This window comes from Melanostigma gelatinosum (genome assembly GCF_949748355.1).
Source record: "Melanostigma gelatinosum genome assembly, chromosome: 2".
In the NCBI taxonomy this organism is placed as follows: domain Eukaryota; kingdom Metazoa; phylum Chordata; class Actinopteri; order Perciformes; family Zoarcidae; genus Melanostigma; species Melanostigma gelatinosum.
Genome location: NC_136635.1, coordinates 4,838,865 through 4,983,043, shown reverse-complemented (window position 1 = coordinate 4,983,043; position 144,179 = coordinate 4,838,865). Strand labels below are relative to the sequence as shown.

General features: G+C 43.2%; 1 protein-coding gene across 1 annotated transcript; it reads right to left on the bottom strand.

The window, feature by feature from the left end:
* Positions 1–66,672: 66,672 nt before the first annotated feature.
* adamts18 (ADAM metallopeptidase with thrombospondin type 1 motif, 18) lies at positions 66,673–137,189 on the bottom strand. The gene is made up of 22 exons (XM_079281541.1): positions 136,905–137,189; positions 114,689–114,977; positions 113,430–113,644; positions 112,224–112,307; positions 111,965–112,124; positions 105,543–105,648; positions 104,660–104,797; positions 104,406–104,559; positions 102,558–102,653; positions 101,448–101,596; positions 93,893–94,065; positions 92,771–92,901; positions 91,939–92,062; positions 91,368–91,612; positions 83,651–83,771; positions 82,466–82,592; positions 76,808–77,012; positions 74,170–74,364; positions 72,414–72,484; positions 71,025–71,190; positions 68,507–68,702; positions 66,673–67,533 (listed from the first exon to the last, which is right to left on the bottom strand). Exons 1-22 carry the CDS (start codon positions 137,079–137,081, stop codon positions 67,418–67,420), a joined length of 3,438 nt encoding a protein of 1,145 aa, XP_079137667.1. The 5' UTR covers positions 137,082–137,189; the 3' UTR covers positions 66,673–67,417.
* Between the last annotated feature and the right edge of the window lie 6,990 nt (positions 137,190–144,179).

Here is a 144,179-nt window from a genome sequence, read left to right as displayed (position 1 = left end):
CTGCACATAACACACATCTGTGTTCTTTGAGGAATCGAGAGATAGTTGTTATATTTTGAGGAAAAAGTATCAGTTGAAGCAGAGCCTCAGTCGAGTCCAGATGCTAACCCACAATTTGTGGAAACTTGCAAAAACTCCTGCCTGGCGATCGATCCTGACCTTAACCATTCAAGGTCAATGCCGAACCTTCACCATCTCACGAGAGTTTAGCAAACTGTGGCGTACCATAACTGTATCCCGTCATGGCCCTAGGGTTTTTAGCTTCCTGTTTTATTTTGAAAGTTCCTCTCCTCATGCGGGGCCTCAACACGCTATTTTCTTTAGTACTAGTCAAAAGACCACAGAAAACAGCTTACTATCCATTATACTATATCACAGTAGAGTAGAGTATGCCATAAAAATGTCATAAAAAATATTATAGTGTAGTATTCCATGTAAAAAAAGAATTATCCTCTAGTATTTCATAAACATATAATATTAAACAACACTGTTTTTGTCTGAAGCTCATTCATATGCTGGCTCCCTGAATTGGTTCTCAGTCATCAAAACTATGTTACGACAGAAAATCAGTAATAGTATATATCGTTTAAAGCATTAAAATGTGTTGTTCTTTGGCACCATTGTGAAGTAAACTTACTTTCTAACGTGTCTTCTAACTCCAACGTTTTGAGGATGCTAGTTCTTCCCTCAAGAAAATGTTATAGAAATCTAGTTCCATTACATTATATCATTTAGCCGACACTTTTATCCAAAGTGAGTCTCAATAAGTGCATTCAACCATGTGGATACAACCTAAAAATTGCAAGAATCATGCAAGCACTTCAACTTCAGCAAATATACTGAACTGCTCTCAGTGCTACATTTAGAAATAATAAGAGACAGACTGATTTAAAAACAAAATGAATATATATTATTTTACGGGCCGAGGTGCAGTCAGAACACGTGAATCTCCAGTCTGCGACGAAAGGTCTGTTGAGTTTCTATATCAATAGGAAGCTCAAGTTTCAGCAATAATAACAACTATAATGAACTTTATCTATATGGCACTTTTCTTGATGAGGTAACACAGTGCTTTTTTTTAAAGATCAGAGAGCAGATAAAACCAAAAGCAATAGTAAAACAAAAGTAGAATGAAATCCAAACAACAGTTGATTTCAATAGGTAGACTGTCCACAGTCTGGGGGCTGATGTGGTCCAGTGAAGGTCCTACACCCAGAATTAGAGATAAAATATACAAAGAGAATAGTCCAAGTGGCACAGTGGCTTTGTTGTTAAGTTCCCGTTTTGGAAGGCGCCAGGGCCGGTTTCGAAAAAGTGTTCGGAGCACCACCGCGGATGTGCACAAGGGGGTAGGAGACGTGTATCTTCTCCTGTTGTTTCGGAGAGATAAAGGAGGAGGTAATACAACAGAAAACCAGAAATTATTATTTTATTAATTGAAAAGTGGTCGATATGACCTCCTCAAAGTACATTCATACAGTAGAAAACGGATGAGGTGAGTAAAGAAACTTGGCCATTCTCAGTGGTCCAGAAACTGTGCCCTCATCCAGGTTAACAAGAAGTGAAAGGAAAACGCATCACATTTACATACATCTGTGCCTACTTTTACAATAATGACTACAAAGCCTACTAGGTTTTGTTGACTTATTGCGAATTTAAGGAGCTGCAAAAAAACAGTACAGACACTCAAATGTATCATGTCATTAGTCTGTTGCGGTTTACAGCTGTGTACAGACAGAGCTTTTCAGATCCACCTCTTCTCACCTTGACGTCCTCGACTCCATCAAGTCTGCAGACAAACAAGCTTCTTAAATGGGCTCTAATGCCAGCTTTGGGTATTCTGACGTTCTGGATATCTGAGACAGTGATATTTTCGAGAAGTTTAAATCACAGTGAATTATGTTTGAATGCCCATGTCTTTACAGACCGTATCCTATAATTTCATGCATTTTAAAGAAGTTCATAACAAAGCAAAATAGTCCACTGAATTACAAATTGTAATATATTATGTTCAAGAAAATTAAAGACAACCCTCCGAGGACGTAGCCCTGGTACTGCACACTTCCTCGGATTGATGGTCAGGCCTGCATCCTTGATTTTCCCCAACACAATTTTCAAGTGACTCAGATGTTCCTCCCAAAAGGTACACTCTGAAAGGTGGAAGGAGCCCCATGGAGACGCAGAGGCATGTTGGTAAACTGCCAGTCCTTGAGGCGTCCTTAAAGCAGTTAGAGTCTTGACAGCATTAGACAAGGGCAACTGCCACTAGCCTTTTCAAAGGTCCAGGGTGGTAATGAACATTGCTTTCCCTACATGTTTAATGAGGTCTTGGCAGAGGATAAGCATCAAAGTCAGATTGTGCATTTTACTTTCAGAAGTTAATGCAAAACTGGATGCTTCCATCTTGCTTCATTCACGGTTGGAAGCTCGATAACGCCCAGCTCCTACATGACACTAATTTCCTCTCCCAACGCTAGCACCAACTTCTGTGGCGTGCGATACATTCCCTGTCTGATGGGGGTGCTCTCCTTCAGGTGAATTTCATGATCTACTGGGTTTGTTGACTCCGGTCTCTCCTGGAACAAATCTGGCGGAACAATGGTCTGCAACTCTTGCTGCTGAGTTAGGGGGATATGTGAGAAATCAAGTGATAAAGAGTTTATGCTGTTGTGGTGGAATTTCACGGGATTTCCACTCCTTCAGCAGATTGATGTGGAATGCCAGTTTCAGATTCCTCCTCTCTGGCATCCCAATCTGAAAGGTTGCTCGACCCAACTTCCTCTGCACAGTATGATGGGCACTGCCATTTTGACAGCAACTTGTTGTGCTTTGTAGTACAGCCCCTTGTCTCAAAGGGGAGAATTGCATCATGTTCATGAATAAAATGACAAAGGTACGCAGAATTTGGATGAACCAGAAGACTCTTCCATGGTTTCTATGGACCGTGTAAACACCAGTCCACCTGCAACTGTCTCTACGCTGAAACACAGAATGATTAAAGTCATCAGAACTTACGATCATTCACTTATTGTGAGTATTTTGTCAGCTGTTGTTGCCCTTCTGCCCATTAGCCGCTATCTTTTGATTTCCTCCTGATATTTTTCAGTTTGATAAGCAGGGACTACAAGTAAGGTTAGTAAGTGGAGGTAAGTGAATTAGAATGAAGCGATGGCAATGTGAGTCGGGTCTCCAGATGGGTGACAGATTGGTTGCTCATGTTGTATGTGAAGTAGTACTCTATTTTTTAGAAAACTCTGGAATGGTCAAGAAACTCACTTAAAATTGCCTCTGCTCTGTCGCCTCTGTAGCTTTCCAATGTTAGACTCTGGTGTGTTTGTGTTCAATTCAGAAGCTTTGTAATCCAGCAGGGAACTCATCAAATTCCATGAAATTCATAAAACTTGTAAATCCAACAATGAATGTCTTCTTTGATTAGTCATTTGTTCCTGTTGAAAGGAGTTGCTGTTGTCAGTCGTTAGCTGAAGCCTACTCAGGGCAGGCTGTAACCCATGATGCATTGGGTCAGTCAGAGGTTTTCCGGTATTTGGCATTGACAATGTTGCATTATCGTTGCTTTCAGGTCCAATCATCCTTACAAAACTAAACAACTTATTCTTTTATATTTATATAAATTTATAAATATATATATATTTGAACACTGTCTCCACATTCTAATATACATTTGACGTTATCCTCTACCCGCACAATTTGTTTTTAATTGTGTCATAATTTACTGTGTTTCCTGTGTATATTTCCTGCATAATATAAATTGGGTCGAGTCTGTTAAAAAAACAGAGACTGTCTTGCTGACTTGGTTTGTGTGCATAACATTGTGTCACGTGTCAGAGGCCATCCACAAATGGAATAACATGACATTCATCCTTCAGTAGCAACCAACATAATGAGTAAAATATTGTGAGTGTAACAACTAATGTGTCGATTATTCTTTGCACACTTGGATAGTATTGTAATGCGTGCACCTACACTGAGCAATACATGGATATATGTAGTTGTTTATTAATTTATTTTGCTTCTATGAACAGTTTTTAAACTGTGTTTGCAACAGTGTTTATCTTTTTCCCCTCATCACCAAGGCCTAGAAGAACACATTTCAAAATCCAAAAGTCTTGTTCACAATTGTGTTGTGTGTGAATTGAATAAATATCTGAGGCTCAATTTGGCAACCCAGGGGATGTGGAGGCAAGATTCTGAATAAAACCTCAGACTCAGAGGCAGTACAAGCAGAAAGTGTTCTTTACTATAATAAAGAGGTTGCGTTAAAGGGGATGGGGTCTAACTGAACTAAAGATTCCTCCCGTTCAGGGTATTTGGCCTTCAGCCTACTCCAAAGGCAAGGCAGTTCCTCTGTCCTGTGTGGGTAAAGAGCAGAGAGAGAGATGAGTATTCTTGATTCCCTCCTGTTCGATGCCGCTTGTCTCCAGTGGTCCAGGAGAGCCTCCTCTGCAGGTTCGCAGCTCGGTGAACATATGCCGGCTCTAATTACCTGATGGGCTGCAGGTGTGACCAATACCATGTGCCTAGTGGCTGCAGCACCTGAACTGGATAGAAGACTCCCTCTATCACCTCCCCCAACCTGAGTTTGGGGATCCACCCCTGTGCTGGATCTGCTTGGCTTTTCCCCCTGGTTTGCCACACACTCCTCCAGCTCCAGGTGGAGCCTAAGAGCATCAACAAAACAGCATTCATCTCTCCTGGACAGGCCATCTCCGTTTTCATGGGCTTTTCCAGACCTGTGCTCGACACTCGACATAAAAAAGTTTTGCAATTCCAAGAATCACTGTGTTACTCGGCTTTTGACATCCATCTTAACAGTGCATGGTCCGTTACCAGGGTGAATTTTCTGCCCAGGAGGTAATACCGCTACTTAAAGCCCATTTAATTGGCAGACATTCCTTCTCTACGGTTGAATAATTCCTTTCATGTTTTAACAACTTATGGCTGATATAGGTCACCGGGTCCCCTAACCTGGGACGGCACAGCTCCAACCCCTGATCCTGAGGCATCTGCATGGACGAAGAAAAGACTTGGTGTACTCAAAACCGGCTCAGTTCATATCACTGAATGGTGGTAAATGCTTCCTCTGCTTCAGCACTTCAACAGGACATGGTGTGGGTGGCTGTTTTTTGTCATCTCGTGTAAAGGGGCTGCAGTGGGAGCAAAGGGAGGGATAAAACACTGATAATAGCCCATGAGTCCCAGGAACGTTTTTACTTGCCGTTTAGTTGCTGGATTAGGCCAGGTGGTGATGGCCTCCAGTTCGGGTTTTACACTGCCTCTCCCAATAGTGTACCCAAGGTACTCTGCCTTTTCTAGAACAAGGTGACACTTTTTGGGATTGGCAGTCAGGCCAGCTTGCCGTAGGGTTACCAAGACAGCTCTCAGGTGGCCTACACGGGAGGTCCAGTCAGGATTGTGGATGATTACATCGTCTAAGTGGGCCGCTGCTAAGCCATGATAAGGTCGGAGCACCTTGTCCTTCATCCGTTGGACTGTGGCTGGCGCTCCATGGACTCCAAAGGGCAGGACTTTATTGACCTTCTGCGGTACCAAAGGCCTTCTTTTCCTTGGCTCCTTCTGTGAGGGTAACCTGCCATATTTATATATTTATTTTTATATATATATATATATATATATATATATATGATAAACAAAACTTGATTGCGTTGATTGATGTAACGGGATGTCACGGTTTAGCGGGTATAATTTCTACCACAGTGAAGTGGCACAGTGTGGACTAACTATGGTCATTTTTTATACATTGTGATATCCCAACATGATTACCAGTGGCGGCTGGTGGAAAATGTTCTAGGTAGGGCCATCCTATCAATTTCAGCAAACATCGCAGTATGATTTAATGCAAAAAAAAATGTAAGTATCAAACACGCATTATTACTTGGCAGTTAAATATTTAACATGTATTCCAACACGAAAACAATCAGTAAATAACACTTATATAATATAATATAACATGTTTATTTATTGAGATGCCCCTATGGACCTTGTTATAGGAGGTAAAGATCAGGAGAAGTAAACAAGTGTAATTGTGAATACTGATGTTAAATTAAGCTATGATGAGTTTTCACTGTTAATTTAACATCTCTATTACATGTTGATGTCTCCATGACCAAGTTAAGCAGATGAGACTATGACTACTATTTATGAGAATAAAAGATGTTCACTTTGGCTAATATGTAGCTTGACAGAGTTCTCTATGTGTATCCTGGTGTTCTCATGTTTCCTTACCTCCTCATCCCTCACTCCCTACCCTGGTGTTCTCATGTTTCCTTACCTCCTTATCCCTCACTCTCTACCCTGGTGTTCTCATGTTTCCTTACCTCCTCATCCCTCACTCCCGTAACTGTCCGTGCTGGATCCGTCCCCGTTGTTTTAAAAAGCTAAATAAATGATTAGCATGACGTCATCCAGCTAGCCAAACCTGTCTGGTGTTCAGCTAGTACAGAAGCTTCGCATGTACTGCTTCCCTTTCCCGCGAGTCTGCTGTCTGATTGTGAGGTCAGGCTGATCTGATATCAGCTCTTTGGCTGCAGAATCTCCGCCAAAGTTCTCCTCTCAAACGGGTCTTGGAGGAGTAGTGCTCGTGCTGGCGCGGGCGCCTGTAGAGACTTCTCCTGACGAGAACGCGCAGCTATGGGCCTGATCGTTCTGGCCCCAAGCTGAATCTATTTGAGGGCGCTGATTGGCTAAATTGTATGTCACTCATTTATATCTTGAATCAGCAATTGGCTAAACTGCTTCATAGACCCGCCTCTTTTGGGCCAAAACGATCAGGCCCCCCAAGCTGCGCGTTCTCAGAGTGTCGTGCACACAGAGAGAGAGGACGAGCAGAGAGCACACAGGCAGAGAGCACGAGCAGAGAGCACACAGGCGGAGAGGACGAGCAGACGAGCACACAGACTGAGAGCACGAGCAGAGAGCACAGAGGCAGAGAGCACGAGCAGAGAGCACACAGGCGGAGAGGACGAGCAGACGAGCACACAGGCGGAGAGGACGAGCAGACGAGCACACAGGACGAGCAGACGAGCACACAGGCGGAGAGGACCAGTAGACGAGCACACAGGACGAGCAGACGAGCACACAGGCTGAGAGGACGAGCAGACGAGCACACAGGCTGAGAGCACGAGCAGACGAGCACACAGGACGAGCAGACGAGCACACAGGCGGAGAGGACGAGCAGACGAGCACACAGGACGAGCAGACGAGCACCCAGGCTGAGAGGACGAGCAGGAAAAGTATATATTTTGCGCAGATATCATATTTTACACACATTACTGGGTACATTCCATAGTTCAAAAACACAAATATTGATAATTTGTATAATTTATGATTATAATTCTTCTTTTTTTTGTTTTTTTGTGTGGCTCATGGTGGGGCCATGCCCCATGGCCCTCTATTGACCAGCCGCCACTGATGATTACACAATGAATATTTGTAACGTATGAAGCAGCATTCCAACAACTATTTTAGTTGATTGGCAATTGGCCTATTAGAAATGGACTGAAGTGAATTGAACTGAGGGAAAAATGTCTCTTATTAGATCAAACAAATGTTGAAAACCTGCATAGTTTGCGGTTGAGGGTAATACATCGTATTGTTTGATCTCGCAATACTCAGCATATCACAAAATGTTTAAAATCGCAATATTGTATTGTGATGATATCTTATTAGAGGGGCCTCTGGTGATTCCCAGCCCTACCCCATGTGCACCCCAACACCTAAAAAAAAAGAAATGAAGCTTGATGCAGAGGCTAATCAGCAGTGTTTGTTGCATATGATTATCTTTTGTAACATATGTTTTTAGAGTAGTAACTAAACATGAAACTATATCATATATTCAAAGCAGAAAGCATTATTTGTTTGGAGCTTTGCTCTTGAGTGGAAAAAAAAACACCACAGTGGCTTCAATATGAGCGGCAGATATTGTGTTGACATTGTGTTGTTATAACGAGCTATCCTTTAGCTGCTGTGAGAGGCTGCTGACTCTTCCAGACTCTCCAATTGGATGTCTCCTAAGAGAGTGCCTTATCTCCCTGGCTTGATGTACATCCGACACTTACATTCCCATTGTAGCCAATAGCAATGTCATTCAGCAGCAAGAAGGATCACATGCTCTCTGTGGAGAGCCGCAGAAGACATGTTCAAAGGCCAGGATTGTCGTTAAGTAGACTAAATAATGGACTCATTTGACTAAACCCAGTGAGCACTAACCCGGATTTCAACGTTGATTTCTGGTTGAAAAAGCGTTGATATGGGGTCTGAACGTCTAAGACGTATTTTAACCGTCTTTTGAACCGGCTAAATTACGGTTACAATATCAACGTGTCACAAAACACCAATTTGTTTTAAAATATTGATGGTTTGTTCAGTTGTAGGTTGAAAGAGACGCGATTTTGGTTCCTTTAAACGTATTTCTCCAAAATCATATTACGCTGTCCGTTCATATGTGGTCTACACGAAGACGTCATTTCAACGCATTCACTGTCTCATATAAAACGTCGTAAATATGGAACTATAGACTGTGTGCTGTCCACAAGAAGCTCCCAGGACATCATAATGAGAGCAGAGCACATTATGTCTGTATGTTCACTAAAATACAACTCAGTGTTTACTGCTGCAATATGCATGTGCATGGACTCTGCATTGTTCTAAGTTAGCGATGACTGGAAACACGACAAGGTTTGAGCTAGCTAGCTCTTACTGAGTGATGAGGAAATGAACGAGCTGATGGAATAAACGAGGCTTCACGCTAACGACGTACTCTGTAAGTACTTGAACTACTTTATTCCAGTATTGCAAACCGAAATATTATTACCATACCATTAATATCATGTTATGATCATCATGCGGGCGAGGCTGCTAGCTTGTTAGCATGTAGCGGTAGCATGTTACGAACAGTAAACCTAAACAGTAAACATGTGTGTTCGTTAATGTACTGTACTAACGTTAATAGATCATGGTCAAAACATTGTTGTTTGGGTTATGGCAATATATAAACAATATTGTGTAATATCCAGGTCAGCATCGTTCCGTTGAAGACACGTTTAAAAGACGTCTATGGTCTCCGGTGTAGAGACGTTCAAAACTGGTCTCGGTCAATGTTTTTTAATACTTGTTTTATTTACAGATGTCCAGCTTGAAAATATGGCAGATCTCCTGAAACCGGCTCCTGTGTGGTTTTTTAAACGACATTTAAAGAAGGAAAAGGAGATTATGTTTTTATATAAAGAACATTGTTATATTTATATTGTGCTTTAATAAATACAAATGAACTGTTGCTGTGTCACTTGGTCTTTTGTCCTGTAAGTGGAAACTGTTGATGTGTTATATACCCAGAAGCACTGTAAGCATTTCGGCGTTGAATACACGGTGAAAAGTGAAAGGTTTTTAGCCGACTATTTGTAGACGTTGATTCAACGCTCACCTTTAGACCAGATATCAACGTGATGTCCAATACTGGCTTTCAACTGATAAATGTGGATGTGGTTTCTTAGTAAGCCTCTAAATCATGATATATTAGTAATAGCACAATGTAGAGGACGAAAAATGATAGTATTGAAAATCACGTTTAAATCTGGTCTAAGCGTGAACGTCTTTTCAACGTCGGGCATAGACGTCTTTTAAACGTCTTTTGAACCAAAAAATGCTCACTGGGAAGGCTGTTAATACCCATTTATCCTAGAAAATGAGAAATAGGCTGCGGAGTAGACTCACACTTAAAGAACTGCATGTTGGGGCTTTTTTAATATGCCATCCTCTTTCTTTTTTTCTTACAGCTATATGAGGGTAGCAAGGGATTTGAGGCGTGTTGTCCTCATTTTTAACAAACGATGCAGCTGCATGAACAAAAGGATGAAGCTGAAATTATCAATGCGAAGTAACACGAGACAATGGCGCTTGCGTATCACTCAAAACACAATTGAAGCACATGTGCACCCACTTAAATACTATGTCCGTGTCGGTGTATGCGCACACATGCGTGCACTCAATGAGATTCACACCGTTTCAGTCTACACACACACGTACACACACACTTACCAAAGCCATTGTTTCTAAGTCAGGCAAGTTGGCTAATCAATAAGACCACACACAACTCTTAGCAGCACATTATTAGGATTGAAAGACACTAACATTAGCTTTTGTATGCAGCTTCGACCTCTTTCACTTCAAAGTCCAAACAAAGAGCCTTGAGTGTGTCCGGGCGCCGGGGTCTCTCCCTCTGGAACAAAAGAAACCAAGGTGGTACACTGCCATCTTGTGAGAGAAAGAAAGGCAGACTAACAAGCAGCAGCAACACGCAAATAATGGAAGACTTGCCTGCATAATGACCACAGCAAGTAGTGGTGGACAGTCAAAATGTTTGTCTTTTAATCTTTATGGCATTGTCTCCGCCACTGCTAAGTGGCTCAGATGTAGCGTCATTTATTGTTATTGTGAAACCACCTGAGCAGACACACACATACACTGAAAATACGCAGACGTGCAAAGATCCACACACTCGTGCACACAGACATACCCAAAGGTGAGTCAGAAATGTATTATCTGTGCGTTTTTCAGCGGAATAGAGGGCTTAAAGCCCGGATGAAAGGACCGCTCTGAACTCTTTCGATGTGCATTAGCATGTTAATAGCTCGCTCCCTTTGTTACTCCTCTCATCTGCGAGAATGGCAAGGCTAATCTGTGCGATTCCTAATGACGGCAACTGGGCGATAAACACTGCACGCCATGCTCGCCCTTAAGTCTGCAGTGATGGTGTTGGAGCCGGCAGTGCTTATCAGATTTCTGAATGGCCTGACGCTGAGAAGAGAGAGGAGCATTTATCACTGCGCCCTTTTGTGGATTTCTTCTTGTTTTTTAGTTTGTCTCTGTATTCTTATTTCTTTTTTCCTCTGTACTGTCCACTCTCCAAAGCTCTCCGGTGAGTTATGGCATCGGCTTTATCATTCTCACTATTTCCTCCCGAAGATTTACTTCTCTATCCTCACCTTGCTCTCTATCCTCTCGTTTCCTCTGTCTGTTTTTGATGGGAAGAACAATTCACCCCACTTCATCCCTGAAGGTTGCAAATTATCTCTTAACCAAATCAAATCTAGTGTCTCAGGGTCATCTCACCCTTGTAAAAAGCACGTGTGTGCAGCATGTACTGTGCAGAACATAAAACACCTAAAATAGTGTAAACACACTGATAGAGTGAACAAATCTGTCACTGGTGTGGCTTACATGCAATGTTCCCTCTAAGCTGCGCGCTTGAGCAATCGCGCACTGCTCGCACATTCTCAGCGCACAAGAAAATCTATGCAGCGCATAAAATAAAATTCAACATAAACGTATTAATTAATATCTAATATTAGTCCTAATCTTATCTAATCAATTAAACCAATAATAATAATAATAATAATTTTGTTTTCTGTACTATTTTGCAACGTAACTCAGTGAGTGACAGGTGTCCAGCCAATGATACGATTCGGTTCACTTACGCTACGCAGCCAATCATAGCATTGACACTATTGCCCTGCCCATTCGCGCCGTGCAGGTTAGCTAGCTATCAACAGTGCGGCGGAGTTACGAGACGCAAATGCTAACCCCTTATCATGGCGAAACGAACGGGCAGCGACATAAAGTCAAAGCAAGAAGCAGACGAAGCCATCAACCTGGACAAAGTGTACAACCATTGGAGAAGTGAGAAGGACAGACGTGAAAAATAAGGTAAAATTTAAGTCAGATTTGTGCATATTCTAGTGACATTTATTAAGATTTTTTACTTATGGATATTAACAGTGGTGTATAGTAACGAAGTAGAAATACTTCGTTACTGTACTTAAGTAGTTTTTTTGGGTATCTGTACTTTACTTTACTACTTATATTTATGTTTACTTTTACTTTTACTTCACTACATTTTGCAAAGAAAACTGATACTTTTACTCCGATACATTTCCCCTGAAACCTTCGTTACTCGCTACAAAATCAAATCTATCTTTAGAAACAAAATGAATCATGAGAGCAGGGTCGGGGACTGTGGTGGAACACAGACTGCAAGCAAGCAGGTTTGTTGAATCAGTGGTCCTAGCAGCAAGTTAAATCATTGGTCAGTCACGTTAATGCACAATTGCAAACAAGTGCTCTCAAAGCCGCGGTGTTTGATTCCCAGTGATTCCCAGGATGCTACATGCTATAGCTAGCGGGCGACTACCTGAGTATAATTCCACTCTACGATGACTGATTTCATGATGGAAGCAGAAATGGAAGCACCTGCTACTCCCGCAACAAACGACGGTGGTGACGAAGACCAACACCAGTGGATCGCTAGCGAGTTAGTGAGCTGAGGAAGTGTTGACAGTTGTGCAGCACTAGTTGCCTAACGTTAGCTGTAGCTATATACACGGATTGACAGGAGCCGCGAGAGCGCAGCATTCGGGGAATTCTTCGCAGCTGTGTGCAAGCTGTCTGTGACGCTGAACACACCTCTACCTGCCTCAGCGGCCTGTGAAAGGATATTTAGCATCGCAGGACTAGTCTTCAGCCCAAGAAGAGCGAGACGGAATTCTCGCAATTTTGAAAACCAACTTCTTTTGAAGATGAACAGGACATGTTTCAGTTTCAAGTAATGACTGTGTTGTTACTTTAGTATTGATCATGTTTTGATATTTGAGTCATGTTGTGGATGATCAGATGGAGTTATGATGGTAGCAGTCGCCCAATTGCAGATTCAGCTTGAGCAAAACCTTTGTATTCAAATCAGGCCCATAGGAGTTTACAAGGCAGGCGTCCTTTCTCAAACCACTGACCTGATGCATCAAGTGGATATGTTTTGCTGAACATAATATTATGCATTTGTCCTCTATATCCTCTAGTCTAATGAGCAGACTTATAAACGCACTGTTACAACTCCTTCATAGTGTCATATTGCTTTACGGAGAATTATGATGATAAGTTCATAGTAGATGCAAAAGTATACTTATGTACAATATATTATGTTTAACATTGTTGCTCCTGGATGGATCACAGCCAACCCAATTATGTTCAACACAGCTCCATGTCCTTGGTCATGGTGCCACAGCACTTAAAAGAATAAACTTCATAATTCTCACAATTCTAACCCTTTGCTTTTTTATTAACAGCATTTACTTGTACTTTTACTTTCAATGAACAGGTTATGATGTTCATTTAATGTTCAGGTTATGATGTTCATTTAATGTTCAGGTTATGATGTACATTTAATATCAGAAAATTACTTTTGATACTTAAGTACTTTTGTACTTAAGTACAATAAATATCAGATACTTTAAGACTTTTACTCAAGTAGTATTCTAAGAGGTGACTTTTTACTTTTACTTGAGTAGTTTTCCAGTAAGGTATCTTTACTTTTACTCAAGTATAGCTTTTGAGTACTTTATACACCACTGGATATTAATCATTAAATTATGTTACTACTAGATAATTTATGGGGAGTAGAAATGATAATAAAAAACTGAGTAATTACATATTTTACAGACAGAGTTACAGGAATTTACACTGTATCACACAAGCTACAGCACACGTCATTGTGCAAAATGTGAATGTTTTAATGTGAACAAAATGTTATGTCTGAAAGGTGTATATGTATCATTTCTTCCAGAACAGGACCCTCACACAGGCCACAACAGGACCTCACACAGGCCAAAGCAGGACTCTTCCCATGGCCAAGCAGGACTCTCACATAAAACATACTACACATCTCATGAACAACAAGATTTTTGTCTTTTTCCTTTCAAGTTTGTCAAATCACTTATATTAAAAGTAAACTAGTGAAAATTGCTGCTGTAATTTGATTCTTTTAATAAGCCATGTAACTTGCTATGATCCAAGGTTTTGAACAGGTGTGATACTGGTGTGTGGCCACAGCGTGCACATCTGATGTTGCTCACAGTGGTCCTCAGTGTGCTCAGGGAGCTTGTGTGTATGCCCAGACACATGAAAAATTAGAGGGAACATTGCTTACATGTATCTAAAAAGTACATTTAATCAGAAAATAATCAATACAGTGAGTACTAATTAAACTACTTTTGCTACGTCCACAGTAAACTTTGAATCTGTACATGTTGGCCTTGCATTCACTGTGAGCAGGTATCTTCACACTGAACAAACAGCTTGTTGTCCACAGTGTCTAGTGTCGATACATCTGAACACAGCACGCTTGTATTGTCGTGTGGCCAAGGAAAACTGAGCATTTAGAAAAATGTTGACATGTAAGCCCGCTACTCTTATATATCTGTGACATCGGCTCAGGCCAATCTCCTCACATTGACAGCAGATCACTCTTCATGGCAGTCAAACATCTCTTCGTTTCATTTGTGCACACAAAAACTGTCTTGAAAAACTGCTAAAATAGTTGAAAGCGGAGTGTCTTTAGCCTTTGGTCTTTAGTCAATTGCACTTGCATACTTAAGGCTACAGGAGAAAATGTTCATGTGTGTAATTTGTTTCTTTGTTTTGCATCTAATGTTTCCTCTGAGCTCTAACTGGACTTCTTTTGATCATCATCTTAATCATCTTAGTAACAGGTACTTCCACCTGACCGAAAAGACTAAACGGGTCTTCCAACTATTGTTCTTCGAATCTTTATTCAACTTCGATTTCTTCCGTCCCACCTCTTCTTCTCCTTCATTTTTTAAGCTACAGCAACCGTCAAAATGTTCAGCTCTTTAATGACATGTGTGCTATATCTTTTCATATTTATAATCTTTAAACTGTTTGAATTATTAAGCTTTTTCAGCCCTTTTCTGACTTTATAATGGGTGTGTATTGCGCAGCTTAGAGTGCGTGATGTCACCGCTAGAGTGAAGAGCAGCTTGAGATTCTTGTGAAAAAAACATTTGTATTTTGCCACTGTGTCCACAATCTTCACTCTTCATGCATAATTTCTGGATGTAGAAGTAGCTAATATTGTCCTTGTCGTAGACAAATGACTGTGGAATCCCACAGATTTACACATTTGACACAGAAGCCGTTAATTGAGAGGAAAACCAACTTTCTGCTCCATATGTTAATGTTTTGTTAAATGTTAAATTTTCCAATGTTAAATTTTGCTTCAAAAACATCTTCCACAGAACACGGTACCCCATTTCTAGATTGCCAGTTAAGCCACATTTTTTACACTACAGACAATTTTTACTGTTCTTCAACTCAGCCTTCCTCTCATTTATTAATATCTGAGCAATAGCAGCTACGGTTATGGGAGTTTCGATGATTTGTTTGAGAGGTGTTTCCCTGTTTAATCTCCATGAAAAGGCTGCAAGGACACAGGTGTTTGCGATTGAGCCAATTAGTGATGTTGATAAACACACAGACTCACAGACACACGCACATACACTCCTCTCCCTCTCTCTCTCTGTCTCTCTCATACAGTCATTCAAGTCTTAGGGATCTTTAGAGGTCCCCCACACACGGCATTTTAAAATAAAAGCCCCACAGAATGAATCCTAACTGAAATGCTTGTGATGAGCCTGTCATTTAATAACCGGTTTGTGTTTATCTAACATTATGATTCTGTCTCCTCTCCCCTTCTCCCCCACACCCCATTTCAAAATAAAAGCCCCATAGAGTGAATTCTAACTGAACTGCTTGTGATAAAGCCTGCCATTTAATAACCTCTGTTTATGTGTCAAACATTATGATTATGTCTCCTCTCCCCCTCCCTCCCCACCCAGTCCCACCCTTTCAAAATAAAAGCCTCATGGATTAACTGTATTTCAACGTTAAGCTCAAAATTAGGCTTTTTTGTTGAAATAATGAATGCTCTTACTAATACTGCGACAACTACTACTACTGCTGCTAATATTTCTAGTATTACTACTACTACTACTTCAACTTTTGCTGTTGCTACTATTACTACTACTGCTATTACTGCTACCATAAATATTATTACTACCACTACTGCTATTACTACCACTACAATTATTACTTATACCACAACTACTACTATTCCTGCTACTACCAGTACTAATACTACTACAGCTATTAGTATGACTGCCACTAGTACTACTACTACTGCTACTTCAAAAACTGACTTTACTATTACTACTACTACTACTACTACTACTACTACTACTACTACTAATTCTACTACTACTACTGTTATATTAAATACTACGACCACTACTACAGCTATTACTACGACTGCTGATACTACTTCTTCAACTACTTCTTATAATTACGAATACTTCGACTACAACTTCTACTACTACTGCTACTACAAATATCACGACTGCTACAACTAGTACTTATTCAAATGCTACTAATACTTCTACTACTACGACAACAAATATCACCACCGCTAGAATTCTTTTAAGCTACAGAAACCGTTCGAATATCAAAATGTTCAGCTCTTTTAGGAGAGGTGTGATATGACTTGTCATATTTGTAATCTTTAAACTTTTTGAATTATTAAGCTTTTTGCAATTGTTTTTGAATTGGATATCTATTTTCAGCAATGTTTTTGCAATTAATTTCAGTTTTCAGCATTCCAACGCATTTTCAGCAGGAAATGCTTTTTCTAGTGTTATGTAGTATTGTTACTTACATCTTCTCCATCATCATTTTAGTATGAACAATGATGGCACTAAACCTGAGTGAACGTGGCTCTTCATCAACAAAGGTTTGAACGTGGCTCTTCATCAATAAAGGTTTAAAAATAAAAAATGAAAAATAATAATAATTTTATTCAACGTTATTGTTCGGTTCATCGTGCGTACCGAACCGTGAGCCTCATACCGAACGGTTCTATATCTATATATATATATATAAGTAATACTAAATCACTTTATGTCACGGGAGTTCACAGGTAGGACCCAAACGCAAGACCACAGGAGACCGAAGTTGATGGAAACAGGTTTTATTTAGCCTGACTAAAGACAGGAAGGGGTGGAGCCCGTGGTCCGACACCAGAGTAGGCAGATCTACGGTGTGAGTCCCGTGGCTCGACACCGGAGAGCTGGCAGCTTGACGGCGTGTGTAGTCCGTTGAACACAAAGGAGGGCAGAGCGGCGAAGTGTAATCCGTAGAACACAAGGAGGGCAGCGGATGCCACAGGGTTGAAGCGGGTGAAAGACGATACGACCTGACAACCCCAGACTGCAGGACCAGAGTTTATATAGTGACAGGGGAATCATTACTGGGACCTGAGTCTGGTGTGTCAGGCTGCAGGAGGTGATCGGCTGGAGTGTCCTCAGCTGTGCACAATCAAGGGTGTGGCCATGGGAGGTGTCTGGAGGCAGAGGACAAACACAGAGCACATGGCATACAATACCAAACGGGGGAATGACAGGACACATGAGGAGAGGAGATCAGGGGAAACACACAACGGGTCAGACAGGGATCCTGGATCCTGACACTATATTGTCATTTTAAAAGTCTTTCATATATCCAAACAAGAAAATGGACGAGATAAAACAGCAAAAATGGCATCCCTGCTGCCAGTAAGTTACCGTTATTTACGGTGAAATTGTTTATAGAGTGTGTGCTTTCTCGCCTCGCAGGTTTCCGTGGATGCTGGTCATACCTGGACCCTGGTCATGCCTCCTGCTGTGATTCTGTCATATGCATTGAATGTGTTGTAACTCTGTTGTTGTTCATTGTGTACACATGACATCTATTGCACTTCTGTCCATCCTGGGAGAGGGATCCCTCCTCCGTTTCTTCCTCTTTTCTCCCTGTTAAAGGGTTTTATGAGGGAGTTTTTCCTGTTCCGATGTGAGGGTCCTGGGACAGAGGATGTCGTATGTGTGCAGATTGTTCAGCCCTCTGAGGAAAATTTGTGATTTTGGGCTATCCAAAAATAAATTGTATTGAATTGAATATGTGTGGAAAAAGGCTGTCAATGTCTTTATTCTTCTATATTCGATTAGCGTTGGGATTAGGCTAGCAATCTGTCTCAAGCAAGTTGTTTTTGCAGAAAAAGAAATGCCAACATCTGCACAACATTATTTTATCAAGAGGACAAGTTTTAAATTTAAAATCTACATTCTATATTTTGCCGTCATCAAGTACAATTCAACATGACATTACAGGGAAGCACCTCAGGTTCTTCCAAACAAGGTGTTTGGGAACATTTCTATTTTGTGATTTGCTAAATATGCAAAATTTAAGACCAATTAAATAACTATAGTTTTTACAAAAAAGGAGAAAGAGAAATTATAGGTATGCGATAAGTCCCTGAGAAAGCATTTTAAAGTTCAAATTCTGTATTTAAGACTATAGACACAATTTATCAAAGATGTTACACTTTAAAAGAAGGCAACTTTGAACTTAATCCCCTGGGAAAAACCTTTCAGTGTTAATCCATCCAACATCTTCAAAACACCTTGGTACTCATGTTTACTGTCCAACATACAGTGGCTCTGCTCGGATGCCACGCCTCGAGGAGAAAGGGAAGCAGAAACACCAGTATATAATAAGTAAACATGTGAAAAAGTGCCCCGTGTCTTGTTGAGGTATGCCAGCCCATTGCTCTTTACACGTCCTGGATAGAAATGGTAAATTACCTCACAAGCTTGCAGCGAAAGTCCTGCAGGTGAGGAAACGCCTTTTCGGTATTTCAAATCATGAATCCACATGCAGTAGGCAAGTTAAGAATGTAGGATAATGTAAAATAACCAAGTTACTCTCATTAAAATGCTGATAGATTTTCAAATTAGAATGTGCAGAATGATGGTGCACATAAGTCTATGTGGCTTGTTCGTTCTCATTACTTCATCCGCAAGACTTACTGGAAAGGTCTGGAAAGGTCTGGCTCTGGTAAGGGAAGGAGGGGTCATCCACAATGTGCCAATGAAAACAGAAGGCTGAATTTCAGGTTATGTCATCTGTTTATTACCAGAGTTTTCAAAATCTCCTCTCTGGTAAATAGTGACGTGAAGTGTCCAACAAAACTCCCCTGAACTGAAAGCTGGGAAAGTCGTCAATCTCAGTCTTGTTCACAAAATACTAAAAGAAGAAACAAATGGTGAGAAAATGCTTTGATTGATCTACTACGAACACAAATCAATCTTTATATCATGGTGACAATGTGTGTTCAATAAGTATTAGCTTCAGAGAACTCATTGTACAATTCAGACTTACTGAGCCAAAATCATCTTGATACACCAGCTGACTGAAGGTTTCCAGACCTGCGCTTAATCAGAGGATATATAACATATAATAAGCAATCAATTAAAGCTGCACAGATAACAGTGGGAGATCAGTTATTACACTTTGGGTGGTATGAGGAATCCAGTACAACTTGCTAACAGGCTTTGATGGCGTAAGGATCCCTGTCAGACCAGACACCTCCCATGGCCACACAGCTGCAGCTACTTCAGCTAATCACCTCCTGCAGCCTGACACACCAGACTCAGGTCCCACTAATGATTCCCCTGACACTATGTAAACTCTGGTCCTGCAGTCTGGGGTTGTCAGGTTGTACCGTATTTCACCCGCTTCAACCCCGTGGCATCTTCTGCCCTCCTTGTGTTAAATGGATTGAATAGTCATATTGAGTAGGGGTGTAACGGTTCACAAAACTCACGGTTTAGTTCGGTACGATACAGTGGAGCCACGGTACAGTAGAAAACTATAAATGCCAGAGAAATGTACTTGATTTTAAAATATATTTATTCATTACAACTAACATCATAAAGTTATTCTTCGACTTTGAACAACAATGGAACTATACCTGAGTGACTCATCTTCTGGGGTGTCTTCTTAGCAACACAAGCATAAAAAACAAAAACTGCTCCTTAATGTTATGTAGTAGTGTTACTTACATCTTGCAAAAGAGATTTTTAATCTCAATGGGACGACCTGTTTTTTTTTTTCCAAACGTATTCGGTTCGTCATGCGTACCGAACCGTGAGCCTCGTACCGACGGTTCAATACGAATACGCGTACCGTTACACCCCTAATATTGAGCACTAATTGTTGGAATGCTTTTACGCATTCCAACTATTGTTCTTCGAATCTTTATTCAACTTCTATTTCTTCCGTCCCACCTCTTCTCCTTCATTTTTAAGCTACAGCAACAGTTCAACTATCAAAATGTTCAGCTCTTTAATGACATGTATGCTATATCTTTTCATATTTCTAATGTTTTAACTTTTTGAATTATTAAGCTTTTTTCAGCCCTTATCTGACTTTATAATGGGTGTGTATTGCGCAGCTTAGAGTGCGTGATGTCACCGCTAGAGTGAAGAGCAGCTTGAGATTCTTGTGAAAAAAACATTTGTATTTTGCCACTGTGTCCACAATCTTCACTCTTCATGCATAATTTCTGGATGTAGAAGTAGCTAATATTGTCCTTGTCATAGAAAAATGACTGGGGAATCCCACAGATTTCCACATTTGACACGGAAGCCGTTAATTGAGAGGAAAACCAACTTTCTGCTCCAACACAGACACAATTTTTACAGGATCTGTTTCTCAAGTCATCCTTCCTCTCAATTATTAATATCTAAGCAATAGGAGCTACGGTTATGGGAGTTTTGATGATTTGTTTGAGAGGTGTTTCCCTGTTTTATCTCCATGAAATGGCTTCAGGCACACAGGTGTTTGCGATTGAGCCAATTAGTGATGTTGGTAAACATCCAGTCTCACAGACACACATGCACTCCTCTCTCGCTCTCTCTGTGTCTCTCATACAGTCATTCAGGTCTTAGAGACTTTTAGAGGACCCCCCCCCCACACACACACACCCCATTTCAAAATAAAAGCCCCAAAGAGTGAATTCTAATTGAAATGCTTGCGATGAAGCCAGGCACTCTGTTTGTGTCAGACATTATGATTATGTCTCCTCTCCCCTCACCCAGCACCACCCTTTCAAAATAAAAGCCCCATGGATTAACTGTATTTAAACAAGCTCAAAATTAGGCGTTTTAGCTTTTTGCACTTTTTGCATCTATTTTCAGCAATGTTTTTGCGATTAATTTCAGTTTTAAGCATTCCAACACATTTTCTAGTTTCCATTATTATCTCCATATTATTGTTATCCATGCATACACATTTTCTTTTTTCTTAGCGCATGAATGTGTTGATGATTAAATTTTTTTAAAACCATGACCTGCTCCCATTTTTTACACACTAACCATGTGTGATGACTTGAGAGGTCGGGATTAGCTTGTGAAGCGTGGGTGCAAAAATGAAGACAACAAGCGGTTGTGTTCTAACTCAAAATAATATATTTAGATTCTTTAAACAAAAGGTAAACTTCATTCCAGCCGAAAGCCGCTACAAAAACCAAACATAAGTATCTTCCGTTTTCTTCGGGTTCGTTGTCTTTAATGTAAAATAAAACTCTTTTCCTCCTTGTCGCTCCTGTCCTCTCTCCAAACATTTCCTTCCCTCTCTCTACACCAACTCCCCCCGGGTAATCAGTTCCCTCTGAATACATCCCCCTCTCGGGGATGTATCTCCCGTTGATGACCCTCCCTCTCATGACATCACACATGATTCATTGTGGTTACATGTCTGTAATTTTGGCGTTTTTAGAAATTTCCTCTAATGTGTTCCATCTCAGCTCCAGCACTTCCGTTCTCTCTTTCACCTGCTGTGTATGTTTTCTCCACACTGTTTGGCCAAGCAGAGACCAAACATCAGATAGGACAAGCAGAGACCAAACATCAGATTAAAAGCATCCGGTGACTCAACAGGCTGGACAACTGAGACAAGATCTGGAGTGATGACTTTAAATAGAATTTTTTAAGACACACTATTAAAAAGCTTGACATATAACCATGTGCTTCAGAAGTTATCACTCCAGATCCTGTATTTAGATTAGATGACTTTGCGATAATAAATCTAGGGATCTGATGGATGTCTCAGTGCAGGAAGTACTTCACTGAGACATCATAAACGCTACCTTGAGGTAAACTGTTAGCATATTTGTTTCTTTCCGTGTGTTGTTGTTGACAACAGGAGCAGAAAATATGTAAATGGCAACAACTAAATTGTTAGTTTAGCTGAATTAAAACACAGTTTGGGTGAAGATGGAGAGCCAGAGGAGACTCTAGCGAAGTATCTCCCTCTCCTTGCCAGATCTTGACTGGGAGTTTTGTAGTTTGCTGACTGAAACAGGAGGAAATAGAAGAGATTAGTTAATGTCCATTTAGCTAGAATCAGAATCAGAAACGCTTTCTTGCCAAGTATGTCACACAGACAAGGAATTTGTGTGCAATCCAAGGGAAATAAGCTGTACACACTTTGCACCCGCATCACTAAGGTTGATATCGTAACAATAAGGTCTCTCACAAAACTACACAACAACGCCCCGCAACGGAAAATGGACCTCGCCTCTCTCGTGCTAACCGGACACACATGAACACGCTCGAACCTGAGTCACAGACCTCGGCTCTGCTTCTTCTAGTTGCCGTCCTGGTAACCAAGAAGAGGAGAGACGATGTCCTGCTTTAATCCAGGTTTCAAATCAAATTTGTCCAAAAGGGGGTTGGTTCAGGTCCACTGACGTGAAGACAGGCTCACTTCAAGCAACCTGTTGTAACTCTGGATGTTTCCTATACGGCAGAAAATCGTCTCTCGCACTCACTATTCAGATTTATTTGTAAATATATGTTTTGCAGTTTGAATAATGAAAACTATTGTGCATTAGTAAGCTTTTAAAGACATTTATGTTTTAATTACAAGTGACCAATAACTGTCTAGTATATAGATATGCGAGTATATAGATATGAGAGTACATTTAGCTATTGAGGCTTTCAGGGGTCTGAAGTGTCACTCAAGGGGTCTCAGACCCACCAGGACCCTGTATTTCGCATATTGTTTTTTGTCTGTGTGAAAAGCAGCCTTTATAAAACTCGTAATTTTCATACAATTATGTTTTTTTAAGATTTAGCCGATTAAAGGGTGGTTGTTGATATTTTCCAAAACAGCCGTGGAGCAGAGTGCTTTCTACACTGGGTGTATACAGACAGTAGGCAAACACAGACGCCTCTGTGCAGTCTGTGCAAATGATCTGCACCGTTATATGTTTTGGGTTTAATTTGAACTTGAGCCTGAACGTATTAGTAGTAATTGGTGCAGTCAATATTACTTACATTACATTTGTGAATGTATGATCCATAATTGCACAAGTTATCAGTCGGCCCTCAAGTCTTTGCCAAGTGGTGGCGATAACTGTCTTTGTGCTATAATGTCAGATGTGCTGCGCTGTGCTTTTTTTCAACTGGAGCCAACAATATCATTTGGATTTGTCATGCTTGTCAGCTTTAATCACACCTTACAGAGCATAGTCCAACCTGACAGAGGCTCCTTTAAAGATCCGATCCAGATCTGAAGTAAATCAATTAAATTAAAACATATCAATGAATGATTGATATGTGAATTGACGTGTGACTGCTGTCTGCTGTCTCTTTTCTCCCTGAGCCTACCCATTGCCGTCTGTTGGTGTGTCAGGGCGGCAGAAGACATCAAGTTAATGCACTCTATCAACACCTTATTATCAGATGCGGCCATGCTCCCTGCAGCAGATGAGAACTATTCCAGTTGTGCCTAATGCCTGTCAGTGGAGGCTATCTGCATGGCCAGACAGGCTTAACGGGGACAGGTAGCATTTAACACCCAGCCCACACAAACATTACATCCCTGCTCTTTATGGCTACATGCTGCCACATTACAAGCCAAAGAGCGGCGATTGGATCGAAAATTAAAAACCCTTTCAACCCCAGTAGATGGAGCTGGGGACAAAACGAGAGAGGGTGGGGGTTGCTGGGTAGATGACAAAACACAAGCAAGCATTGTCAGTGTGTGTGTGTGTGTGTGGGGGGGGGGAGAGTAGAGGGGTGAAGTCGGGGGTGTAGCCCACTACCCATAAAGGCGTGGCGAGCTAGAGCACACACAAAGCCAAGGTTAACACAAAGATGAAGGGGGCCGATACGCTCACTTATGCTCGGCTGAAAGGGAACACTGATGACTTTTCATTTCCAATGTTCATCTTGTTATCTGTAATTGTTAAAGAATGGAGGCACTGCTAGTCGCAGGCTGGGCCTTTATAGTCTGAGTGTTATCCAGCATGCAAAAATTGATGCTCGCCGCTGGAAGTGGAATGAAACGGCAGACGTGAATCCAATGTGGGAAGGTGGCTTTTCACACCCTGTGAAGTAACGTATGCTGTGGGGACGTTGCTTGGGGCGGTGGTGGCGTGAGGGTGGGTCTTGATTATTAAAATGGCCCTTAAGTCTTGCTTTTTTCCCTTGCAAGTCTTGCGTAATGGATAGAAGTGCTGCTGATTGAAGTGAAGATAACGGCGAGACATGGCGGCAGTGAGGGCACGTTTCAGAAAACGTGCACACATGGCGATGGTGACACATGGGCAGGTACACAAAATTGGGAACGAAAAGAATATTGATTTTAGAATTTTTTTCCTGCATTGCCCAGCCGGCCCATTAATATTGTTATTGCAGATGAGCAGCATGGCCAAATGCTATTAACATGAATCTCTGGGGATGTTACCTGCCCAAGCATTATTCATTATTAACAGGTTGGATTGAGTCAGTACAGTTTAGCAATAGCTTCGTTCAGCTCTGACCCCGGTTCAGCTTTTAATCTTATTCAGCAGTCTGGTCCTTGGTAAACCTCACTTTTCCAAATTTGTCAAGCACCACATTCAACATTAATTTTCAAAAGTTCTCTATCGTAACTCTGCTTTCCTTGTCTTATCATTCAAGGTTATGGAGGACTCAAGTAAGAACTTGATACTTTTGAAGCATGGATCATCATCATCATCATCACTGAAGCACCAGTTCAGTTTATTTAGTTGAGACGAAGTGAAGTGGAATTCAATTTTGTGATGTGTACCAACTTATCCTGAACCTGCCTTGTCGACCTCTATATAACGATATCCTCGAAGAATATCTTGTTATAACTGCTGGAAAATGTCAACTTGGTGCATGAAAGTGAAGACAATGTTAGCAAAAAAAATTGTAATTAAATTAATATATATATATATATATATATATATATATATTTATATATATATATATTTTTTTTTTTATGAGACACAGACATAGCTTTATTCATTATGGTTCGGATTTGAGCTTTTAGGATTATGAAGAGTACAGTTATGCTAGCAGCTATCCTTAGGCCCAATTGTGCTTTGAGCTAAATGCTATCGTCTGTGCACGCTGGAGCTTGTTATCAGCAGGTAGACCTAGGATGCAGCCATGCACATGACAGCTAACGTGCATTCACGGACACACAAAGAAAAATAGTTGCAAGCAAATCTGTTTGCAAAATGTGCAAACAGATAGGCCTTCATCAGACGTATCACACAATGTCATACAAGATAAATATTACATAGTCTCCATGTAGTTAAAAATAGTTCCATGATACGGTTTGGATCACAATCTTCTTGGTTTCTCTTGAGCCATGTTTTGCCTCTGACTGGTGTCCTGGTCTCTCGAGCATTGTCCCGGCAGAATGACACACATGGTTCAGGTGGTGTTGGCTCAAGACCATAACTTCTACATCAGGCACAAATTAGTGAAACAAATAAAAACTGTCAAAGGTCAACAACTTGTATTTTAGATTTTTGAGTTTGTTTTATTATCAAGAAATGGGAAAATGACATGGAAATAATACCACAGCAGCATATCATGAGCCATGTGATCATATTTAAATTAGCAACAAGCTCGGCTGCTGATGTAAAAAAAGGCAAAACATAAACTTTTTATGTTATGAATGATGCATCTTGTTGCATCGTTTTAGAAACTCTAGACGTCCAGCCTGTCTGTCCTCAGAAACAGCGGCTGTCAGTAGGGTAACTTCCTCTGTGCACAGCTTTTGATTTTTACCTCTTTACCTCCACAAGTCTGGCGCTCCAAAGAGGATCTCAAGATTATACAAACACTGGATTGACAGTCAATTTTACTTTAATGCATCTGAGAATTTAGGCCCACAGACCACATGTCCATGTATGTTTTAGTTGGACTATTTAGAGTGAAGAAATGTGCCATTTTTGCTGGGCCATTCATTTGCAATGCTCAGCTATGTTCAGCAGCTCCTCTAAATCTTTGTTTTTCATACTTGAAAACAACAGAATAACGCCTCCACAAGCAAGCACAAATATTCTTAAAACACAACTAATTATTACAAAAGGCCAAATGATATTTCAAACACGTTTCACTTTGTCCAGCAGAAGACCCCCTCAGTAGGCGTTAATGCTGGCAAGAGCTTCCTAACATGTTGACAGCAACATGGCATGCGAAGCAGGTATGATGTTCAACATGTTCACCATCTTAGTTTAGCATGTTAGCATGTTAATATTTGCTAATTAGCACAAAAAAAGGAAAGTAGAGGTGAGGCTGATGGGAATATCCTTAGTTGAAACTAAAGTGTTGGACAAGTATACATTTTGACTCTTTAATGGTGAGAGGGATAAGTCAGGTGATCACTAGAGTTATTCGGTCCTAGGGGCTTTACTCACGGGGGGGGGGGCGTTGCAATACTTTTTCATTAAAACGTTGGAATGGATCCGCGCGGACAGAGGACCAACTAGCGGGAACCTATTGACCCAAAGCAGGGACTAGCATGCTGTCTGAGGTAATATGTTGTATAGCTGCTGTCATCTATTTTATTAAAATTCCTTTTAGCGAAATGCTCTGAGGGAATTTCAGTTCCCTTTGGTAAAATGTTACGCAGTGATGTCTCGGGTTTTTATGGTGAAAAGAAAGAACGGAAGGAGTGGATCTGGTATGCACTGCCTCTGTCAAGGTTGAAAGAAGTAATAAAGATTGCCGAGTGGTTCAGACTACGAAGCCCACATTTTATTGTAAACTGCAGTGTACATTTAGAATATGTCTGTTCCACTCATCAGGATTGGTTGATGCCTTTATTCGTGATGCGAAAGCAGAAAAATATAAAAAGATAACGCTGCCTTTCCGCCGCATATCAGTGTTCTATGTGATTGTGCTCATGACAAACCAACTGTTCGAGAAAATATGTAGACATACCAATAAAAAAGGTGTGTGAAGGCCTTGAGGAGGACAAGATTTCATGGCAATTCATTCAAAAGTTATATTCCAGCCTGGACCAAAGTCACAAAAGGCCGACCAATCTACAGACATGGCCATCCTTAGAGCCATGCTGCTGGCGTGATTAAACACACACAGTGGCAGACAGCAATGCACGCTGCTATGCATGAGCTGAAAGCAACACTTAGGCTGCACTGATTTGCACAAGGACTGCCTCGTACGTCTGCACACAAAAGTAAAAGTGTTATAGTTAAGAACTCACTGCATGCTTCTATTCCATTCTGGTGTAATTGATGGTCTTCTGTGATGGATCTATGCCTGTATGATGGCCAAATAAATAATCTGTTGCCAACCCCCTTTGCACTATGATGGGCATACAGGAAATGGAGCATTATGTTGTCTACAGTTTGTTTAGCCAGTTATTAAAGCAACCAAATGAGTACAAGCCACATTTCCTTATGCTGTATATCAGGGATTCCCAAAGTGGGGTGCGCGCACCCCTGGGGGTGCGCGAGCTGCCTCTAGGGGGTGCGCGAGAGGAAAAATGTAATGGCGGTGCAGTCCTGTCTCCTAAAAATTACGTTCCCCCAAAACTAAAATGCATTCTCAATTACGTTTTACCACGAATGTATTTTCTACCTGATTACGTTTGTGTTTGACATACAAATACGCTTCTCATCAACATATCTTTGCCATACTCTAGTCTTTATTATTTTTCTGTGATCTGCCTCGCCTCTGCCCCGCCACCCACAAGTTATTGACCCGCGGCCTGTTCCGAGGGCTGACAGACCTGACGATCGGGTGCCTCACGGCGGGGGCGGCTGGAGACCTCGCGTCCCAGCGCCAACGAGTGAGCGCCGGCCACTCGGAACCATAAAACCAAGTCCCGGATTTCACCCGGGGGACATTCTGGAGGTATTGTGACCGGGTGATGTGCCTCGTTGCTGGGGAGGTATGAGCCGAGAGTGGCGGGGTGTTATGGAGGTATATATTACAACTCGGTGTTGTTCCCGTGCGTGGATGAGCGCATTTCTGCCGGAGACAGGCGGCGTGTTGTGGTAGTATTCTGACCGCGTAAAAGGGAGAAGGAGAGGCGGTGGTGGAGAGGGAAAAATGTTAAAGAGATGGTGGAATGTATGATTGGAGAGAGAGAAGCGAAAAAGTTGGATGTGATCCCGGTGTCCAACAACACTGTCGCGCGCATCGATGCTTTGTCCGAAGACATCCTGGCTACATTGGTCGGTCGCGTGAAGAAGAGTGAGTTTTACTCTCTGCAAGTAGACGAGCCTACAGATGTGGCCAATCTGGCCAATCGTCCGTTACCTTCGTAACGTTACGTCCGTTACCTTTTCGAAGGCACGGTGCAGGAAGAGTTTTTGTGTTTTTTATCTTGTAAACAAACGCCACGCGCGAGCAAACTGTTCTCTCATTCGTCCGATTTTTATGCGGCTCTGTTGCTTTTTTTTTTAAGGTGTGTGCTTGGGGTTGGGGGTGCGTGAACCCGGTCGGGATGTAGAAGGGGGTGCGTGGCCTAAAAAGTTTGGGAACCGCTGTTCTAAAGTGACACAAACTGCAAAGGTCTCAAAGTGGGATGGAAGTGGTGGGGAGAAAACGTGTGTGTGTGTGTGTGTGTGCATGAAGGGGCACAGATGTTGAGACTGCAAGCCAGAGAAAATTGCCTCATCCAAAAAATCAAATCTACAAGAATAATTCAGTACCTGGAGATTCACATTTGCTTTTGTGGATGAGCGCAGTCTTCCACGCTCAAGTGTCGCTTTGAGTCTTTGATACATCACAGAGAGGACTTGATTTAATCACTCCCACCCTTTGGAAATTGAGAAGAAAAGTACCGGTAGCAAAGAGGGCCTTTTTACTTTTGATTCAGAGTGTTCGAGAGATCTGGGATTTAGTTCTGAAAACATTATCTGTTCTAAGAAGGGGAAGTTTCTAATATTTATTCATATGAAAACTTAACATCAAGTAAAAAAATATATGCAGCAAAGAATGCCCCCAAAAAAATGTTTGTACAGAAATGAGTGATTCTAAAAGCAAGAGACAGTATAGTCGTGAATATAGATTCTTCCTAGGAATGCCTTTGGTATGGTCAAACCGCCTCCGTACCACATGGGGTACTGGTATACTGACGGTTTGACAATTAGTGGGAGACCTTGGAACTCCTAAAGTTAGATCAGATTTTTATTCCATCTAGCAGCATGTGTGATGGACCTGAGAGCTCAACGCAACAACTTCTCCAATTCGATAAGACGTTTAGAAACAAACGCTGCAAATACAGAAATCCATCCATCCATTGTCTGGAAGCGTTTATTATATTCTATTAATCATCGTGGTCCAATACCTGCAAGACAAATGTTATGCTCTTTGTTTAAGAGGCATGGAGGAATAGCCAAACAAATGAACTGTAAATGCAAGTATGTTGATAAAGAGGGAATGTGAATGGGAAGACGTCGCCTATACAGTCACCATAGAGGCTTTTTTTATACCTTTTTAAATTGGAGTAGTCTGACAGACTTGTCTCCCGGTGAGGTTTATTGTCATGATGGGAGTGTTTTGAAAGCTGTTACAACCTGTGTGATGGTACTCCTTGTTCTCTTTTTCAAAATCCACTCAGAGACTTGTTTTCCTCCTGGAGATGGAAAGTCTATGAGCTCATATGAGAAGAGCACCCCGCTCCAGGCCATGTGGAGTTAGTGTATACTGCAGCAGCAGATGTTGGTCGGGGGAAGGACACACTTAAGCTGTCAGGGCCTGTCAAAAATGAGCCGCCTGCAATGAAGAATAATGATCACTCCGTGCTCATAAGTTTACATGCTGTGACATGTTATTTATTTATTACAATTAACATTTTCTTTGGTGCTTTGACAAATGAGAAAATGTAGATTTTCTGTTCATGACTTTTTGTTCATGTCAGACTCAGAATTATTACATATAATTGCATGTCCACATTTGCGATAAGCAGAGCTGTTTTGCATATTTGCGTACAGCTGAAATGTTATTAAATAAATGAATATGGACTTTCTGATTACATCTTTTACCCTTTGGTTCTTCTTCATGTAAATAAATAGTTAGTGTATGATATTATTTAATTCACTTTAATGATAATGTCATCATTGTTGATAATTTGAGTGGTTCAATAAGAAAAAGTTTCAGGCTTATTCCATTTTTGTCTTAAAGAACAATGGGGACGTTGCGGGGACAATCATTGTCTCCGATTGGCTATTTCTGCCCTTAGCAGGAGTGATGTGATCATGTGGTCACTTCTCTTAAAAGTTACTCTTGCTCTTCACGGTAAGTAGGAGAAGTTGCTTTATTCTTTCCACGTTTTAAATGTATTTTTGACAGGCATTTCTTTTATCATAACTGTCTTGCTGCTGTATGCAACAGTTTGTATGATGACATCCCCTGCAGGTGAAAAGGGGCCTTTCACACATCTGAGGTACATAACTCATAACAGGTCCACATTAAATACCAGATGCATACAGACTGTATGACAATGGAAAAGACCCAGCTGTCATCTTTTTTAACAAGCCTGCATAAATTCAGCTGCGATAGTCTCCCAGCTTTGGTGACATTCAGGCTGTCTGACTCGATGAGGTTAAGCTCACTGTATCGTTTGAATTGCTAAATCATCACCACTAAAATGTTCCTGGATGAAAGAATAAGCTGTGCTTATTTTTCCTATAAGTGAATAATATTTGAGCTAATAAAACACCATATTGAATGGTGGCCCTAATGTTCTCTTCTAATTCAATGCAACACGGTGCCATCATTGAGCACAAGCTCACAGGTTACCACACCTGTCTGGTGAAGTTTGAACATTGCAGGTTTGCAGAGGTTGTGTTGCTTGCATGTTTGTCAATGGACTGTTTTTTTTTAGGTTACTGCCAAAATAAAGCTGGCCAGGTAATATTGAACACTGGTGGAATACTTTGCTCCACCTGAGTCGATAAGGGTTCTGTTTCATCTCCATTCACGTCCAGTTCGGCGTGATATCAGACCCGTTAAATCCCATTTTGTAAAGTTTTTTTTTGCCACTGCCTACATCAAAGGGAAAACTACCTTTATCTTTGACCCAGTTTGTTGCCGTAATTTGCCTCCTACGAACATCAACCCTCCAACTTAAGCTGAGCTGCATTTGTATATTAAGTCTTTTGACCTGGAGCAGCCAGTTTGTTGTCCTAGAAAACTACTTTTCTGCATTGAAAATAATTTCGCTTGACATTTGTTTACATATAAACCGTGCGGCTTTCTGTCTAAGCTCCCAGGCTAGAAAATGATTCTACCTGTTTAAAACAGTGACTTTGTTGCCCTTTAGCATATAGCACATTTTATGAACCACGTCTTTTGAAATAAGTCTCTTTTTTTTCGCTCCACTACATTTATCTAAGAGTGATTTACAAGCACAACAGTGTTGTTAACAATTGACTTTTGGTGGGTTGCTCTTTTGGATGAAATCGCTATGCTGAAACTAGGGCTGGGCGATATGGCCTAAAAAAAAAATCTCCGATTTTTTTACAAAAAATCCGATTCACGATTTAAATCGATTTTTTTCCCCCAAAATTTTTTGCAGATGACAGAAGCTGTTGAAAACAATTTTTTCTTTTATTTTGTGATGATTTTCCCAAGTAGGTTGATAAAAATAAAGTGCAAACAAAACCTGAACATTGTAGAAAGGTGCCTGTAGTATACAAAAAGTATTTGGTCACTCTTTTGTTTGCCTGAATCATTTAAATATAAAATTAAATTAAACATAACATTAAATGGCATTAAATAGTAGCCTTCCATTGTAAACAACTGTGCAAATGTAACTTTTTACAGTAAGCTTTTCTAACTGAATACACTGATACAAACACAGCATGAAATAAAATGTATATGACCCTTTAACATTCACATTTTCAAAAGTGCAACATCTGATCTAACATCAACATAACATATTTTGCACAGTAAATAAGTGCATGTAAACAAAATCAAGTGCATTCACAACATAACCAACAGTATTAAACAGTAGTGCATGTTTTTTCTAAATATTTTTTGCCAGGAAGACAAGCCTGTCTACTACCTCTGGCTTCAGGCATGCACGGTGGCATGTAACAATGCCCCCCCCCACACACTGAAAAGCCTCTCAGAGGGGGCACTTGTAGCTGGCACAGAGAGGTATTTCTTTGCTAAAGTACTTAGCCTTGGAAAGTTAAGTTGGTGACGCTTCCACCAGTCAAGTGGATCGGTGTCTGGGTCAACCTGCTGGACCACAGGTCAGTTGTTGCGGAGTAGAATGACATCCCCTCCAGCTCCGCAGAGATCCTTTGGCGTGTACTATTGTACAGCCGAGGCAAGGCAACGTCAGAAAAATGTTTACGGCTTGGTAGCACGTACCTGGGGTCCAAAGCTTTGAGACGGTGAATAAACCCCGGCTTTTCCACGGTGTATATGGGCACCATATCTTTTGCGATATACATCGCGACTGCATCCGTGATGGCTTTCCACCGGGCACTCTTCTTCTCATGCGGAGTACAGTTGGTGAATGTCTCCAAAATGCTGGGTTGTTTTTGTGAGGTGGCGGCGGCAGCAGTGAAGCTGCTGGCCGCCATTGTTTTAGTTTGTAAACAATGCGCGCGCACTCTACTACGGGAAAAAGGGGTGGGGGCGATTTTCTCGATTTTCAATAAAACACATCGCCTTAAAGCACACATTCGAATTAATCGATTAAATCGATTTATCGCCCAGCCCTAGCTGAAACATTAAGATGTACACATATAACAAGCTTCTCCAGAGGCAATCATGGATTACTTTTGGCAAGAATACAGAAAAGCAAGCACGCAAGGAGGGAAACGGCAGGGCTCACTGATGTATTTTGATGCATGTGTGTGTGTGTGTGTGTGTGTGTGTGTGTGTGTGTGTGAGAGACACCATAATATCAAACCTCCAAATTAAAAATCCCTGTAAATCAGTAAGCAGTTGTGCTCTTTCTATTCTGCCCTTCACACTGGGAGTTTCCAGTTCAGTTCATGAATAGAAAACAGCTCATTTCAGCTCTTTCTTCTAAATGGTCCTCAAATCCGTGAACAACACTTCACTCTTCTCCCCCAGTGAATGAGAAATCTATTTCTCTCTATATCTGTATTTCTGCGTCTATCCCCCCCCCCCTCTCCCACACTCTGAACAAAACGTTAGACGGACTGTGTATGTGTGTGTGTTTGTGCATGCACGTACACGTATGTTACGACCTCTCTCCCACTGTTACAAAGTGATGTGACAGGCCATGTCGCATGGCCTGTCATGGTGGATGGGAGCACATTCACACACGATAAAGCCTGTCAATCCCCAAGGCAACGTTTCAAGCCCTGTCTGCAGCCAGATGTGTGGCCTGCTAACAGACAGACAGACAGACAGAACCACGCACACCAACACCTGTCTTAACCCCACATCAACCCCTGCTTGTTTTTCTTAGCTTGCGGGCCTCCTCAGAGGTTTGAGAAGTTTGTCTCCCCAAACACGCACAGCTGACATTTTTCCCTGCAACATGTCCTTCTTCTTCCTCTTTTCCTTCACTTACGTACACGATTACTCAGTGGCGGGCCGTGTATTTTATACCTGGGCCTTCAGTGAACCACCTCCTAATAACCTCATTATGATGCCACAGCTACAGGTTATTATTTGTTTCATGTAAAAACCTCATTCACATAACACTGCAACATTTGACAAGTGAAATAAAATGTTACATGAAGCTCAACACCTACAAATACACTAACTGCAGAGTGCAGATACATGAATACAGGCAAAACTATAAAGGATGCAGGTATATCACTATTACACAGCATGACGGGATGCTGTGTCATTAACGGACAATGCATCTAGTCAAAAACAATGTAATTAACACAATGACAAGAACAAACTCACAACAACCAGCCACATATGTATATGACAACAAAGCATGTAGAATAACATAACAACCCAAATAACACGATTCAACAGGCCTCTGCACATTCCAGCAAAACTGGGGCGCTAAAACACGCATTCCGCCGCACACTCAAGAGCTCCATTCAAATATTATCCATTACCACATCATAAAAACGACACAATAGAAAAATGAACACAGTAGTAACGCTACTGCAGATGCAAAAAAAAAGCAGTTCACTTACCAAAGCTGCTGTTCACCATTTAAAGACAAAGTCCATCCTCCTTTCTTTGTTAATAAAGAGTTTAATCTCACGGTTGTTCAGTATATCCGTGCGTTTTAGTTCCAGTAAGAAGTCCTTCTCCATTCATGGACGCTAGTGAAGACAGTCGAGCCTCCCCATTTGTATTTCTTGAATAGGTTTTAATGCGTTCGAGGGCTGAAAATGTCCGCTCCACAGAGGCAGCAGATATTGGGATTGGCCCAACATACCAAAACGCAAAAAATGTCATGTGACGTTAAAACGTCTTGCATATCTTTAAACTTGAACTCTTACTACTACAAAGTTCACAAGCCGCACGTTAATGCTGACGTACTTGTAGGCCAACGAAGCTCTGGCATGTCAAGGAATACGCCCAACATGTCAAACTAAAGATCTAATTGGTTGAAGACTATAACAATTAACAATATCGTCCCCATTCACTTAAACTGCAAAGGGATTCACTGGTAATTCTGAAGGCTTCCGGGCAGATTGATTTACTTACAGACAGCATAGAGGTGAGATCTGATTGGATAAAAGCTCTACTTAAAACAAGATGCGCTAGAAGCAGAGCAACAGAGGAAGACAGTAGCTGTGTAATGAGAGAATAAGCTAATGGTAAAAAATATTTAGAATACATGTACCGTACTTTCCGGACTATAGAGTGCACCAGTATATAGGCCGAACCAGCTGATTTTTAAAAGAAAAAATAATCTGTACATAGATAAGCCGCACTGGTCTATAAGCCGCAGGTGTCCCCGTTGAACAGCAAGATGCTTTCAACAGTACTAAAGTTGTCTTCTATGAACATCATAACATGTTGCTAGCTTCTAAGCTAATTTTAACATTACGGCCAATGGGGAAATGCTAACCGCGATTAGCATTAGCGAATATATAATATATCTTTGTACATCTTTTCATGCAGACATACTTGCATTACAGACTAAGGTCTCTCAAGGCTACCAAACAAAAAACAATGAGGCAATAACTGTTGTTGCTCATAGCTCTGAATAGCTGTTGTGCTAGCAGCAACTGGCCAAGCCAGTTAGCCGTAAATGCTATTCAGAGCTATGAGCTATGAGTTTTTTTTTTACAGTTCTACAAAACTTGTTCTACAAAACATTTATTTCTCTCACTCAAAAACACGCACACAAAAAAACTCTTGAACAAGTTTTGTAGAACAAGTTTTGTAGAACTGGGAAAAAAAACTGAAAAAAAAAAAAAAACGAGTCTGCATTTGGGTCCTTGAACACACCACATCATGAACCGGGGCACATCCGCCCTTGAGCTTGTGTTGTCCTCCTCATTGTGCTGTCCCCTTAATGTCATCGTATCCCAGCCTTTCAGAACCCGTTTGTGAAGGTGGATTCTTTCACACTGTTCCGGGCTGTTAGGATCCACTGGCAGACTTGAGAAAAAGCTGATCTTCTCTGCTCATAGCTCTGAATAGCATTTATGGCTAACTGGCTTGGCCAGTTGCTGCTAGCACAACAGCTATTCAGAGCTATGAGCAACAACAGTTATTGCCTCATTGCTTTTCGTTTGGTAGCCTTGAGAGACCTTAGTCTGTAATGCAAGTATGTCTGCATGAAAAGATGTACAAAGATATATTATATATTCGCTAATGCTAATCACGGTTAGCATTTCCCCATTGGCCGTAATGTTAAAATTAGCTTAGAAGCTAGCGAGTCGGACATGTACTGTTAAAAGCATCTTGCCGTTCAACCTTTTTTGTTAACAGTCCTAGTGAGAGGTGGGTCAAAGGTACTTCATCCATATTGTAGCGACCCTGTCAGTAACAGCTGGTAGCAGAGGGGTTGCTGGTAGCAACTGTTCTGTGTCAGGAGCTAGTAAATGTTGTGTTAGACCGGAACCGGAAGTTGCGGTTGTTGTGGCGGAGAAAAGCTACGGAAAAATCCATATATAAAGCGCACCGGACTATAAGCCGACGCCTCAAACCGTGGGGTAAAAGTAGCGGCTTATAGTCATAAAAGTACGGTAGTGTATTTATGAAAAATAATTTAATTATATAATAGCTATAACTTTGTGATTCTGTCTAGGGCAGCAGAGAAGGCTTTGCTGGCCCTGACGGCCCACCACTGGGATTACTTTAACCAGGCAACAAGCTACAAAAAGGCCCAATAGACGTCAAAGTGCACAGTCTGGGAGGCACACAATGCGAAAGTCAGAAATTGGAGGACAAAGAGATATGTTCCCCGGAGGATGAATTATGATAACTTTGATGATCCCTTAGCTTTTCATCGAGTGCCACCATAGGTCAAAGCTCTAATTTTCCCAATAGTTTTTACTTTCTCACCAAATACCTGCTAAACAAATCACATATGCTCTGCTGCACTTTGCGCTTAGTGCGCTACATGTGCTTAGTGCGGTACACAACATACCTGCTGAACATGAGCATGTTAGTATGCCAACATTAGCATTTAGCTCAAAGCACAGCTGTGCCTAAATGCAGCCTCACAGAGCCACGAGCAGAGTACCAGTGCATCCGAAGTGAGACTCACTTTGGATAGAAGAAATGACAGTCTCCAACTTACATCTTAAAGATATGGACAAAAAGCTAATTTTGTTGGTGGTTAATGTTAGCCAAATTATCCATCACATTTTGATGTATGTAGATGTTTCTGCAGTGACATTGCTCATTCAGTTTAACTTCAAACTTCAAATAGTTTCTCTGCTCATGCTACTGCTACTTAGCATTTACTGTTTACCTGTGATTGTTGCTGAATGTTCAGTAAAGGCTGAATAGGCCCACTTTAATGTTTAAATGTCATTGAAGTCGAGGCAGCTGCGTGCATGACCACTTAGACTTAGCTTGATAGCTGAAATTTCAGAGGTAGCCCTGTGATGTGAAAATGAGTTTGTTTGAGGTGAAAAATGTAGATGTTGGTTGAAGTGAAGAAATGAAGGCACTTCCCTCCCACTCAGTACCACTGAAATGCCTTCGGGCCGTGAGGCTGCCAGCAGGAGCAGACTTGGGGCAGCTCCCAGGTCTAAATATGTGCACGAGTTTGAAGTCGAAGGCTGCTGAAGAAAAGCTCCCTCGGTCAAACTTCTCTGCATAAAAAACAAACAAACTGTGAGCCCTCTCTTCTCTCTTCCCCTCTCCTCACCCTTCCTCTGCTCTTGCACTTTTATCCCATCCTCCTGTGCTCAAAGGCAGCAGCACGCCCATTACCATTTAACTATACACAGTTAATGATGCCGTCCTCCTGTAAGTTTAATCTCCTGCTTGTTTCATGAGCAGGTTGTGTAGCGACTGATCTGCGACACAATAGACTTTGAGGAGGAAACTCACACACACACACAAAACACAGTTTTGACAAGAGTCTTATTAAATAGCCTTGTAAAATTATCTCTAAACCCTCCCTGTCCTGCTTTCAAACTGCTTCCATCGGGTACAAACTGCTTCCATTCAGTGAATCTTCACAACTGAGGAAATAAGGAGGGTGAGGAGTGAGAAAGCGTTTTATGTCTACACTTAGCCTTAATTCATTAGGTCTGTGAATGCACTGTGAATGTCGGTCACTGCACTATAATTGTCGGCGTAATTGGGACAAATAAAGCAATGCTGAATCATGAAACATGCACACGCATGGGCGCACAAAACGGGCACCAGAGTGGGCTCCCTGCTGACAGACACCGAAGGCCATATAATAGTCTCAGAAGAAAACAGACAACAAGGACGTCGGCTACTATGAGAGGTACGAGAGAGACAGATTGGAAAGTGGCAGACGCCGACAAGAGGGAGGGAAAAAACCCTAACAAAAGCTCTGTAGAGTGAGACTCACATCAGAGTGTCCATGGCAGTGACTGCAAAAAGACCTTCACCAATTAGACACCAGTCTACTGAGAAATGCAGACACGCACACACACAGGACCCTGTCATTACCCCCAACCTCCTCCCAGGCCTCTATCTTGTCCAACTCAATCACAGCAGAAAATGCAAGACTCATTCTCTGAAACTGTCATAATGCACCCCAAGTGAGAAACGCTGCCTAAATGGGTCCAAAATGACTGAGCAATTTCTACTGAATATCATGGTTAGAATTTGAATGAAGGTTAGTTTTGCCCCTCTCTCAGTAATATTGATGGCCGGTAAGAGAAATGTGAATTTCGTCTTATTTTTTTGTTTCTTTTTGCAAAAATTCAGCAGCAGATTTAATAGATGTCGGCCACAGGCAAACTCAGACATGTGGTGTCCATCGGCCTTATTTACACCTTATTTCTTTTCGAAATGTTCACATTGGCATATTGGTTAAGGTGATGTGGGGTTACTTCTAATAATAATAAGTCCTGTATTCGGAATTTTACTTAGTACAAAAGTATTATATATCCTTAATATAGCCTGTTAAGGTGTAGGTCATTTTCAATACGTTATATACTGCTGGATAATTACATTTCATTCTAAGGCATCATTTATTTGTTAACATTTTTGTGTGAGTAAAATCTGAATCTGCAAAGTAGCCAGTCACCAGCTGTCGGCTATATATGTAGTAGAATAACAAGTACAGTGTGTCCCTTTGGAAAAGAATGGACTGATTCAGTCCTAGCATAAGTAGTGGTAGAAGTCTACAGTTACATAAAGTGTAAGTAAAGTACCTCAAAACAGCAATTAAGCACAACACTTGAGTAAATGGACTAGCTACAACCTTTAAATGCTGCTAAGATAGCATTAGTTTATGCAGAAGTCAATATGAATCAGAGTGCAACTTTTTAAATAATACAGATGAACTTTAATTTAAAGTTGTGCTCCTTAAGATTTCAGATTTCCTGGTTGATTTGCTGACATCCGTGGTTAATGGTGGTAACAGGGAATCAGTTCACATTAACTGCTAACCGTGGTGAGAAACACATTGTGTTTCCTGTGGCTGCTTCACAATAGAAGAGCTGTTCACAAGAACCCAGTTGTGTGCGAGCCAAACACTACAGTCGGAAATGTTCAGATCAGTAGTAACTTAATACAGCTCCGACACGACTGTGAAAGAATGAACAACAACCAGAGAGGCTGATATTAAGCAACATTTTCAATTCCAACTTGGGTCCAGCACAGGAATAACGGACTCCACCACTAACAATGGAAACAGCTTTTTACAGCGAGGTAATTACAGGATGAAATACACAACAGCTTCAACTAAAAATGCAAGAAAATCGGATTAGGTCTTAAAAAATGCATTTACACAACATTACATTACAGTCATTTAGCAGACGCTTTTATCCAAAGCGACTTACAATAAGTGTATTCAACATCGGTATTCAAGACAACTACTACCAGAAGTCATAAGTACATTTTTTTAAAACAAGCATCTAAGAGCAAACATTTCCGATGTTCAACCGGCATGGCTTTTATTGTGAAGCAATGACAGGAAGCACAATGGTATTTGTCAAGGTTACCGCTGAACGCGATCATTCATCAAAAAATGTGTCTGGGCCCCAGGCAAGTTGCCTTTTGCATTCCATTTTGTTTTTCTGACTCTATATTTCCTGGCTTGATCCCACGGCTTTTTTTTTTCTTGTGAAACAATTTTCAAAACTTCTCCTCTCGTCCCATCCTGAGTAAATTCGAGAGACTATTTCTGTCTGCGCTTCAGGGTCTTTAATAGCAGCTGATATCTGCCATCTTGTCAGCCTTTTTGTCACACCATTGTTTTCTTTGTCGCTCCCAGTAATCCACATCAAAAAAGAAAGCCCTCCAAGCATCTTGTCATTACTCTGCTTGTCACGCACAGCTTCAGAATCCGTTTGATTCTTCCGTGTCGCTCATTTGTACCATACGCCGCTTCGCCGAATTGGACACTTCAATCCATTAGGCTGTTTACAAGTGTAAAGTTTTTCTGTTTGCTTTATTCAAAGTGGTGCCACAAATTGAATATATTTGACTCCTTCAAACAGAAGAGGGTGCTGACAAAATTATCAAGGAATTCAGTGTGAAAAGAGGTCTTATAAACACACCAATCAATGCTCGTCATTGACTCTTCAAAGAACCGGGGGTAATGTTTGACGGGGCTGGAGACGGGGAATGTTAACAAAAAAAAAGGAAGTTCGATGGCATGAATGTGACTTGATTCATATTTGTGTTTGTATCCAAATGACACATATGCTGTTTTAGCTTGCGTATGTGTGTTTTGCTACCTCGTGTTTTGTCCGCATTGCTCTCTGTCACAATCAAACAGCCCTGTCCAATTCCTTCTCCTGCAGGTTCAGGCCGTCTGTTACACCATTTCTCCACGTAATCTTTGCCTCCCTTTATTCTCTGTCGCTCCCCTCGTCCCCTCATCTCCTCCCCCCTGTGTTTCTCTCCAAAGGGCTTGTGACAGCTGTAAAACCTTGTATCAAGGTGTTGACCTACGGTGTGCTGCCCCATCCTCCCCCTCATCCCTCCCTCACTGATTCACCCTTTCGACACTTTGCTGAAGTGTAAGCCCCCCCCCCCCCCCACACACACACACACACACACATGCTCAGCTCCACTGACCAGCTCTGCCACTGCAACGTAGCTATCTGCAGCTGATGCTGTGGAGCTGATAACAGTCTTTTTTATCTGTCGCTTAGCAGCACAAAGGGACCTGGGCATTGATCAAATGCCAGCAGACTGATGGCTGCTCAACAGGCTGCATTTTTTTTTACACCCGCGACACTGCCTGGGGGACGGAGGGAGGAAAGGAGAAGGAGGATTCAGCTAAACTCACTCCATGGTAATAAAGAGAAAATAGCACAAAATGCTTGCTGTTCTGTTGAGCGCTCTGCAAAATGAGAAGAGAACGATATGAGACTGTCTGGTGGACGTTAGACAGGTAGAGGCTGTTGTTGTTCTGCAGCAGGAGTATTTGAGTCAGCCCCAAAACAGGCCACCAGCACATATGTTTGGTAACAAGCAACAATAACCTGTAGCCATGTTCATGTCCAACATTATTTTAGCATTTTATTTTAGATCGACATATTTGTGCACATTATGATTTACTTCATATTCATGAAGTACAAGATGACTTTGCATAATCATTTTCTAATCACGTAAGTTCGGCCTTTTTTCAAATACATTCTCAATGCGCCACAATGTGCTCATCCCTAAAATACAAGTGAAAATCAAAGCAAGAAAATAAATCCTGTTAGCTATCTCTCACCAAACAGCAACCGAGAGCTGTTCGACTCGCCCTCCACAGACCTTTGAAGGAAATTGTAACTGCATGACATTTTTTCAAGTGCACTCATAAGTGCTAAGTGGCCATTTTGAGAAATAACTAAATCACTGTGAAAAAACATACGGTTTGTTTTAAATAGATTTAGTTTGTTCGCCCCTATGACTGGCAATTATTTATCTTTCATTATTTCTGAACACATTTTTGAAGAGTGTGATTTAAATGGATACACACTGACTCGAAAATCATGAGTGCGTTACATCATACTTGAAAGACATGTTTTGTTCAAGCTGATCATACTCATAATCATTTGCACAACATGGCGCTGACTCATGCATCCTGTAAAGTCCATGAGGGTTTAGGGCTGTCCCACTGTCAAATCATCCAGTGATTGAGGCTCTCTCTCAGACGTTCTGAGCCATTTATGAACCCTTTCCGTAAGTCTGCGTTTCTGCACACTTTGCTTCAGGGAATTACCCACAATTCATAGCAATGTGACTTTAAACACTGGGTCACCTGTGGAAGCCTCAGACGTAAAACAAATCACAGCACATGGGTGTTCATCCTGGCATATTAAATTTGCTCATACATAAAAACACATGAAATCAAAGGAATGGAGGCAGCGATTATGTCACTCAGATATATTCATCAAACATTTCCTTTTGTCATTAAAGCTGTTTTGATGAAAACAAGTAAATATATTATTTATGATTATTAACTGTTCACAGAATTCTTGGTTCGGTTGAATATGACACAGTGGTGCCACGGTTCAGTAAGTTTTCAATAGAGAAATGCCAGAGAAATTCCCTTGATTTTAAAATAGTTTTATATATTTAAAACTAACTTAAAGTTCTTCTTGACTTTGAACAATGATGGATTCATTTGTGTACAGGAAGCTTCAGTAACTCCCGTTTTGTCTTCAACACGTGGGCTGCTGTTGTGCTTCAGTGAAAGAAGGTCACAATCTCTCTGATCTTTGATTAATGACATCGGCACCGCATCCTATTTGTGGCGCTATAGTCCAGCAGCTCCAACAGCATTAACTGTATTCCTGGCATTGTCAGTAGTCACAGCAATAGTTACATCGCTCCAACTTCCACTCCTTCTGTCACCTCTTGGGCCAAATCCTCGCTGGTGAGACTCTCAAGGGGGCGTGTCTGAAGAACATGGCTTTTCATCTCCCAATTAGCGGAGAGGTGATGTATCGTTACAGTCAGGTAGCTTTGTGTAGCCCTTGATGTCCGGCCGTCTGAGCTTTGGACATTTGATTCTCTCTTTGGGATTTAGTTTTCTTACAACACAGGAATTCCTGTCTGGCTGACATGGGCTTGTGAAGGAGTAGTGTCACGTGTCTCAATAGCATTAAGCATGTTCCTAAAGCCTGCCTTTCATATCTGCCGCTATAAATGCACCAATGGTCGTGGCGATTGCTTTAGCCCTGTTTGAATCAGCACGCTGCCCGTTACGTCGTGTGGGTTGCCTTGTTGAGTGCAGTGGCTCCACCGAGAACATTGTATTTCACACAATTCAAGCTGTATTTCATTTTCCAAATGCAATCATGATATTCCAATGAATTGTTGGGTTTATTATGTGTTCCAAACCGAACGCCTCGTACCAAACTGTTCAATACAAATACGTGTATTGTTACACCCCTACTCGAGAGGCAAGAACCTGGAAGACGTTCAAATCAGGGAGCAAAACATATCAAATAAATACCCACGATTGTACATAACATTGTAACGTGATATGTTGCAGCAAAGTGCTGTCCCATTAGTATTTACACTATGTCAAGCCCTCACAGGGGACGTCAGTAAGTCCCTGAGGGTTCAGGGTTTACGGTTTCAGGGAGGACACTGGGATCAGCCCTCAGACACTTCTTACACCAACAGGAAGGGACCTCCAACAACTGCAGTAACTGAAAGACAATGAAACAAATGACTAACCAAACAATTGCATGTGTAACCTTACAATGTCAAAATGTTTGCTCAAAATCTCAATGTAAGGTTAAAAGCAAACAAACAGATTCCAAATCAAACCAAACGGTGTGCTAATTGTTTGGGTGTAGTTGACTGCAAATTAAATTAACCCAGGAAGCAAACTAATGAGGTGATAGCATGTGTATTGGAATAATATTACTGTGACTGTGGCCATCACAGTGTTCATAAAAGCATTCCATCTCCAGTCACCTGAACATTAAGAGTTGAACACCTTGTATGTTATTAAACATCATTCTGACATCTGGATACCTGGCTGTTAGCTTGTTCTAACTATCATTACAGGGAGTCGCCTGTGCATTCACGTGTCTGTCAGTATACTCTGCAAACACAATATTAAAATCCTGTTGCAACTGATGTCATGTGGCACATCAGGTCCTCTTTGGGATCCACATGAAATTGTGAATTTTTCTGAAACCGCACGCCACTTCTCTGAACAAAGCCAGACATGTGGGAGATCCCTGCAGCAGTCTCAGCTAAGAATAGAGATACATAATGGCATTTTAATTTGGTGCTGCTAACAAACCCGCTGCTTCCATCCGCTCTCTTTTGTGCAAACTACCAAAGCCTCAACATGGCTGCTTTCAGAACTAAACACAGGGTGTCAAATGGGAAATAAGCGAGAGTAGCGTTACTTTCTGCCAACACTGACAAGAGCCACCTTTGGATTGTTTTCAGGCTGATGCTCAAGAATACTCATGTCAGCATTTAATTATGGTGGAATTGAAGCACTTCATTTGTTTCTTGGTGTATCTTTCTGCAAACGAGGCTGCTCGCTGCCTCGAGCATTCTGACGTTCTTCTGACATTTTGAACTAATCGAGGATTCTGTCTTGGAAGGGTCACTTGCCCCAGACCTCTATGGCCATGCAGATGGTTCTGGTTTTTATCTGCAGAGGTTTGGTACGTCAGTCTGGGAGTTTTGTGCAGCCACCTCCCCAATACAATGGGGGTGAAATTGAATCAAAAGGATTATTTTTTCAAAGCTCTGAGCAGCTCAAACAAAATCCCATTTAACTCAATCAGGGTGGCGGCAGAAGTTTTAGAATTGGATTTCACAAAACCCAAACTGAATGGCTAGATATCACAAGATATAGATAGAGAAGTGTCTAGGCATTTTACTTGATTTCATGTTTGACCTGAGTTAAAAGAATACTTCACCCCAAAAATTACCATTTGTATCAATTACTCACCCCGTGTCACCTTGAATTCTTGAATAAATTTAGCTTTCTTGCACGCCTCCTCGGTAAACAAAGAACCAAAAAGCTCAACTCGTGCAGTATAATCCAAGTCGTATACTCAGCACTTCACAACCAAGTATCTTTGCTAAAACCTTAATATTGTGTTTGTGAATGGATTTTTTTATCCTGTTTTTGATTATTTGTTCATTGTGGAGGCTCAGGAATTCAAGGTAAAACTGGGTGATTAATTGATGTCAAAATTGTCATTTTATGGGTGAAGTATTACTTTAAATCTGCTTCAATCAATGTTTTAATATTGATAGTAAATGAAAGGAATATGTTACTTACTGTGGTGGGACATCACTTGTCAATCAAACAGTTGTTGGCCAGTACCGTGATCTCGAGAGCATGTCCTCGGTGTTATGTGGTAGTGTAGTTAGTGGACCCAAACGCACGCACACAGCAGGTTTACTCCAGCCAAGACTTTATTGAACGGTGCAGGCGGAGTCACAGAATGAACCAACAAAAAACAAAGACTAACTGTCCAGCAAACTAAAGTCACTCCTATAATCTCCACCGGAGTCGGGAGGGAAGCTCAACCGAGGCCGGGACAGGTAGCCTCGGGAGTCGGGAGGGAAACTCGACCGCACTCAAAACTGAAGGAACAGAAAACAAACCGGTAACGATCTTCACTGAATCAGTGTTCAGACTTACGTGACCGGACTGACAACGCGCCGGAGGACAGCTGGGGTATTTAAGTCCGTCGGAGATGATCACTGGAATTCCCCACAGCTGAGCCTGGGGAGAGGGGCGTGGTTGGAGATGGAACTCGGGGGTGGAAACTATAGGCTGACACAAAAACAAAACATAAGCGCATGGCCTTCAAACAACAACACTGACGGGGGGAAAAACAGAGGAGCACACACTAGGTCAGACCGAGATCCTAACAGTACCCCCCCCCCCCCTCAACGGGAGCCTCTTGGCGAACCGCCTGGTTTACCGGGGTTCTGTCGGTGGTCGTCGCTTATGAGCCCCGGATCAAAGATCCTGGATCGTGGCACCCAGCACCGCTCCTCTGGTCCATAACCCTCCCAGTCCACCAGGTACTGAAACCCCCTACCTCGACGCCGGACATCCAGGAGGCGATTGACCGTGTAGACGGGGCCCCCCTCGATGAGTCGGGGGGGGGGGTGGAGGGAGTGCTGGCGGAGGATTTAGGGACTGGAGACAAAGGCTTGAGGAGGGAATCCCGAGGAGACTGGCCGTGGCGCCGAGGGTGTGACAGAATGCCTTCCATAACTGGGATGACAACTGCGGGCCACGGTCCGAGACTATGTCCGCAGGAATGCCATGAAGCCTAATGACGTGTTGGGCTAGTAGGTCAGCGGTCTCATGGGCCGATGGAAGCTTGGGCAGGGGAATGAAGTGGGCCGCCTTTGAGAACCAGCCTACCACAGTCAGAATGATGGTGTAACCCCATGGGGGGTCGGTGCGAGGCCTTGTTCCGGGCGCACGTAGTGCAGGCCCGCACATACGTAGGGGTCTCCTCTTCGAGGGACGGCCACCAAAAGGTGCGGCAGAGCCAGTCTATAGTCCGCCGGATGCCGGGGTGACCAGAGAGACGCGAGTCGTGGGCCCACCGCAGGACTTGGGAGCGGACGGACAGAGGGACAAACAGATGATTCGGAGGGCCCCCTCCGGGGTCAGGTTGAGCATGCTGGGCCTCACGTACCACCCTCTCGATCTCCCAGGTGACAGCACGTATGCAGCAGGCAGGATGGTGTCTGGAGTAGAGTTCCCCTCTTCCGGGGAAAACTGACGGGAGAGTGCATCCGGCTTGGTGTTCTTGTGACCTGGCCGATAGGTGATGGTGAAATTGAAGCGGGTGAAGAACAAAGCCCAACGGGCCTGGCGAGAATTGAGGCGTCTCGCCGTGTGGATATACTCCAGATTTCGGTGGTCGGTCCAAATGATTAAGGGGACCACCGATCCCTCTAGCCAGTGCCTCCACTCCTCCAAGGCTAACTTGACAGCCAACAGCTGTCGGTTGCCTACGTCGTAGTTTCTCTCAGCAGGGGAAAGTCAACGGGAGAAGAAAGCACAATGATGGAGCTTAGAGTCGGAAACTGCCCGCTGAGACAGTACGGCTCCGACTCCGGTGTCGGAGGCGTCCACCTCGACGACAAACTGGCGTGTCTCGTCTGGGTGGACCAGGATTGGAACCGAGGCGAACCGCTCCTTGAGAGCAGAAAAAGCCCTGTCGGCCTCTGGGGTCCATGAAAACAACACCTTGGAGGAGGTGAGTCGCGTCAGTGGTTCTGCCATTCGACTGTAGTCCCGGATGAACCGTCTGTAGAAATTATCGAACTCCAGAAACTGCTGGAGCTTCTTTCGTGAGGCGGGCACCGGCCACTCCGTTACGGCTTTAACCTTCTCAGGGTCCTTTCTCACCTGACCCTCCCCAATGAAGACGCCCAGGAACTGCACAGAGGAGACGTGGAACTCTCACTTCTCAGCCTTAACGAAGAGCTGATTCTCAAACAGTCGTTGCAGCACCTGGCGGACATGGTTAGTGTGCTCCTGGGGATTCGGGGAGAAGATGAGACTGTCGTCAATATACACAAACACGAAACGGTTGAGGAAGTCGCGGAGGACGTCATTAACCAGTGCTTGAAAGACTGCAGGGGCATTGGTCAATCCAAACGGCATCACAAGGTATTCAAAGTGTCCCATGGGTGTGTTAAAGGAAGTCTTCCACTCGTCTCCCTCGCGAATTCGGACCAGATGATACGCGTTGCGTAGGTCCAGCTTGGTGAATATCTTAGCTCCAGCTAAGGATTCGAAAACAGAAGAGATGAGTGGCAAAGGATATTTATTCTTGATAGTAATTTGATTCAAACCTCTGAAATCGATGCAGGGACGGAGGCTCTTGTCCTTCTTGGAGACAAAGAAGAAACCCGCTCCCACAGGCGAAGATGAGGGACGTATGATTCCTGCGGCGACTGACTCCGTTATATATTTCTCCATAGACTCGCGTTCTGGCCGGGAGAGATTATATAGCAGACTAGTGGGAAGTGGGGTGCCCGGGAGCAGGTCAATAGCACAATCGTAGGGGCGATGAGGGGGGAGTGAAAGAGCCCGCTCCTTGCTGAATGCCTCTCCTAAATCCAAATATTCCCGGGGCACGGCGGAGAGGCTAGGACAGGTGTCAGGTCTGCTGGTGAGAGGAGCTTGCCGGGGGACCGCAGATCTGAGGAAGCGAGAGTGACAGGTGGAGCTCCAGCCGGTGATCTTACCCCCAGCCCAATCGATTTGTGGATTATGATCCTTAAGCCAGGGAAGTCCCAGGACCAGGGGTGTCTGAGGGGTAGGAAACACGTAGAACCGGGTCTTCTGGCTGTGATTACCGGACACGAGCAGGGAAATTGGCTGAGTCTGGTGTGTTATCTCTGCCAGTGAACTGCCATCCAGTGCGCTCACTCGCTGAGCACACTCTAGCGCTTCTATGGGAATCCCATTACTCCTAATAAACTCATTGTCCAAAAAGTTCTCTTCAGCCCCTGAATCAATGAGTTCCGACAGGTGCACAGGCCCAGAAGATAAACTCAGGGTGGCAGGAAACAGTGCACGAGGCTTAGAATGGGGAATTCTCTGAATCGCTCGCCAGCATCCCCACTCTTACTGGCGAGCTCGCTCTTTTGGTCGAACAGAGCAGACGGCCATGCGGTGTCCCGACTCACCACAGTAAAGACAGCTTCCTGAGAGGATGCGTCGCTCTCTCTCCTCCGGAGAGAGATGAGTCCCCCCGAGCTGCATCGGCTCCTCCGGCTCGAAAGGGGGAGGGGCCGAGGTAGGAGAACGGGAGCGCGCAGAGCTGTACCGTCAGGACGGGCTCTGGAACTGAAGGCTGGGGCGGGAAGCCAACTGACGCACCGGATTGGAAGGCCGGAAGTTCCTCTCCCGGCGGCGTTCCCGGATACTGTTATCCATATTGATCGACAGAGTGAAGAGCTCCTCTAATGACTCTGGCTCCTCCCGGACTGCGAGCTCATCCTTGAACAGATCCGAAAGGCTGTGGCGATATATCCCCTTAAGCGCCTCCTTGTCCCAACCGGACTCCGTGGCCAGAATCTGGAAGCCCACAGTGTACTCCGCTGCGCTGGTGGAACCCTGACAAAGACTGAGCAGGCGCTGAACAACGTCCCTGGTGTAAACCGGGTGGTCGAATACCCTCCTGAATTCCTCAGAGAAGAGCTCGTAGGGGATCCGGTTTGGGCTGCGCCTGTTGAGCCAAGCCTCCGCCCAGACCAGCGCCTTGCCGCGCAGCAACCCCACCGTAAAGGCCACCTTTGCATTGCCGGTTAAAAACAAATCCACACTGGGGCATGAACCCTCTACATTCCCCAGACGGTCCATTATAGGGCACCGGTGAGGGAACAAAGGACTCACGGATGCTGGATGCGTCCTCAGGGACCGGCTCCGAGGGAGGAGAATGGCGTAGCGTGAAGTCCTGCAGCAGGCCTCCTATCTCCGCTACCTGGGCCCCGATAGATCGCTGCGAGTCCGCTAGGTCCCGCAGAACCTGATGGTGTTGCCCGAGGAGCGCGCCCTGGTTGGCCATCGCCCTCTGCAGCTGATCCGCAGAAAGAAATTCTGCTGCGGCGGCTGGGTCCGACATGGTCAGTCCGTTCTGTTATGTGGTAGTGTAGTTAGTGGACCCAAACGCACACAGCAGGTTTACTCCAGCCAAGACTTTATTTAACGGTGCAGGAGGAGTCACAGAATGAACCAACAAAAAACAAAGACTAACTGTCCAGCAAACTAAAGTCACTCCTATAATCTCCACCGGAGTCTGGAGGGAAGCTCAACCGAGGCCGGGACAGGTAGCCTCCGGAGTCGGGAGGGAAACTCGACCGCACTCAAAACTGAAGGAACCGAAAACAAACAGGTAACGATCTTCACTGAATCGGTGTTCAGACTTACGTGACCAGACTTGTAACCGGACGGACTGACAACGCGCCGGAGGACAGCTGGGGTATTTAAGTCCGTCGGAGATGATCACTGGAATTCCCCACAGCTGAGCCTGGGGAGAGGGGCGTGGTTGGAGATGGAACTCGGGGGTGGAAACTATAGGCTGACACAAAAACAAAACATAAGTACATGGCCTTCAAACAACAACACTGACGGGGAAAAACAGAGGAGCACACACTAGGTCAGACCGAGATCCTAACACTCGGGCTGTCTGTTTCTGTTAGATGGAGCTCTGTTCAATTTTACACTACTTCTATTTGTATGTGTATATGTGTGTATATATGTATGTATGTATGTATGTATGTGTTTATATATACACACACGTGTGTGTATGTCTATAGAGATAGAGATATACATACTGATAGAGCTGTAATTTCCTGACATTGTCTTGGCCGTGGTTACAAAGACTCTGCACACATTCTCACAATCAGTCATTATTTGTATTTCTACCTTGGATTCAGTGCTCTTCTAACAGTCACACGGCAGCTGTGAATGTTTTTCTTGCTTTTTCTTCTCCACCACTCGTCTTGCCATGGTGGTGATATAGCACACATTCATGCAGCCGTGTTCCGATACACACTGTCACACACTCCATACGCATATTTACTGGAGGCGTAACGGTACGCGTATTCGTATTGAACCGTTCGGTACGAGGCTCACGGTTCGGTACGCATGACGAACCGAATACATTTGAAAAAAAACAAAAAAAAACCTTTAAAACCTTTATTTAACCAGGTAGTCCCATTGAGATTAAAAATCTCTTTTGCAAGATGTAAGTAACAATACAAGATGTAAGCAAGATGTAAGTAACAATACTACATAACATTAAGGAGCAGTTTTTGTTTTTTATGCTTATGTGTTGCTAAGAAGACCCCAAAAGATGGGTCACTCAGGTATAATTCCATTGTTGTTCAAAGTCAAAGAATAACTTCATGATGTTAGTTGTAATGAATAAATATATTTTAAAATCAAGTACATTTCTCTGGCATTTATAGTTTTCTACTGTACCGAAACGTACCGAACCGTGGCTCCACTGTATCGTACCGAACCGAGCCGTGAATTTTGTGAACCGTTACACCCCTAATATTTACCCAACATTATTTTCTCTGACGTGAATCAGAACATGCCAATATGCGTTTAAGCAGGGGTCAGTAGGTTACAGCAGAGCTAAAAAAAAATGCTCCTATTGACCTGGTATTATATCAACACATCCCCCTTCTCATCCTGAATGCTCTCCCTCCCTCCCTCCTGTTCCAACGTATATCCATCTATCTTTTGATGGCCCCTTCCTTTTTTCAGCAAAAGTGACAATGGGCCTCGTTTGTCATACCATCATTGACACCACTGTAAATCTAAGCTCTGAGAAGACTGGGAAAAACTTGTCTCAGCTGATTTATGAAACCTCCCTAACTATTGATACAAGTGCAAAATCCAATGTGAAGGGTAGCCTCGTGACATTTGTCAAGAGCCATGCAGTGGATACAGTCTGCATGGCGTTTCCCAGTGAAAGAGAAATAGGCCATCTTTGTTGTTTGTGAGGCTCAGGCTGAGCCTCTCCTTTGAAATAGTTTAGTTAATTCACCAAGGGCTATTCTATTCAAAGGTGATACGCGCCGTGACAGGAAAATACTACCTCCAAATACAAATGTGTGAAGCTGAAGGTGGACATTTCCTGCATAAAGACAAGGTTCAGCTACTATTTAGTTCATAGCTTGCTAATATTTTCCACATTCAGATTTAATTCAAGGTTGGACGCGAACAGTACCATCAACATTCAAACGATTCATTTTATGGATGCCTCCCTCTCACTCTGACTTTTCCCGAAATGAAAGGTAAAAATAACATAAGGAGATGTACCCACTTGCCTTCCTGAGTATTCAGCTATCATTGCTAATTCCAGAATGTTGCAGCCACTTCAGGCTGCTGCTGCTCTCATTCCACTCGTGGCTCTTATGGGCTTTTTTCATGGAACTTCAAGGAGGCTTTTCTGGCTTTTCGGTAGCACACAGGTGCAAAGACAAAGAGCAATTATTCCAACCTTTTCACAAAAAGCCACGTTGAGACGTGGGTTGTGGAAACAGGCTGTGTAATTTTCTGCCCCCCCAAATAAAGAATGCATCTCAAACCATGAGAGGCTCGAGGCCCCGTGAGGACACAAAAGTGTAGGTTCAGTCGACGCCTTATTTTCAGATAAAATGCTCTTGAGTCTCCATTTGAGGCAGCATCGTCAATGGAATATATAGTGTAAAGCTATTGCTGGAATAAATTACACTTTTTTGTGCAATTGTTTTTCCATTGCAGATATGATTTTTTTGTGCAGACTTTGAAACAATTTGTCTGTATTAAAATAGCATATTTCTGACTAATATGCAACAAGGAAGTTGTTAAAAATAGATTATTTTCAGTATTAAGTTGATATTTAATTGTTAATAGTGAAGTTAACTCATGTTGAATCAACATTACTTTCATCTAAAGTTTGGGTATATTTTAAAAAAAAGTTGAATTTAAATTTGACTTCCCACGTCATTCAGCAGCTGTATACAACATAGTAATGGGAGCAAATCTCCCTGTGATGTCTGGGAGGCCTTCAAGTTAGCAAAACGTTTGAGTGTCTGATTGACCCATTCCACTACAATGCAAACCTCATTGGGTCTGCCGGCGTTATCGAACAGCTGATTGACTTCAGAACTGATCGAACGTGACAAGGAGTTTTGGTTTGGAGCAAGAGGCAATTACTCAAAGGTGACACGGTGCATTTTCAAACGTTGTTTCCAAATCAAAGTAGCTTTCCAGGCTAGATGCTCAATCCCAACTACATCCGTTGATTTGGCACTGCAGGCTGCCACATGACACGCAAGCACAACCATCTCGTTAGACATGCCGGGTACAGATGAGCATCAGCTTCAACATAATGCACTTTCGGACTCAGTACGAAAAAGTAAAAAAACATTTGTTTTTACTTTTTTAATATTCTCAGTCAATGGAAACATATCCAATTGCAAAAAAAAGGAATAAAAAGTTGCAAGTAGCTGGATTTGCAAATGTGTTCAGCGCTGAAAAATTGGGGCCCTGAACCAGAAAAGGCTGTGAACCTCTGGCTTATGATCTGAATTTGACATGCCTAGCAACAGGAGTAGCAACTACACCAGTACCCGGAATCTGAATTCCTGAGGCTTCTTTTTATATTTGTGGCAAGAAACAAAAAGTGGGTAAAGCTACCAGTTTCTTTTTTACATCTGGAACATATAATGAGGAGAAGGCTGTCTGAAACCTACTGCACTGACTCCAGGGCATACAAGCATAGGGAGTATCCAAGGGTACATCTCTAGAATTGTGTTATAATAGACTGGATGATAAATACATTGATAAGAATAAGAAAAAAAAGCTTAAAATAAGTTAGGGCTAGGCCATTGCTTCAATTTAAAGAGGAAATATATATGGTATGAAATATTCAGTGAAGTTCTACAATTACAATGCAACCACAGACAATTAGCCCAAATGTAGGTGGGAAGAAGATTCTAGTCTCCAAAAGTCTGTTATCTGTTTTTTTGCCAGCGTTTGACAAACTGTAACAAAAGTGAGGCCTCCAAACAAAACTTCCCTCACAGCTGTGCTGTCTACTGTTTCTGCATTAGAACAAAGAAAAGACTCTTCTCTCCCTTGACTTGTTGGAGGCAGCAGGATGAGAAAATTAAAAAAAGAAAAAAAAATGGCAGCGACACTTGTAGCTCTGCGCTATCGTACCAGCTGAATAACTAATCTGCATCTGCCTGCTGATTTCAACAAGGCTACATCCCTGATACTCCCAAATAGGGCTGAGGTGATGCTAGGTTGGAAGATGACTTGCCTTGCAATCAGTGCCCAGCAGCACATGGAGAGCTGCTGTAATTAAGGAGCAGTGTCCCCCATGAATCGCATCCGTGAAGCAGAACTTTAATTCCCCACTAATTGAGGCCAACGCGGGGAGGGCGGAGGGAGGGGCGAGGCATTTGAGGCTCCTGCCGGGTGGACCGACCACTGAGTTAGATGATTAGCCGAGGTGTAGCAAAGGTAACAAGGAAACTGAACGTCGCCAGCACAGCCAGACGCACCTGCCCACCTCTCCCTGCCTCCCTGCTCACACCCCACTGCTCTCCGAAGGAAACCCGACCCCGAGTGGAAGCAAACTTTCCCATTTTCAGCTCCACTTTAGCGGCAGCTGTTTTCTCTGCTGGTGGGAGAGGAGGGAGGGGGAAGAGTAGTAGGCGGTTTGATTGATTTGCTTCATTTGGATTCGTAGCTTTTGCTGTTGTGATTGCTGGAGACTGAGGTTCATACAAACTCCCGAGAGAAGAAAAAAAGAGGTGGGGATATATTTAGAGAATGCTCCAGTTGCTACAAGTGCTACGCCTAATAAAGGGAATCATTTGTAAAAAATGGGATCTAATTATCCTGCTGTTATCAAGAGTTCCATGGACGTTTTAAGCTTATCATATTTACTGTTTAACTTCACTGCAAACAAACTAAAACGAAGGTGAGGTGAGCCGTCAGATCCGCTGACTCTGGCTTCAGGTGACAGTTGTTTTGTATCCCTAATGGTGCCGTTCACCGTTTTGGCTGCATGAGATGGCTCCTCCACTTTCATGTGTGTACTTCACCAGAGGCACCGGGTAAAAAAGCAGTGAGGAAGTGGCTGTAAGGCACATTGTCACAGAAATCTGTTAGAATCCTCACTCTCTCTCACTCTGTCTCTGTCTGTCTGTCTCTCTCTCTCTTTGTCTGTGTATATATATATATATATATATATATATATATATATATATATATATATATCTTTACATTTCAGAGCAGTCTCTGACAGCCGACTGAGATCCACCTGCAATTGTCACTATTGTCTTAGGAAACGTTGAACTCCTGCATGCACATGCAATAAAAACCAGCTCATGCACACACATGCACAGTGTTAACTGCAGTAAAGTGCTTCTGCTTGTGCCGTTTGAGACGTCACTAAACAACAGCGTCAATGCTTTTTTTTTGTGCTAATTTACTGCCTTACTGTACACCAGGCGGCATACAGATGGACTCCTTTGGCGCCTTTTTGAAACCAGTTTTTCTGAAGCGTCCTGTAAACATTGTAGATTCTTTCTGTTTTTGAAAGGCCCCGCACAGAGCCAAGTTAGTTAGGAAATGTGAGGCAGAGGTAGGATGAAGCGCATCGGCAAATTTGACTTTGTCTAAACTTGCCTCGGCTCATGGGATGACTTTGAGATTGTTATCAAGTTATTCTGATCCATTAAGCTGATCTGAGCTGTGGAAAGATCAACTTTACACAGCAGCGATGGAGAATTTGTCCTTTCAGAGCGATTCAGAACATCTTTCCGTCGAGTTGAAATAGCAGCAGCTAAAGCGAATCTCCCTCTGAAATGACTTCAGAGACATTTTGTTCAAGCACAGGGCCTTTCACTTTCAAAATGCAATCCGTTCAGTCTCATAAAGGCCTCAATTAGATGAAGGCTACCCTGATGTGGGGGGGCTCTTCATCTGCTACTGTATGTGTGCCACTCAATACAACAGAACATATCGTGGGAGGTCAAGTAATGGGGAGTGCTAGCCAGCGGTGGGAAGTGCCGTCATTATGTTTGAGGACGACGGCAACTAAAGTGTGTCTGAAGATAATTGTGCTGTAATGTGACCACTGCTGTGTCCTTGTTTGAAGCACTAGCACTAGCTTCCCTGCTTCCACTTTTGTTGCTTGCCTTGCACAAAAGAAGTACGAGTTAATTGGTAGTAGTTCTGACCTTGTTTCTCTCCGTCTGATGATGTTTCCCCCTGATTATTTGTAATTCAGCTTTGCCCTCAACGAGCTCGAGAGCACTTCATTTAGTTAGGAAATCACTGGTGGTCTACGAAATCAAGCCTGGCTGCGGGTTTTTTTCACCCATTCATCTTTTTATCCGCAAGGGGCGAAAATGAAGGATCGGCTCCGAAATTCAGCTGGCATCACGCACGGAAAAGAGTCTAAAAAATTGATAGGTTTTGGAATTTACATGTCTGTTGTGCAATTGCATTCCCCGTGGCCAGCGTGAGTGCGCAGTTCATCAATAAAATATGACTATGTCTGAGAAACAAATATTGAAATCACGCCTGTCAAAATGAAGTTTGGGAATGTGCACATAGTGATAATGTTTAACTAGGGGACAGGTCGGAGAAGCCAATGCTTTTTGTTTTGGGAGAGATGGAAATCAAAGGGAATCTATTTGCATACATCTAGCATAGATGTTAGAGTATGATTTATCTTGCTGTTCTTTGTTTATGTTGTTCGTCATTTGCATTTCAAATGTGGAGGAAGAGGGAGATAAAAGTCCATCCTAGTGTATTTATTGGGTAGGCATTGCCCTCTGGTGGGCAGGCAAGGAACTGATCTCATTTCTACAGCAGCTCCTTCAGTGCGTGTGTGTGTGCGTGTGCGTGGGTGTGTGTGTGGCAGCTTAAAGCTGGTTCCATTGTCAAACACTGCTGGACGTCATTTCAAAGGTAGCCTGTGAGTACATACCGATACATGTGTGTACATGTACTCTATATGGATCTATATGAATAAACTGATGTCAAGCAGCGCGTCTCCAGGGAGGAGGAGGAGGAGGAGGAGGAGGAGGAGGAGGAGGAGGAGGAGGAGGAGGAGGAGGAGGAGGAGGAGGAGGAGGCGGGACAAACTCCTCTGAGCATGAAATGGATGAGCTCTCCTCTTTACATTGATGAATTCACATACAAACACGCTCTGAACACCACAAAGACAAGAAGGGCAGGCAGAGAGAGACAGAATCAGGGAGCATGGTGCTTTTTGCAGCGACTTGGATGCAGTTTCCTCAAGGTCGGAGGGTTAACAGGCAGGTGGGCACTGCTGCAGCTGGTGCCTACAGGGCCCCGAGGATCCTAATCAGACATTTCAGGGGGAAATGATGAGAAAGCGGATGCTCAAAGGAAGACTTATGCGAGAGAGTTGCCGCAAAACCACAGATCAATAATATTCATAGCCTCAAGGAGAAAATATGCTCAGTAAAAGCTTTTTACTGATGGATGTGAGCGGATGGATGCTCAGTGACACAGCTGGTCCGTCCACCTTTAGGCTCTGGAGAAGTCAATCCCAAACACCAGACTCACAGGTGGGTCGCAGGATGTTTGTTTAGATCGCCAAATACATTTGATGAATTTCTTCCATTGAATACCTCCCATAGTCATTTATATGTGCGTCTACCTTTGAGCCACACAAGGTAGCCTGCATGTTCATATTGTTCTGATAACTGTAGCCGACTTACATTGACTCTAATCTGAAAGGCTAGCATACATTCTGTTGGTTCAACTGAAGTCACGACACTTGCCATGATTTATAGACCTGATGGTTTGTGAAAATTGTGAAACAGTGCTCTGAAGAGATGGAAAGAAAATGAGCAAAAATAAAGATATCGTCCATTGTCAAGGTTCTTAAGCATAACTACAGAGGGAGGATGACAAATGCTCTGTAATGCTGGCTAGTTTCTTTGTACATGCGTGGCGTCGATAACGTCAAAAACAATTAAACGGGAGTGGAGGGGACGACCGAATTCACGGGGCCGCTTTAAGGAAAGGGGCGTAACCCTGGTGACAGAGGGGGTTAAAGGGTGACAGGAACTGAATGTGTTTTATGTTTTGTATGGATGGAAATAAACGGCCACAAGGTGCAGCCAAAGGGAATACTCGACTCCTTGTTTGTTTCCACACACCTACATTGGTGACCCTGACACTCCTGGACGTTTCCAGAAGAAAGAATGACGACGCACGCAGTTTCGCTGAAACTGCCGGAGTTTTGGGAGACGCAAGCGGCGGTGTGGTTCGCTCAAACTGAGGCACAGTTTGCCCTCAGAGACATTACAGCGGACGCGACAAGATATTATTATGTCGTGGCGGCTCTCGGCAGTTCGACAGCAGGCAGAGTGGTGAGCATTCTGGAAAAAGCCAGGCTGTTTAAACCAGTGCCCACGTCGCAGCACGGCCTTCCGCAGTCATATGTCCCGTCCAGCCTCAGGTCAGCAGAGTATGTGTTTGTTCGCCAGGACGGCCACCGTGGACCCTTTCAACCCCCCTACATCGGGCCGTTTCGGGTGCTGGAGACCGGAGACAAAACCTGTAAGGTCGACATGGGCGGCAAGCTGGAGTACGTGTCGGTTGACCGCCTTAAACCAGCACATCTGGACCTGGACCAACCTGTACGGTTGGCTGAACCCCCACGGCGGGGGCGGCCTCGTGCCCTCCCACCTCAGCACGACAGGACCCGGAGGGGGCCTTCAACGGTGGTTCTGCCTCCGGCCCCAGAGACACGGAGTCGGGCTGGTCGGTTGATCCGGGCCCCCAAACATTAATGGTTGGGACTAATCTCGGGAGTTGGTGAATTCTGGGGGGAGGCATGTAGGGGACGACCGAATTCACGGGGCCCCTTTAAGGAAAGGGGCGTAACCCTGGTGACAGAGGGGGTTAAAGGGTGACAGGAAGTGAATGTGTTTGATATTTTGTATGGATGGAAATAAACGGCCACAAGGTGCAGCCAAAGGGAATACTCGACTCCTTGTTTGTTTCCACACACCTACAGGAGAAACATTTTTTTTTTTATTAATTAAAATTAAAAATTAAAATTAAAATTCAACAACTGTATTCAAAAATATTCAATCAGAAAAACCAATGCAAGTCAAACTGTTGAACTACAATTACAATCCACACTGCAATCTTTGACACTGCATCAACCCCACACTGCACAATAATGAATCTCATTTACTAATGAATCACAATTAAGTTCAAGAATTAAAGAAGCACAACTGAAACCATTAATCTACTCGTAGCTAACGTTAGCTTCCCACACAGCGGCAACAGATCATGCAATGTTATTCACCATTTAAATGTATTTCCAAACTGCTAAAACACAGACTAGTCACATGTATTATTGGACTTATTGTCCGGTTTTATTTAACCTTAAATCCTCTGGTTTAACAGGCTATTGAGCTTCCCCAGGCCCGAAGATGACTATGGATGCCATGCGAGTTTGACTCTAGCAGTTAAACAAACACGACTCCTGTTCGCCTGGATACACCAAATGCCTCTTATTCTATTTCTCCGAATCAACCACACGATCGCTATTTTAATGCACGGCCAAAAGCACACGAGAGAGTCCTCGAGGATCGGAAGCTAACTCCCGCTAGCCTTAGTTTCTTCGAGACAGTTAAGTATCGAGACCCGAACAACATGCACCAGACCCACAAAAGCCGCCGCTTTTAGCCCCTTCCGGCCACAAGTATCCAGATCGCCAAGCTACAAAAAACTGCTTTCAAACACGTTATCTGCAAGACCCGACAATGCACACGCTAAGCCAGAGAGTCTCTCAGAATATGCACGCTAGTTAGCCTAGCAGACGACTGTTCATTGATTCCAATGTGGTGACTTTTTATTACAGCGCTGTAATCTTTAATTTCTTTAATCTCTGTATTCTCTGGATCCTCTGTATTCACTGGACCGGTCCCTTTAGTGCACCATGCAAGTAATACTCTCACTGTAAACTGCAATTCAATCAGTTCAATACGGCTTGCTCACACTTTTTTTTTCTCCCACAATCCTCACCGGACAAAGCCACGCTCAGCAGGTCGAACGCCGGTCGACCACATCTCCGCTAAATTATCCTAATCTACCTTGACAGACTTCATTAAAAGGTGCTGTTCTTACCTTTATTTGTGGCGCCTGGAGATATAAACTACCGATGCCGTCCCTGCACGTGTCTCGTCCCGAGAGGATTCAGTCCTGCCGCGGTCGCCAAATTTGTGGAGGGAAAAATGTCCCCACAAAGGATGAGCAAGCCGGGCACACGTGGACCTGCTAGCTTTGCAGTCCCACAGTGCTAAAAACGTTACCGAAACTGGTTTACAGTTAAAAGGAATTTAATCCTGCTGATGCACTTACAGTTATACAATGGAGTACATTACTCCCATGAAATATTACACTATTTAACCCACATTTGCAAAAAACTCCCTCTGCTCCCAGGAGACACATCCGTCGCCTCGGAGCCTAGCTAAGAGAATAAGAAAAAGACTTCCCGCCCTCATATCCGTTCGTAACTCCTCCCCTTCCATCTATCCCAATTCCTATTGGCTAATTCCCAGGAGTGTATTCGCCTGTCTGTCTTTCTGTCCCTGCTCACTTAACACATTCAATGGCTGTCTGTTATGGCTTACTCCTATGATAATCCTTCAGTATAAAAGATAAGCCATTTGCAACTTTGGCAAAAGCTTCATGTCTCTAGTTCTACTTTTAGCTACTAATCCTAAAACACTTTATGCTTATCTTACTTATGCATTTCCAAAATACTTATGATTATGACTAATTATGAATTCTCAAATATGAATCATTAAACACTTTTATTATAACTACTAAACACACAGTTCGACACTCAAATTTCCTACATGGTGCAAAGATCTTAATGCAAAATGTTCAAAGATAGAAACGTTGAAAGATTCTTGTATTCTTCTTCGATCACAGATCAAATTAGTGGGATCAAAGGTTCATTTATATAAAGTTTATCTTCAGAATAGATAAGCTCGAGAAGAAGGAGAGGCTTTCCCTTTAAAACTGATGTAGCCCTGGCTAAAAATGATTTCAGACATCAGGATGTAAATAGTTTTCTAAAAACCAAGTTAAAAGTATAGATAAAATTAGATATGGGTGGATACAAATGTATATCAATAAGAGACTCATAATCTTTACAGTTCAAAGGTTACAGTTCATGCAAATGACCATAGTTTGATTGATATGATATGTACATGATTCAGCACTTTTGTGCCCCCCTAACAACCTAACTTGTATAGCAGTATCATATGTCAATCTTTGTTTTGTCTTTGTTTAATTGGCTTGTCCTGAAACTATCAGCCAATCCAAGCCCATTCTCAGGTAGAGGGGTGGGGCTTAGTTGTGTGTGGCCAGGCTCAGTGTGTTAGAGAGGCAGAAGCGAATTCTAACTGAACAGTAAGAGATCAATAATGTTCATAACTTAATGGCTGACGACCAGTTAACCTATGGTTTGAACTGTTGTGATCTACAAGAGGTAAATATGAGTTTGTGTATTGTTTGCTATACTGTGACTAAATGTTATAGTGTAAAACAAGTTGTGTTGCTAATCGCGAGTAGCCGTTAGCATTAGCATAATAATTGTTAGCTTTGATGTCATACTGTTAGCTGTGCATTTGAAACTAATTGTTAAAACAAGCTATTACTAAATCGCCATGAAGTAGTGTATGGACTTGTTGCTTAGCTGATTTATCTATTTATTCAGGAGATGGACGTTTGCGACTAAGTGAGGATGGGGAAAGCTCCTTGGGATCACTATGGAGAACTGTTTCCCGCGTGTGCGTGAGCTGCTGTAGACTGTTACTGCTGTTTCTTATGCGCCCTACCTGCCATCCATTACCCAGCTTCCCCTCACTTTCCCCTCTGAATATGCCTGGGATTCGTGAGTACTAACAAACGTGCACGTGCTTTTTTTTGTTTATTGCTTGTGTGAACAAGTGAAGCGGCCATCACAGTTTTTAGGCATCTACGCTCCCAAACCACGACTCAGGCCTGCAACGAGGGTTTTTCTGATTATTCTGATTGTGTGTGTGTGTGTGTGTGTGTGTGGGACTGTGAGTGCACAGTATATTGATGACCGCATGTAATAAATGCCAAACTGTTTTTGTCATGCCTTTGAAGTATATTTGATGTGTTAAAGTCAATCACATTCATGTTTTGATAAGAGCTGGTTAAAAGGGGTAAAATACACTTAAAACACAAGATAAAAGGATTTAATAAGAGGCACAGACCTTTTATTTATTTAATTATATTGGAGGCACCGCCAATTATTTTAGTTTTCATAATAGAGGAACAAAAGTTGTAAGAATAAATATATTCATGTATAAGAACAGGTAATCGCGCCATTACGATTACAACTTTACCCAGGACCCCGGCCATAGTACTACTACAACCTAGCAGATTCACATAATATTATATAGCTGCATGGGACGGGTGTTACACTGACACCAGCTGTGGCTGACTCCCAGATGATACCCACTGCAGACAGAAAACACACAGCAGGTGGGGTTATGAAGTGATTTGGGTGCTCCACAAGACAAACACTACAAACTTTTCAGAGTTTACAAAAGCAAGGGTAATGAGATGAAAGGAGCGAGAGAAAGGTGAAGAAGGCGATGAGGGTTAGGGGAAATCGATGTGGAGGAGGAGGAGGGCCGTGGCGCTGTGAGGAGAGGAGTGGAGAAGATGTAAAACAGAAGGAAACAGATGGAGATGGATAGAGGAGGAGGCTGATGAGAGGCAGGCTGGATGTGTGATGGGCAGAGATCGGGGCGAGGGTTCAGGAGAGCCGCGGATGTTTAGTCAGATATCCACGGGTCTTTACCCGACTCTTAAATCACCCAGCGTGACGGATACACACAGGCCTGGTTTGACGCAGCGCTGTCAGTCGTCTTGAGCTGTTAATCACGGAGATCTGCGAGGGGCAGATCTCTTAACGTCGGAGGAGACGCCTGGCAGCAACAAATGAGACTCACACTGCGACTCCCACGCAACCGCACACCTCCAAAGCCTCGCCGATTCCGTGATCCACTTGCTTTCACCCTGCAGCAAATACCAGGCGCTCCCCTGTGCCGTCAGCCACGTTGTCTGTGTGTGTGTGTTTGTGTGTGTGTGTGTGTGAGAGAGATAGAGAGAGAGAGACAGAGATGAGAGAAAGCCAGAGGTGGGGTGTGTCTGTTATCTTTCTGTATGTGTGGGCACGCGCTCAGTGAACTCTGGCAGGATGAGACGGGTGAGGTGGTGCTGAAATATGACAGCTCTCACTTGTTCTGAAGCCTGCCCTCAGAGTAAGCCCTGCAAGAAATCGAGAGATCAGTCTCACTTTCTCTCAGCACACACACACACACACACACACACACACACACTAAGAGGGAACTCTGTTAAGATGTGATTAGGCTGACTGTCAGTTGTGAGAGGGTCCTATCAGGGTTCACTGCACGCCAAGCCCACACAAATGGCCGTCTTAGCTACCTGCCTGACAGTCGGCTAGTAGAGGGATGTCGAAGCTGGAAATAACAGCCGGCCTTGACTTACAGCTGGACCGACAACCGCTGGTGCTTTGCCAACTAGAAAAGAAAAAGGAAAAAAAGATGGACCTGGAGAGCATGTTGAAAACAGGAAAGAAATACCTGCATCGATCAGCCTGCTAGGGAAGGTATTAAGAGAGACAGGCCTATTTTGGAGTTGACAGAGCAGGGCTTCTACTTTGGCTCAGCGAGCACATTGTGTACCCTCTTTCCAAAAAGGGTGAATTGGTGCACTTATTTTGCTTCAGACAAGCTTTTCTCATAGAAGAGGGTTGTTACATTTTTCTTGAAAATAAAGAAAGCGAAGACATGGGAATTTTGAGACAAGACAAAGAGCTGCTCCGTGAGGGGAGTGCTGAGGCACAGCGGGGGTTCCAGCTAAATGCGAACGTATTGATGGTTTGTAATTGGCACTAAAGTTAAAGCACAGCTGGAATGCTATTGGTTTGCAGGAATTTGAATGTATTGGACATATAAAGAGTGTGACCTGATGGTGCTATATGGAGACATTTGCGTTCCATAGTAGTCGACACATTTCACAAAAAAAAACAATGTCGAGGGGTTTCCCAAAGGCAATTTAATGGCAATCCATGCAACAGTCAAGATATTTCAGTCAGGGCCAAAGCGGTGGACCTAACCGTCCCGCAGACTTCTCCAGGTAGAGCTTGGTGTTTTTAATTTTTCGGTACCAATGCCAACCGAACCTGCTTTTCCATGCCTATACCGAAACAATACGTTTGTCACACCGCACATTGATGCATATTACTTTGTCTATGAAAGCCTTTCTTCTATTCAACAACTTTCCCGTTCCATCAGTGAGTGCATCAGCAGCAGTAAAAAACAAATCATGAACATAAATTGATCATGATTTAAGTAGAGAATGATCTGTTCAAAGAACAAGTTCACAATGAGTCTGAGGAAGCGTTTCATACCAACTTTCGGCAGTTTTCAATAGATGCTACAAACACATTTCTGTGCGGTACTAAAAATTGTAACGAGGTGCATAACACAGCCCGACACGTGGGTACAGATCCAAGCTCAGGAGAGAAGTACCAAATAAAAACACCCCTCGGTTCCTGTCTCTTTATTCATGTCTTGATCTCTTTATTTCTCTGCTGCAGTAAAGCTCAGGGTTGATGTGGCTCCCCGTGCTAAGATAATCAAAATATGTCATTATGAACCAATATGGACGGGGGATATTGAGTCCCATCTGGAAATGAAAGCAGGGTGGAGAAATAGGAAATTCTCACATCAGCTCAGCAGTAACATTGCTGCCCCACTGAGAGGGAGACATCATAAGCTGGGTTGTGGGGACATACATATGTATTGTACAAACACACTCGCTCCCTTTAACACACACACTCTCACGCACACACACACACAATAAATGCATGAATTCAACCAGTAAACACAAGCGTGCACCCAGGGAAAGCATACCAAACATGCACGCATTGCTCACCCAAATTGCACAAGCATGCTCTAACCCCACACACCGTCACAGCCAGCCTGACGCTGAAAGAACACGTTATATTTCTGCATGCTACCCGAGCCGACATATTTGTGTGCATGTGCGTGGGCCCCAGCTTGTGGTGTCTGGCTCGCAGCATGCCAGTAAACAGCGTGCAGCCGAGGCAATGTGGGGACTCCAGGCTCCGTGATTCATGCAGACTGGTTGATTAAAGAGCAATCGCGGCCCCCACGGTGCGAGAAAGGGTGGCATAATCACCGTAAGAAAACACCGCTTGGTAGCATAAATCTCTGCACGCTTCACGTTATGAAAGTTTCGAGGGGTGGCAAAAAGTTGTCTGCAGTTGCCAAAGAGGCCAATGATAGTGCAAGTGGATTCCCACTGAGTGGCTGGAGAAATAGCGGCGGTGGGTCTAACTGGGCAAAATAATCACTGTATTCACGGGGAGGGAGACACAGTTTAGCATACAAGGAAACAACACCAATGGATTTAATGAGCATAGCTTTTGTATCATTGTTGTTCTTCTTTATCCACCTCTGCTGTTATTACTAGTAGTCATCATGTTTCCATCATTATTCTGCTTACTACTCTCATTATATGAATTATTTCTGTCATATGCATTGAATGTGTTGTAACTCTGTTATGTTGTTCATTCTGTACACATGACATCTGTTGCACTTCTGTCCATCCTGATAGAGCGATCTCTCCTCTGTTGCTCTCCCACAGGTCTCTTCCTCTTTTCTCCCCGTTAGGGGTTTTTGGGGAGTTTGTCCTGTTCCGATATGAGGGTCCTGGGACAGAGGATGTCACATGTGTAGATTGTAAAGCCCTCTGAGACAAATTTGTGATTTTGGTCCATACAAAATAAATTGAATTGAATTGAATTAATGTGAAAGAGGTCTTTCGTAGTGATAAGCCTACATCAGACGCTGCGGTTCACTTCAGCTCTACGGAGCATTTTAGCATCTTTAAGCTCATTGTTTTGGTTGTATAGCCCACAACTTAAATGCTGTGATTCACTCTCACTTCTCTAATAAGTGTTTTCAATGATTTTTCATTCATTGCAACATTTTTACAGAAGCATCTGGACTTATTGGTTGGAATTATTTGGGTTTGTTTCGAGAGCTGGTTGGTTTAACTGAATAAGTGAATATGCTGGGACTGGTTAGTGGGAGATAAAGGTGTAGAAGAAAACGTTGCTCCAGTTGTCAGATGATGTGACATTATTATTTTGCAAACGAAGCACAACAAGTTTGCTTCACTTCAGCCCAGGAGACATTTGATTTTGAGCACAAACTCATAAGTGACCAAGTAATTTCACACAAAACACTTTCATGATTTTCTATTTGTGTAAACTCTGTGTTGTTTTTTTCAAGTTCTTTGAAACAAATATAACCCCGTTTTCATTGATGTGATATTCTGTTTCATTTTGTATCTTTCAGGGAATTTGAGTGATCACTGCTTTACTACTTTCACCATGTAACATCATTTCATCCTGTATAAATAAGGGTTGAATATAAGTAAAAGGTTGAATACATTTGCAGAGCACAGGAGGCATTGATTTAGTGTGCTACAGGTAAAAAACAACAACATCTGTTGTGAACATTTCTTTTGACAATTAGGTTAAATATAACCAACCTAGTTTCTGAGCCAGAAATACGTTTCATAAATGCGTCTCATATCAGCCTTGTATCACAGTTGCATAAATGCACAATGACACGCGGTTAACATTGTGAAACGATTGGTTAGCTTTCAGCAACAAAACTGCTAGCTTTCAAAAAAGATCATGGTTTGTATTAAAATAACATAGCAATATAACAAGCATTAATAATAAGGATGGACGTTCTTGCGTTAAAAGCGTAGCAACTTTATGTAACAATTGGAATGTTTTCTTTTAGTTTCACAAATGACACGAACAGCGGTCTCCATGGTGAGTTTCCCCACCCCCAATGTCCAAGGTCAACCCAAAGCTTTCTTTTGTCTTTTGACCTTTTAAATCACTGGCTCAAGAGATTGGTTTGGTACAAAATGTGGATGTTTATGGATGCGTGGAACAGGAAGAATATCTAAAATTGTCTCTTGATCTATTATTAGGACCAATGTGCAAAGGCCACACACGTTTGTATCTATGAGTCAAATGAAGCCATGTTTTCTGTTCTGTGACTGAGGCGTCACATTGCTCAATGTGTTGTCATTTATGTGAAGTCCTCCAACCAAACAGCCTCACCAGAGGGGCATTTTGACCCGACTTCTGTAGAGAACACAGCTACACTGTGAACAAAAGCAAAACCTCACGCTATCTAGACTGTACCCACGCTCACCCTGCAATCATCCCCCTCTCTCCCTCTTCACCCTACTCTCCTCTCCTCCAGACCCGCAGACAATGCAGCACATTACCCCCACCGCCCCCACTCCCCATTGTGGCTGTAATCGATAGAGAGAACGTAGGAAAGAAAAGAAAGACAGATGGATGATCGAGTTGTATTACCACAAACCGTACAGGAGAGCAACCACTTACAACATGACTGGATAACATGTTTTACGTACACAGATAGGCATGTTTTCGTAGTGTTAATGTGAACGGAATGCACAGGAACAATGTGTACCGGCATTAAACACAACAAGCGGAGAGTGTGTGAAGGAGTAAGTGTAGGAGGCATCTGACCACTGATCGTTAATGCCTCATATTAAAAAGTGGATCCAAGGGTGACTGGCACAATCCTCTGGTATATTAAACATAGAAATAACATGTGACAGATCCACTGTACACCTGACACAATGTAGAATCATATATTACGAACCATAATAACTTAAAAAAAGGCGTATGACACCAGACGCCTTTAAAAATACAACATATCAGCCAACTGAAACGCTCGTGTCCTTCCCTGTTCTCCTGGTGGCTTGTAGCTTGAGAGGTTTCAAAAGGAAAACACAGGACAACAACATATATATTACATCAACAAGTCTTTTGTTGTTTGCATCGTCTTTCCAGTTAAAATGTGATCGATGAAATGATGACGTTAGCGCTTTGGCAGAACATCAGCAGCCACACTGCCTGCTTTAACAAAAGGAGTCCGTGATGTCTCTTTTTCACTGCTTTTCAAAATTCATAAGTCAAGTACTCCAGGAAGAAAACACACACAAGTGTCGAGCACAGTTCTGTGTGTTGTGAGTAATGGCCACCAAGTGGCTTCTGTGGTGTTGGATCCCTCGGGAGGCCAGAAGCCACAGATTCAAGGGAATCAGAGCTCTACTGCCTCTTGCTGGAGCAGGACTTGCAGCACTGCTGTCCATAGAACTTGTGGTTACAAACGCCGTGCTGGGGAACCAAGTGACACCAGCTGAAATGGTCCACGCAGTGTTCATCTGCAGAAAGAAGTCAAAATAAAATAAGGCACATGTTTAGTAGCAGTTCCACTTATGTCCACTAGCTCGTTGCTCAAGCGCTCGTTGATGTAGTTGCGTTGTTAAATAGCGCTGAGCACTGACATCAAAGTCTTCCATTTCTCAGAAGGAACAGAACAGGAATAATGAATTCAGAAAATTCAAGAATTCAGAACCAAAATTGTTGGGGCATTTTTACTTGATAATGAAAGAATCATTTCATATTTATATTTTAAGAAACAGATTTTTCATTAGATCACATATCAGTTATTCAACTAATCATTGCTAAACGATAGTTCAATGGAATATGAAACCAGGCTATAACAAGCAGCTCTGTACTGAGCCCTAACAGAGGTCCTTTGAGCTAAATGCTAATCTCATGTTCACAATGTCAACGCCAACATCTTTACAGAACATTTTTCACATAAGAAGATTTTTTATCAGGTTTATTGTTTACCATGTTCATCTTAGTACAGCCTGTTGTAATCTAGCAATAAACACAAAGTAGGCCTATAGCTGAATATGATGGGAGCAGGTGACGAATCAGCTACTGTACAGATGTACTGTTGGTGCGGCAGCAGCTCACTCCGTAGGATTGGGAACCGGAGGGGTGCTGATTCAAGTATAGAATGTGGAATGGTGGCTGGAGAGGTGCCAGTTCACCTCATGGTGCCCTCAAACTGCTCCCAGTGCTGTATATGTAGTGCCCACTGCATCCTAAAACTAGGATGGGTAAAATGCTGAGGCTGAATTTGACTGTGTGTTGTGCTATGTAATATGTGTGACAGTAAAAGTTTATTCACATTTACATTGTATTCACTTGAGCTACTTGAGCTACTACTATAGTCAGAATTCATCAAGAAGGTCAGAAAACCCCACCGAAAACAGGGAATGCAAACTGCACACACAAACAGTTACAAAGGAGATACAACTTGATTTTCATCTTCAACTTTACCCTTCAGTGTTGGTCCAGCAGCCGTGACCCGGCCGGGGCGTTGTGCCGGAGCCGGGGGAGCAGCGGGGCAGAAGTGTGTGCTGCACGCCCTAGAAGTGATAGGCCTCTGGTGGGGCAGGCAGCCGGCTGCGGGGCGACCCTGCCGGAGACACTGGGTGGGCCGAGTCTGGACTCCTCCACCACAGGACACAGAGCACTGAGACAGAGCGACAGAAACAAATAGAAATGCAAAACGAGATGAAGAGACGTGAGAAAAAAGCACCGCGGTATAAATAGGAGAGGGAGATGAAATGTCAGAGCGCACAGAGAACGGAGCAGAAGAGGGATGGAGGAAAAGTGCAGAGACAAAGAACAGATGAAGAAAACAAACATCCCATCCAGCATGTACTTGCCCTCCAGCGGGCTGTCAGCAGATCTCTTCTCTGGTGGAAACATACCGGGATCACAAGCTTGAGATCAAGCAGAATACCACACAGTGCTGTAAGAGTTTGCCCTCAAGACTTTGCATAATAGATGATATAACACAGAGCCTACACAACCTGCCCCGATAGACTCTGTATCAGAGTGGAGCTTTTTGGATTGAAACTGAGGCTCATTCCACACACGAGCTATGCTATGTCTGCAAACTACCACCACCTACACTGTACAGTTTGTTTTTGGGGAAACAGATATTAGAACACCCATGGTCATATATCTTTCAATCGTATTGAATGATTGTTTTGACCCAGACACTGTGTTGTCTTCCTCGTCATGTCAGGGCCTCCCAGAAAAACGTGCCCGGCAAACAAAAATCAATGAAGTGAGCGATGGTGAGGTGGAAAATAAATTTGAATCTGACGAACCCTTTTCACTAGATTTGTTGGTTTAGAAGCAACCGAACACACGATTGTGATGCATTTGCTCAAAGCTACTTTTAAAGAATTGTAATTATATTGACAGCAGAGTATAATACCCACTTCCCACTACTTGCTGACTTCAGTTTGAGCAGCTTAATTCGACAGTCACGAAATGTGACTGTCGAACAACTGAATTTCACATTTTTTTCAATTATTTCTTTCAATTTTCAAAAGCTCAGTTGCTGTTTGCTAAGCCTGTCAATCTTTCTGTTCTTGCACGTAACTTACCCCCTTTAAATTAGGAATAATATCTGGCGGCAACCTCTGGTTCTGAAAAGCAAACCCAAAAGTGCCTTAAACCTGCATTCTTTCTACTGGCCATTAGGGGCCTCTGGTTGCAAAAAGAAGTCCGATTGTACACGTCTATTAGAAAATTAATCTGGTTCTGACTTGATTCATAACATTGTAAACGGTAGTTCATGGTCTCAATCGCTAGTGCCAAGAGACGATAAAGCTACCTTGTGATTGACAGGGTGCTACCAGAGTCACTGGTTGCATAAAAAAAGATGGCGACGGCCAAAATGCCAAAGTCAAGGCTTCAAAACTGCAGCCCACAAACCAATGGGTGATGTCGTGACACTACATTCACTTCTTATATACAGACTATGAGTAATATTTGAAACAGTGTGTCCTTGATATCAGACAGAGGTAGAGACAAGTAGGCTTCTCATTTCTAGTTAGTGACTGTCGATATTTCCACTTGAAATGACCAGCTGTTGCTCGCTAGTTAAAAAGCTAATATTATCTTCAGTCAGTGGTTGAAGATGCTGTCCCTGGCTGAGTTTTAATGTCAGCTTGCATGGTTTTAAACAAGAATGTAGTTAAATGGGGTTGTAAATACGTAGCAATGTAGTGCTCCTCCAAAAATCCAATAAAGAGCAGGGCATACTGTGAACTGGATCGCAAAATAATACCAAATGGATGCGCCAGTTGTGATCAGAGCTGTTTTAACATAACCTGCAACCCCACAAACTAATGTAGCTAGCTGACAGTATACTGCTTGTTGCTTCTGTAGGTATTATGCAGATGTAGATTAACACACTGTTTACTCAATTTCTTTTACTCTTGTGTTTTTGGTTATGGAAGGACTTGAAAGAAAGACACCATCCTCCACAGAAAATAAAGAGTATCTCTATTTCTAGAGCGAAATGGTTACCTCTTCTTCATGTGGAGAAATGAAATGCTTAACAGGCCTGCCTTATAGTTCTGGTTACTAAACTATGATTGGATGGCTGGAGGTCAAGGGATTTTAGCGAAAGGTCAATTGCAGCTCATATGGATGGAAACCATATCCAGCTTTAATCCAGTTAAAAGTGACAGTTCCTGCATTACCTCGGAGACGGTGGTTTCACCAACCTTAACAGACTTTAGTCACCTTCCAAACACAGATAAAATCAGTTATTCTACTTCAAGTCCCTGTGCAGGTGACTGATGTAAGATTTAAGTTCCATCATGCCTGTGATGGCGATGCGAGACATGTCATGGGATTTTCTACCAAATGCTTCACAATTGTGCCACGTGTGGGAGAAAAGCTCCAGATCGGAAGACAGTCAGCTGGAACGTGTACAGCACTAAAGGTCTCTCATGAAGAAAGATTATGATCAAAGCCTGAGCGAATTTACCTGTTGCCAGGGAGAGGAGTACCAGCCTAAGGACACAGCACTGGAGCTGGTTCTGCCCGGGACAGCCCGAGGGAGCTCTGGGCACGGACCTCTGTTGCAGCCCTGCTGGAGATCCACCAAAGGTTTAGCTATATTCCTGCACCTCCGTACGGGGAACTCCACATACCTGTGCAGGAGAGGACAGGTTGTCGGCTCAAAATGACTTTTCCTACAGAGTGTCAGAACATTCAGCAGGGTTCCCACGGTACCTGGAAACCATGGAAAACATGGAATTTATTTTTTCATTTTCCAGGTTTGGAAAAGTCATGGAAACTGAGCAAAAGTTAACACTTACATGGAAATTGAAACAGTTGTCCTGGAAAATGTTATTGGATGATGTGTAAAATAGTAATAAAATGAAACTGTTGAGCACAGAATTAAGATGAGTTTATAAAAACCCTTTACATGTGAACAGCTTTTACTGTAAATAGAAATGGATGATCCCATGTTGTAGAGCAGGGATTCCCAAAGTGGGGAGCGCGAGCTGCCTCTAGGGGGTGTGCAAGAGGAAAAATGTAATGGTGGTCTAATGGTGCAGTCCTGTCTCCTAAAAATTACGTTCCCCCAAAACTAAAATGCATTCTCAATTGCGTTTGACTAAAAACGTATTTTCTCCCTGATTACGTTTGTGTTTGACGTGTTACAAATACTCCCGGATTTTACACGCGTGCCTTTGTGGAGGTTTTGTAGCCGCGTAATGTTCGTCATTGCTCGGCCTGGATGAGCGTGTTTCTGCCGGAGACGGGCGGCGTGTTGTGGTTGTATTCTGACCGCGTAATAGGGAGAAGGAGAGGCGGTGGTGGTGTTAAAATGTTGATTAGAAACGTATTTGTAATACGTCAATGTAATAAGTCAAACACAAACGTAATCAGGGAGAAAATACATTTTTGGTCAAACGTAATTGAGAATGCATTTTAGTTTTGGGGGAACGTAATTTTTAGGAGACAGTCGGTGCAGTGAGGTTCTGGCTGTCTGGGTCTACAAAACACGTTTGTTGTTCATCTACAGCTTGTTGCATTATTTCATGCATTGATATTATCAATAAGACATAATCTCTAAGCATTTACAATGTAGACTTGACTGGCACATCTTTTAAATCAAGTAAGTAGTCAGGTGTCCTAGGGGGTTGTGTGTGTGAGGGGAGGGGGGCGCGGATGGGGGCGGAAAGCTTCAGGGGCCTATAGATCATCACTTAATATGGTACCTGGAAAATCAGGAGGTAGCATGGAAATTTTTTTCAAGGCAAGCGTGGGAACCCTGATTCAGACTCAGAGGCTAGTACACAGATGACACAGTGGGGTCTAAAGCATCGGATCTAAAGTGTCTTGGTGTGCAGTTGAAGGCACATACTCTCCCTGTGAGTCTCTCTCCCCGCAGTGAAGCTCTCTCTTCTGGATGCCTGAGCCACAAGACCTGGAGCACTGAAACAAGAGCGCAGGCAGGAGGGACAATTTTACAAGATGATCTCTCTGATTGTGTAGTGCGGCGGGTTCCCATAGCAGCAGCCACCACAATGTCGCCCATCATGGTAGTAATGGAGCCAAAATAATGTGTGTTTTTTCAGTCACTTTATTTGATGAGCAGAGTGGTGTATATGTGTATGTGTTAGAGAGTGTAAATGCATCTGGCTCTTCTTCAAAATCCAAACCAACGTTGTGGGAGCTTCCCTGTGTTTTATCTCGGTAGTCTTGCGCTGCAAACCTAACCTTTACGCTGACCTTTTACATTCCATATTCAGCAGCATGAACTAACTGTGCCCTCTCGCTCACTCAAGCTACTGCACTTAACATAAATGAGGACAGAGACGAATTTACAGAACCAAGCCAGGTAAGAGTTCTCAAATCTTTGGCACTAAACACTGTAAGAATATGCTCTCTGAATTCATGATTAAATAGTGGGCAACATGATGAGGCCGTCACACAGTTAGACTAGATTTATACTGTACAGATTCATTAAAACATAGCTTCAACTTCCCAGATATAGAAATAATTCTTTAAAAATCGTAAGCAACACCTCCCAGATGTTTCAAGGACAGTTTGGATTTGATTTGGAGAGCTGGCATATCTTGAACATTATAAGTGAATCCTTGATGAAGTATATCATCCAACAACATAACGTGTTGCCATGGAACCCTTCATGATCCCAGGAGTAAACTGGCAAGATTCCTGAGTAAAGATGGCAATATAATGTGGCCATTATAGCAGACTGAAAAGCAGACAGGTGGTCGACAGCCTGGCTTTTGCAAACACTGCCCCGATGTAAGACATATTTCCATGTTATTACATCTCTCTCTATTTTCTATCATGGTGGCAGCAATGCACAATCACACATAACAAGGGCAAAATATCCACCATGATTTATTAGAGCTCAACCAGCAGTTCAAAGCATAACAAATCAATTTAAAAAGATAAAAGAAGAAAGTCTTTACATTTAAACATTTGTGCTTGATAAATGAATCAAGTAATCAATTGGGGTAAGTTAAATTGGGTATGTTGTTTTAGAATTAGCTGCTTTGACCTGTGACTTTTTTCCATCTTGCATTGGTGGCAAAGAGGTCGGACTCAGAAGAATAGCTTTAAAAATCACAATTATCTTTATCCCACAAGCTATTTTGTGAAAAACGCATTGTACAATTTTTTGTATTTCAAACTTTTTTTCCTCTGCTTCCAATCCAGTTCATCCTTTTCTTTTGCCTTTCAACAAGTTCAGTGAAGGGATGTGACGTTGTGCAGTGCTGATAGTTCAGTCCAGATGAAGCAGAATTCTTGATATTGCATTGCATTCTGGTCTATTGAGGCTGCTGGATTTCTCCCTGTATGATTGATATCTTTGAGAACAGAGAGCACTAGTACGAAGCTTTTATTTTCTTAATTCTGGACGAGTAATGTTTTGAATGACAATGTTTTATAAGGATGCAAATTATAGCTCGGAGTGAGACAAACAACACCACCAGGCAACAAAATGAGCTTCATCTACAGCGTTTTGTTTCTTATAACATGTGTGTTTTAGGGTTTTTTTTTCTTAAAATTATGAAACTGAAAATTGCTGAACACATTTCTCTTCTATCACTACTTCACTTTGAGCTGCATGTCTCTTTTGTTCCTACCTCTCCCCAGGCAGTAGTGATCCACTGCAGCCTTTCGTTCTTTGGGCAGCGCCGCAGGACGCAGGTCTCCTGGGCTCTGGGCCTGTGGTGCTGTCTGCACATGCTGTCGGGCACCACCACCGCTTTGGCCCCGGGATCGGTGCTGCGGCAAAACACACTCCGCTTCCTCAGTCCATGGCCGCAGGTCTTGGAGCACTGTGAGTGGACACGGAAGTCGATAACACAGATGTGTGAATCCTCAGGAGAGTGGTGATTCAATGGGCAGAAGTTAAATGACCATACACATATTAAATCATACATGCATGCACTGTACTTTCTAATATTGCTTTAACCTTCAGCTTTCATGACATTTAGCAGAGGTTGAATCCTTGGCACGGAATGCTTTTGTAATTCACCACATGGTGTACGAGCAAACAGAAGGTCACGGTTTTGACGACAGTCCATTACAGCCTAACATTAAATACAATACACCAATAACTCGCAGATGAATGTGACCCCGACCCATCAAAGTATCCACCAACGGCAGACAGTGCCGCTGTCAACTCCAACTGAAAAGCAGAGGTGGACAACAGTGTCAAACTGCTCTGTCGCGACTGAAAATGTGCCAGCATCACATTAATCAATGAGAGAAAAGACTCATGCACATCTGTGCATACCAATTCACGTGCGCAACCGTGCATGAACACGCATCCCAGTTGTCCTTTTGTCACTGAAAGTTTAGATTGATGTTTTCACAGATACTGGCCTTGCCTCTGCGTGACCGCCAACTGAACTCGGACCGGTGTGACAACATAGTCCAGGCCCACAACCCGTGTCCTGAACAACGGCTGAATGACAGCTGTGTGTCCGGGCTGTGCAGGTCACATCTGCAGATTTGCTGCCAGGCTATTAATATTGTATACGGCATAATGAGCAAATGAAAGCCCTGTCTCGTGTGTGATGCACTGTGGTTGCAGATGCCAAAACCATCATGTCATACTTGGTTAATAGCCATAGGACTAAAAAGCCTAATCAAAGCTGTTTTGTGATTCCAAGGCATGTTTGGTTACGGCCTTCAGGTATTTCATTGTGATTCAACCGTTCAAATTAAATTGGCCAAATGAAAAGGACAAGGGCAGATGTCTGAGGATAAAATTTGAATCGTCCTAACAAGTGGCTCATTTGTATTTAGACAAGTTGCACACTATTCACTTCTGTAGTTTGTGTTCAATGTTCAACATGTCCAACTGAGGGCAGCAGAGCGTTTGTTTTAGCATGAGTGAAACCTCTTACATCTCATATAGGAAAGTGTGTGCGTATGTGTGTGTGAGAGAGAGAGAGTGTGTGTGCGTGACATGTTTCTGTCATGCAGATGTCTTAACATTCACCTTTGTTAAAAGTGGGCATACGTAACTTGTAAACACAGCATAATTAATGATTTTACATCAAACAACGAAGAAACAGTGGAAGAGTTTCATCATCATGTAGGAAAATGTTTCACTTTAAAACTGACAGTCAGCACTTTACTCTACTTTAGAAAGGTAAGTAGAAAGGTAGCTATTAGTCTTTATCACACGTCACAGTGGGGAAAGCACAGGTGTCAATAGTCAAATCAACAATGGATGAATTCTATTTAGCTGCTTCAGTTTCATGCTCCTAGTATTGTGCCTGGAGGTTCACTTTTTCAAGGCCCTATACCCTACTCACCCAAGCTCCCCCACCATCATGACTCAACTGTCCAACCTGTACAAACATCAGTCACGCGTAATGTCGCAGCAATCACTCATGAAAGCCGTTTAGTTTACAATAATCATTATAAGTCCATAGGGAAGCATACAAGTGTGTTACAGAAATTGCATCACCAAAAGGTACAGGCCAGTAGCCATCTCTCTCACACACGATGCACGTATTTCAACGATTGCACACACACACACACACACACACACACACACACAGACACACACACACACACACACACACACACACGCACACACACACAGAGGGAGAGAGAGCGTCAAAGGAGGACCCCCTTCCTTGTAAGAGTGTCAGTCGCCTCTCACTCTTCACTGACTCAAGCAGTCAGTAAGATAAATATATCTCAGGCCGTAGAGCTGCTTGGAAAGCTAGCTAGCTAGCTAAGGAGTCCCGTAACCCAGAGTCCTCTGTCCCGGTCCATTTCAGTCAGGAATGCTACACAAAGTCAAGCCCGCCAGACAGAACTTTTCCTGTAGTTTCCAAAACAAACTCTCCTGGCAAGATTGTCTTATGTAGGAAACTATAACTAGAGTAGCACTCGTCAGTCATGCTAGCAGCTCTCTGTGGCTGTATTTAGGCACAGAGTTTCATTGCGCTAAATACTAATGTCAACATGCTCATGTGGTGATTTTTCAAAGGTCATGATCTTCATTTAGCGTGGTGGCATGCTAACATTTGCTAATTGCCACTTAACACAAAGATCGGGTGAGGCTTATTGTCCTTAGTTTTGCTGTTATTTGGCAAATAAACTAAATCCAACAAATATGAAATTTGACTTGGCATGCTCGATAAAAAGTCAGGGGGTGAACAAAGTTTTTACAATTCATCTCGTGGGTAATATGAACAACTGAACCAAACGTCACAAAACCTGCCAACAAAAATTCAAACGCTGCCACAAACCCACCTGTGACCAGGATCCGTTGCTCCACTCGGGCGGGCAGGCTTGAGTGTGGCAGGGCTGGACCTGGGCCGGAGAGATTACGGGGCAGAGGGAGTGCACCGCCGCCTCTTCCCTCTGATAAGTCACCTTCCTCAGGCAGCGCAGTGTCCTGGTCTGCTGACCTCCTCCACACGAGCGACTGCAGGAGCCCCAGTCTCCCGTCGCCCAGCTGTGGTGGGACACCAAGAGGGAGAATGTCAGAGACGGGCTCGGGCATATGCTACATCTTACATGCATACCAACCACATTACTGAGCTCCTAATCAGGACAGCCAACCACAGGTTGGGCACTTATTTTGGGCCCACCCAAACACACACACACAGAAAAAACACCATTGCACCCTAAATTGCCAGTGACTATTACACGAAAGTCGAAAGGAAACCACTTATTATTAGGCGGTTAAAAACTTCCAACTGTGTCTTTCTTACTTTTCTTAAATTGTATGATTCATGAAAACCTAGACCTGCTGCTTTTAAAATACTCACAATATATTTCACACACTGACACTTTGTCATACCACAGATTGGTAGTTAAGGACAGACAAAGAAAATACACAGGCCGAAATATATATCCATATCCATCCATTTCTACCCATTCTATTCGGATCTGAAACTAAACACGGCGACCATATTGCATATACAACTCTCCATAACAGCTTTGCCAGTTCTCCCAAGGCTAACCGCAATATACAACATACAATAAGGCTACGGAGAGACTGCAATCCCTCCCCTCTTCTCTCATTTTTTTTTATCTTTCTCTTTCGGTCTTTTCTCTCCTCCATTCATTTTATTTCCAATCTCCTCTCTTTTTGTCCGGTGTTTTTTGTTTGTTCTGCCTCTTCTGTCCTCTCCTTTCTTCGAAATGCTGCTTCGCCACTGATGAAAGCATACTGCTGCTTCTAAAATAGCTCCTGTCTTGGCATTGGGGCTGAAGGGGGAGATTACAGCAAATGAGTGGTGTGATAACCGCAGGCTGAAGAGGAGGGAGATGGAGAGATGGGCAGATGGCTCAGTCCAGTTCTGAGACGACATGCTACCACAAAGACCGTTCCTCCACGCCGCCGACCTGCTTCAGGGGAAGAAAAATGCTTTCATTCTCTGTCAAGCGCCACAGAAAAAATGAAGGAGCGGGACAAAACTGCAATTTTGAAATTGGAGAGACGTGAACCATTGGGACCCAAAAGCATCGGTTTGGGATTTTTTGAGTGCTGTTTGCTTTTTTTTCTCTGTTTTGCCTGGCTTATAAATAACAATATATCATTGGGGGAAAGTGGCTGAAGTGGCTGCAAACCACCACTGACCTAGCTGTAATTTGTATCACTGAAATGTTTCAATAACTGACATATTTTGAGGTAGAAAGTTGCAATACTATAGGGGAGGTTATTAGAGGCTAACCCATGCATTTTTTGCATGTATGACTGCACACGAGTAACCACCAGTGAATGAACATTTACTCGATACCTAATATTAAGTTTGATGCTTAATTAAATAAGAAAATGAACATCTCTGCCGAACTGGTTGCTATATTTAAATCAAAAAGATTTTTTTCTTTTAAACCCAGGTTTGTACCTATTTACATTTGTGTGGTTTGGTGTACTTTGGTGACATTTTCCGTCTGCACTCATTTTGCTTGTATAAACATCCTTTCCATCTCGGTCCTTGTGTTATTTTCTTTTCTCAGTGTTTCACTCCTTTCGTCCTTTGCAGTGTGGGCATGTGGTAATGTTTCTGTAGCACTTATTGAAAGTTGATCTGGATATCACTGGACTGAAATAGGTCATTTTTACTGAAGACATGTTGACATAAAATAATGGGAAAAAGCACAGGAATAAATAATGAAATTAAGGATGGCTGAATTCCATTTAGCTGCTTCAGGGTCCTAGTATTTGGCATCAGTTGCATACTGTCACACTACCATACCATACCTTTACTTGGACACTTGAATGCAATATTTATTCTTAAGAACAAAAGCTATTTGTCTGATTTCTCTTGAGCGCCAAACACATATTTGATAGAATTGTTCAATGTCATTTTGTTTGCAATTAATCTTCATGCAGTCATTCACTAAGTTATGTAACTCAGGACTATGATCACATGGTATCGAGCGGTACTAAATTCCCCCGTCTCTGACCGTGACCCAATTTCCTATTATTTAATTCATTTGTTTTATATTACATACCTTATAAATCCTGTGGTTAATTTTACATGTAAACTGTTACTTGAGATAATAATTTCACTGAAATAAAAGTTATTTCAAAAACACTATCAGTATCTTGTGCACATCTTCCTGTACATCTTCACTGGCACAGGTACGCCATGTCTCTCTCTGATCTATCTACATAGAGCATGTATGACACACTGAGAGACAGCCAGTGGTAAGTGACTCTACAAATGTGAAAAGAAAGTAACTTTAAGCAGCAGACACAGAACAGCAGAGGAAGGTAAGGTAGAAGGAGATGCGGACGGGCTGTGCTGTGGAGAAAAAAAAAAAACCCCGTTGGAGCTATTTATTTGATATTGTAGTTTGTTATGTCATTTATAAGTAGTGTTGTTTAATTATTGTAGATGTTTCATATATTAAGATTATTTTTCTCTTTAATAGTAATTTGTTTAGTTATATTACTTTTTGGGTAATTACTGTGGGCACCTGTTGCTATTTAAACGAGGAGAAAGATAGGACCAGCATGCACCGGGGTGGGCGTATAGTTTTTACCAGCTACACAGCAGCATTGCACTGCACAGGACAGGAGAGACAGCACGACAGAAGTTTGTTTGCTTGTTTTATTTGCTTTATTTAATAAATACACAAAAATGGAATCCTGCTTGGACATTTCACTCTCTTCTGGCTGCGTAAGGATACCGCATCAGTGGCGTTTGATTATTATTTGTTTAAGTTTGATTTAGCCGACAAATGGCCACTACAAACCCGATTAAGTTATTCTATGAAATATGAGCATATCTCTTCCTAACTGCACACTGGGCAGGAAGATTGAACTGGCTTCTTAAAATTCTCCTTGTATCCCTCTTTTATATAACTGCTGCTACACCACAGCCGAGAATCCCAGTTTTTGGGTGACAGGCTAACAGCAGCATGGGGAGTGAAGGTTTAAAGCATTAGGGGGCAGATGGGAGTGAAGGGGTGAGGGTGTGTGGTGGGGGGGGGGGGGGGGGGGGGTTGACTGGCTCTGCGTGGCTAGACTGGCCAGGCCCCGTGGGAATCCTGCCGTCTCTGCACAATAAAACATGGATAGGCCTGTCAGCACCCGAGATACACGCTGCAGAGATAAGCAGGCACTTTTACATTCCCCCTCCTGTCAGACACACAGACACACAGAGCGCACATGCATCTCACATCATTGTCAATTTATCTTTTCTCGGCCGGCTTCTTGAATGTGTGCCCGTACATCCTGGAGCTCTTAATGCAGTCAATAAAGCTTTCATGCTGCTCCCTCAACTCAACTTTCTTCCTGTGCAGTGGCCATAAATTGGCCCATGCACACAACCAGCTGAGAAATGGTGTCAGCTACTGTATAATCAGATCCACGGGTGTCTAACACTGCTTTTATTCCTGAATGGACAACCACACTGATGTTATTTATCCGGCTATACCATTTTCTTTACTCCAACAAAGGGGGGAGGTCGGAACACTCGCAACGGGGCTGTTTAATACCTTTCGCCAAGATGAGAGATACGGTATGCCCAGGATTAGGGGCAGGAAATGCCCTCTCGGGTGGTGGGAAACTTAGTGAGAAACAGAGGCTGTGTGCTGGAGGTGTAACCGATAGCTGCCTGGCTTGTTCAACCCCTGACACTGGAGGAAGTTCAGTTTGGACTTGTTGTAGCTAATGGTGGACGAAATGACAACACCGCTAACATCAGACGGAAGCAGCATGTCTTTCTAATTTTACCCCATGGTTCAGATCTGAAATACATATTTCAGCGTCATACAGTACATTCGGAAAATGTGTGTGCATATGAACTGTAATTGTGCATGCCGCCCTGCGTGTGTGTGTATGTGTGTGTGTACTCTTTCTGAACCAAAGACACGGTTCCCTGCCTGTTCTTTGGAGCAGCACTGTAAATCAGGGTAGCTCCAGTTCCCTCAGCCAAAGGCCTACATAGGAGAGAGGCCATTTATTTAGTGCCGTTTCAACTTGTTACTCCGCGGCACTTTAGCCTGCTTTCCTTCTGTGCTTGCTGCACCGGTCCCCGAATGCACAGTCTCCTTTAAAAATGCATGCCATTAAGCACAATGTCTAGACAAAAGCTGAGATAAAACATGGGCATGATTTTGCCACGGAGATAGACAGGGCACTCTGGGCTGAGAATTTTTGGGACGGATGATGCACACTGAAAGCAACAATCACTCCGAGTTGCCTTCGATGTCTCCCTCCCTCTCTTCCTTGTCTCACTTTGTAATTCTCAAGTGTTCGCTATAGTGAAAGGTCCATTAGAGACTTGGAAACACCGTGCTGAATTTACTACATAACAAAAAAAGCATGTGGTTAGATTGGAATAAGATGTCTCCGACAGGGCCGTAGACAGTTTTTAGAAATACCAAATTTTCAGACAGAACCCCACCCACCTAAGAAATGTTTGACTAGCTACCAACCGAACTCTGTTAAAGCTCTAAGTATTCTAAAATGAGACGGAGAGCCGAGCAGCTCTGTGAGGCTGTACTGAGGCACTGCTTTGAGCTACATGCTAATGTTAGCACGCTAACATGGTCACAGCGGAGGTTTAGCACGTAAACTGTTGGCTATATATTCACATCTTAGTTTTCGGTGGTAGCATGCTAACATTTGCTCATTGTGTGACACAGAGTGCAGCTGAGGCTGATGGGAAAGTCTGAGGACACACATTTCATATTTTATTCATCAATTTCACTGATCAATTTTATTGTTTTTATCTAATCTTAGTAAAATATAAAGATATTTGGTCAAATCCAACATTCTGTTATCACATCCCGTAGCTATGACAAATATATATATATATATATATATATATATATATATATATATATATATATTTCTTGCATATTTTAAACTATTAGATTTACAATATGTATTTAGATTAAAGTTCCACTACTGGAAACCTGGTAGGCAGTTCATAATGAGCGAGATCGTCTGCTTGGAATCCACCAGGAACCTGTTGTCATCAGGTGGTAAGACAAAGCTCAACAACACAGACATGATGGAAAAAAAATTACAAGATTCGCTCATGTCAGAGTGATTCAATTCCACTTGACACACAGGTGGACATACAGCTGGAGAAAACACTGGAATCAGTAAAGAGTGGTGCAAAAAGCCAGCAGATAGAAAGGGCTTTCCTGTGTTTCCTCTCATTGGAAAATGGAAAACAAACTCGAAAAAATTAGAGAGCGGGCAGAGAAGGGAGGAAGAGGGAGAGAGGAGAAGAGCACAGGCTGAGCAAAAGTGGTGGCTGGCCACAGCAAATGGACCACAGGCAACCTCTAGACTGCTCAACCACAGTGTGTGTCTGCAGTAAAAACAGCGCCTAGGGTTCCTGAAAAGTTGGCAACATAAAGACCCATGCCACATATCCCACAGCCAACTGTACACGAGGCAATGCCCTGACCCACACACACACTCGCAGCACTTACTATGCAGGGCAGGGCTGTGTGTTGCAGAGATGGGAGCCCAGTGTTGGTCTGGTGTGGGGATTACACATGGTGGAGTTCACCTGAACCTTCTGGTCCTGCAGACAGATAGCCTTGGTCGAGATACGACCTGATGGAAAAACATGAGAGAGTTGATGTAGTTCTTATACAATTTGACAACTTCAACAAGCATGCCATCAACATGGAAATCTGTAAGGGTCATTGACACACACACACACACACACACACACACACACACACACACACAGCCATCCACTGTCACGTAAGCAGGGGGTTGCTGTGAGTCTTTTGCGGAGTCTGATATTCTCGGTTGTCAAAGGTGCTTTTCATTAGCCTTAATACATGTCCTGGACAAAACTGGATTACAGGAACCCAACATACACAAACAGAGATATCAAATATGGACTCGTGTTTGGAAATAAAGTTGAGTGTAAAATCTGACACACATGCACATTGAGGATACCTATGAATATGCATATATTTCCACCACTTCTTTATTCTAATTGTTTGCCGAGATTGTTGGCTATTACAACGATAAGTTGTGTTAGTGTAGCTAGTTAGCTAATTACGATATTATTATGCTCCATGGCTTGTTTGAAAATGCTGTTTTTTTTAAGGGGTCTTAAACATGCATTAGAATGTGCTAAGAGACTGAGGCTGAAGCTGCATGTCTCGGACAAACAGTCAGCATTTATACCAGTTGAAGAAGCAGCATTGTTCTGGTGTTGCAGTGTAAAGCTAGTAGTATAATGGAATAATTGAAGATGACACTTGCTTTATTCTGATGTCACCCTGTTTGGCTACTAAGCTTGCATATATGTACATGTTTGTGTTTTCAAACAGTATGTTTTCACCTTTAATGCAATAAGAGAAAAAGCTTTATTAAAGATGAGGAATAGCTGATGTGTTTGGCAAATGTAACTCAATCTCAAGTAACAAAGTAGCAAAACTCCAAACTCTTTATATACCGAGTTTTTGCTCTTACTTCATGCTTCTATGTGTGCATGCGGCGATATCCAAAGCCGAACGAAGCTGTTAAGTTGGAAAACTGCCATCCAAGTGAGGGGTTTAACAATCAAACCATACACGACGCACAACAAAGTATTTCGAGAGTCATTCTCCAGACAACGTGTACAGGTCCACTTACAAACACACACACAGTCTCACCTCCAGCACACGGAGCAGAGCAGTCAGAGCGCACCACGCCCCAGCTGTAGTCGGGTTTCCTCTCAGTGCGAGGCAGGGTGTACTCCCACACTACACCTGGATTCTTTCCCTGCAGAAGGATCTGTCAGGCAAGAACACAGTACATCAGAAAAGTGTGTGAATTATATATATATATATATATATATATATATATATATGCAAGGAATGTGACAATCACGGTTTTAAATCAGAAAAACTTGCAGTTCAAACATCTATGGGTAAACTTTCAAGTAACCTTTTAGGAAGATTTAAATAACTTTTAACGAAAACGTATTTCAATCAGAAAAGCATTTAGTTTGAACATCTAGGGAAAATGAGGCGAAACATTCAAGTAACCTTTTTGGAACATTCAACTAATCTGGGAACGTGACAATAAGGTTTGTTTAATGTCATCATAACTTGCAGTTTTAATATCTAGGGAACATTATGGGGAAACGTTAAAGTAACCTTCTTGGAACATTAAAATAACTTTCCCAGATCGTTCTGGGAACGAAACAATAATGTTGGTTTTACGACAGGAAAATGTGTTGTTTTAACATACAGAACATCTTTTAATAAAATGTTCCCAGAGCATTCTGGGAATGAAATTCCAGCAGCAGATCGATATGTACATGTCAAGGCTTTATTTAGCATGCTGTCGTCAAAATTCATGCAGGGCAAATTCATACCTGTGTACTTTCTACTCAGGCCACGCACTGTATTAGAATCAACATATTTAATTATTTTAAATGAATATTTAAGAGCAGCAGACATAGAAGTCATTTTTGTAAAATGTGGGCACATGTGCTGTTGGTGTAGTTATTTGGACAAAACGTTTGGTTTGCTGGTGTGGAAACACTGGTTTTCTCTCAGTGAAACTGGGTGAAAACTACATATCTATTATTGTTTGGCCTTTGACTTTAATCATCAGTAATTTCTTCTACATTGGTACAACTCCAACAATACATACAGTTTGCCGCACACTGTCTAAAGCAAAAGGTTCAACTGCAGTGAAAGGAGAGCAGACACAAACGGTCCATCTGTTAAGGATTCCACTGCAAGAAACTAAAGGTAAGAGCACTGACAACGTGGCAGCCTAATTCAGCCATTGAGGTCCCACTGAGCTGTTAGATCCACTACCCACTAACCAGCTGGCTCCACAGACATTAATGTTCCGTCTCTAGTCCAAACTGGTTGACCACACTATTACAAGGTCTTTTTGTTTTGACAGTAGAGCGCACAATTGAGGGACAATTTCCATTCTCGTTAGCTCTTTTTTGTACCACGGGCTGCTGATTCTGAGTTACCTTTTTCTATTCGGGAGATTTATTTGGACATTCCAGTCAAGCAGAGTCTAACAGATGAACAAAAGCAGACATGCCCATCATTAAAGCAACCATGAGGATTCACTGCCAATGTGAAGAATTTGAATAGTCAGCTAATTGTGTGTCATTTTGACTAATTTCAAAACGCTGCACTGGACTGTGCGCAGTTATGTCTCTTTTAAAGCCCACCTCAATTAAGTTCAGGTTGGGTGGGTATTAATTAATCCTTAATCTATTTGGCAAATTGTATTAAATCCAACTGTCAACAGCCATTCACCAAGTCTATCAATATCTGCCATAATGACTTTTGACAAGTGTATTTTCTTTGGGGTATTTTCTAAAGTAGGGGGAATCTACCATCAAGCATCCAACTTATAAAGCCAAGCATCTTCTGGGTTTGATCCACAAGCAACAGTCCTGGGGCGCATCCACGGACTGGACCAATCACCTTCTGCTGCACATTAACTCGTCCATGTGTATGGTTGTCCCCGCTCCAGACAGCAGGCAAAAAGAGATGTGTTTATGTAGCAAGAATCACAGAGCTGTCCAATGTCAGACCAACACATCTACATATGTTGGTACAGTGTTCACAGACTTGTGAACAGCTGGAAGGACAGCCAGACAGGCGCACTCACATGCAAACTATATCCCACTAAAACGGAGGGCCACGTAGGGAGAGACGTGAGGCAAAGATACTGCGTGAGATGAAATGGTCAGGCGCATGGCAGTGTTCTAAAAGCAACAGGAATTTGTAATAAATAAATCGTAAATGTTCGTCAGTGTCAAAGTAATTCAGTGATAGTTATTAGTTACTGTCGTAGGTGCACTGCCAACAGGAACTGCAAATAGCTAATTCCAAATAATAGTGCCAGTTTGACAAAATGCCATAAAAAATAGAATGAATTTGTAGGCAACTCTTTGAATCAATTGCCCCATTACACTTCCTGTTAACAACCCCTAGAGTATCATAGGAACTGTAGTTGTGGAGTGGGCAGTCACGATTTTGTCCATGGGGGTCCACAGGTCCCCTGCGCTAAAACAAGCTCGTCCTGTTATCTGTATTCTGTAAGGTAGTCATTCAAAACTCAGACAAAGCTTCACTTTAATCAGACAGATTTAGGCTTGCATGCTGAAACCTGCTGTGCATGATATTCTACATTGGCACATAAAGCACTGTCTGATGTTGAAATCGTGGCCCTGGCCTATTTTACTGTAAACTGAATAAGAACCAGCAACTGTTCACCACCTGCACTTCCTCTGCCGATGCGGTCACCCAACCAAACCAAAACCCACTGCCATGAAACAATGACCACCACTAGCCACACCAGGTCTTTATGCCCATCCTTCTTTGCCAAACAATCGCCAATGATGTAAATCAGCAGCTATGAAAACAACATTCAGCTGGAATTCTTTGTAATCCATTTAATAGAGGACCTACAGAGTGAAAAACAACAAATCAGTCTTTCTTAAGCCATCCGCAAAGTTGAATAACCTACACCCAATCAACCACAGCAGAAGATTTAATTAATAATTTCAGACATATCCAAACCTGTCCTGCTCTAGCTCTTGAGTCTGGGACAACAGCTGTCAAAACCAAACACCAAAACCAATAAAAACCAAGAAAAACATCCTCCTGCAAATCAGTCACGATAGCAGCAATGACTTCATGCTTGCTATCACTTTATGGACATACTTTGACATGGACATACTGACAAAGCCTCCGTGATATTGGTGAGGTTCCTACGCAGGGTCCAAAGGATACTTAGGGACAATACCTACCCCAGCAATACCCTGCTGCCGTCGGGCAAGCGACACAGAAGTATCCGCTGTCGTACCACCAGGCTTCTTTCCTCAGGCTGCAGGTTGCATCAGCAGTATGCGAGCCAAGGACAGACACATAGATGCACGCTCACGTGTGCACAGACAAATGCATTGTGACCGATCACAAAGCTGAACATAAGGTAAACATAAACCGTTTTGTAGAATGACAATAAATTAACTTTTAACTCTAACCTTGACATTTTTCAAGCTATCATCTAAACCAGTTTGTACAGCTGCATTTGTGTTCGATAATCCATATTTCTTTGCAAGACCTCAAGTTGCCAAGTGGCCAATACAATTCACAATTCACTTTATCTTTATATTTGGGAACAAGTTAAGCTGCATACTGTTTTCCAAATTCTGTATTCAGTCGCTTCCACCCATTGCAGCATACTTATTTAAAGCTCTCTGATTGGATGTTTCCTGCCACAATGCATCTTTGAAGTTATATATAACATTTGTAAGTGCAATGTGTTGCCAGGTCCACGGTTTGTGGAAAGTGTTGCCTCGGGTTTAATTTGTTGCATACAAATAACATGAATAAAATCTATTAATAAAAATCCATCAGATCAGCACGTACACACATGGACAGGACCCGTCCCATGTCCACATACACACGTACACACGTACACACGTGCGCTCTCGATCCCAGCCATGGATGTATGAAGAGAACTAGCAAAGCAAACAAGTAAACCCCGGGGAGATGTGGCATCCGGTAAGCGCACAGAACACAGAAGAATGAGAAAGCAGAAAGCAGAAATAAAGAATGGATAGAACATGTGGCAGAGGATGATACCAATGCTGAGCAAATATGCCTATTTACATGTATTATGAGAATATTATTGTATTGTTGTGAATTAACAGGATAAGGTGCATCAGTTAAAATCAAAAGAATCAGACGAGCGAAGAGTTGCCGTGGCAGCAGACTAGCATGGTGGAAGCAACGTGAATGACTTGTAAATTGTTAGAGCCAAAATAATTAGATCAGAAGACTTTCACAAAAGAAACGTAAAAGTTGTAGAAAGTAGACACATGAGCATGTGATTAAAAAAAGAAGAAAAACTTCTCTGCCTCTTAATGTCCTAAAAAGCTTTACATTAAAACTGGATTCCTTTGGTTCACAGAAACTTGAATAATGTGCTACCAAGCCCCCGATATGTGATTGATGGGACCCTTCGTTCCTACAGTACATCAGACCACAGTGTGTCTTGGTTTTCACACCCCAGTCACCACACCACTCATCAGGTCAGATGAGATGATGATGAATTAGAATGTGGAAGACATCTGTCTATCTGACATGTGGGCCCACAATGCTTTGTCCTGGACTGGCATGATGTCGCCCTCGCCATACCACAAGAATGTCAATTCAGAGGGAATAATCCTTCTCTGTATCCTCTGAGACCTCAGCCATATGTTCCTCGTCCTCTTGTTAGCTACCCCCCCCCCCTTTCCTTCCTCCCCCCTCAGCTGAGCAGCTGTACAGATGTGAACCCCTTGTCACAGTTTGCACCCACACTCCTCGGTATTTTGTTTTTTCTTGGAGAGTTTCAGGCTGAGTAAGGGTCTGTGAGTGAGTGATGCATATACCCTCCCCCACATACTCTCAGTTTTCTTGTGACAGCGCCAGTTAAGTAGAATGTATGAAAATAAACCTCATCGCTTTCCTTCATTTGGCTCTTTCCATTTGCAGTTAAAGTCCCCGTGCCCTGACCTAAACTTCTCACATTCAAAGAGTTCAATTGCAGAATTCCTAATCTTTTAATCTCACTCTCCCTCCTCTCTCCATCCTTCTCACCCTATCAACCCTGTTTCTCCGTTTTGTAATTACAGGACATACTTACAGAGATTATGCTCGTGTCATCTGCAGATCTGCAGCAGATGTATGACTGGGACACATGGACAAGCAGGAGGAGCTCTGTCAGACTAAGTGAAGTCTCTCCTTTATAGAATATTTAGGGTGATTGAAAATTGGGTCTTGGTTAATTGTTTCTATTGCTTATGATAACGCTGTACTCACAAGTGGTGAATGCGGTGGCATCGCTTCCATGAAGTACGACAGGGAAAGAAACCCTAACAGTCTGACGATCAGATGTAAGCAAAGCAGTAGTTCAGCACCATTATCTAAACCACTTCATTTTGGAAGTAAAACCCAGACTTGAGTGCATCTGAAAATGTCCCTATGTATCTCTCATTGCACAGGAAACATGCACAACTACACGCAAGTCCTGCAGGTCAAACTTTAACCAGGAGGTTGGTCAACAAACTTACAGACAGTTATACAATTTAATTTGTATTTCTCTTCCAAATAAGTTTGACGACTAACGCGGTAGCTTCTTAAAAACCACTGCTCTTGCATTCCGTGCTCGCGGCTCTGTGAGGCTATACGTAGGCACAGTGGTACCTGGTACTAATTCACCATGTTATCCATCGTTCTTTAGCATGCTACTACTGGCTAATCAGCATCACCCACAGTACAGCCAAGGCTGATGGGAATGGCATTAGTTATTTCATCATAAACCTGGGCTCCCGTTTGTCCCAACTTTGTGCTAATCCATCAAGTAGATGATGAGATGTGTCTCATGTCATTTTAATGGTCATCCATATAATAGGAGTTGAGATAATTCAGTGTGGACCAACAGACTGTCCCACCGACTGACACACTGATTTCCATTCCTAAAAAAAAAAAGATTTTCCGTCTAAAAAATAAACAAAACTGAATCATCTCTCACTCAGTGAAAGCAAGATTGCGCCATTGCAGAATGCAAAAATTGCTGAAGCAGAATTTTTTGCAAAGTTTCTCAGAACTTATCATAAAATGTACCCTGAGAATGACATTTCTAGATTGTTGTTACCAGTCTGCACAACAATGGGCTGTTCAAATGCCAACTACAGCAGCTGCTCCTCTAAACTGCCCACAAACAGAAGTCTCTTTTCTAAAATAGCTAGAACAAACATTTGGAAGCTTCCTGATGGTCCAACAAGTGACCAGTAAGGACTTTGGACATTTCACACTGATATCCCTCCTGGATTCACAGGCCAATCATTCCTGCTTTAACCGCAGTATGTCAGCAGCCCGAGGGACGGAGGGGAGAAGAGCTTTTACACGACTACCACTTCACCCATGGAGGATAAATAAAACCCACATGTCTACTCCTCACCTGGTTTCCACTTCTGTTTCCACACCTAGGGTTCAGAGTTCAAAAGAAAATAAATGCTTTCGCTGACAAAGTTATGTGAGAAGAAGATCCCACCACCATTCACTTAAGCCCTAAAGTCATAAAGATGATGACTCAGCCACTTGTGGAATAATTGTTCTCCTCTCTGGAGGATAGGCCTGTCCAGCATCACATTCTGCTGCTCCAGGACGGGTAAAGACTCGTCCTCCCCTCGGAGCTCCGGTTTCTGACACAACACTGATAACAAAAGTCGGGCAAAAAAAAAAAAGGGACCATCAGCTCTTAAATCACATGTGCATACTATGCAGAACATCTCCCTCAAAGCAACCGTCTCACTTCATACTTTTCCTCCCTGCCTCTAACGGGGCAGTTGACTTCGGGATTTTACTCTCGCTCTATTAGCCATGAATCACATGGCTGCAACAAAGCACTTTTGCGATCAGCGGCCATGGCTTTGAGTGTGTGTACGTGGACAAACATGTGACTGTGTTACGCTGGAGCCGGCAGGACCAAGTAACTGCACTGCATATAAACAAGGGGCAGGCTTCTACCATGTGAGACTGAGCTGAATGGTGAAAGTGGCACAAAGGCTGATTTAGACTCACTGTACCACATCCCCCTCTTTCTGGTGGCTGCATTATTGTCCTATTTATTGTTCTATTGATGCTGAAGGGATTGGTTCGACTAAATTACACAAAACATCATTTCTCACTTAACCTTATTAGTATCTGTCCATGCAGATTTATCTATTATCTTTCAGATATCTCTAAAATGTTCTGGAGAATAGCACTGAATTATTTACACTGTGTTCAGACAGACTGCAAAGTGGATTTTAAAAGCAGCGTGATTGCATTTAATGGACAGTCACCAGGGTGGCAAAGATTGAGGGGAGGAGCTGATTATTGAGACTACTGTCTTACGTTCACTTTGACAGTTTGTTCTGGGTGAACTAACCATTTAAACTGTTGACTTTCATTTGAATTAATCCTTGACATGTCACGAACCTTTCTTGTCTTCTTCTTCTTCTTCTTCCACTTTTTAGCCTTATAGTCTCTTTCTTTCAACCCACAAAGAGGGCTGCTCTGCACAGCACAGGCGGTTTGAACCCCCCAATTTATCTGATTAAAGCCTTCCACTCCACCCACCCATCCCCAGATCATCCCTGACGTAACCAATCGCCGAACACAATTAGCATCGCACAGAGGCACCGCAGACAGCTACAACCACCCTGCTTCTCCCTACCACTCCAAACTTCTTTTTTCATCTAAGCCTATTCATATCCAGACGTATAAAAAAAACAGAGGCGTGGCAGCTCTGCCAGGGACCCTGTCACTGTCAATTGTCCCGAACGGACATCACTCGGCAGCGGCGGCTTACTTCAAACACCAGCGTCTCATTAGTAGGACCGGCAGCATAAAGGCTCTCCGGCTTGTTGAAAGAGCGCTGGTAGTCGAACACGGTCCCACCAAAGTAGAACTTCCCCGGCCAGTCCACAGTCCAGTCCCCGGTCAGGTAGTACTTCTTCTTGAGGGAGCGGGCAGCCAGGTAGCTGGTGGACACCTCCATCTCGTGAACTTGAATGCTTCGTGCCCCGGCCGGGACTGCAACCATGGAGTAGTACTCTGGGGGAAAAAGGATAATGAAAGAAAGTCAAGGCTGAATCATGCAGAGATAATTCTTTATTGCTGTTCTCTCACTCTTCCTGCTACCCATGCACACGCACACACACCACCACCCCGGCTCTACCCCATCATGTGCTTGACTTTATTCCATGTCCATGTGTGCTACTGGGTGAAGTGAATCTGTCCTTTATGAAGTGGGATTAGATGCATTTGTCTGTGCATGGATTTTGTGCATGTCTCTGTTTGTCTGCTTAAGTCTCCCTTTGTCTTGCAACGGTTTATGCTAGCGACATGCACAGACACACAACAAACAAAGACAGGCTTACCGTTGGCTCTGTGCTGAAGGGTGTATTGGCCCTTGAAGAACCTGCAAGTGGAGTTGTCTCCCTTACAGGCTCCGCAGGCATCCAGAGAGGCCTTAGAGCCCAGGATCTTGTCACAGCCTACGGCCTGCACACACACGCACACACACACACACACACACACACACACACATGCCATGAATGTGGAATGTGGACAGACGTAGAATTAAGAGGAATCAACAAATGTATTATTAGTTGACATCTGGTTTATAAGGAAAATATAGCGCTGGTGGGGTGATGCAACATTACCTCAAAGATTGAATGTGGAGAAAAGAGGAATATGGAATAAAATTGAGACATTAGATTAGTTGTTTTGTTCAAAGAAATCCTCCCAAAAAATACTGAAACAAATTGAGGGATATTTTTCTAATTACACTTCATTAGCCGGGTTGTTAACACCTGCTCGCACGCATTTCACTGCAGCATTTAAAATGCTGAAGTAAATTCATGGTGGGACACAAAAATTGTCTTTATTATAATGCGCTTGTGCATATTATAAGAAATGATATGTCATATTGGCAAGAATTACTCCTTAAATGGCTGCAGGTATGGCAAACAACATGACTGCTTCGTTTTAATCAAACCATACCATCACATTTACATCTATGTATTGATTTGTTACATTTTGATTAACAAAGGAATGCCCTATTTAAGTCAAGCCTGATACGGGCTATTTAATAAACACTGATATCAGATCGGTACTCGGTATCAGCCGATACCCAAAGCCCAGGTAAGTCTATGGGTATCGCAACTGGAAAAAGTCGGAACGGTACGTTTTTCCATGCAGACAGTGTACCTCACACACTCCATCGATGCAGACGTCCCCTTTGTGCTCCGAGCAGGAGGTGCCGTCTTTCACCTTGCCGGACATGGCGAAGAAAAAGTCATAGTCTTCTGCAATGCAGTACAGCTTACAGATGTCTTCATCTGCACACAGAACATAGATACATACAGTAATAGTCAAAAAAAAAAAAGGTAGCAGCAGGAACAAGTGCAACTTTTGGGTGGAATGGCACTTCATTTTACTGATTCACAAGTTCTTCTATGACTTGGTAAACTCAAAGTGTGGCTACTATGCTGCAACCTGTTAAACACGCAGTATGCACAGCTCCTGATGAAGCTGAATTGGAAAAGACAGGAACTGAATATGAATGCACCCAGGGGTATTCATGTGCGGCTGCAGTTTTATTATGTGGTTCAGATCAGTTATCACAGACAAGTCTCTACAGCAGTCTTTGATTAAAATAAATGACGGTGAAGGTGACTTGGCCCAAGGTCCCAGAAGGCAGTTCAGAATCTGTTCCTCTCGACATCACCTCCCATTCATCAACAGCTTAAACAGGCCTGGGATGACGGCCAAACGCACTGCTCCCCTCCACTGCACTCTCTCTCGCTCTGTGTAACAAAGCTGGCCCGTAGGCTTCCTCTTTAAATCCATCCCCCCTGTGTCAGAGGGTGCAGGTGGCTACATGACTCCCATGCACATTACACAGAGTGATAGTTTCCTCCAGCTTTTTGGCCCTAATCATTGCAGCAGTAAATAGAGGTTGGCATTACAGAAATACTTTATGTACTCGCAGAGTACAGTGGGGTTCAGAATGAAAAGAATTAAGACAAGAAAAAGCCTGCACTAAGCATACTGAAATTCTCTGTGTATTTAGCAGCGCCATGTACTTTGAACAATGAGGTTTCTTTTCTTGCGCATTACGTGCCAAGAATACAGTGGAGATGTCTTCATAGTCCTTGGATACTGTGTCTTTTTACAATAGAGAGAGAAAAATGATACAAAAAGATCTCTCAATAATGGAAGAGAGAAGAAAAATAACAACCGAAAGAACCTCCGGGCAAATGAGGCAATGAACCACAAGACAGAACAGACTTTGTACGTGTTGGGTCTTACATAAACTGATCACCTTACCGTCCACTTTGGTGTAGGGCTTCCACTTGTAGTACCAGCCCCTGAAGGGCTTGCTGTTGTACTCGGCACACTGCTGGGCCCGAAAGTCCACAGAGTTAAGAGGACACGGTCGAGTGTTACACAGCTGGTTGAGACGGCTGGAGCCCGAGCAAAATTTACCATTGTTCTGTGGCCTGGGTGGAAGAAGAAGAAGAAGAAGAAGACGAAGAAGAAGAAGAAGAAGAAAAGGTTTACAGGTCTGTTGATCATAACCATACCTTACTATACCAATATATCAATGAGACAATCACAAATCATTACAGCTACCGCACTGATCAAAGGTTCCGTAATGATATACAGCTGTACTGACAAGATGAATCCAGCTGATCAGGGAACAAGACCACCCAAAGAAGGAAGTCAGGTGATGTAGTACAAAGAGTGAAAAAGTTTGCATAGTGAGGAGATCGGGGTGAATGGATGGGTCATACAAACACAAGACTTTGCCCTTGTGAAGTCAACGTTGGCTTATTTTAACTTTTGTATTTAACGTACTTAACTTACCAAGTTAACTTTGTGTTTAAAACTGCAACCGTTTCACAACGTGTGCCTGTCGCCAGTTCTCTCCAACAGCCTTATCTGTTGTTTTGGGAGACTTTGACAATTGACCTATTCTGTCGTTTATGTATGAGGTCGTGCTGCCTCGAACATTTGCCAAATATTGGAAAAAAACTGAGCAAATGCTTTTTGAGTTAGAAACACGTTACTGACACCTCAAATATACACTCAATTTGTTTAAGTGGATTGTTTTATCAGTGAACAAAAGGTTCACATACAATTATATTTTTAATTTCTTTAGTTTTTTTTCATACAAAAATAAGATTAATAAAAAATAAAACTTTTATGTGTTGATAAGAAAACTTAAAAGAGCATCTTGAAGGCTTCGAGAGGGAATTTTGCACACCGGCATGTCCCAATCATTGTGACTGATGAGCCGAGAAGAACATAATAAAATAATAAAATAACATTTAACAGTTTCTCTGTTACATTTCCTTTCATCCACAACAAATATGCTGCCTTGACTCACTAAAATGATTACATCTCATCCACCAATGTCGTGCCAGTATATTAGAGTTTTAAGCAGGACTAAAGATCATGTTGGTTTAATGGGACTGTCAAAGAGAAGTTTGCACACCATTTCAGATGTTTCCACACCATACCAAATGAACGCTTCTTTAACCACACGGAAATAGCTGGTACAGAACATAAACAGGTAATGGAGACTTAATATGCCATTTAAAGGGATAAAAGCAATCACCACTTTGAGAGAAAAAGAGAAGCAGAGTCCTGACAGTTAGTGAATATAAGGATGCCACGTCTGACTTCTCAGGCTTTCGAGACTCATGCCGAGCATTCCAACTCAACCACCAGCAGACAAAATTGAGTTTAGCTATTTACCAAAGTGTTCAGCACACAGAGAGACTGCGGAACCATGCTGATCAAACACATCCAATAAAAACAATTCGCTAAGTGTTGCAGCGTAATGAACCACTTTGGAAAAGGAACTGACAAAACGATTAAACGGTTAACACCAGCAGGAGAATGCAACTGGAGGCCTATTTATTTTAGTATTTCTTGCACCAGTGCAACAGTATTGAACATGTCTGAATTAAACGAATGTCAGCCACAATCAGTTGTAAAAACGGCATGTTGTTGTTTCACTGCATTTTTATTCAACTCCAACTGCTCATCCCCTGCATTCAGACCTGGACTCAATCAAACCGTTTTCTAGCTGCCAAGAGTGATGGAGCTCCTCGAGGTGTGTGTGTGTGTGTGTGTGTGTGTGTGTGTGTGTGCATGTGTAAATCTGCTCGGTCCTGATCTCATTTTCCTTGTTAGGGGGGGGGGGGGGATTTGGCCCAGGTTTTCGTAGGCCTGATCCTATTAAGACTTAGCTGCAGACAAATGCAGCCCATATGGTAATGTGCTTACGGAAGGCCAGTGGGGGACTACACTGTATACTGCATCAGTCAAGGCCTTCTGATCAGAGCCGAGCATGGATGAGGGACAGTCTACTTGAGAAAGTTGAATGCAATTCCTGGATTATGGACAGTCTGAGTTTCGCAACCCTGCTGGTTTCTCAACCTCTTTTCTTCTTTGTCTTTCTCCGCTCCTCTCCTCTCCCTAGATCATCTATTATCTTTGCAACTGTAAATCTACTTGCAAGAACAAGACAGAAACCAGATATGTCAAATTTACATTTTTTGTGTTTCAGTTATTCCTCTTCTGTCTCTACACCCCAACTCCAACGGAGCCCTCAGGGCTCTTAAGGATGCTTAAAAGCCTCGGGAGGCCGGTAAATCTGCCCAGCGACAGAAGCTGAGACTGAACTCCTGCAGGTCAGAGGTCATCATGTCTAGTCTTGTCTTTTCCTTGAAACCCCCCCCTCCCCGCCTCTCTCATAACTTCCCAAATAGATCCTCATTCTGCTGCTCTGCAACGGGCCAAGCAAATCCCCTTTACAAGTCTACCGCGAGACTACACGAACCAACGCCTCCTCACCCTACCCCCCCACTCCCTTCAAATGGAGTGTGCAACAAAATGTGCTCCCATCAAAACCAGGTCAAGATTGTGAACCTAATCTCCTAGGCTTGTTGGTGAGGATTAGGTTGACCGCGTTTGATCTGGCAGGTGGTCTACAAGGAAGTGGAGGGATGGACGGGGAGAAGATTCATTTTCTGTCTGGGAGCAACTCCGATGGGTCGTCTGTAATCGGCTGATCCAATAGAACTCTTTTACAAGACTCCCCAAAAGATACATGCTGGACTCATAAAATGGATGAGTTTGTGCAGAATCAAATGAAAGGATTTTTAAGACTGTTCCTGCTGAGTGAAGATTTTATAGTCGGGCGGAGGTGAAAACCTACAAGAAGCTGTCATGGTCAACTTCCAAACAACATGGGATTTTATTTGATTTTGACAAAAATTCGAGACATTGATTCCCATACATTTATAAATCTACACACTGCAATTCTGACAATAAACTACATGTTTAAATTGTGTCATTGAGGAATAGCACACATAGTGTCCAGACAGTTCAGTTTTGGGTTGAAAATTCGGGCTAATCCTTCTTGTTCTGCTCAGATTAAGAGTCCTGCCAAAATAATCGCAGAGATTACTGGGGACAGACACTCTGAGTCAGGGACTAAAATGTGACTCAGGGGTACATGCTGCAGTTGTGATACGGTCTGAGTGTGGTCTGGTGGAAGAATGTGTTGAGGATGGTGACGGAGGTGAAGAGATGCCATAAAACATACACCAGACTAATTATGTTGTCTTCACATGAGAGGAATCTGCCAACTAGTTGACCCTTTGTATCTTTTTGAAAATGGTATCATGACTTTGCATTGTTGGAATAAATATTCAGCCCTCCCCATCTTTCCCCTTTCTGTCCCACTGACCCCGTAACTCTCTGTTTAGCAGCTCCAACCCATTTTTAAGCGGCTGCTGTTACAAAGCACTCTTTAGTGCCACAGGAATGATGAATGAACTTGACAGCTAACCTGATTTAAAGGACTCTGTGGCCCTTTTTGGTGTGCCAGTTCTGGTGTATAATGTTCGCTAAATAATCATATGAGGGCTGGTCTGCCTCTGAACCCTTTGGTCTTTGATCCCTCACAAGGATTAAGAGACGAGTCGGCTGTGACGGACGGAGAATCTACATCAGTGTCTGCCCGGCTGTTAAGTAAGCAGTGACGAAACACAGTAAAAACTATTTTAACATTTCAAATAGCTGAAACACTGAACAAGTTGAAGTCATAGTTGGCAGTCAATTTACAATTACTGAAAAAAGTTGAAATGGGAGTTAAAATGGAAGTGATGAAGAAATTCAACATCCAGTTTAAGTGTAAGTGCTTAATGAAGTTGAAGTGTCAATATAAATGTAAGCCTTGAGTAAAGTTGGGGGGAAAGTGCTGAAAGGAGTTGAAGATTCAAAGGAAGATAAAGCACAGAAGGGAGTTGAACGTGAAGATGATAAATTGGCCTGATAAATTAGTGCAAGTTCAACTGTAAAAACTGAAAGATGATGTCAGCTGAAACACTGAAAGCAGTTGGAGTGATTCAACAATGGACGTTGTGGGAGTTAGAAAAGCTGAAACATTGTTTTTTTCCAAAGGTGAAGACCTGAGATTTGAAAGGGTACTCTCCTGTACCTTAAAGTAATAAAGTGAGTTCAGATGTCAGTTGAAGTGTAATCACAGAAAGCATAAGAACTATGATAAGGACTAAGAAATGAAAGCAGTGAAACTGTCAGTTTTGTAAGCACTGAAAGCTGATGAATAGCTAATTGGAGAGGAAGGGCTCTATTCAAATGATCTATAGTGGATGATCTCCATGGCGAAGTGTAATTAGGGCAACTCCACCTTCGCTAGTTAAATGGTGCAGAATCTGGGCACAAAGTCAGGCGCAATGGCAAAATGGGTTGTATTTAGTCTCGTAATTGATAACAGGTGTGTTTTGGGCATTGTCCATTGGGACCGGAGGGGGCCCTGAATCCGGAGGCTGCATAACGCGCTGGCTTGCAGTTAGGGCTCAAAACACAGCCGTTTAAGGGGAGAGGGCAGGCAAACTTTGAAGTAGCCTCACATTTAAACTCTCACACCAACCCAGTATCACACACACAGAGGGATGAGGAGGGAGACGCTGAGTTCAGACTGAGGTGTGTGTGCACCTTCCACACGAGGCATAAAAAAAGCACTCGCTGACTCTTTATGACACATACTGTTGGACAAATACATGTGTGGGGGAAGCCTCCTACTGTGTGACAGAAGAATTTGTTTTTCCCTTCACTTAAATAAAAACACTTCCACTTTAAATTAGTGCATTGAAATTCCGCGAAGTGCAGGAAATGTTTGACGCAATATATTTGTTTTGAACATGCATGCATGAATGAATGAATGAATGATGAATGAAATTTATTTATAGAGCGCTTTTCACAGACATGACATCACAAAGTGCTTAACAGCAGAAATTTTAAAACATAAAAAACCACAATGTGACCCTAGGGTCAATAAATTACATACACAGAATGAAATAAAATAAAATAAAATAAAAAATAAAAATAAGATAATAAAAATTAAAACATATTTTAAGAGCAGGTCTAGGACATGGGTTTACTTTTACACAAACGCCAGCCTAAACAGGTGGGTTTTGAGCTGGCTTTTAAAAGTATCCACAGTATCTGCAAGGAGCAGAGTTGCAGGCAGAGCATTCCAGAGCCTCGGGGCCACTGCCTCAAAGGCTCGGTCACCACGGCTCTTAAATCGTGTGCGTGGGACTGACAGAAGACCTAGAGCGTTTGACCTGAGAGTGCGGGCGAGTGAATAGGGGTGAAGTAAATGAGCTACATAAGCCGGAGCCTGACCGTGAAGTGCTCTGTAAGTGATGGTGAGAATTTTGAAGTGCATGTAGGAACATCTTTCTATCTGAATAATGTGCCCTGTAAATAGCAGGAAAATCCTGCGCCATAGACTTAACACCAGGTTTTGCGTTTGGTGTGAACGCAGCATTAGGCATCAGTCATAGTTAGGGGTGCAACGCATCACAAAACTCACGGTTCGGATCACGGTTTTGGCGTCACGGTTCGGATAATTTTTCGGATCAGGAAAGAAAAGGGGAGGAGTTAAATTTGCTTTCCATTTATTAATTAAAGAACTTCAAGAACACTTAAAACAAAGAACTTTGGGCAATAGTCTTACATAAAAACCAAAAATATTGAAGATGTCCAATTTGAAACATGCCGCGGTGATACCTTGTTGTTGTTGTGTCTTGGCCCCCGTCGCTGACAGACTGGGGTGGTGGTGCTTCAAACTGTATTGCCGTTATCGTATGTCTCTCTCTTTAAACAACGCCTACATACCGTAACGGTTTCGTCCACCACCCTCATCCCGTCATTATAAGTTACAGGGAAGACAAAATCCTCCCAAATGATGCCGGGGGCTTCTGAAGTTCCTCCGCTCGCCATGACTTTCACCGTTAAATGCTTTTAACCTGGTCCGTTCACGTGAACACACTACTGCTTTATATCTGTTCACTGACACTCTGCATTGATATTCGGGGACTTGTTACTTGAAAAGAAACAGCAGCAGTAGAACTTTATTACACACTATGATGATTATACTGTAAAAAAAAATACTCAATAATCCGCGGTTCACAAGTGAGCCGAACCATGAGGAGTGATCCGAACCGAACACGGATCGATCCGTGATCCGTTACACCACTAGTCATAATCCTTATTAGTGTGGTATGAGATTCTGGTTGTACTGTAAGTGTGGATGTGTGTGCTCATGCATGAATATGAGGTCTGCGTTGGTGGCAATGCTGTTTCCTTTAATTGTTGAAGAGCAACAGGTTGTTCCATTATTGAGTGAAACATTTGTCCTCAAACAGCATGAAATTTGCTTCACATTAGCTGAGCCGAATTCTCGCGAGTTATAGGAATCAATTCATCTTCAGTTTTTAAATATTGAATATCAGGAGTGCTTCACATTCTCTTGACAGCTCGCTGGAAACACAAATATAAAAACAGAGGGGTTGTCTAGGAATTTGTGTTGACGTTGTTTCCTGTTGATCGGCCATGGCTCCCACAGGAGAAAACAAAATCACAGTTAACTGGTTTCCCCATCCCCATCATGACTCTTCCTGAGTTACAGTACAGGGGAAATTACCAGGCTATAAATACACATTTTTCAAGGAAAACAACAACATGATGTCAGTATGCTCTGTAAGACTATTGATTACACATACTACACAGAAAAAGGCAAGAGGGGCTGAAATGATCTGGAAATGAATCCATTCTTTAAATATCCTATTACAGACATCCTCAGATTTAAAGGGCCAGTGTTGTCGGTGCTGGCTGGCTTCTGCAGACAATGACAATCAATCAACTGTGCACAGCATTGTGACAGAAAAAAATGTAAATTTAATATTTCTAATAAATCTAGAGATCGGTTGTATTAAAGTGAAATAGTGGCTAAGAACGTCCAATAAATCTCCAGATTGTTCTGATGGATAACAACAAGGGATTTAGGAAACAACAGTAAACCTGAGGATCTCTCACATGCTTTTGCTAACAAAGAGATCTGCACTGTGGGATCTGGGTCTGCAGAATTATGTTTGTGTGAGTGAGCAGCAAAAGGGGACGTTTCAGAGAAAAAGAGCATGATGTTAGGAGGAGCACGGGGAGACATAGTCTGTCTGTCAGCATGACTGATGAGAGCCGTTATCTGGTACTTGTATGTATGTATGTGTGCGTGCGCGTGGGTGTGCATGTACAGTGTGTGTGTTTGCATGTCTGTGCTGACAGCTACCTGGCAGACAGTGCTTTCAGGTGTTCAGAAAGGAAGGATTTTGGGACATGAAGCTTTCAAGAATTGCTTTTGGGCTCAAACTCAGTTTTTTCATTGTAGAAGCAGCTACATGACAAGATGAATCACTTTGTCATCTGTTTGGCTCGTTGATATCATTGAAAAGGAGTCGATGAATCAGATGATCGTGTGAGTGTGTGCAAGCGTGGATACCTTGGGCTCGAGCAAGAGCGCTCCCTGTACATGACCCCTCCTCCACAGGTCCTGGAGCAGTCAGACCACTGAGACCAGGCCGACCACTGGCCGTGGACCGCCCTGGGACCGTGCTCCCCGAATTTAACACACTGACCCCTCCGGCACCACTGGAGGAAAAGGAGAGATAAGGGAACGAATGATGAGGAAAAAGACGCACAGAAGTAGCTCTCTTATCAGAACTTGAGAGTCGGCCCGGGCCTCTTGCCTGAGTTTCCTGGTTTGGACAAATGCCCAGCACCACACCTGGACACCCACACTCTCTAGCTACAGCCAAAACACACACACACACACTCACACACACAGTCACACACATCACCACCTCTCCGTCTCTCTAAATATCATCTTTGGATCATGTGAAGAGGTACGGCCGTTCTCTGTCCAGCTGGGAGACGCAAACATGCTTCTGCAGGTACATGCAGGCACATGAGCCGCCTGCGCTACCTTTTTAAGCCAAGATTTACTTTGGTTCAAGGAAAGTTTGAATACTTTAACTTAAAAGGATGATTGCAATTGATCACAGCTTGGCTGTTATGCTCACAGCCATTATTTCTAACAGTTATTATAACATTACACTCACTGAAGTAGTTACAGCGATCTGGGAACACCATGACATCTCGACAACAAAGGCTGATTTATCTAAGCCACCGGAATATCGGTAATAATCTGCCGTTACACAGGAAATGTGTTTGGACTCACAGCTGCAACAAGCACATCACATCACAGTAAGTAAGTCGATCTGTAAACTGTGATGAATCAATTCAACCGACAGTTTGAAAGTAAATTTAAGGTTTGCCCTCAATTTCTCTCACATAAATATTATTAATTAATTGGTTTGAAGCAACAGTTAAGCATTTGGGGAAAGAGTTAAATGAATTGATACTGTGCGATATTGTAAGTGAATAAAAAATGTTGTATCCAGCGTAGGGGCATCCAAGAGTGTGCTGAATCTCATTTTCTCCTGTGTTTCAAAGAAGACACTCCATATATACAGTCCATGTTGGACCGTATAAATATGTGACCTGTGAACTTTGTTCATTTCTGTATGCACCCTATGCACTATTTCCTCACCATGTCAGGTCCACAGCTGGTGCCTTCTGCAGCAGGCATGTACTTGGTCTCACACCGGTGCCCCGTGCGATGACACCACAGCGACTTGCAGATGTCCTGTCAAACAAGCCAAAAACACAAAAACACACACACACACACACTCAGTATGAGGTGTCTATCAGATACGGTCTTATTTTACCATCATCGGTTTTCTTTCTGCCCGTACACTGACAGCCTCTTGGCATCATCTTCCTCCCCTCTCTCCTCTTCGTTGACCCGCCAGCACCTGCTTCCTGCCAGGACCACCATCACGCTGGTCAATAAGCCCCCGCCGGGGATAAGCTTCTCCACAAAGCCTTGGTGTCAAATCGAATCACTGTACTTCTTTAATGAAACGGGCTATAATTGCATGTGTCATCTGACCCAACAATACGGAGACAGAGCGAGCGAGTGAGCACAGAGGGAGAGCCCGGGTCGAAAGACAGGCGGCAGAGTCTGGCCACCCGCCCAACTGCAACTGACAACAAGAGAGAACCCAGAAAGGAGGGAGCAGGAGAGGCCGCTCCGGTGTGTGTTTGAGTCTTTGTCCTCATTCTCTGATGCCGAGTAGGTGATTGACAGCCATACCAGCATGCTGAAAATCATTCTACATGAGCCTATCAGGGACAAAAAAAACAACTGTGAAAGGCAGCCCTAAATCTGCTAATCAGCGTGTAGGTTAATTTACCACCCACTGACTTGTACCCAAAAGCAGATGTAGATGTAGATCTTCTGTGAGGGAAACATAGCAGGGATTTGGAGAGATCGTGAATAGCCAAGGCGATGAAGTGCGTGCTAATCCGTCATATATACGATTTGGCCAAGTCGATTTCCCAGCAATTACAGCCCTGGAGAGGATACCCTGTAGTATTTTAATCAGCATTTACATGTGAATAAACACCAGTGAATGCACCCAACATAAAGGCTCATACCACAAGGCTTCGGAGGGGTGGGGGTAAAGGCTGAGGATTCCCATTCAGTTTGTAGAATGCATTTATAAAGGTGGGTCAAATGTGGGGGGTTCGGAGTTGTTGTGCAAAGATCATGCTAATTAATAAAGTGCCAATTAAGCACTGCACCATTAGCGCTGCAAACCAGACAATTGCAGCCCCTGTGTGATCCGGGTGCTCCATCTCATGCCGGAGGCTCATCTAGTGAGCCTTAGTTTAGGCAAAGGGACACATGAATGATGCTTGATTGAGGAATGTTGGGCTCCACGTAAAACCAGGACGATTCACATATACTGCTACAGATTTGGTTCTTTGTAACTGCACAATTCAGGTTTAGTTTAATGATCCGCTTTTAGGAATCATCCTTCTTCTTACTTTGGTGTATAGTGTCTTTGTTGGATCGTATAACATGCGGCCGAACTTTCTCAAAAAGGAGACTTACCACAGATCGTGTCTAGAGAGCACCCCAGTTAAAACCTGGAAAAACGTATTCTTTGGAAACAGCAGCAGAAAATGTCCAACATATACTTTTCAGTTGATGTGGTTGCTTGATTGTCATTAAACAGTTGCCATTTGACACGTCCAGCAGGTATGGAGCAACACGAGCATTTTGAGTGTTTTAGCAGTTTGAATATTTGTGAATGTAACTCCATTATTCTTTTGTTGTTGAACTCCTGAGAAAAACATCTGGCTTTGGCTGCGAAATGCTCCACTTTGATCACCAGCCAGTCTCTAACTTTGATATTTGATGCTGGGGAGGCAGCACATTTTTATTTCGCATTTTTGCTGAAAAGAAATTTCGTGCTGCAGGGGAAAGCATCCCTGATGCGAGCAGTGAGAGTGAATCAATAGCAGACTATAGCCGCCATGAAGATCTCACCTTGACAAAATCAAGGCTGCACAGTTTGGCCTTGGAACCAAACTGCCACTTGCACTGCGTGTCTGCGTTGTACAGCTGCCCGGGAAGCTGTTCAGGGTACTTGTACTGACCAATCTGCTTGGGCTCGTCCACCAGACAGGATGCCTGGGCTGTTCTGGTGAACACAGCAAACCAATCGTGTCGGTCAGGGAGAAAGCAACGGGACTAGCAAAGTTGAAAGTGCTTGTGCACTTGCACGAGGCGATGAGACCTACCCAAGGAAGCGGCTGAGGTACTGCCGACTGCAGGTGGACCAGAAGAAGACCCCGTTGTTTCCAGCCAGAGTTGGAGACATAATGTTGCCTTCTGTCTTGCGACAAGGGTTCCCCTCGCCATCATGGATCATCCCAAAACTAGATAACCAAAAAAAATTAAAAATAGAACCACGTAACTTTATAGTTAAAAAAAGACATGTAGTGCAAGTCCCTTAATGAGTAGAAGTTTGGGCTTCCAAGAAAAAGAACATGGCAGTTATTCTTCAACTGATCGAGCTGATGTCATTGTTTACTCACACGATATAGTAAAATAAAAATGACGCTCGTTGCAGTCATCAGAAAATCACACATGCTTGCTGATACTTACTTACTCATTCTTCACTGCGACATGTTTAGCACTTACCTCTTTGGTCATTTATCTGCCATGAACAGTTTTAAGCCTTGAGTCATCGTGTTTCTGGGCAAGCTGACCAAATTCATCAGGATATTGCATCTTATAGATATTCTGACATATTGTAGCGTTGTCGTTTTAGCCAAACATGAAATCGACAGCCTTCTATCTCAATGAAAACATATGGAAACACAAACACTGAGCCATGTTTCCATTATTCTCTCATGAAGTGGATGAGGTAGTGCTCTTACGTAATGCTCCTATTTCAAAAGAATATTTGTTTCTTTAAATTAGACCGCATTTATTTTATTAAATATATATTCATTACAACCACTCACAGCACAGAGCCAATATAGTGACTGGTATACTGAACCGCTCTAAGATGACACCACGGTCTGACATAGTTTCATCTGGTTTTGTCTGTGTGGTCTCTTGTGGTGTATACGGAAACATAATAAGAGTTAAGAAAGCTGCAGATTTTGTCAAACATACTTGTGTCCAGATTCGTGAGCGATGGTGAAGGCCAAGCCCAGTCCCGTATCCTCATTGATGGTACAACTCCTGTACTTGCTGCACATTCCACTGATGGGGGCAAAACCTGCATTGAGAAAGTAAGAGGGAGAGGGAAAAGGTGTTAAGATTATGAGATACTAAGGCCCTGTCTATACGTATACAGAACAAATAAAATGATGTCCACACAACATTAGTTTTACCAAATATCTCCAACCACACTAGAACGCAAAAATGGCCTTTCAGGAACAGTCTCCTGCCAAGGAAGACTCTGAGAAGGTTGGGAAATGGGCACGCGCTAATTGGAAAAGATGACTTCCTCGTTGACCAAACACTCCGTTTTTACATGTCCACACAGGTACACAGTAACGCCTTAGAAGACGTTTTCAAAAATATCTGTTTCAGTAACTTAAAACATGTGGACGAGAAGCCAAAAGGTAAAGGAAAAGAATATCTGTATACGTGTAGACAGGAATTTGGCTATTACGGACGGCATAAAAAGCGGAAGGGTAAGAAAATCAAATATCCAACCATTAAATTCTTCTGGCTTCTTTCCTTTGGTGTAACTGAGCACATTGTTTCGGTTAGAATGTCTGACAGATTTGGCAGACAAAAAAACATCTGACATATTTGCATATTGCGTACATAAATGCATGGTGGAGGCTTCCACATCAGCTGCAACCTCACAAGCCCGGGCCAACTGGACTTAAGTTTGTTCCTAGACTTTGATAGCCGCTCGGTTTAGAGGACTACTGCTGATGGTGGACCGGACCACATTAGGGAATAAGATAAGCGATCCTAGATGTGGGATTTACTGGAACAGACAAGCTGATGAAAATGTTCTTACTGTCTTCTCTGGCAGAAGTTTCTCCTAATGGACCCAAAGACATAAGAACATGTATAGTAAAAACATCAATACCGGTATATGGTTGATGAATATGAATTAAATAGCCAGATGTATAACTTTAACAACATATAGTTCATAAATAATTCTAATCATGAGTCACCTTTCCTTTTTTTTACCATTACTCATGCAGTTAATAACTTACGGTGCTGCTCTGAGATTACTAACAATTAGTGGTGTGAAAGCAATATGATTATGGTATTAGTCAGGCTTAGCTGGCTGCGTTGATGTTGTTCCAGCTGCCTTTTGTTCCTACACGCGTTAAGATTTATGAATAAACTGAACATAAGCTCATCCTAAAGTGCAACACTGGTCACTTCACGCATGGTGAGGCATGATTCTTTGTCAACATTTGTTTCTTTGTTCAACTTAGCTTATCCAGACCTTGGTGTTTGACACGTATGGTTGTTTTTCACACAGATTTTAAGGACTACCATGGCAGGATACTTTTAATGAGCTCTTTTCCTCTAAATTGACAGTTAATCAAGGTGATGTTTGCATTTCTGGCCGAGTGTTCTGCTGAGCTTGACTAGAGATATACCGACTCCACACATTTAAACCTGGGAGAACAAACAATCTGCAGCCACTGGGTCAAGTTCTGAGAAAGCACGTAGTTTATTCTGCGCAGGTGCATCAGCTTAAATAGACAGTCACATGACACACTCACACCTGAAATGCATTGGCAATAATTGGGAGCACAATCAGTTGCTTCAATTAACACCCCCACTTGATCACACATTATTGACAACCATAAATCATACAAGGGGAAAAACATGGAAACCAACTGCACTTAACTGGCTATGCCCCAAACAAGAACATGGAAAAAGTAAGTAGCTTTGCTTTAGTAGCTGGTTTTGTCATCAGGTCAGCTACCATCCGGTCTGTTGGGCAATACTCCAAACATACTTTACAGTCATTAACAGTTGATCTCACAAAATGGTATTTTATATCAATGTGCTTACATCGCTGTCTGCTCACTGGATTCTTGGCTAATGCAATTGTACCTTGGTTATCTTCAAAAATCTTAGGTACATCATACAGACAGTCATCAAGATGTTCAAGCAGTTGAGATAAGTAAAGACACTCTTGTGTGGTTGCGGCCAACGCCATATACTCTGCCTCACAAGTTGACAGTGCTACCGTTGGCTGCTTTTTGGTCTTCCAGGAAATCAGAGGACCATTCTCACTCAGACTAACACAATAACCAGTTGTACTGCGTCTGTCAGTTGCATCACCTGCCCAATCTGCATCACTGTAAGCAAACAACCTCAGCTCATCACATTTTCTGTAACACAACATTTTGTCATTTGTGCCCTTCAAATATTTCAGTACATGCTTAACAGTTGTCCACTGCTCTTCTGTTGGCTCACTGAAATGCTGTGACAGTCTGCTTACAACAAAGCTCAGATCAGGTCTGGTGCATGAGGTTAGGTAGATTAGGCTACCCACTGCCTCTCTGTATTTTCTGGGGTCACCTAGCTTCTCATCAGTGTAATGCAGCTTTGGTTCACAAGGTGTTGACCTGGGCTTACAATCCTGCATATTAAACCTGTCAAGCAGCTTGTCAACATAGCTCTGCTGTGACATGGTCACACATCCATTACACTGGTCAAAAGTGATACCAAGAAAATTCTTCAGTCTGCCCAAATCTTTCATCTGGAACTTCACAGCAAGCATCTTTTTCACTGCTTTTAAAGCACTCTCATCACTGGCTGCAATAACCAGGTCATCAACCCAGATCAGTAGGATCACCTTGTCATGTTCCGTTTCTCTCTCATAAACACAGTGATCGGCTGGATTCTGTACAAACATATTTTCACATAGATAGTCATGCAACATTATGTTCCAGTTTCTACCTGATTGTTTAAGCCCATATAGTGACTTCTTTAGTCTACACACCATCTTCCCATTTGTCTGAGATTTTACATCATAACCCTCTGGCTGTTCCATGTAAATCTCACAATCAATTGGTGCATGTAAGTAGGCGGTTTTAACATCCATCTGATGCAGGATCAGATCCTCCTGGGCAGCTTTCTGCATCAACACTCTCACACTAGTCAGGTCGGCAGTAGGAGAAAACGTTTCTCCATAATCTACACCCATCCGTTGACTGTATCCCTTGGCTACATAGCGGGCCTTGTACTTGTCAGATCCATCAACATTGGTTTTGAGAGTATACACCCATCTACCCCCCACTGCTTTCTTGCCCTCAGGTAAGGTGGTCAGAGTAAATGTGTTGTTATCCCTCAGTGCCTTCATCTCCTCATCCATTGCATCTATCCACTTACTTGAGTTGGATGAAGACACAGCATCTCTGAACGTCTGTGGTACATTACAAACCATCCTGTAGCAATAATCAATGTTGATCTGAGCCTGATCACTCTCTATCCCATAGAAGTCTGGCCTCCTCCTCTCTCTAGCAGGGTATCTCCGTGGAGACTGGGATTCGGGCTTGACTCCACCTGTCTGTAGGCCTATCTGGCTTGGACCTGGCCTAGCTTCTGGGATGTCGTTCTGCTCGGGTTGGTCAGGGTCAGGTCTGGTTGCGTTAGACTGCACACCAGTGTCATCGTCGGACATGTCATCAGTCTGCTGTCCCTCAACACAGGACATGAACCTCACCAGTCGGTGCTTCATCACCTTCCTGCTGTCAGGGTAGTAGACCATATAGGCTGGACTGTTCTTGTCATAACCAACGAAGATGCCCTTGTCAGACCTTGACTCTAGCTTCTTCCTGTCCTGCCTGTAGGCGTAACATACAGTACCAAACTTCTGCATCCTGGAGACATTAGGTCTCCTTCCTGTCAGCATAAAGTAAGGTGTCTCTCTAGTGCGGTTGTTGAAACATCTATTCCTCACCACTGCTGCTGTCTGGACCGCATACGGCCATAGCTCCTTGGCTAACTGGCTCTCCAAGAGCATACATCTCGCCATGTCAAAAAGGGTTCTCCAGTTACGCTCAGCAGTGCCATTCTGGTGTGGTGAGTATGGTGCTGATCTTTCATGTCTGATTCTATTCCTACGCAGTAGAGCTTGGTAACCCTGCCCTGTGAACTCTGTACCATTGTCAGACCTGATACACTTCACTTTCCCATATGGGGCTGTGTCGGCTAGAAACCTCTCTGTGGCTTCTACAGTGTCCCTCTTGTACTTTAGATAGTACACAAACACTGCACTTGAATAGTCGTCAGTAAAGGAAAGTGCATACCTATACCCTTCCTTGGACTCTGGGTCAATGGGGCCTGACAAGTCAGTGTGAACCAGCTCTAAGGCTGATTTGGCCCTCACATCAGGCTTCCTGTTTCTGCTCTGAGTGAACTTGCCCTGAGTACACACTTCACATATCATGGGTTTGGACGCTTTACCCCTGATTGACATTCCATCCACAACATTCTCTAACTTTATGACATCATCAAAATTACAGTGCCCCAAAATCTCGTGCCACGTCTGAATATCATGACAGCTCATACATTGATCATCACAGTCATTGTTTACTGACACAGTAGGCAAATAGAACAGTCTGTTATGCTCATAAATGAGGAAGCGCGTACCGTCTCTATACTGCAAGACGTTTTCTCCTTCCTTGAAGATCACCGTTGCCCCACGATAAGTTGCAGCTCTCACGGAGAAGATGTCTTGGGGATACGAGGGGATGTACAGCGCCTGCTTCAGTGTGGTACTGAGGTGCCGCCCCCTGCTGTCGATCAGACACACCTCGGCGTCTCCTCTGCGCTCCGCGACCCCCGTGCAGCTTGTGCCATCGGCCAGCTCCACGCAGTGCGTCTCGGACTGGAATCGGTCATCGAAGTTCTTGAACTTCGCCAGGTCAGTGATGATATGCGCCGTCGCACCGGTGTCCACCATCAAGCCCTTTCTGGTGACACCGCTTCCTGGCTCGCTGGTCACCAGCTTGAACACGAAGGTGTTGTCATCCATCTCCTCGGACACTCCACGCGCGTTGTCCCGCTGCCACTGTCGCCATCCTCCTCGCCGTCCGGTACTCTCGCCCTGGCCGTACCACTGTTGACCACGCTGACAGTCTCTTACCTTGTGACCTCTCTGGCCACAACGGAAACAAACAATGTCCCCGCTCTCGGTGCTGCGTGCACCTGCGCCTGCTGGGGCAGCCCTCCTTGGATGCGCCTGGGCCCTCATGACATTGTCGTCGGCCGCAGCTGTGCGCATACCTTCAGTGCTCTCATAACTGCGCAACTTAGTCTTGAACTCCGCAAAAGAGAGAGTCTCATAACTTTGAGTGATAAAAATGGAAAAAGGCTTAAATGAGTCTGGCAGCCCCTTCAAAATCATTGCAACCAATAGTCCATCGCTTAAAACCTCTCCAGCATTACGCAGCGCTGTGATCGAAATCTCAGCACGTATGACATAGTCAGTCACACTCTCACTACTCATCTTTTGCAAAGAAGTCAGTTCTGTATACAGGCATACAATGCGGGGCTTACCCTTGCCTGCATAATAGTCACGCAAAATCCTGAGCGCTCCACGCCCGTCATCCGCTGCCTCTCGCATGACCAGAGACAAACTTTTGTCATCAAGGAATTGGATCAGTTCCGCGTACGCTTCCGCGTTCTTCGCCGCATCCTCAGCCAGTGCGTTTTCTTCTGCGCCATCGGCGGGCTGATTCAAAATGGTGTCCTTCAGTTTCTGCAACCGCAGATGTCCCAAAAACTTTGTCTCCCACAGTTCATAGTTCTTTTCGTCCCCATTAAAAACAAGACGAGACCAACGTGAACTCGTATGTCCGCTCATGGTGCTGGCACTCCAATCCGTGAGATACGCACACAAGCAAATGTCTCTCAGTGGCTACTCACGCCGGATATCTCTTTGCACAAACGTCTAACGCATCTGGGCCCATAACCTGTTCTGCTGAGCTTGACTAGAGATATACCGACTCCACACATTTAAACCTGGGAGAACAAACAATCTGCAGCCACTGGGTCAAGTTCTGAGAAAGCACGTAGTTTATTCTGCGCAGGTGCATCAGCTTAAATAGACAGTCACATGACACACTCACACCTGAAATGCATTGGCAATAATTGGGAGCACAATCAGTTGCTTCAATTAACACCGAGGACCTTTGTTGCATGCTACGCCCCCTTTCATGTTTCTTGTCTGCATCTCCACTGTTACTATCTATGCTTGGGTTTACGTCAGTGTTTGAACACACCCAGTAAAATGTAGCTTTTGGTCACAGTGATAAATCTTCAATCTTCAATCTCCTCTTCCTCAACCTGTCTTCCTTTACTCCTTGGTGTAATGTCTACACCCACCGTATCACCTCTTCCCCTGTCTACATGCCCAAAATTACAACATAACTCATGCAAGGGATTGTGGGATGTTGTCACCGCAAGACAGCTGACGACCGTCGAAGACAGCTCCTACATCTCACAGAACTCTGTCATTATACTCCATTCTGTCAACTGATGCTTCCCACTTGGCTAAAGAAGTAGGATGTTTGGCTTGTTATGGTGAGCTGTCTTACCCAGGGTGTCACAGGGCTCATTCTTCCAGGAACAGATGTCCAATCCAGTGAGGAGAACAGCGTGGTCGTGTCGTTTACCACCTTTCCCCACCAGACCTGACTGCCACTGACAGAAACTGTTGAGGGACTGGTCAGCATGGTGATTGATGGTTAAGCCCAGCTGAAAAAAACAGATACAGAGCAAGAGTGAATTCATCGTTCGCCAGTAATAAGTGCAAAACAACACATTTTGGCAGAATTATAGTGTGAATCAGCTCACCGGGTCCTGTTCCAGGAGCAACAAGCTGACCACCACAATGTTGATGTCCGACCCAATGGTGCCATCTTTGAAAAGGCTGGAGACCTGCAAAGGAGTAGAACTAAATCTAATATTCATGGTTTTCTAATTGTCCTGTACGCTCATCTTATTATCAGAAATACAGTATAATGTTTAGCCATAAGTAAGATGTATGCACTGCTCTTATCTGGGTTAGTTTACAGGTAGAACAGCAGACTTCCTATCGTGAAAATGTCTTGCACTGCAAATATGGAGGGTAAAGGTCAAACTTTACATTTTTGAAGACAGAGTGAAGACATCCGGAAGCTACTTTTAAGCAGCCCTGCTTAATGGTCAATGGTAATCAACATCTGTCCTCGGAAATTTTGCAAAACTCTGTTCAGCAAAAAGAAAAATGCAGTAATGCTAGCTGAACAACGTTGCCCGTTTCCTTCTTCTTTCACATTCAATTTTCAGAAATTGTGATTTGAACAATAAACTGTTTCAAATGATTGCACAAACAAACTTGAAACAGATATGCTTACTTCTCCCCAGATTTGACATTTCATCCACGAGGAATATTCATTAAAATGTAACTTCAAGGTAATCCGATTTTTTAAAACATATTTTAAGCTAGCTGATGTAACGTTTGCTTGCAGCCAACGCCATTTTTTTTGGCAACATTTAGCGATTAGAATGTGACAGAGTTCAAATGTAGCGCAACAATAGCACAAATAGAGCAGGTTTACAAAGTCACCCCAACAGACTCGGTAATGTTAACATTTGATGATATTAGTCACTGCTGCAGACCAGTTATAGCAATAGCAGCAAAACCCTTCAGTGCATTGAATATAGCCTAAGGCTGTGTTTTAATGCTTATGAATTCAACTTTTCATTTGTAGGATAATGAGCATCCTATTTTTTCTTTTGAAAGTTCCATCATCTCACCTTAAATGTAAATTACTTATATCTATAACCATGATAGCAGATTAGCTTGCCTTAAAGCTAGCTCGACTAATGTGGTCCGTCACGTGACCCTTGCCTTGCAGGTCGTACTGCTCTGTTGAATCTCCCATGTTAGATAAATGAACACGTCCTGGGAGGAACAGAGCAATACAACAGATTTTCTGTGCATCTTCAAACCATCACTATGTCATATGTTGCGTGACACCTCCTCCTTTCCCTCTCCTCCCTTCTCCCACCCCTCACCATGTTCATGACAGTTAGGACGTAGGTGGTGACGTTGTCCCTGCCGTGTTTCTCCAGCATCTTCCTGTCCGCCACCACCAGGGTCTCCACATTCAGACCCCCCACCCTGTTGGAGTTAATGGGCGATCTCTTCGCCCTTCCTGGTCCTTCCACCTCAGGTATCGCAAACTCGTCAGGCATGATGAAACTGTCCTCAGCGGGAGGCTTGGGAGCATCTAGGAGGGCAAAACAGGAAGGGAGGAGGGACAGAGAGAGCATGAGGGAGAGAGATAAAGACAGTGAGAGAGAGAGAAATAACTCGGCAGTCTTTTTCCTGGCTCGTGCCGGGTGATAAGGGCACAGGCTCTGGTGTTGAACGGACAGGAAATTCACTCCCCACACTGCTTCCTACCTCTCACCACGAGAAGGGGAGATAACACTGTCAACTAGCCTGTGGACTGAGTAGCCTCAGGCTAATGTAGCCCTATTACAATGGACATATCTAGAGACTGCAGTGGTTTAGGGTTAACCGCTTTCTAAAATATTAAACACTTTCACGTTTTGAAGTGGTGAAAATAATGCTATGCAATGCTGTATGTTGAAGAATACAGTTTTATGGTTAGGCTAACGCTTATATGTCTCCTCATGGTTTAACTGTTTGTTTCTGTGGCTTCTCTTCCCAGGCAAAAATAGAATTTTAATGAAATTGTCCTTTTTGATAAAGAGATTGAGAAATAATGTTAAATTAAAGATTAATAGGCAAAAAAATCCATGGCAAGTCAAAACATATTGCATTGTGGGATCCTACACTATATACCACATACCACAATACTCTGTTAGAATGTATGGTGATTGTCCAATACATAATTGCATATTATCCACAAGGGTGAATTCCATTGAGTCTGTCCTATATTGACATATGATTATTATTTTCATATTACATCTTTGATAGATTACATTATAAATCACATAGCAAAGTAAAAAGTAAAACCATGATGGCATGTTGTAATTGCATACTTGCAGTTGACAGTGTTAACTGCATACTTATCTGAATTATCCATATAACAGTTGAATGCATTTTTACCACGTGTGTCTGTAAACCACAGATGTATGTTTAAAAAAAAGAATTGGTGACTGAGTTAGGCTGCATTCACACCAAATCCGTCGATTGTGTGGGTTGTGCGGTGCTGTAGGAGAGTAAATAACCCATTTGTGTGACGTGATGTTGTGAAGTTTGATAAATAAAATAAGTAAACGGAATATAAGGTTCCCTTACATACATTGCTTGCGGTGTCCGCAGAAGTGTTGCCTCTGCAGCTTTCCATGCTGGTAGTCATGGAGATGATTCTGCTGCTGATGATGCTGATGGTGAAGATACGGGTTGTTGGGCATTGAAGAACCGGTGCTGGATGAGCTGCTGGATCTTCTGTGCACAATGTGTTCCGCTGAGCGTTTGTAGACGACATGCGGGTGGTGACCATCGGGGGCGCTGTAGCTGTGTTGTTCAGCCAGATGTTGGGGTAGCGGGGCAATTAAATACTCTTCCTGAGACACACGGATCAAACCTGACTGGAAGACACAAAAACAAAAGACATGGACAATGCCACTATTTCTATGTTGTCCATCATTTGTTTCTTGAGTTACTGCTTTTAAAGAAAACAAGCAGCTGTTGAATGAAGCCAGAAGTAATTTATATTCAATCCAGAGAGGGCTAACACTTCCAAACACAACCAGACCAGCTACACTTACCACCAGACTCTATCCTACCATTAGGCAGATGTGCACTGTGCAAGAACATACAGCTGTTGAGTGGAGGAGATGTCTTATTTAGCTGGAAGACGTATAGTTGAGCTATGTTTTAGCAACATCTAAATCATTTCTGCAACAATGGGTTCAAGCCAAGAAAGGACTTTACTTCAGAGCATGATTCACTTATGGCAGACAACATTTGTTCACATAAGATAACAGAAGATTAAATAAGATGGTAAGCCTATATTTATCCCCGGAGGGGAGATCCAGAAAAAATATAAATAAAAGATTGATATAAATAGAGAAGTAAAACATGTTAATAATAATAATAACAATACTTTTGATACATCTTTTGATCCTGGAATTGTTAATCTAGGATCTAAATACAGACAAAAAAAGCATAATTATCATTCACTGCTTCATCCATTACCTGACACTTACTAATCACACATTGTACTTAATGTGGACATGCATATATGGCTGCATTTATTTTTTTCTACATCTTTCACCAGTGAAAGTGACCAGTCAACCCATTTCTGCTGTAGAAATGGGAAAGATCTGAATGGATCCCACCTTTGTTTACATGTTACAAAGCAAATGAACATGTCCAGCTCACCACCATGTTGTTGAGCAGCAGACTAGCTCCGTGTTTTGGGTCTCTGGTTTAGTCGAGTGGCCTTAGCTGCCCTCTAAACTGAGAGACTGAGCGACTGAACATTAAACATTCCGTCTGACCACGGAGTTTTACCTTATTCACTCCACAACCCACCGAATGCACACAAAATAGCTGTGCAATCAATCAGACGCACACAGACACACATCCACACACGCTCACTGACTTTATCAAAAACATACACATGCACCCTTTGACCCAGTGACTTCTGACCTCTTTGTGTATGTGTGTGTGTTTTGGAGTCATCTGCTTCCCCAGCAACCTACTGAAGTATGTGTGTGTGTGTGTGTGCATGTTAGTGTGTGTTTGACAGGACCCCTGCTCCTGTTGAGCTGACCCCATTCCCCCCAGAGTAGCAGGTGGCAAAATAAACAGAGGCAAGACAAAAGAGAAGCCATGGCAAGGCTCTTGTTGTCAAAACAGTGACTGGATACATGGCAGACTGCCATCATCAGCCCCATCTGTCCCTCTATCCATCCTTTCACCTATCCATCTATCCATCCACCGATCCATCCATCTATCCTTCCACTTATCCATCCTTCCATCGATTCATTTATTCATCCATCCATCTATCCTTCCTTCCACTTATCCATCCATCATCCATTCTTCCATCCCTCTAACCGTTCAGCTGCCAGCACATCTTTGATCTGTTAATAAATAATTTTCTTAATCCATCAATCTTCCCTGGTGCAATGGTAACTTTTACAGGAAGTCAGTTGTCAAACCTCATTATTTTTGACTGTGTCAGGTCCACACGGTCCAATGGTTGGGAATTTTTTGTTCTGCTGTGTCAATGGCTTGAACCTCCGCACATCAATATCTGCCAAAACATCCTCGAGCTAGATACTTACAGCTCAACCTGCAAGAAGATGTCCCCCTGGGCCATGGACTAAATATATCGAATCCAACACTTGAATTAAGAAAGAGAAGGTCCTTGGCAAAAATGACTGAAGCTTCCCAAAATAGATTAGAATTCAAAACAGAGCTCGAGGAGGTCAAACATACACCTCATCAAATACTCCTCTTTTAAAAATGTATTTTTTTTCTAACAGCTCCATCTGACAAACAATATCAGTGTAATCATCCCGCAACACTGGCAGATAACTTCATATTTTTTTAACATCTCACTGAGCTTATCAAGGTAACATGAACATTAGATTCATAAACGTAATATGAGATTATCTTGTATTTTATTTTATTTTCGGAATGCATATCATCTAATTTGTCATGATACAAAGGTGGTGTAAATGGTGACGCCCAACCTGCCTAACAACCACTGGATCCAAACAATAAGTCTATGAAAGGTCCAACCGACAGAATTAACTTCATTAACTTACAACTCACATCCAGTACATCTCTCTCTCTGTCTCTCTCTGTCTCTCTCTCTCGCTGTATCGTAACATCTGCCAGCTCTCCACTTTCTTTTCCAGCAGTTAGCAGCTGGATGTGTCTGTGATGATAATGACAGGAAAACTTATTCCATCTGCAGGGATGGTGATGATGTTGTAGTGTGGGTGTGTGTGCATTTTCTTTGGTCAGCATGCACTGTATGTTTTAGAGAGTACAAGACAGAACAACTCATTGTTTCACTTCAGCAACCCTGACGCTACTGGAGTCACAACAGGTGTGGGGAAGGCTGCTCCAGGCCGGGGCTGGAGAGTTTTTCAACTCCCATTAGAAAGAAGTTGTCTAGGGACAGGGGGCATTAGAAAGATGTTAATTACTGAAAGAGGGTAGCTTAAAGACCAAGAGGCGATGTCAGCCGCACTATATAAGACGATGTAAAGAACGGAATGAATCAGTTGCTCTCCAGAGCGTAAGCTCGGGTTGAAGAATAAACTCTATTGCATCGAACTCTGTCTGATTCCAGTGCTTTCTGCAAACATCACCGGGACACCAATAGGTACGAAGTATAGAATAAGAATAGAGCTGGAGCAGTGGTTTAGACTTCATCAACTGACCCAGTCCGATCTTCTGTTGTCCGACACATCACCTACTGCAGCTCTCAGCAGAACTGCATCAATGGATCAACACCACGTTTAAACCCAGAGGAGCTTTAAAATATGAAGCATCTTGCAAATAATACATGTACCACATTATTCCCTATGTCAAACCCAATGCTTTCAAGTGCTGGCCGATACATTTAATGATGCGCGATGAAAAAAGATATATGAGCTGTAGAGGTTCACAGCGCCCTCCGCAGACACCAGAGAAGGGCCATCTGTAGCGTTGATACAGCAGACCTCAAGTTGTCTCAGTGCATTAACACGTGGCTAAATTAAAGGGATGAACCCTCTGTGAAACGCCACTTTACCTTCCTCCCATAATGCAGACACACATTTCTCTGACTCTCACACACAGATTCACACAGTCAAGATTACAGGTTGAACCAGGCCACAACCAACGAGCTATTTTTCCACATGAGAAAAACTATGGTAAAGCCAAACCAAGCCGCTCAAACAAACAGCTCTCTCTCTCTCTCTCTTTCTCGCTCTCTCTTTGGCAACATAACGGTTTATGTCAGGGGAGACAGAATCTTTAGCTTGTCTCTGTATCAACTCTACTCTCTTTTAAGGTTTCCTATCATGATATTACAAGGCAAATGAGTAAGTGCTTACATGCTGTTAAAGACTGGTGCCGAGCGGCGAGAAGCCCTAAGCTGGTGATTACTGAGCTCTAAAGCACATCTGCACTCCAGCTCAGCAGAGGATCACGTGTGTGGTGAGGGGGGGGGGGGGGGGGGGGGGGGTCATACAGGAGCAGAGAGGCCCTTCAGGCATCAAACTTATTCAATGGCATCACAATCTGAGTAATTACGGTTTGCTGGAGTGAATTATGTGTCTTTAAAATGGGGTTAGAACTTGGATCAGAAGAAGATGGCACAGCATACATGAGCCAAGCAGCAATGACAGGGCATAACCCTGTCATTGAATTTCTCCTCCTTTGACTTCAAATGACTGTATTTCCCAGTGCACAGTAGTGTTCAGCCAGGTCGTTTGCAGCCACACCATTAGTTTTAGTATGTCTTGATAACCCTCTTCATGAAAGGCTGATTAGGATCACATGTGGCAATAGCCCTTGTTTTGGCTCACTAACTGTCTTTGAACAACCTACTGACACTCTCTAAGCATGTCTGGGAACAAAGCAGAGGTGGGCACTCACAAAGTGAATAAACCTAATGGTGTTGGATGAGTCTTTTGTCATTTGGAGCCGTTGGGCATGGTCCCACTCGCCATCCCGTGTGGACACAGTAGGGAACAGGAGGACTACTCCCACACCAGGCCATACATATGGAAATGTCCTCCTCAATCAAAAGCACCATTAATTGATCTTTAACTGGGTTACAGTGCAGCCCGAACACTTTTGCTGACGCAGAAATACAGGGCTACTGAGATGCAAATGAACGTGCAATTTAAATGAGCTGAAAGAAATGCTGTAATGAGATGGGAGATGGGAAGTCTGCTATCGCTACATATGTGCCTGTCACACCCTAACACCCAGAGGAGCTGAATGACGGTTGTCGAGGAAGCAAAAAGATTCATGAGTTGGAAAAAGTAAAACAGTGTTTCTGCAGTAGGTCTTCATGTTCAGCAATGATAAAATGGTTTATCCGAAAGGCATAAATTCATTCAGTCACTCATTTTGCATTTTTCACAAAATTCTAGGACTGAAAGAACGTAGACGGAATATATTCAGAATGAAGAATATTAATTAACATGATACTTAAAGATGAACAAGCCCTTCAAGCTTCAGACCAAAACCGTTCGCTGTAGGTGACAGGTGTTATCCTACCCGGGAAACCCCCCCAAAAAAATCTGGTCAAATCAAGTTTTAAACAACAGATGCAACACACTGATAGACGACCTCTTCTTTCCCATCCACTCTATGCTTTCATGTGAAACTCTCACAGTTACTATCACACACCATTAACTATGTATTGCTCCGTAGCCAGTTTTATTGACCTATTGTAAAATGACTGACATCTCCATGCACCTACAGAGGTAGACACTACTTTTTTCACAATGTGGACACATCGTCCAACCTTGTCCTGAAGGTCCATATATCCACCTTTATGATCAATAACCTTTTCATTTGCCCCCTGACCCAAGGAAGCCACCACGGTTGTGTCATTTTACCCAGGATCCTCACCCAGCAGTCTGAAACACAAGGACAAGATTGTGCGCCTCGCACCATTCGCCCAGATTCTGCTCTACCAGGAACTGAAATGCACACCAAATAGATTGTACTCTAATGTAATGGTTGGGGCTGAAAGGTTGCTTTTCGCCAGTTGAGAACTCGGGCTTCAATATTCAAAAGGATTCTATTTTATTCCGAACTAAACTTTCATCCCAGCCAACAAAGACTGAGCCATGAGGACAAGAAACACATTGGTACTCCTTACCAACCAGGCAGCACTTGGTACTTTAATGTAAGCCTGGACTGTTTTACCACAGCACCAGTCAATGTGATGCAGTGGTGACAATAGTAGGTCAGATTTGATGTATTGGCTCTGTTCGTGGAGCTTGCAGCATCCACTTGAAGACCTCGACACCAGCCATTAGTCTTTAGAGTAAGACCTTGCACAGACTAGAAAGGACGTACAAGCACACACCCACACACACACGTAGACACACAGACAGTTTTCTTCTGTCCCTTTTACATACACACACACAACATCCCACGCCCATGCTGAGAGCTCTCCTGCTGGCATCTAACAGTGGGCACTACATCACTGTCAGCGTTCAGACCACCAGGGAACGGCTCCGGGCCACTCTCCTCTTGTAGCGCCAGGCTCTGAGCTCCTCTGTGTCCCAGCCCAGTCGCTGAATTATGGCCAAGCCAGAGAGGCACATTGTAGTGGGGAGACGTTCCAATTTGTCGGCCTTTTACAGAAAACAGACAGGTACAAATGGCCCGGGCACTGGCTGGAAATCGGTCATTCACGTGTCATTTTAACTCTGCTAAAGCCCAAAGGGATTTGGAGCACACTGTTTGTCAGTTTGTCAAACACACTCACACATCACATGTTGTCTCGGTTCCGAGCCCTACGGATGAGTAATCATATATTGTCTCAGCTCCACGAGGAGTCTGATGGGATTACCATCTATCTACACATGTTAAACATTCAAACAGAACAAGTGAGTGTTTAAATGTATGACTATTGGCCCAAGTAGTTTTATTTTCCAGATGTAGTTTACGAACCCTTTTTTCAGATATGTGAATGTCATTTCAAAATCCCGTACAGCAGTTTTGGAATGGAACTGACTTTTAAATCATCAATTGTTCCTGTAATACATATTCAATTTTACAACACAACCAGAAAACATAAGAGGATTTGATGCCAGAAACTGTTTCGCAAGAGAGGATGACACATCTTCCCAAACAAGTAATGGAACTCAAACCTGTATTCATACATGGTGATGGGTTCTTCAACCACAAGCACCTCCAGAGGCCACAATATATGCGGCCCGGGAAAAGAGCAAAGGCATTCTTTACACCACAGGGAGCCCCATGCCTGGTTGAGACAGACAGAGGTCGTAGGTTGAGCTCCAGTCTCACAACAGTCACCGGTGGCTGCCACAACACGCGGCACCGCGTCAACGACGACCATCAGACAGGGTTTGATCTGAGCTGCCTGAAAAGATGAAGGGCAGTAAAGAGGAGGTGTGTGTTGACACTTTCTCTGGTGTTTCTTTTCTCTCACACATGGGTGTGCAGACGCTCATTTAAGCTGTAAACTGTGATACCTGGGGGGGGGGGGGGGTTGCTGGATCATTTGGGCTAGCTCCCAACACAAATCCATGAAGTCTCCCCAAGCTTATCCGAAACTATACCGTGGTAAACCAAAAAGAAAAGAAATGTCACCACATACAAGTTTGATTAGTTTCTAATATTATTAGACGCTCACTAGGATTAAAGACTATATGGAAATATGATGGGGTGGCTGGGCGGGTCTTTCTGCTTGATCCCTGGTTCCTCCGGTCCGCATGTTAAAGTATGTTTGCTCAGGACTGAAGACCACATTGTTCCTCGGGGGCTTTACAGCAGCCCACTGCTCCTAATTGCTTTGTAATATACCTGTATGAATATGAAGAGTAAAACCACATTTAAGTTTGAAAAGGTTTTAAAACAGAGGAAAGGGAACTGGGACACTTCAAAACACCCATTTCAGTCATACAATGTGAATCGCTGAGTCAAATCAGACTGCATCCGGCAGTTTGTGACGCGTCTCGTCTCATGTAGTTGCTACATGATGGTCTCCTCTAAACAGTCAGCTGACTTATTGTTGGAATGCTGTCAAGCATTCCAACTATTGTTATCCTGTTTCTTTATTGTTGGAATGCTGTTAAGCATTCCAACTATTGATATCCTGTTTCTTTATTCCTCTATTTCTTCCGTCCCCCCTTCCGTCCCCCCTTGTTTTTCGTCGCAATGCCATTTTAAAATAAAAGCCCCACAGAATGAATCCTAACTGAAATGCTTGTGATGAGCCTGTCATTTAATAACCGGTTTGTGTTTATCTAACATTATGATTCTGTCTCCTCTCCCCTTCTCCCCCACACCCCACACCCCATTTCAAAATAAAAGCCCCAGAGAGTGAATTCTAACTGAACTGCTTGTGATGAAGCCTGTCATTTAATAACCTCTGTTTATGTGTCAAACATGATGTTTATGTCTCCTCTCCCCCTCCCTCCCCCACCCAGTCCCACCCTTTCAAAATAAAAGCCTCATGGATTAACTGTATTTAAACGTTTTGCTCAAAATTAGGCTTTTTTGTTGAAATAATGAATGCTCTTACTAATACTGCGACAACTACTACTACTGCTAATATTTCTAGTATTACCACTACTACTACAACTTTTGCTGTTGCTACTATTACTACTACTGCTACTGCTATTACTGCTACCATAAATATTATTACTATCACTACTGCTATTACTACCACTACCACTACTATTATTACTGATACCACAACTGCTAATACTGCTATTCCTGCTACTGCCAATACTAATAACCAGTACTAATACTACTACAGCTATTAGTACGACTGCTGATACTACTACTTCTACTACTTCTTCTAATTACAAATACTTCAACGACAACTTCTACTACTACTGCTACTACAAATATCACTACTGCTACAACTAGTACTTATTCAAATGCTACTCATACTTATACTGCGAATAATACTTCTACTACTACTACAACAAATATCACTGTCATTCAGGTCTTAGAGACTTTTAGAGGACCCCCCCCACACACACACCACACCCCATTTCAAAATAAAATCCCCAGAGAGTGAATTCTAATTGAAATGCTTGTGATGAAGCCAGGCATTTAATAACCTTTGTTTATGTGTGTCAAACATTATGATTATGTCTCCTCTCCCCCCCACCCAGCACCACCCTTTCAAAATAAAAGCCCCATGGATTAACTGTATTTAAACAAGCTCAAAATTAGGCTTTTTTGTTAAAAAAAATGAATGCTCTTACTAATACTGCGACAACTACTACTGCTGCTGCTAATATAGTATTACTACTACTGCTACTTCTACTATAACTTTTGCTGTTGCTACTATTACTGCTACTACTGCTACCATCAACATTATTACTACCACTACTGCTATTACTACCACTACTACTATTACTTATACGACAACTGCTACTACTACTACTGCTATTCATGCTACTAAAAGTAGTAATAGTACTACAGCTATTAGTACGACTGCTACTAGAACTACTGCTACATATTCTACTGCCATTACTATTACTACTACTACTACTACTGTGATATTAAATACTACGACCAATACTACAGCTATTACTATGACGACTGCTACTACGTCTTCTACTACTTCTTCTAATTACTAATACTTCTACTACTAATAATACTTCTACTACAACTACAACTTCTACTGCTACTACAAATATCACTACTACTAGTACTTATTTCAATGCTACCAATACTTCTACTAATAATACTTATACTACAACTTATACGACTACAAATATCACCACTGATGAATTTGTTTAAGCCACAGAAACTATTGCTACTATTACTACTACTGCTACTGCTATTACTGCTACCATAAATATTATTACTACCACTACTGCTATTACCACCACTACTACTATTACTTATACGACAACTGCTCCTACTACTACTGCTATTCATGATACTAAAAGTAGTAATGCTACTACAGCTATTAGTACGACTGCTACTAGTACTACTACTACTGCTACATCTTCTACTGCCATTACTACTACTACTGTGACATTAAATACTACAACCAATACTACAGCTATTACTATGACTACTGATACTACGTCTTCTAATTACTAATACTTCTACTACTAATAATACTTCTACTACAACTTCTACTACTACTACAAATATCACTACTACTACTAGTAGTAGTTATTCTAATGCTACTAATACTTCTACAAATAATACTTCTACTACAACTTATACTACTACAAATATCACCACTGATGAATTTGTTTAAGCCACAGAAACTGTTCAAATATCAAAATGTTCAGCTCTTTCAGGAGGTGTGATATGACTTTTCATATTTGTAATCTTTAAACTTTTTGAATTATTAAGCTTTTTGCAATTTGTTTTTGAATTGGATATCTATTTTCAGCAATGTTTTTGCGATTCATTTCAGTTTTCAGCATTCCAACGCATTTTCAGCAGGAAATGCTTTTTCTAGTTCCACTATTTCTTCCGTCCCCCTTTTTTTGAAACGCTTCTTCTTCATTTTTTAAGCTACAGAAACCGTTCAACTATCAAAATGTTCAGCTCCTTCAGCTCATCTCTGCTATATCTCTTCATATTTCTAACCTTTAAAGTTTTTGAATTATTAAGCTTTTTTCTGTCTACTGCACTTTATTGTTCATTCGCAAGCTGCAAACAGGTGTCAAGATTCTGACGACATTCTGAGGCTCTTTGGTGTGACTATTTTTCTCACAGGCCCGGCAGCGCAGGTCTCAGACCTGCCCTCCTCGCCCCAGGGAGAATAATCCTATCCTGGGAAGGGGCTTGGAGGACAGAGGGGAGCAGTAAATCACCTCTCGTCTCTGCATTCACACGAGTGGCGAGCAGCTCTGAACCTTCAATACATACAAAGAACCTGTGAGAGTGCAGGTTGACACCGCCCACACACACACCCCCATATCCATGTGCAGAGAGGATTGGGGTCAACGAGCAAAGCGACCCTTAAAAGAAGAAAGAGAGAGGACCCCCCCCCCCCTCACGAATCAGAGCGCATTACATGTGAAACATCTCGTCCAAGCTATGGAGTGGTCTCGTGTGACGTCACAGTTTAGCTGTCGGCCATGTTGGAGTACACACAAAGCCACTGGCATGCACGGCTGAGTCGCATAACCTATCGGTGGTGAACTTTTGTGCTGTCTTTGGTTGTGGCAGCAGAGCTGATAGAGACAAGAAATCATTCTTTCGTTTGCCAGCGGTCATTACACATCAAGGAAATGACACGAAGGAGCTATCCAAGCGACGTCGCGAGAAATGGCTGTCACGCATCGAGATATAAAGGAATGGAATTTGGCGTACACTAGAGTATGTGCGGATCACTTTATAAGTGGTCAGTGATTTTATTTACTAATTCGTTTGTGAACAGTATTTAATAAAGGAAATATAAATTAAACTTGGACATGAGAAGGTTACTGAAGCTTCATCGGCCCGTGACAGCAGTCGGTACCAGAGACGTGTCGAGCGTGTACAACAGGCGAAACACATAGATGCAGCCTCAGCATTGCTTGATATGAGTTTAACGTCAGATCATATATATATATACACACACCGATGGATGAAGTTAGGGGTTAGTTTAAAGTTAACACGCACACAACGACATGCACGTGCAATGTAAACAAACACACGTGTCTGTTTGCGCTGAGTAAACATTTAATATTGCTAAATATCTGACCAGATCTGTATATATTTACTCTTCCAATGACGAGATGAGAATTCTCGACGACCGTTGCTTTGACGTCTCGGATCCATCCACTGACAAACTGATTATAAGCGTCGAGCCCTTTGTAGCACTCCAACTCGTCTTTTGTGTAAGGACTGGGGGTGTTCACGAGATACGTGTAGATGTTGGCGTAGTTTACCGATGGAAGATAAGTAGGATCGGCACTGAAACGATCTGCACTCATCGTATAGGGATCCAAGTTACCAATAACCTTCAATTTGGCCAGGTAGCGAACCTTTGATGCACTATCCAGTGATTCAAAGTATGGTATTTTCGCCGCACTTCCTTGTTTACTCGCCGCCATGTAGGTTCTGTATGTACTCCAACATGGCCGACCGACCTCGTAACTAAGGAGATCGTGACGTCGGTGAGACCACTCCATAGATACAGACATGTTTATTTCCCTTGAAGAAATGAGGTTGGTGCTTCAACGAGGACACGGAGAGAGAAATTAAAAAGCAGCAAATAACACCATGTTCAATTAATGAGGATGTTCTACTGTAAATCCCTCTTTGCCAGTCATCCTTTCAGCCCTGCTCTTAATACCATCTCGCCCTGGTCTTCATTTTAACAGCTGAATCCTTTCCATCTGCTAGGCCTGGGCCCTGTTTAAAAAAAAAGGCTTGGTCCAGAAGCCGGTGCTGAAACCTGTGCTGCATTTAACGAGCAGGGTCAAGTAAAAAAAAAAAAGATTTCAGACACTTTACTTTCCCCTTTCTCCTCTTTCCTCTGCTTTGTTGAAAGGAGACAATGACATGAAGTAAGAGGAAGCTTTTTTTTTTCTCCCGCTCTCTCGCTGTCACCCCCATTTCTCCTCCAAAGCCCTTTGATATAAACAGTTCATCTCTCCAAGTCTCTATAAAGAGACACGTTCTATCTGTAGCACTGTGCTCCCAGCCCAGTCATTCAGTATTTCACCCGCTTTGCAATTCTCTCTCTGGTGTTTTCCTCGATCTCTCTGTCTTCTTCTTCCTCTTCTTCTTCTTTTTTTCACTTCTTCTCCTTAACCATTGTTTTTAATCCCAGCTTAATCTCTTTCTCGAGCCCACCACTGCATCGGGCAGGCTTGAATGGCTCTTTCCTCATTTGTACTTTTGTAGAAGAAAAGCGAGGGTCAACTGCTTTCCTTGTTCTAAGCCTCACAGCAGTCCAACAGCGTAAACCCAGAGAAACAGAGAGACGAGGGGAAGGCCCAGAAAATCTGTCATCTTTCATTTTCCTAACAATGTTGCTCATCTGCCAGCAACACAACAACATGAGTCCATTTAACAGGCGGAGTGAACATCCAACCAACAATGCCTCGTGGTCGCACTTGGGAGAGGAAGAAGACGAAAACAAAATTTAAAAGAGTCGGCAAAAGCTTGTGAGGAGATGAAAGTGTTCTTCGCGGCCCATTCAGATGCAATCACGACCCAATCACATTGTGTTCTCACAGCGCTTTTAAGAGGACGGGTCAGCTGTGTTTTGTTGTGAGTGGGAGCTAGCCTAATGAAAGGGACAATGTGAAGATTAGCAGTGCCGGCAATGCGGCTCAAACTTCACCCTGGCTTTAATTGCTGCAACAAGAGGAGATGCAGGGCAAACGGAGGACAAATGAGCAGGGCAGAGCGCAGTCGGAGGAGGCAAGAGGAGGTATGAACGCCTGGATGATAAATGGAGGTAGGGCTTTTATGGAAGTGTGTCCATCTGGTCCAGGCTGGTGTGGGATGTGTAAAGGAATGAGTGTGTGCTGGTGGGCCAAGTCATTAAGACGTCACCCATTGGTATGTGGACTGCATCAAAGCCTTGAGTTCGTCATTTTGGCCGTCACCATCTTAGTTTTTGGCCCGTTCCATCTTGGATTTTTGGAACCCGAAGGGCCACGAGAGGGTGGAACTAAGTCCAACCAAATGCAGTACATTTTAAGGGACCAAAATGTCACAATTAACTTTCGTCATTTAACGCCGTGGTAGAGACCTGTCAATCACAAGGTAGCCCCGCCTTAAAGCATACCCTGCTCTATGGTCTATTTGACTCTAAATGGACCATCATTTACTAAATGAACATCATGCTGTATTGAAGAAGACTTGAATTATTGAGACCATAAACTCATGTTTACAATGTTTACTGAGGTAATAAATCAAGAGAGAAGTAGAGTCATTTTCTCATAGACTTCTATACAACCAGAGGAGTCGCCCCATTAGAAATTAGGTAAGCTAAACCCATCCTGACTCCATGTCAGCAATAAACAGACATGTTATTGATCTTCATTTTTTGAAAGAAGGCTAATTTCCCAAAATGTTGAGCTGTTTTTTTTTCATAATACTCCTCTACACAGAACACCAGAGTGTGTGGTGACTGAGAAGAACTGGAAATAGCAGTGACCAAACCTTAGCATAGATACATGAACGGCGGCAATGACATGGAAAATGTGATGAAGACACTTTCCCACAAGGCCGCACAACCAGTTCTACACTTCTAGACCATCATACAATTAGTGCTGGTGTGAACAGCTGGACTTGTGGGCCAGCTAGACTGTTCACCATGTCGATTAATGTTGTTTCCATAGATGCACTGTCTGCAACAAACTGTTGAATTAGCTCCTGCAGGAATTACTTGTGGTCAGTCTTCTCTCCCTCAGACTGTCCTCTGGTCAGTACGCTGGGTGTTTCTCTCATGTGTGCTGGCACTACAAATAACTGTTCAACTGAATCATTGCACTTTTTCATGTGATGTGTATCATTTCTCTCCTCTCCTGCTCTCTTTTTATCCTTCCATTCTCTTTTCTTTTCCCACTCCTCCCAACCTCCAATCGTTCAAAGAGGTGCCTGACAAAGCCCGAGAAACTGATGCTTACACTCATGGGTGTTGGGGTCTGATAAATGGCTTCAACATGTGCTGTGGACAAAGACAATCAGGCCTTCACTGTTTCAAGCACAGGTCTCATCCTGACTTGTAGTTTGAGGAGAGCAAAGGGATTTCACACTCAGGTGTGAATTCCCCCCCCCCAAATAACCATGGTAACCGCGGCAATCTCATTGGCCGAGAGCCAAGAGACCCGAGGACCCCTGTGGTTCGGCCACTGTTCTATAAAACTCTCTGCTGCCCCCACCTCATAGCTTTCCCCCTTCGACCTCGGTTGAGTTAGGAGGCACACAACCGCTCTCTTCGCCCGGACCTTCGTCCTGGACGCATGAAGACACATCGGCCTCTCCTCCCCCCCCCTCCAGCACGACGAGGCCACGAGGAAGCAACGGCCCTTCAACCCTACTCAAACCCTGACAAGCCGTTTCGCTGGATGAAACAGCCCGCGATAACGAATCTGCTTCAGCGATCAGTTCAGCGCTTTTTGTTTCTTTTTCTTTTGGTGCACACATTCCGGCGAAGGAAAGACGACAACGCCTCCCTCCTTCACCGACGATTCCCGGTAAGACGCACGGACCACGCCGTCAGCCGAAATTAGATCACCCTCCCTGCCGCGAGGACAGATCACGTCTGCGTTTGCTCCAGCCGAGCCACGCCACGACAGACCGAAACAGCGCCAGCTCAACGCCGCGCTGAGAAGCACCCCCCCCCCCTTCCTCTCGAAGAAAAAGGACAACTTTGCTCACGAACCCTTCAACGTTGCAACGAAGCATCTACAAGTAAGATTCTTGGCATTTGGGCATAGCTTAGCTTAAATTAACTTAAGTTTAATTCAGGCCATTCATGTACATGTTGATATTCCCGTGTTTTTGTGTGTTTAAGACTGTCGCGTGATATTGAGGTATTACGCAATCATTACGGAGCAGAGAAGCTCCGCTGTATTTGTGTATCAACTATGACTGTTTCTTTGGGATTACTTTCATTCATTGTCTTCCCCTCCGGGTGGAAGTTCTCTTTTCATTAACTCGACTCGGTGAGTGAGCTGAGGTGCGTGGCTTATCACGGCATAAGTTGCCGGCAGTTCTAAGACGACAGCGGTATATTTATGCATGATAGAGCCAGCAATCAGGCTCCCTACCACATCGCACGCCGAAGCGTGATTCACTTCGAGTTCTTGCTCCTTTTTCCCTTTCCTCCTTTCACGAAACACACACACACACACAGCTCCTAATTCTACCCCTGGGGAACCTCGTTCAAACGAGCGCCTCACATCACGTGCTGCCCAGGCAAACGTGAATTACATACAGCAGCCCCATTCTGCCATTTTGTCCGGGTCCCTCGACTCCGCCATCTTTGTAGTTTCTAGCTGTAGTTCTTAAGGCCCCTCCCCTTTGGCCAGCGTCACTCGACGCCGCCATCTTTGTAGTCTTTAGCGTAGCTGTAAGACTCCCTCCTTTGCACACACACACACACACATACACATACACACACAGACATACACCCTCATCCATTTTATTCATTCTTTAGTTTAGGCATATAAAATTGTATGATAACGTTTGTTGGTTGCAATATTAATTGATTTGATCATTTATTATTTTGATTCAATAAACTCTGTTATACTTTCAGGAGCAGTCGTCTGTGATTACTTGTGCATATGTATTTGATGAGACTGTATGTAGTAGCCGGTGCTCGAACTTAAAAACCTTCACTGTCACTGAATGTGTAGTCATACGCAGACTATTGACATTATGAGTGACTACTAATTATGAGACTTAGTTTTATCGTTTGGTTATTGGTCCCTGTTCGCAGGGTGGTGCCCCGTTTATATTAATAATCATTAATAATTGTTACATACATCAATAATTCTATTGATGTCAAGAATTCAGTTTCTTAAATGCTGATAACCCAAACACGCTCCTTTAGATCCCAACATAATGGTGCCCCGTGTGAGGATACGTTATTCCAGTTTTGTTACAGTATATATGCACATTAATCCATAATTATTTTTGAATAATTAATTTTCCAAAAAATATTTTTTTCGAAAAATTATTTTTTTTTCTTCTTTTGAATGATCCAAATTCCTGAAACTTATTTCCCAAAATAGGTAGGCTTTGATCTTCAAAATCTTGTCTTATTGTAATTAAATTTTTGATTTTAAATTTTGATTTTTAATCTTAATCTTTAATTCCCTTCTCGAAATTTTATTTCGTTTCCAGGTTTAATTATTTGTTTCATTTCTTAAAACTAACAGCCAGCTGTGTAGTAGATTTGATCGTTATTTGTAATACCTTGCTTGCTTTCTTAAATCCCTCCAAAGAAGTTACACACAGCTGTCACAGGCCCAAAGTGCTAAACCACATTAGCATTTTCGCACCTCTGGCTGCAAAGCAGTAGTGATACCTCAGAGCAGCAACAGTAGAAACGTAAGTCACAGAGCTAGACATTTCACTGTGCGCCTGCATGAACCGTAACACTAACAGTAATTAACATCTAACAGTAGAAATCCTAAGTTACAGAACTAGACATTTCACTGAGAACCGTAAACACTAACAGTTTCCGTTCTAACACTAGGGAATTAACAACCACTGGGAGTCGCGCTCATTAGAGAGAATGAGCGACGAGAAATCCCTCATTCCTGGAGCTGTAGCTCCAGAAGACACCGCACTACGAGATGCGGTGGCTGATGTCCTCGGACTCACAGCAAAGGAAAGAGAGTACTTTGCAAAATACACTGCTGTCCTATGCGACGAGCAATTAGAGCAACTGGTGGCTTATGTAAATAACCCAGCAGGTAACAGAGAGCGCCTGATTCAGGACGTAATCGGCGAAATACTGCTCATCTATCATCAGAAAATGCAGCTGCAAGCTGCCCGAACCCGGGCACAGAGCGACGAGCAGCAACGCGAGATCTGGACACTCCGAACAGAGGTTCAGGAGTTGTCACGTGACTGTAGAGCCCTACAGTCAGAAAATAGTAGCCTGCGCAGTGACCTCAGAGAGGTCAACCTAGAACTCTCTAAAGCATCAGAGAGTGATGACAAACTGAAAGCGCTTCAAGGTGTTCCAGCAACCCCGGTAGGTACTGCTACCCCCTACCGAGCCTTTCAGCCCAGTCATTTCTTGGTCTCGGCTCCTTCATTCCCCGAGACCCGAACCACCTTGCATTTCTTGAAGGCGACATCCCCAACCAGGAGGAGAGAGGACCAACACCAGGTCCTAGACGGCCCAGGTGGCTTCAAAACCACCTCAGGCGAACGCAATCCTCCACGCAGTTCACGCGCGCGACAAGAACTGACCCCATCCCCCTCAGGGAGGGAGGATGATAGTCGTTACCACCATCGCGAGTATGGAGACTCAGACGACTCGGACGGCCCAGGCCCCATCAACCTTGGAGGCCTGCGCACTCGACAGATTGAGTCTCTGGCAAAAGACGTAGAGTGCTTTAATCACGACTCGAGCATCGATGACTACCTTAGGGAGATCGATCACTGCCTCCTCGACCTATCGCGCCCCTCATCGCGCGGAAAGCTAAAGCTAGTGTGGAAAACCACTGCGCGAAGCGTCCACGCTTTCATTGAAACGCTCCAGCCGAGCATCCGCGACCGCTATTCATCCCTTTGTCACGCCCTTAGGGAGGAGTACTCCCTGTACACCGACCCAGCTTCTGCCACCCTCGGCGCCTTTGCCATTTCCCAGGAAAGGCTAGAGTCTCCGAGAGACTACTTCAGGCGCTTGAGATCTGCGTACTTCCAAGGACGTAACGCCCCAGGTCTAGAAGAAGACCATGCCTTCAAGTCGCTATTCTTGCACAATCTCCACGACAACGTGAGATACGCTGTTACTATGCACTGCAGAACGAGTAACCTCACCATGCCAGAGATTAGGAAGTACGCGCAACTTGCATGGAAGACATGCGGACGGCCGACAAATCGGTACGAAGACACCGCCATAGTCTTAGGCATCCAACAGTCGAGCGACTCCGACCTAGCGTCGGAAGACGACGAGAGGACTTGGCCTAGCGAGCCCTGGTCACCCCCGAGGAACAGACGACCCTGGCGGTCGAAAGACCAACGGAACCAGGGGGGTGAAAGACGCCCTCAAGGGCAACCCATCAGGTAACGCTGACTCGCAGCCCACCTGACTCAGCCAAGTGACCTTTCCCCCTGCTGCCAAGTCGACGTGGTAGGGGGGGGGAAGAGAACGCAGCACACTTCCGGAAACGACCACTCCCATTTTCGCACCTCGTTCTTCAACCTTCTTGGGCGACCTTGTTCGCAAAGGCAATGCCCGTTATGTATATATCTATACATATTCTTCAGTCTTACTGGGGGGTCATAACACTCTTGCTCTACCCGACTCCGGGTCAGAAACGAGCCTCATGTGTTCCCCCACCTTTTCGCATACACCTCTAGGAAGCCACAACCTTAGAGGCCCCTTCGAGCACCCTGGCTCGTAAGATCTTTCGTCAACTAAGCCTTCTTCTCCTGCTCTGTCAGCATGAGCCACCTCCAGCTTGTTCAACGAAGCCACCGCCTTCTTTCAGCCGAGTCATCTCCCCGGCCTGTCAAGTCGCCAGTGCCGTAGGTAACTGAACTTGACCTGTGCGCCGGACCTGTCTCCATCTCTAATTAGGAGGGTGGGGGGAGGGAGATATCACCAGCCCGCCATGACACACTCCAGAGTGAAACTGTTCGCGACGTTTCCCTGAGTGCTGGCTGTAACGTGGGATATCTGCCCTCGCCACTTGAACAGCGCGAGGGGGGTGGATCTCTGGCAACAGAAACTTAGAGAGATGTACTTCACAGGAAGTACACTCTAATCTCGCCAGTGCCTAAACCAACCGGCAGAATGGCAGCTTACTATTGACTACTAACGTTTAACTGCATGCTCCAACTCACCCTGTAGACATGCACTAACCGCTAACACATCCCACTTGAACCAGAACAGTTGCATGACCTGACAAACCATTGCGACTGTAAACTGATGCTCCACTCTCATAGAGAACCCTTCGCATGCTTTATAGACTCTACCAGAAGTAACCAAAGAGGACATAACCTCTGCCGTAGCAGTCAGATTTAATCCAGGACCTCATCCGAGAAGGCTCAGCTGTCAACAGCTGGAGCAGCGAGAGACCAGCCTAGCTAGTCACACTAGCCGTGCTAAGAAATCTGTAAATCTGCTACCACTACTGTTATGCAACCCTCACAGGTACCTCTGGCCTATAGTCTTGGCAACGCAACTCCAATATCGATAGATTCTAAAACTTAGACACAGGACTCGCTCTAAATCTACCGATTAGAGAGAGGTAGACGCACATATCATGTACTAATAGATCCAGAAGCGACAGACTAACTGGATTCCCTCCTATTCATAACACCACGTAGCCAACCTACGACTGCTCCGCCGACGGACTCCAGTCCTGTCTAGGAGTTGAACCAGTAACCACTGTTTGCCCCGCACCTGCTTCTTGTCTTTCTATTCTTTCCTTCTCTCTCTTTTGTGTTTTGTTTTGTCTATTTGGGTTGTTACTTTCTTTGACACTGTGCCACAATGCTAGAATATCACAACATCATAATAGCGATTGAATTATTTGGGAATAATGTTTTGCTCACCTATGATTTGAATTGTGTATGATAGTAGATGTAGGTAGAAGTAGTTAAAGTCATCTGCCCAGATGCCACCTTAGTCATCTGCCCAGATGCCAATGAACTCTGAACTTGAACACCATGAACTTGACCACTATGAACCTTGAACTCTATGAACAATGAACACTGCCTGTTTTAACCACTGCTTTTGGTCTCAGGAACACTTGGACTGTCTCACCTCTTCAGGTTTCCCCACCACATGGATGCACATGCCAGCCCTTGGTTTGCTCTAAAGACCGAAGCCAACATCTCGCTCTTCAGAACAAAGGGGGGATGTTGGGGTCTGATAAATGGCTTCAACATGTGCTGTGGACAAAGACAATCAGGCCTTCACTGTTTCAAGCACAGGTCTCATCCTGACTTGTAGTTTGAGGAGAGCAAAGGGATTTCACACTCAGGTGTGAATTCCCCCCCCCCAAATAACCATGGTAACCGCGGCAATCTCATTGGCCGAGAGCCAAGAGACCCGAGGACCCCTGTGGTTCGGCCACTGTTCTATAAAACTCTCTGCTGCCCCCACCTCATAGCTTTCCCCCTTCGACCTCGGTTGAGTTAGGAGGCACACAACCGCTCTCTTCGCCCGGACCTTCGTCCTGGACGCATGAAGACACATCGGCCTCTCCTCCCCCCCCCTCCAGCACGACGAGGCCACGAGGAAGCAACGGCCCTTCAACCCTACTCAAACCCTGACAAGCCGTTTCGCTGGATGAAACAGCCCGCGATAACGAATCTGCTTCAGCGATCAGTTCAGCGCTTTTTGTTTCTTTTTCTTTTGGTGCACACATTCCGGCGAAGGAAAGACGACAACGCCTCCCTCCTTCACCGACGATTCCCGGTAAGACGCACGGACCACGCCGTCAGCCGAAATTAGATCACCCTCCCTGCCGCGAGGACAGATCACGTCTGCGTTTGCTCCAGCCGAGCCACGCCACGACAGACCGAAACAGCGCCAGCTCAACGCCGCGCTGAGAAGCACCCCCCCCCCCTTCCTCTCGAAGAAAAAGGACAACTTTGCTCACGAACCCTTCAACGTTGCAACGAAGCATCTACAAGTAAGATTCTTGGCATTTGGGCATAGCTTAGCTTAAATTAACTTAAGTTTAATTCAGGCCATTCATGTACATGTTGATATTCCCGTGTTTTTGTGTGTTTAAGACTGTCGCGTGATATTGAGGTATTACGCAATCATTACGGAGCAGAGAAGCTCCGCTGTATTTGTGTATCAACTATGACTGTTTCTTTGGGATTACTTTCATTCATTGTCTTCCCCTCCGGGTGGAAGTTCTCTTTTCATTAACTCGACTCGGTGAGTGAGCTGAGGTGCGTGGCTTATCACGGCATAAGTTGCCGGCAGTTCTAAGACGACAGCGGTATATTTATGCATGATAGAGCCAGCAATCAGGCTCCCTACCACATCGCACGCCGAAGCGTGATTCACTTCGAGTTCTTGCTCCTTTTTCCCTTTCCTCCTTTCACGAAACACACACACACACACAGCTCCTAATTCTACCCCTGGGGAACCTCGTTCAAACGAGCGCCTCACATCACGTGCTGCCCAGGCAAACGTGAATTACATACAGCAGCCCCATTCTGCCATTTTGTCCGGGTCCCTCGACTCCGCCATCTTTGTAGTTTCTAGCTGTAGTTCTTAAGGCCCCTCCCCTTTGGCCAGCGTCACTCGACGCCGCCATCTTTGTAGTCTTTAGCGTAGCTGTAAGACTCCCTCCTTTGCACACACACACACACACATACACATACACACACAGACATACACCCTCATCCATTTTATTCATTCTTTAGTTTAGGCATATAAAATTGTATGATAACGTTTGTTGGTTGCAATATTAATTGATTTGATCATTTATTATTTTGATTCAATAAACTCTGTTATACTTTCAGGAGCAGTCGTCTGTGATTACTTGTGCATATGTATTTGATGAGACTGTATGTAGTAGCCGGTGCTCGAACTTAAAAACCTTCACTGTCACTGAATGTGTAGTCATACGCAGACTATTGACATTATGAGTGACTACTAATTATGAGACTTAGTTTTATCGTTTGGTTATTGGTCCCTGTTCGCAGGGTGGTGCCCCGTTTATATTAATAATCATTAATAATTGTTACATACATCAATAATTCTATTGATGTCAAGAATTCAGTTTCTTAAATGCTGATAACCCAAACACGCTCCTTTAGATCCCAACATGGGTAATGATGTCATGTTACAGTTCACCCATATAACCAAGGTCTGCACTGTGCAGACAATGATGCAGCAAAACCACCGGGTCATTACAGGACAGACGGCTTTTAGGGCATAAAGGAACAGAGCTTGATGTAAGGGTGGAGCCCAAAATATGTTGGATGAGAGACTTTTAATTCCAAAAAAGTCCTCGAAACTTTTCAGCAAATGAAAAACATCCTCATTAGCATGTTTGAGATAATTTGAAATAGTTTGGTAATGTTTCATCAACCCAAGGGGCGATACGTTTTCTTCCACTTCAGGACATCACCATGTAATAAAAGTAATACAATAACTTTTTTCACGGAACAAAAGTTTGCGATTCATCAAAAAGTCACCGGCAGACACTTACCAGTCCAGAGCAAGTCGAAATGGCTGCTGAGGAGGCCGACAGGTTCCGGATAAATCCCTGATACAGGCAGTCGTGAAACCCTACATCATCCATCACCGTGGCAATGCCATCCGAGCCGAGCGTCTGCACGGTGAACCCCGGGCCCACCACAGAGGACGGACGCAGGTCCAGGTGCATGTCCCGCCCGAAGGCCGAGAGCCGGTAGTGCAGAGAGGAAGAGAGGCACCTCCTGCTGCGATGGCTTTGCCTGGTCACATCGTGGCTCAGGTATCCCCCCTCAGAGTCCACCTCCACGGGGGTTACAAACACGTAGTCTGAAGACGAGAGGGATGGAAGGGAGAGTCACAAGACAGACAACATCTAACGCTCAGATGATTCTGCTACTTTTGTGAAGGATTTGTGCTCTCTCGCGTTCACACATATATAACAGCTTGCTTCATCTCTTTCAGCTTCAGTTAGTTATTTCTAACATTTTCCAGAATAACATTTCGCCGTTGCTTATACGTGTCAGTGGAGAGAGACAATGACACCAAACTAAAAGTATAAAAGTAAACACTTGCATTCTGGTTTTCATTCCCGTAAAGCTGATGTTGGTGGAGACGCTGTTTCACACCTCATAAATATGTTTGCTGCATGATAATTGTTGGAATGCTGTTAAGCATTCCAACAATCGAATCTTTATTCCACTATTTCTTCCGTCCCCCCCATTTTTCGTTGCAACTCTTCTTCTCCTTCATATTTTAAGCTACAGAAACCGTTCAACTATCAAAATGTTCAGCTCTTTCAGTAGAGGGGTGCTATATATCTTCATATTTCTAACCTTTAAACTTTTTGAATTATTAAGGTTTTAGCAACTTTTTTTTGAATGGGTTTCTATGGAGAAGATTTTCAAATCCTCTTAAACTTCTTCAACTTTCAAATCCTTCAACTTCCTCATACTTTCAGCTAAAGACACCATTTCAACGTTCAAATGTTGAGAAAACCCTGAACTATTGCCGCATAATTCAGCTTTCTGATATCTTTTAAACTTTTTGAACTGCAGCAATTTAACTTTTATGATTTTTCAGCCCTTTTCTGACTTTATAATGGGTGTGTATTGCGCAGCTTAGAGTGCGTGATGTCACCGCTAGAGTGAAGAGCAGCTTGAGATTCTTGTGAAAAAAACATTTGTATTTTGCCACTGTGTCCACAATCTTCACTCTTCATGCATCATTTCTGGATGTAGAAGTAGCTGATATTGTCCTTGTCGTAGAAAAATTACTGTGGAATCCCACAGATTTACACATTTGACACAGAAGCCGTTAATTGAGAGGAAAACCAACTTTCTGCTCCATAGAGACCAATGTTAAATTTTGCTTCAAAAACATCTTCCACAGAACACGGTACCCCATTTCTAGATCGCCAGTTAAGCCACATTTTTTACACTACAGACACCATTTTTACAGGATCTGTTTCTCAAGTCATCCTTCCTCGCACTTATTAATATCGGAGCATGAAATGGCTTCAGGCACACAGGTGTTTGCGATTGAGCCAATTAGTGATGTTTATAAACACACTCACATGCGCTCTCTCTCTCTCTCCCTCTCTCTCTGTGTGTGTCTCTCATACAGTCATTCAGGTCTTGGAGACTTTTAGAGGATCCCCCCCCACACACACACCCCCCATTTTAAAATAAAAGCCGCACACACATGATTTGTTGCAGCTGTTACATGTTGCAGCTCGGCCAATCAGATATGAGTATTCTGATAAGTTTCCTGATTCGAGTGACATTTACACACACCGCACACAAGAGGGAGAGGCGAGGAAAGACATGGCAGAGCAGGACAACAGTCATGTAAGCTGTAAAAGATAAAACATAGTACAATCTCCCAATGAGAAAGTTTGCCAGAGATATCAGAGTGTCTCTCTCGCTCTCTCTCTCTCTCTCTCTCTGTCTCGCTCTCGCTCTCATACAGTCATTCAGGTCTTAGAGACAATTAGAGGACCCCCCCCCCCCACACCATTTCAAAACAAAAGCCCCAAAGAGTGAATTCTAACTGAAATACTTGTGATGAAGCCAGGCATTTAATAACCTCTGTTTGTGTGTCAGACATTATGATTATTCCCCCTCTCCCCCCCACCCAGCACCACCCTTTCAAAATAAAAGCCCCATGGATTAACTGTATTTAAACAAGCTCAAAATTAGGCTTTTTTGTTAAAAAATTAATGCTCTTACTAATACTGCGACAACTACTACTGCTGCTGCTGCTAATATAGTATTACTACTACTGCTACTCCTACTTCTACTATAACTTTTGCTGTTGCTACTATTACTACTACTGGTACTGCTATTACTGCTACCATCAATATTATTACTACCACGACTGCTATTACTACCACTACTACTAAAAGTAGTAATACTACTACAGCTATTCGTACGACTGCTACTAGTACTACTACTACTGCTACATCTTCTACTGCCATTACTATTACTACTACTACTGCTACTACTACTGTGAAATTAAATACTACGACCAATACTACAGTGATTACTATGACAACTGATACTACGTCTTCTAATACTTCTACTACTAATAATACTTCTACTACTACTACAAATATCACTACTACTACTACTAGTAGTTATTCTAATGCTACTAATACTTCTCCTAATACTTCTACTACAACTTCTACTACTACAAATATCACCACTGATGAATTCTTTTAAGCCACAGAAACTGTTCAAATATCAAAATGTTCAGCTCTTTCAGGAGAGGTGTGATATGACTTTTCATAGTTGTAATCTTTAAACTTTTTGAATTATTAAGCTTTTTGCAATTTGTTTTTGAATTGGATATCTATTTTCAGCAATGTTTTGCGATTAATTTCAGTTTTCAGCATTCCAACGCATTTTCAGCAGGAAATGCTTTTTCTAGTTACTATTGACATTTTAAATAGCTGGGGGGCAAAAACTGATTTTCATCTACGACATCATAGATGCAATCACGTTTAGCCAGGTGTAACCGGAAATGCACGCAGAAACCCATCATGCATCACCCAGACAACCGGCGTGTGTTGGGAGGGAAAGGTGAAGCACTCAGCTGTTGCTCAGAGCGCTTCATGTGGGTCACAGATGACTTTCCACAGAAGCCATAGGTCCGACTTTATACTTCCACGCATGTTAGATATGGGGTCAATACTTCAGAGCCAGAGGTCGTGATTATATCATGTAGTTGTTATGGTGCTGCAGTCAAACGAAACGCCAGAATCATGTATTTACTAACCACTTGAATACAGATTCCACAGTAAAAGCAGAAATGTACAACAAACTCCAAAAGGTTTTTTTTAATTCTTTCCTCTCTCAGCTCTGGCAAAAGGTCTGAGTGTCTGTATGTTCTTCAACTAAACCCTTCAATATAGAATCAAGATGCTCTCTTCACAACCAGAGAAAAACATCCCTTCTCCCCTCAGTAGGAAGTGAGTAAATCATCTTCACTTGTTTCCTTATTTTCAGGTCAAAGCAGCCGACAGGGAATCCCTGCACTCATGGATCTGGGCTGTGCCTCCACTGAAGTAGCCTCACATCATAAAGACCAAAGAGGGGGTTCCTAACATTGTTTACCTAATAAGCACCCTAATCAACAATGGCATTCTATTCCTAATTGCTTCATTGAATAACCATCTTTGGGATCCACTGGTCCAATCACTGAGCCCATCACTGCCATATCTCACTCTACTCACATTCTCTCTACAAACGTGGAAGCACGCCAGCTGGAGGAAACCTCCATAGATGTCAAGAGACGAGCACTCACCGTGATTTAATCCGTGTCTGTCGCTGGAGGAATAGCCGGCCGTGACAGTGTGTGAGCAGTAAACGTGCAGCGTCTGCAAAAAACATGAAAAAAAAATGGTATTACCGGACAGGTAGCAACAGGTTACAAGCACTGAAAGAAGTGGAAGCCGAACAGATGATAAATGGAGTTCCTCTGTTGAAACACGAGTTGCACTCAGGTTTAATTCGGGATGACAACCACTTGTCTAACTTTTTCACCCACAGTCAGAGAGCACAGCAGTGCATGCGCCACCGTGCCGCTGATAACAAATCAGAAAAAAGAGACAAGTGTTTGTTTGTTTTGGTCCCAGCACCAGATCGTTGCATGTGCTGGATTGTAAGAGTGGATGCGTTTGCCACATGCCTTGACAATGTTCCAGGACAACAGGGTGGACAGGAGCGTGACTGAGCTGCAGCCGACCAGCGGGATGGGTAAAGTCCAGATCAGAAGAAAAAGGCAATCCATGGTGATGGCATGCAAGCTTCCACCTCCGCCGTTACCTCCTAAAAGAGCGCAAAAGTAGTAATAACCTGCGGAATCGCATAATGCAATATGCACGCATTGTTTCGTGATTCTATCCCCCCTACGCTTTACTCGTTCAGGTGAAGTCTGCAGGTTGCAGGAGCCGGTGGCGCGCACTCATGAGTGTGTGTGTGTGTGTGTGTGTGAATATGTGTGTGTGTGAGGAGGAGCGGTGGGTCGCGGTGTCGGGGACTGAGCGCTCAGTCCCGGCTCTGTGAAGAGTCCGCGTGCAGGATGGAGCGCAAGTCAGCATGCCAGCAGCCAATCGGCGCGCAGCATCATTTTCCACGCGCAGATAAAAAGAGAAGAAAAGGGAGATTCTCCTCTTGGCAGCAGCGGGGCTGCTGCTGCCTTCAGGTTCGGCTCGTAAATCTCGACTTTGAAAGCTTAGTGAGCAGTAATATCTTCTTTAAAATGGGAGGTTGGGGTTTTTCTTTGCAGTGGCAGAATGAAGTGGACAAAATACACGCCAGGCACGTTACTATTTCAGTTATTTTTTGTTGAACAAAGACCTGCACAATACAGACAAGAATACACGATCAACTTATAAAGTTGTCATGCTCTCCTACTTCGCTTTGGTGAAAACTAGCATTGATGGACAGTAAGTCAGTTGAAGTACTATAGAATTGAGTACTTTCACTTTACTTAAATTAAGTATTTATTTTTCGTGCGAATTGATACTTCCACCTTTAGAAGGATATATTGTACTCCATTGCATTTATCTGACAGATGTAGTTACTGGTGACTTTAAGATTAAGATGAAGCGGTTTCTTTGTTGTTGTTGCTGTTGCTGTATTGTAGCCCTTTAAAAAAACAATGTGTCCTCTGGCCCACATTTCCCTGTCATCCCTTACTTGAAGTGGAGTGTTTTTTAGATTGTTGAAGGCTATTCCCCCACCACTGCCATAAAGACTTTAAGTTTGATACCAGTATAATTAGTATAGCTTTCCTATCTCCCCCACTTTTCAGGTAACAACAATATACCGATCATCGACCAGATGGTGGTGCTCTAACAAGGAAATGCTAAACAATATTGAGATTTGCTTTGGTCTAAACCAGGGGTCGGCAACCCGCGGCTCCGGAGCCGCATGTGGCTATTCAGCCCCTCTGTTGCGGCTCCCTGAGGCTACATCCACACGAATACGTTTTAACAAACAAGAACAATCTCCGTCCACATGGCGTTTCAGCATCGTTTTCGAAATGATCTCCGTCCAGACTAAAACGCCTGAAAACGAATATCATATGACTATTCACGTACACTGGGCATGTGGGTGGGTGCAGAGAGCAGGTGGCAGGAAATGGTTGTAAAATATGTGTTACAAATATTGGAGCAGGAGGTGCAGGTGGGTGGTGCAAGTGCAAATTAAATTGTTACATTTGTATTCATTTTTTCTGTTCACCATCTACATGTCAACTTTAAGTACAACTCAGAATCACATCATCTACAGAAATTGTGTGGAAAAAATGCAGTTTAATGCGGTCAAACAAAGGAGATCATGGTGGATTGTGGGAAGAGTAAGGCCCCATCTTCTCTGGTCCATCAGTGGGAGCGACAGGTCAAGTCCATCAAGTACCTGGGCGTCCAACTGAACAACAGACTGGAATGGTCCTCCAATGTCTGAGTCCACTTAACTTCCTTCTCAGGTGTTACAATTTCTGCAACAGGATGCTCCACCTGTTTTATCAGTCTGTTGTTGTGAGCACCAACTTGCTCGCTCTGAAAGTGGGACCCACTCTGCCCCTGAAGGGACCTGCTATGCATCTCATTGTAATAAGAGGCAAACATTTGCTGTAAGCGTCTGACGAGAACGTTGCATGCCTCACGGCATGCCAACGCATGCAAGAGACATAAGAGGAACATTTTTGGCAGCAGTGTTTGTGCAAGTTGAAATTGAATTATTCATTACTTATTAGGCGACGGGTAAACCATCTACTTGATGGTACTCTTCCCCGCTCTGTCATTGTGGTCTTTCTATCTCATCCATAACAAACATGAAGCTAGGTTTGATTGTAGAAGCTACTTCTACAAACCATCCTGAATGACTAGTGAAAGCTGAACAGGGCGAGGCTGTAAAAACTGTCACTTTCTCTTTAGTCCACTGTTGACCATGTACAATAAGGAAATGGAAATGCAGCACTTGAAGATGCTGCTAATGCTAAACAGGGGTGTAACCATTAGAGCACATTAGTGGATGAAGGCAGTGTGAGCAAGAATTTACTATCAATTACAATATATAATGAGTTTCTTAATAGTAAGCCTGCAATAACTAGTTCCACCCTCTTCCAACATGAGATGTCACATTATGGAACCAATCTCTTCATGTGAATAGGCACCCTTATGGTGATATTATACCTCATTGGCTCATAACAGCGTCTCCTTGTTGCTAAGATCTAAGATGCAATTTTGGTGGCCCTGTACTTGGCGAGCCCAAGTGTGTCAGTGTCAGTGCTTTGAGGTAGCTGGGAAATTCCCTGCTCTGTACTTTGGAGGCTAATTGCACTTTGGAGGCTAATTGTCATCTGCACAGTGTGATGTAGAGTCAGCGAGGAAACACAACCGCACTGCTTCCGCAGGTTCTCGTTGAAGGTCCCTGAGTTGTTGTATATGCTCATGTCTGACACTCCGGCTCATTGATTGCTCTGACCCACCTATCTGTTCTCATGAGCAGAGCCTCGACGAAACAACAACGTTAAGCCCTTTCTTTTTTTGCTATCTCCTTTCCTCTACCGACGTCTTTCTCTCCGCACGGATAAATTACCGGTATCCTTCTCTCCCTCTGAGAATGTAGTTTGTATTGTCGGCGGTGGCTACAGATGTTCTTAAATCTGAACAGTGTTACACCCCGGCACACTGCTGATCGCTGCACCGTGCCACTGTGTTGACAGACGATGTGTTTATTTACAGCACGCTAAACCAACTGTCTGAAGCCCTTAGTAGTCT

What these genes read in the sequence shown, in the direction of transcription:
- adamts18 (XM_079281541.1), bottom strand. Translation starts at nt 137,081, where the DNA reads ATGCACCTGGACCTGCGTCCGTCCTCTGTGGTGGGCCCGGGGTTCACC. An exon ending in CTGCGGACACCGCAAGCAAT is followed by an intron (nt 113,645 to 114,688) that starts GTATGTAAGGGA and finishes TTGCCCTCCTAG; the next exon opens with ATGCTCCCAAGCCTCCCGCT. An exon ending in GAGAGAGACTCACAGGGAGA is followed by an intron (nt 71,191 to 72,413) that starts GTATGTGCCTTC and finishes TCTCCTGCACAG; the next exon opens with GTATGTGGAGTTCCCCGTAC.